Source organism: Lonchura striata, chromosome 3, assembly GCF_050655825.1.
Source record: "Lonchura striata isolate lonStrDom1 chromosome 3, ASM5065582v1, whole genome shotgun sequence".
Taxonomy (NCBI): domain Eukaryota; kingdom Metazoa; phylum Chordata; class Aves; order Passeriformes; family Estrildidae; genus Lonchura; species Lonchura striata.
This window is the reverse complement of record NC_140705.1, coordinates 74628195-74772373: the sequence shown is the minus strand read 5'-3', so window position 1 is coordinate 74772373 and position 144179 is coordinate 74628195. Positions and strand designations below refer to the sequence as shown.

At 39.5% G+C, this 144179-nt stretch overlaps 2 protein-coding genes across 3 annotated transcripts in view; both read right to left on the bottom strand.

Moving 5' to 3' along the window:
* Nucleotides 1–39757: 39757 nt before the first annotated feature.
* On the bottom strand, nucleotides 39758–79126 carry LOC116183470 (thrombospondin-2). Of its 2 annotated transcripts, none has more exons than XM_085575468.1 (22): nucleotides 79084–79126; nucleotides 77732–77806; nucleotides 67415–67971; nucleotides 65848–65932; nucleotides 61291–61484; nucleotides 60386–60526; nucleotides 60059–60155; nucleotides 59152–59322; nucleotides 58150–58326; nucleotides 57245–57418; nucleotides 56680–56807; nucleotides 56412–56564; nucleotides 55148–55366; nucleotides 51975–52082; nucleotides 50765–50924; nucleotides 49222–49340; nucleotides 48548–48782; nucleotides 45511–45738; nucleotides 44756–45027; nucleotides 43691–43788; nucleotides 41328–41467; nucleotides 39758–40897 (listed from the first exon to the last, which is right to left on the bottom strand). In XM_085575468.1, exons 2-22 carry the CDS (start codon nucleotides 77799–77801, stop codon nucleotides 40890–40892), a joined length of 3534 nt encoding a protein of 1177 aa, XP_085431594.1. In that variant the 5' UTR covers nucleotides 77802–77806; nucleotides 79084–79126; the 3' UTR covers nucleotides 39758–40889. The 2 variants fall into 2 exon arrangements, with proteins under 2 accessions (XP_085431594.1, XP_077638220.1); XM_077782094.2 differs by lacking the exon at nucleotides 79084–79126 and adding an exon at nucleotides 78846–79024.
* Nucleotides 79127–141016: 61890 nt separating this feature from the next.
* Nucleotides 141017–144179, bottom strand: part of LOC146767948 (endogenous retrovirus group K member 6 Gag polyprotein-like) — a 6486-nt gene continuing 3323 nt past the window's right edge. The window contains exon 2 of the mRNA XM_085575467.1: nucleotides 141017–144179. This exon is cut by the window's right edge and continues 130 nt beyond it. Within this exon, the coding sequence (XP_085431593.1) occupies nucleotides 142666–143916 (1251 nt within the window). The 5' untranslated portion in view covers nucleotides 143917–144179 and the 3' untranslated portion in view covers nucleotides 141017–142665.

Below are 144179 nucleotides of genomic sequence, written 5' to 3'. Positions count from 1 at the left end.
ATAACATGATGTTAGATGAAACAACAAAAGGCCGAATGGTGGCAACCTGTCCCTCAGGGCCCTCCACACTTACCAGGTGTTTGCTGCGCATGGAGTTGACAGCTCCTCCCACTCCGGAGATTGTGCCACAAGGGGGCACCAACTCCCAGTCGCGGGGCCACTTTGACCGGGGAATGATGGTGACGTCTGCCCCGGTGTCCGCCATCAGGTCCAGTTTGATGGACTTTCCCTGAAGCGATAAAACAGTCTCAATCATTGGTCTGGATTTGCAAACATTTTGTGTGAGGAAGACAAAATTGTCTTCCCCGGAGTCATGTCCAGCGAAATAGTCCTGTACTGGTGGATCGGTGAGGTCGGCCACGTCGAGGAGGTACATGGCAGCGAAGGGGAGCCCCTTGGTGATGGTGCAAGGTGGTTGATGGCAGACGACCGAGACGGTGACCTCGGACCCCGGCTGAAAACACACCACTTCAGGAACGACGGTAACACGGTCTGGTGTGAGCCTGCAATCTCCGAGTATTAACACTGTCACCTCACAATTGCGGTAAGAGGGTTCCAGGAACCCAGCGGGAACTCTCACCAGGTCCTCATCCTGGAGAGTCACAGTGATGGAGCTTTTGAGGACCCGGTGAGTGTCTGAATCTAAGTTGCGGGTTCTACGGAAGAGGCGGAGCCCGTCGTCGTGGCTCCGCCAACCCTCCGGAACTGTCCGCTGGGCCACCGGTCCTCCCGGATGGTGGGGAGGCCTGGGCGCTGTGAGGGGCCACTTGTTGTCCTCGCGCGGCCCCTCCCCGCGCTCCGTGACCCGTTTCCCGCCTGCTGATGGTAGGGCATCGGGTTCCTGGGTATTGGTCTTGGGGAGGGTGTGTATGAGTAGTGTGGTTGCTCCGGGGGCCAGTATGGGCAGTTGGCTTGTATGTGGCCCATCTGGCCACACCCGAAGCACCGGATGGTGTTCATCGTCAACATCGCCTCCCCAATCCCCTTACTTACTGCAAGGGCGACAGTGGTCTCAGTGGAGGCGGCTTTCGTGCAGGCCTCCACCATCTGTGCGATGGTGGGTTCGGGGTCCTGAGGTAAAGTCCTTAATATCTTCTTTGTCTCGGCTGTCGCGTTGGTCATGGCCATCTTTCTCAGGAGCTCTTCCCTCGCTGCAGGATGGTCTATCTGCCGGTCGATGGCCTCCCTCAGCCGGTCCACGAATTTTATGAAAGATTCCTCTGGGCCCTGGGTAATAGCTGAAAAGTTCTGGAGGGGCGTTTTCCCATCGGGGATTTTTAACAGTGCCGCTCGGCCAGCCTCCTTGATGTCATCTAGGACCTCCGTGGGTAACAGTATTTGGTCCTCTGGCTGGCTGAACTCCCCCTCCCCTGCCAGGGCTTCTATGGCTTCCTCTCCCTCTCCAATTGCCTCTGCTAAATTGTGTTTTTTCAGAAGAGGCTTGAGGAGCTTTCTCCATTGAATGTCCCACAATAAAAGCTCGGTGGGAGTGAGCAGGGACTTGGCAATATATTTAACGTCATGCTGGACCAATGTATGGCCCGAGAAAGCGAGGTCCAATACATTCTTAAAGAAAGGAGAGTCTCGACCATAGTCTTTGGCAGCCTTCCTCAGTTCTTTAATCTCCACATATGGGAGTTGCTCCCAGTGTGGCCGCTGCCCCCTGGTCCTCACCACAGGTGCTGCGAACGGCCCCAGATCTCTTGCGAATTCCAAATCCCCATCCTTAATTGCCTCTGCCCTGATCCGGGCCCACCCACCTCCCGGCCTAGGTGTGGGCCGGGGGCTGTCGCTGTCCTCATCCTCATTGGAGGATGAGGCAGGACGAGCAAGGGCTCGGACCTTCCCCTTGGCCGGTGGGCTTCGGTGGCATGAAGCCCGGCAGGCCAAGATGGCCTGCTTCCGGCCAGGCCGACTTCCGGTTCCGGTGGAGTGGGAACCAGAAGAGGCCTGAGGGGAGGCGTGGCCAGGCTCACCCACCGGGGTGTGGCCTTCCAGCAGGGGGTTCCCTCCCACAGGGGCGTGGCCTTCCTGCAGGCCGGTCCCTCCCACCGGGGGCCCACCCAGGGGTGTGGCCATGGGGGCTGGAGGGGCGGGTCCCGACGACGTAACAATCGACGCGGTGGTAGGGGCGGGACCCGACGCAGGGGCGGCACTCGACGGGGGTGGAACCTGAGGGGGACTGGCAGGGGCCCGAAGGGAGTGAGGAGGTGGAGAGGAGGCGCCATTTTGTCCCTCGGTGGCGGGCTGCTCGGCCATGTGGCCGGCGCCATTTTGTGAGGTGTGGTGACAGAGATCAGGAATCGAATAACATGGTTTTAAACTGGGTACAGGGGTTTGAGGGCTTTGGGGAGAGGAAAGACTCGCACTGGGATGACCAGTCCCAGGACGAGGAGAGGACAGAGTGGGGCGGGGAGCAGCAGGGAGACGGTGGCAGCCCTGTGCCTGGTTATGGCAGGGTCTGCTGCCCGACCCACCCTTAGGGGAAACCGAGTTAGGAGTGGGGGGGGCGGAATGAGGGTTAGGAGAACCGGGGACCCAACTCTCACCCTTTTGTTTAAATAAAGTGTAAATAGAATGAAAAAGTGGAAAAAAATGCCCCACAGAAAAATTCCCCTTTACTTGTAATGCGTATAACAGTTTCCCAACATTTCCCCAGAAAATAAGAGAAGAAAAATCATCCCTGGAGGTGTCAGGGAAGTTATCGAAAATAAGATTAACAAAAGCCTTAAGGTCCCTCTTTTTAAAAGAAATGTTCCCCAAAACAAGGGAGGATTTAACGTGGAGGTAAAAATCCCGCCGGGCAGGAGACAGGCGATTGCCCATTCTCACTGCAGAAAAAAGGAAATCCCCAAAGAGACAAAGAGAGAAACGAAAAGGAAAAGAGACAGGGTCGGGTGCCAGACAGGGCACCAGGAACTCACCACAAAGAAGACCGCTGTCAAAACGAAAAGTCTCTGAGGGGGAGAGGAAGCGCTGCAGGTCTCGTCCCGTTCGGAGTCTGCTCCCAAACTCGAAGTCGAACCAGGACGAGGTGTCTGCAGCCCGCGAGGTAGGCGATCTTCTTCAACGAAGAGCAGCTGCTCGTGGAACTGGCGGCGAACAGCGCTTTTAGTCCTCGGGCAGCCGGATCGCAGAGCCGATGGAGCCGAGGAGACGCTCTGCAACTGACTCCTGAGAGGGGTCAGTCTGTTCGGGCGCCAGTTGAGGGCTTCTTGGTCTCTGACCACTCTGCTTGTCAGAGAGCCGAGTCCTCAGAAGCCGGATAGCGTAATGAAATCTTCCTCTATGAAGGCGGGACGACTCACAGGCGGCTTTAATTCCAGGAGGGTTTATTGAGGAACAGCAATTCAGGGAGCGAAGGGAAAACAACCTCTCCGGGAGGGAGCTCGCTCTGAGAGCCCCGAACAGGGGGCGGAATGGGGATTATATCTGGGACAAGAGAGGGAGGGTCCAGGCATGAAGCGTTCAGTGAAGGAAGGCTTCGGGGGCAGAGTCAGGGTCGAGTGACAGGGTTATAACCAATGAGGGTAAGGGGAAGGAGCGGCTTCAGGGAAGGAACCAATGGGGGTATAAAGAACAAAGAACTTTCTAGAACCAAGGGATGACAGACATACTGATTAACAAGGGGAAGGGATGACAAAATGATTGACAACAGGGGAGGCGGGGAACTACACACCTGTCACCTCCCAGGGTATTTCGGGGGGACAGTTTCCCAAGTCCCCTCCCACACTGGTTCTTTTCAGTATTTTAGGCAATCTCATTTTAGAGATGAGTTATGAGTTCCATTGCTGTTACACTGTATCTCATTAGGTTTCCTAATGAGCACAAGGTCAGTAAAGTACCAAGTGTCTTGATTAAGGTCTCTGAAATTTCACTAAATCCCAACTAAAAATCCCAGACTGCAAACTGTCAGGATTATCTCAAGTCTCCTGACCAATCCAGTATCTTTCTTTTCTGCAGCTGACACAGTCACAGATTGAGTGAAGCAAAGACACCTGAACTCACTATGTGGCAGTAACAAAGGCTTGCAGTTAGCATGGGTCTACCTAGAAAAGCTCCTCGTGGAAAAAAAAGAAAACTGAAATTGATACATTTGGCCTTCCACCTGGGAGTAGCAAACATCCAGCTGCCTAGCCTATAACACTCATGCAGAGAACCTGCTTGTAGGACATCTCAAACCAGTCCCAGTTGTGCTCTGTGTGGACATATCTTACTACACACATGCTGCTTATGTAAGGAATTTGTACCCTATGCATCTGCTCAGTGGATGCACACAGGCTTTGTTCCTCATTGGTACATCTCAGGTATCATCAGGAGGCATGCAGACTAATTCATGGCTGGTCCCCTGAAATGGGCCTGGGAGTTGTTGGGAGAGTGTTAATTCCACTGAGTCAAACCCAAAACAAGGATTATTCTAATAATTTGCCAGTAGATAAGAATGAACTCCCACGTCCTTATCTATTTATTGACCCTATTCTATTTATTCAATTATGGTGCAGACTAAATGCACCTACTTCTGTCCTGGAAATATCTGGAAATAATTTGACAACAAAGATTAATTAACAGCAATAGTAAACCCAAATGATATCTAATGTCACAAGGTATGGCAGCAGCTAAACTTAGAAATACCAGCTGCAGAAATAAGATCCCAGTCTCCTTTTTAAATAAGCAGGTCACACAACCCTTTACCTTTCCCTGTTTTCTTGGGTGAATCCATCTCTTGTTATTCAAAGGTACAGTAACTAAGAAGGGGACCAGATAATCCTGTGCAATATTTGCCTGAACCTAGTTTCTTAAATGGCTTTCACATTAAAAAAAAAAAAAAAAAAAAAAGAAAAAGAAAAAAAAGGTGCATATTCAAAAAAAGTGTTTATTGGTGTCCTTCCATTCAGCTTCAAAATGGTTCCAGTGGGCTACAACATAGGGAATCATTAAACACATTAAACACATTATTTTGGTAAATAAAATTAAGCCACTAAATTTGTCCTTCTGAAAGTAGCTCTTGGAACCAGAAGTACAGGTAGATGAATGTCTAATAACTGAAGTGTGGATTTGCTTCCACTTCAAGTAAAAACCGCTGAAAACATCCTACAAGTGGATCTTGTGAAGTCAGGTGTACACAGATAAACTGCTACCAAGTACAAGAAACATTGTGAAGTATAGAGGTTCTTATAAAACTGGAATTCTCTCTGGTCCATTGGAATTGTTTACAAACAGCCTTAAAATTGGTAACATCTACACTGAAAATCCACTTGTTTATTAATTTTTATTTAATTAAGATGAGGATTATTCACTGCCCTTACTTGGCGAATTTTTATGTTAGTAGGCCTGAGTGAACACACTTGGATGCAGGAGCTGACTCATCAATGAAGATAAAAGGTGTGACCAAAATATGGAGAAGGCCAGCTGGATATCAGCTACTGCATGGTCTTCCTTGGGTTTGCCCTAAACGGTGTTATGGCTGGTGGGAGAAATTTGGGATTAACACTTTTGGAGCACTTTAAAGCACTCAGGCCCATATAAAATCAGATTTTATTAGCCCTGTTATTCACAGAGCAACATCTCAAGTATGATTTTTTTTTTTCCTACAGGTAATTTCCAAGCACCTGACAGGCCACACGACTTACTGAACACCATTAGCTGATACCCAGGCTGCAAGTTCATGAGACACAATATGTCTGTGGCCTGAGGCAGCAACTGAGTTGGTGTGTGGGTCACAGCCTGACAGAAATGGATGCAATCTGCCTCACTCAGGGAAGGAGCTGAACTTTGGCACAACTGCTTTGATGACAGAGTCTATACCCTGGCTTTTACTTGGAGAACAATGTCAGGGCCTGGAAGGGAGAAAAGCTGTGCCAGTATTTGTCTCTGGAGACTGAACCTTGAACAACATGCTGCACTCAAGCCCACCCTTTGTCTTGCCCAAGAAGATCATTTTCGGTTTTCTCCTATTCAGCGCAGAGCAGAACCTCACAGCATGGGACATAACTTTATCTGGAAGTTTTTGAGGCTGCAATCATGATCATGAGATACCATTTATCAAATGAGTCAACATCCGGAGTTATCACTTGGGCTCTGAGAAAACTTCAGCATTAAAAAGATTTATGCCAGAGAACATATGATTTGGTTTACCATATGCTGTTTTATCTGATAAAGATAAGTGCAGAGCATTTGCCAAAAGAAGAAAAGCAAAGAGGAAAAACAATGCAACAAAACTGTGTTCATTTAGTTCACCTTTAATAAGCTGGCTAAATATCTAGAAGGAATTCCCAGATATATTTATCCCAAGCCCATAAATCCTTTCTCATCACTACAGAGCCTTTGCAGGATTTGCCCAGGGTTCTTAGAGTGCCTTTCCTCCACATACATGTCAACATTTCAAGTACTAAATAGTTTCAAATTCTAAACAATTAACTGAATAATGAAGTAGTCTCCAATCTCATTTGTTCAAGACCTAACTCAGACAAAAAAAAAAAAAAAAAAAAGAGTAAAATACAGTGAGACTTATAAACCAAGTGCTATGGGATATCACAGAGAAGATTTCAGAAGATTTGGGAAGAAAAAGGTTAAAAATCAGATTTAGTTCAAGAGAACTTTCTAGAAAGATATAAGTTACGAAACAAACATATATTGCAACTTCATCTAATGAAAAATTATGCCTGTATTACGTGTGTTCTGGTGAAACACAACTGATAGGAGAAGCAAAGCTGTCTTAGGAGAGAAAACATATCCCAGTTTCAGCAGAGTGTTTCCAAACTAAGAACAGCTGAACTGAGACTGCCTGTACAAAGCCAGGACTGTAGCAATTAGTGAGCACTACAGATCATGTCAACATCTACCAGTAATAATGCTATTCAAAGGTCTTATTTACAATCCCTGCATCCAATATGGTCCAGAGTTCCCTCAACAATGAGAAGAGGTTTTCAAGCAGCCACACTGAAAAGTAAAGTTCTATTGTCATGGATTATTTTCCTTGCTTTTTTGTTTCTAGTCCATTTTCTAGAGTTTTATTTCATTTGATCTCACAGAATATGTCCTTCTAACAAGAATGAGAAATTTTACTCGCTGTCAGTGGCATGCCTACAGTTTACAAGGACATGTGAAAGTCTGACTCTTGAATGTGTTCTGCCAACAAAAAATTAAGGCACTGACATAGATATAATCTGTCTGGCATTCCTAAAATTTTCTGTGTGAAATGGTTTTTCCCATTTGCACATCACACAGTATGTGAGACCTAAATTTGTGGTTGTTTTTTCCTAGGAATGCATTCTTTTATAGGGTTTGAACTGATTAACATGTGAAACATATCCACTGACTGATGTTAGCTTTAAGATAATTTGGTAGAATTACTTATTACTGAAATCTTACATTACAATTAGAGATCACAAGATCTCATATAATAAAAAAGGAAAGTACAATGATCCAGTCCTGGTTTATCTCAATGAAGTCAATGAAGTTCAGATTTACTCTGGGTCTAAATTGCCACAATTACTAGGTTTCCAATACTGGGTAACAATTTGAGCTTTTCCATTTTTCTACATTATAATTTACCATCAGAAACTTTTCTGTTACATTTTCTAAGGGATTAGAAGCCATAACATCTCATTAACCTGTATTACTGTTATAATATGAAAATTTGTTTCAATAAATAACTGAATCATCTGTTTTAAAAAGCAAGTAATGGTAATAGAATATCAGAAAAGTGTCCAGGGAGCTATTGCAATGAGTGCAAAGAGAGACAAGAGATATATAAATGTGACTGCCTGAAAAATGGGCAGCAATGAGACAAAGGAATGACACTAAAATACTTCAGAATTCTACAGAAGACAAACTTTATGGTGAATATTCCATTTTTTTAACCCCAGAGTTGACTATGAAATTTGGAAAATAGAACAGATGATGAAATTGTGCACAATTGACAACAAAGCAAAAAATTTTACATTTGTCCAAGCAATTTATCAAATTAACAAGTGATCATGTTTTTATACAGATTTGTTTTTCTTCCCACATATTTTTAAATTAGTAATTAGTAATGATGTCTGTGGTGGTTTTAACATAAGCAGGAAATTAAACTCCAAACAAGCCACACCCCTTCCCTGCCCCGCCCAATAGAGGAGGGACAAAAAAGTAGAGACCTGGTCAAAAGAGGAGAGACCATGGGTTGAGGTAACAATTTACTAAAAGCAGAGAGCTGTGGAACAATGCATGCACAATACAAGAGCAGTATAATAGCAAATGTATTTAAAAAAAAAAAAAAAAGAGAAGGTGTTTTACCCACAAAAAGGTATTCAGCACTAGGAACTAAAGCAATCTGGCAGACATTCCCTGCAGGTTGTGCCTGTGTGGTTTTCCCAGACAAAGGCAATATGGTAACCATTCCCTCACCACAACATGGTATTCAGGAAAGAAGGCAATATGCTGTGTCTCATATTTCCCACACCCAGCCCAAAATAATGAAAAGCAGTGATAAACAAACGCCCCAGAAGCTGCATCATCCAAGCAAGGGCTGTAGCACCGCTCTGCCGAACTCAGTCCTGCACAGGTGCTCCTGCTGCTGCTGTGAACTTCCCACACTGCTTCTCTCCAGAACACTCCTGCTCCACTCAGCTGGGCTCTGCTTGGCTCAGCTGGACCCAACTGCACTGGGCTTGTCCCCACCACTACCAGCAGCTTCCCTGCTGGGGCTGTCATTTCAGCACTACATTTGATCATGTTTTGGCCTTTTCAGCACTAAAGGTTTGCAGTCACACTCCAGACAGAACGTTATTGGGGGACCAGCAGGATAGCAGAGCAATCACATCTGCAGGTACTGATGCTGACACCTTCCCAGAGTGAGGCAAAATGGCCAACTTCCAGTAAAAGTCATCAGGCTTTAGAAAACCACGCTCCCAGAGATAATGTAGGTGGTATGGAATAACAACATGGTCACAGCCATACAGCACTAAACTCTGCCCCTCTCTGTGACCAGGACAGTATCTCACCTGCATGATAATCAAAAAAAAAGGAATAATTAAAGCAGCTTGATTCTATAGGATTGTATTTGTTTCTAAATAATATTAATAAAGCCCTCTTCCCATTTTTTGCTTCATGCCCTCTATTGCAGTTGAAGTTTTTCTCTGGGGTTAACTGGTTCCTTCATACACCCAACAGATTTCAAATCAATCAATTCAAGAGATTTCAATGAATCAATCCTTCATACATTCAGATGTAAAATGAATGAAATGACAGTAGCCTAAAGTGCATTGTCCCTGGCACTGCTAGGGACCAAGTAAAATATGTACAGACTTTGTGAAAAAGAAAGTCCCTTTAATCATGTCTCTAAAGTCCCTTTAATCCACTCTCCAATAATCCCTCTGGCCATTTTTCTCCTTCCTCAATTGCATTATTAGTAGAAAGTTAGTTAAGAAGAGGGGTCTAGCTCAGCTTCTATACAAAGATATATACGTACAAACATGTCTATCCTTTTGTCCTTTGTTCACTTTTATATAATCCCTGTAAATCCACAATGTAGTCAGGATTAAGGAATTTTCTGTGACCTTTATATCAGCTGTCACTAATTTAACACTAATATAATCCCAAAGCACTAGGAAAAGATTTTTTTTATGGAGGAACTGGATGTGCTTGCCTGGAAGTGGCTCAATGTTGCCACTATTAAGGAGTAATAAGGCTACTGCAATAAAGTTCATGATCACCAGGAAAAGTAAACATATTTTCCTGGAGCAGTAGAATGTATTCATAGTCCAATTTAAGTTACAAACATTTTTTATAACTTCTGAAAATTAATTCCCTCTGTGTTGTATTTGTTAGACTAAGGATTTCAGAAACTATAATACCATTAACATCTGAAACGTAGCTGTACATTTACTTTTGACTTTATCATACTCACAATTCACCACAGACAGAGGTTCCCTCAATTTAATCCTGCATTGGATCTGTCTGGGATGGCGTTAATTTTCTCTGTAGCAACCTGTAATGTGCTGTGCTTTGAATTTGTGACTAAAATAGAGATGATATAAGAGGAACATTTGCTGAACAGTTCTTGCAGAACATTAAAGAGTTAGTCTTTCTAACTCTTCACCTCAGTGAGTAAATTTGGGATGCACAAGAAGCTGAGAGGTGATGAAGCTGGAAGAGATGATACTAACTGATGGAAGGGATATTCCATGCCATATAGCATCATGCTCATTAATAAAACAAAGCGGGGGGACTTTGGTATAGTAGCCATTTCTTGTAGACTGGCTGGGCATCAGCCTACTTGGGGAAGGTGATGAATGATTTGCCAATTTGTTTTGTTTTCTTTCTTCTTCCTCTTTCCTTTGCTTATTTAACTATCTATCTCTATATTGTCATGATCTTTCTTAGTTTTGCTCTTCCTAAATTTCTCCTGTCCCACTGGGGAAGGACAGAGGGAGTAAGTATGTGAACTGTGCTTAGTTGTCTAGTATTAGTTAATCTATAGCAGATCATTAAAATGTTCATCCCCTCTGTCTTCAGCTACCAAGAGCCGTGGCTCAGATACCAAAACTCACTCCCTCTGTATTCTATTGTGAGGTACGGGTAAGGACAGCCAAGAGCTGATTTGCTTTTTTTCAGTCTCTCTTCTCCCATTGACTGAAGAAGGAACTTGAAATGTACCTCAGGTGCTGACAATAGTGAAACCAGAGGACAAGTCTTAACTTGGCATGGGCAAACTGTTAGGTATCTACTTCACTACCTGGGCAGGTTTTGGATACCTAGCTTTGGATTGCCTACGCAGAAATCTGCACACAGTAATGCCTTATATGTCTTGATATATGATCTATGTTTCTTGGACAAGAATATGAGTCCAAAGCTCCATGAAGAACTGTCCCACCTTTCTTGCAGGGTTCATGTAACAAAACTGCCAGGTGAGATCAGGTTAAAATCAAATGCTTGGGGAAAAAAAAAGCCCTTTTCTAACCTAGCATATCTTCTCACCACAAATCCTTCTCTTCAGCTTTGCTCTTCAGTCCAGGACTTTGCATAGCCACAGCCTTTGCAGAAGTTCCCTGAGGCTCTGGGTGGGGCCCCTGACGCAGACTGGCCATGCAGATGCCCCAAGTCACCTTGTGAGCTGGCTTCCTGAACTGCGTGCTGTGCCAAGCGCTGGCAGCTAGGACTCCATGTGTCCTCCCTCAGCTCTGTCTTTGCTGTCAGAAAAGAGGCCCATTTGTCCAGTGAATTGTGCCTGAGCTTCTGTCTCCTATGCTAGTCCAAGGCCATGTCATTTTAGGGAAGTACATTATCCTGTACACAGTATGATGTGCGTGAACAAAGGGAACAGCCCATCCATGAGAATCAGACCTGCTCTGCATTTTTTTCTGAGCACAAGTAATAAATTTGACATGTGCGGGAGGCATTTAACTTCCTCTGCATGTGCAGCCCACATGAGATGGAGACGTTCAAGGGGCTCAGCCAGCACTTCCAGGACCTGTGCAGCTGCACAGTGCTGGGCTGGCTGCACATGGCAATCCACCGCAGCGTGCAGGAATGGCGCTTCCAAACAAGGCACGCAGCAGTCTGGAAACTTGGGACATATCACAGAGAGAATGCCTATTGTCTGCAGATGAAAAGACTGAAAAAACAGTCTGCCCTTCTAAAAAAGATTCAAGGTGAAAAAAAATATGCCCAGGAAATCCTGGATGCTTGGTAGGCATTCCCAAGCTGGCATCTGCGGTAGCACAACTGTCTTGCCTGCACTGCACTGTTGAAATCTTAGAGAAGTTTGTCTACATGAGGCTCAAACACAGGAGTGACTGCAGTGCAAACAGTAATTTGATAAATGTTATGACAGGAACAATAGAAAGAGGTGTCTTGCCAAGCACAGTTCTGAGTTGCAAAGGGAAGTAATGGAAACATGAGGTAAAGTATTATTTTTGGATATTGGAGAGTGCATAGTATGGAATATTTTGGAATTAATTTCTATTTGTTTGTCGGCTTGTTTGATTGGGACAGATAGTATTTGGATTTTGTTTTGTGTTTTTTCTTCTTACCACATTTTTTGTCTTTTTGACATGAAACGTGATGAAAGGAAAATTAGTAGGAAAAATTATTTCCATACTCTCAGAGCTGTGCTTTGCCTCTTACTGTCCCTTTCTTTCGTCTTAAAGCTTTGTGACACACCTGTGTTAAAAACTCAGTGCTGAACATGGTAGATAAAACAGCCTCCTCTGACTGCACAAGAATGTCTCTTAGATATCACTGCTGACTCTTTGGACTGGAAGTGTGCGAATAACAAGAAAATAGGGGACATACTGAACTTAATGGAAAAAAAAACCTTGGACTACATTGTCTGATAAGTAAAAAAAAATTATTTTCCCTGGAGGTTGTTGCTGTGCCTCTGATGCTCATCAGTAATGTTTCAGAGGTATAATCTTAAAACTATTCCTATGAGGGGCCCAAATGCAGCTGTAAAGTGAGTTAGTAGTGCAGCAGTAAAGATTAATTAGTAATGATAGCTGCAGTTCAGTTGCTAAACTTTGAACTCAGGTTCTAAAATGGATCATCATCAAAAGAATTATCTTCCCTGCAAAATAAAAATTGTTGGTAAAGGTAGCTAACATTATACGAACATATCATGCACTTCTAGCCCACTTTTCTCTTTGAAATACCCAGGAAAGTGATACCAATAGCAGCTGTCTGCTTTTTTTTTCATATACAGAATATAGTTGAGCCTTTCAGATATTCTTCTTACCAGAGATAATGCTAGTGAATTAAAAAAAAAAAAAATTCCCCTCAGAATTACTATATCTGGCACTGTAGAAGAATTTATTTTTCACTTAGAACATAGATTGTGACCATATGCAGTGCTGTTCTTTTAACTGTTCCTGCTGTTTTCTTTCCTTTAGACAGTTCCCATAGTGGAGAGCTCCTGGAAATAATTTTGGTGTCAGAAATTCTTTCTGTGTAAAAAATTTGAGACTTCCTGCAGCTGTGGGATATAAGCCAGCAGACAGGAGATTTGGACTTGCTTTCCACCTTTTGCACAGTGCATGACAGAAGAAAGATCCATAATATCATCAAAGTTTGCTGTGGAGGTTTTCCACAAGAGAAACAAGTCAACAGTGAGTGCTAAACACTCGAACAGAAAGAGAAATAAAAGTATCATCTGGTTGTTTGGGACAGGTATGTACGTAGCTTTTTCAAACTGATTTTAATGAAGAGGAAACTGTATCAGATGTGGCACCTGGCCCACTTACTCCTCTTTCTGTCATGTCTTTACCCCTTATCCAATACATAGCCTGGACATGTACCACACAAAAGGGCTTCACCAGATTGATAGTAGCACATGAGCATCCCAAGTTCTCATTCCAGAGAGAAGGGAAAACAGTTCCCAGAATGGCTCCTCCCAGAACAAACTCAGGGGAGCCTGTTCTGCTCTGGAGATGGGAAAACATGCCAGTGGAGTCATAATGGGTTATCACTTTTTTTAGCAAGATAGGAAAAAAATATACTAGTTATGAGTGAAATTTGAGCTTTAAGGAAAGTCAAGAAGAGGTTGATGTTAGTTCCAGTGGCAACAGGATTTAGCTCTGTGTCCTTATTGCCAAATTTAAAAGATTTTTTTGGGGAGATTTACTAAAAGTATTACAAACATAGTTGAAGCACTTCAATCAAAATAATCTCTCGTAGGGGTTTCGCAAGTTTCTAAACTATCACTTTAATGGGTGAGAAACTGTTATACCTCTTGGAAAACCCCCATTAGATGCCAAGCAGAAACTGGCAAATCAGCACCATGCTATTCGTTTTCATCCGGAAATCTTAGCTGAAGTTGTTAGTAGCTCAGGAGTCCTGTTGCTTGTCCTAAGTCCTATGTCCTGTTGCTTTGCCCATTGTAGGTTTCCCTAAGACATATTTTAAGTATCATTTAAAATGCAAATACAAACTGGACAAGACAAGGCCAAAGGTAGTAGTATCCAAGCTGGGAATGTATGGCAAGCAAGTGTATGAGGAGGAGAGATTTTATGATTAAGAGGTGCAAAAGTACACAGGCAAAAGGAAATCAAATTGTTGTTGCCTTTGGCAGGCATTGCAGGTCCATAATGGACTTTTGACTATGTACCTCAGATGTAGGGTTGTGGTTAGGTAAATAAAGACCAAACTTCAGTAGCTGGCTTGATAGGACAGGCAGCTGGACCTTTCCTTTCCTTCAATGAGACCCGCTCCAGCCATACTGTACCACAGTTCATTCTTGCTGCTGCTGTGTCCCATGTCATCTGCCAAATGCTAGGACAAGAAGATGCAAACATAAATATTTTGCCTTTGTCTCCTAACAAATTTACAGTGTTTGGTAAAGGTTAAAATGACTAGCCATATTCTTGTTCTATGTTTCTTGTTGTAGCTTTGTTTTGTGCTAAGAAATATTTTTATCTAGCTTGAAATCAACAAGTGGATTTAAGGGAAGGGAGGAGACAATGACCTAATGTGCCTCATAAGGGACAAACTTCCCATTTCCTCAGGAAGGAGAAAACACTGTGAAAATTAAAAAAAAAAAAAAAAAAAAAACTTTCATTAAAGCACAGATGCTTATCCATTCAGGAGAGAGGCTGCTGGGCCTCAGGAGCACGAGTGAATCACAGTGTTTAATATTTAGCCCTACCCTAATCACTTTCCTAATGCATGCTGTCAGTGCAATGCTTTCTGAAGTGAGGTAGTGGCAATCAGACCATTCAGCATCCAAGCACAGAGTACCAGATTGTTCCAGCTGGTAGCTGTCTAACAGCTGCTGCACTTACTCAAAAGCATGTTCTGCTCCTTGCTGGAGCTTAGGTAGTACAGTCAGTAGTGATTTAGTCTGTATAACCAAGAAGGCTTTATTCTGCTGCCCCCATACAGGCTTCTTCATTGGAGATGTGCTGAGGGAGTCATTGGAGATGTGGATCCAAGGGACCCATACAGATCTGGTAAATATGTTACAGAACCTGCAGAGGATTAATGCCTTCCTGGTGAATAGGAGGGGTGCCCTGGGGTATTAAATCCCCACATACAAGCAGCTGTGCGGATGTTGATGAAGTCTAGAAAATTATTCTATTAACTATTGTCAAGTATCTGCCATAGGGTTATGTTAATTATTCAATGTGGGTTCCATTAATTTTAGTGACTGGCCTGTCAGTGAGTGCTCAGACTTTAGTTCATTTACAGAAGCCTGAATAAAGCCAGAGATGAATCCCACCCTCACTGAGCATAGTCCAGAATGGTTTACTCAGCTATTTCTTGATCTTAATCCTGCTGTATTGCAATGGGGACATGTATCTTCTTTCCTTTTTACAGCAAGATCTCAGTTTTACAGTTCTGTGCTTTTAATCACTTAGGTATTGATTATTTGTTATAGGTACTGTGTTGGGAAGGATGAATAAATATAATTGCCTGGCAGAAGATTCACAATAGTACAGCCAGGATGAAAACAATCCCCCCTACTGGCTGGACAATGCCCTTACCTACAGATAGGTCCAAAAGTCAAATGGACTGTTCTATTTCAACCCCCAAAATGTATGGTTCATCCCACACCTGTAACCCTACCCTGAAGAATCAGGTGTCTGTGACCCCATTGGCCCAAGCCTTGTTCCAGCCCACCTTGAAGCCCCCTGATAAGTGGTCTCAAAGGGTCCAGACGCCCTCTTGGAACTTCCCCTCTTTTGGAACTTCCCCGTTCTTGGAACTTCCACCCCCTTGGAACTTCCACCCTCTCCTGGAGCATCCTCTCTACCCCTTGTCTCTCCCCTCCCCCATCCCCTCAAGCTTTGCCACATGCTGCATCTGGCAGCTCCAAGCAAGACCTTTCAGCATCCATAATAATCTTGATATCCTAAGAGCAGCCTGAAGAGATCTCTCGTCTCCATTCATCAAAGCCGTCCTGGAGCCCAGCGTTCCCTGCAGTATTGAATATTTGTTTTCACCCTATAATGTCTAAAATCAGAGCTAGCCTTAATTCCAAATGCCATATTCAACCTCTCTATTTGGGAGAAAATTCTACTTGGGAATTTTCATATCTCTAAACAGCCACATCTGCTCTGAGCCTGCGTTCACAGACGGGTTCCAGCCTCCATGCCGTCATGCCACAGGCTGGATTCCTCTGGCCAGGACGTGTACCCAGGCTGTGCGTGCAAGCTCAGCACTTCCCAGCTGAGAGACCGCTGGCTGCCATGACCAAAGCTCTGCTCCATTCCCTCTTGCTGTCTGTGCTATATCCTGACATTTCCTTGTATGTAATTAACTGTCTCAGCTACAGTGCTATCCAGCTGCAGGATTTTTCCTCCATGAGTCATTTACCCCCCTGCCAAAAAGGCTTTGTTTTTCCTTCTTTGTTTGTTTAACTTTGTTTTGTTTCTGTGTAACAGACAGCCAAACACGTTAGCCTTTCTTTAGGGATTCCCATATTCTGGGCAGCTGTACCATATGCAAATCTTTCTTACAAGGAATTCTCAGGACAAAGCAATCTCAATTACACACGTTTTTACTTACTGGCTATGAAAGACCAACTTCCCAGCTTCTAGTAGTCTTGATAAGGCCGTTGATCATACAACTCGTTTAGAGAGCCTTGCACTCCTCTGCCACAGGCAATTTCTGCACCATTGTTTAAAAATCTCCCTAGCATAGACATTGATAATGCAAACAGTTGGAAATCAAACGCACAGCTTTAGAGAGAAGCATTCAGATGGATGATTCTATTGGCAAAGGTGTGTTAGCAGTCTTGTTTTATTTAGATTTCAGGCTTTGGTTGCCTGGGAGGAACTAATTGTTTCTAAATCCCTGAAAGTGACATGTGTGCATGAACAAAGCAGCCTAAAGTACTTCATTTTATTTTAGGTCTTTGAATGCTAGTAAACACAAGTGAGCAGGCAGACAGGCAGTGACTTGAAGCTTGTGGTGAAAGCAGATCTGAATGATGAGGGATCCATGCCCGTTGCCTCCTCCATGGCATCTTTCACACAGTGCAAAACCCACAGACAAAATTTGTCCCAAATTTGTCCTCTTATTCCAAACTTACAAAATGCACAATTACCTGAAGTAGAATATAGTTCAGGGCAATATATGTGTAGGTGTTGCACTTTACTATGCAAACACTTGGTATAAACCTACACATTACAAGTAACATTTAAAATCAACAGTGGCTTTAGCCATTGTCAGGGATTGGAACACAATTGCAATCCAAGACAAATAGGGAGATTGGAAAAAAAATTACAGTGGACATGACCAAATTTTTGCAGCATTGAGAGGATAGAACTTCAATTGCAAATAGCATTTTTTTTAACCTACAAGCCCAAACATTTTAAAAAGCCACATTGTGTGTCCTTGAATGCCTCTTGCATAGGAATTGGAAACAGCAAAAGGAACTACACAGCAAAATATGGTACAAATCTGAATGTGGAAAAATGCTCTTGTGAATCAGAAATGGGGTAGGTTCAGACACAGACTTCCTTAGTTCTTTCACATGGCTGGAAGTCATGAAACTGTTTTCATGGCCAGTCATTAAGCCTTTCTCTGTGGCTGAAATAATTAAAAGTTTTTAGCTCTGAGCACTTCATATACATAAGAAAACAATATTTTTCAGAGTTGGGATAGGAGTCAATTTTTTTAGGGCCTGATGCAGAGATTCTGAAATCAACAGATACAGTCCCACTTTGAAAGATTAAGCACAATTTATTCCTTGAAGCCAGATTTATTTTACAAAACAAAAGATGAAATAACAAAGCAGGGAACACAGAGGCTCAATTAGATGATGTAATGCAGCACATAAATAAGCGTATAGCTGGGCATAGTAGCACATTTTATGTTTAAGCAGACTTGACTAGGAAAATATTTAAAATTTTTCTCTGAATTAATATTTTACTATGAAGTACAGATATGCAAAATTGATACATTTCTAATCAAGGTACTTGCTCTTTCCCTGTATCAACATCTGATCTTCTAAATTCAGTGCTTAAAAAATAGTTTCTCTTCTCTATTGCAGGCCACAGTGTACAATCTTTTTGGAAGTATTTTACATGAATTGTGATCCCAGAATCTTTATTGCTAACCCTGGAGCCAGAAAGAGCCCAGACAGACTTTTAGATTTTGAGATTAATTTTTCAAAGTTTTTAGTCAATTAAGAGACAACCTTCTAGTTGAAATTTGAGCAGATTTTTCATGGAACTTCTTAAAGACAATATATATATCCACAATTAAAGACACTTTTAGACAGAATATTCAAACTGTTCTAAATTCCTGTTTAATAATAACATTATTAAGCTTTCTGAAAGGACTGTTCTGGTCTTTCACCTTTAATATCCATGCAGAAATTTTGTCAAGACTTAAATTACAATCTTTTTTTGTCAAATGCATATAAAATAGGCTGAAACCTGAAATGCACTTATCCTCCTCTTAATGACACTTTGCTATGTTAGGAAACTACAGAGCAGATTGTAATATTCATAGAACTGTCTCACTAATGTTAGCAGCAGTCCAGAGAGACAGAAAATGGCAAAATGCTCTTATTTGGAATATTGTTAGTATCTTTACAAACCTGGTCATCCAGATTATAGTTATTAGAGCTAAGGTAGTATATGTAAATATTTCCAAAATGGCTAGTAAGTCTCTATTAAGACCTCCCCAGGCTTTTCTTTCAACAAGTTCTAATGTTCAAGTCCAAAATATTTTTTTAAATATTCAAATGCTCTCAGTGAAATCTGATTTTTTTTCATTCCTTACAAGGCCTCATTTACATGGCTTCTCTGCCACAATTGATAATTCTCCATCTTAAAAAATTGCAGAAGTGCTTCTTACTGAGAAAATATTCTGGTGATAGATCTCTTCCTGATTCTTTATTTTTTATTTAAACAACAATAAAGAAAAGGCAGATCACTTTATTTTTTTCCCTGAGCAGATCACTTCTTAATATTCCTAAGGTGAAATCAGTCCTGGTAGGATGGGATATACATCAGGTCTCTACACTTCTTAGTCATGTTTAAGTACTTAGGAACATAAGTGACTCTAAGTTTTTGCACATGCCTTGTGCAGCCCACCAGAATTAAGCAATGGTTAGGGATTGTAGATAATGATCCATATCCTAATTCAGGCAAAAATTCCCAAAGTACATACTTAGGGATTTTTCCATCTCCTGAAATTCATGGTTCCTCTTTAAGTCTGACCCAAGTACATCCCAGTATTTCACACTTCAGACAAGCTCTTTCTTCCACCTGGCTTACAGATTGGCCTGACTCCATCTAAATGTAGTAGGGCATTCACTGCTAGTAAAATTCATTTGGCTAATATCAACCTTGAAAGCTGAAAACCTACTTTAACATGAATAGAATTGAAATTCCTCACAGCTGATCTAATCACTCAGCTTAGCAGCACAGACTCTATAACCAATGTAGAATATATCACTGGAGAATTTCCACTGGGTTGCCCACTTTTCAAATCACCTTTTGTGTGGTCCAGTAAAGGTGTCAATTCTGACCAAGTTTTAAAAAGTGAAAATGAACTAATATGGGCTTGACCTAAGCATAAACAGAAATACTTCTAACAAACAAACTTCAGGAGTGCACCAAAAATATATCATGGGGATAAGCTTCAGTGGAAAACCAGAGCATAAACATACACACTAGAGAAAGAAAAGAGTTTAAAAAAATTAAATATGTTGAATACTTACCAGCTGAGCCCTGCTACAGGAGTAAAGGCCAAATGCTTTTGGAGCAATAGGCTAAGGCTAAAATCCATTTTGTTGTTCCTACTGTTATAGTCATGATTGATTAGGGGTTTTTTTTTTACCAAATCTCCTTACACACATAAAAGAAATCGTTTGACTCCTTTATTAAATTGCATATTTATAGTGAAATAGATTGATCTACAGACTCATACAGATGCAGAGATGATGAACCATACATTTTTGTTTGCTTGTTTTTCAAGTTTTTCAAAACTTGCCTGGATTGTTTTGTTGTTGCCTTTTATGACTGAGTGAGATTGTATTTTTCCAATTAGTTAATAAGTTTTACTGTAAAAGAGAAAGACAGTGTCATTGCAGTAACCAAGACAGGAGGACAAAAACTGTAAAATCTTGTTTCCATATAACTCAAATAGAGAGGAACATTTTTTAGTCATGTCAGCTTAAATTTCATGTCAGCTTGTATTTTTAACTATATTCCAATGATAACTTAATCACTATTTGAAGTTTATTTAAGCTGTTTTGTTTTGGTTTTCAGCTTCACCATGCAGCTAAAGCAGAAGGATATTGAGGGCACTATTTTATTGCCTCTGCCCTCTTCTATACTTTTAAGTTCACTGCCTTTAAGTATCAAGCAGTAATATTGTCTTGGTGTGAGGTATGCAAACATATTAGCCAGTAGTAATTACGAGTAGCAATGGACTCATCTGGGCATTTGTGACCACCTGACTCAAAGCTAGAGGTTCCCTGGAGTTAGCTCACAGCATGAAACCAAAGCAAGATGTGAGTTCAACCCCAGTGGGCCTTCAGAGAAATAACACCTCTGTTTGAAAGGTAAAGACAAACAAAAACATGGAAGAAGGACCAACAGATCTGCCATTTTGGGGCAGGACACATTGCTGCATCTGTTCCAAGGATGGCAGAGGCAGACAGGAGGCTCTGGTTCTTGGATGTCCTGTAATCTGAAATCTCATTGGCAGCAGCAGGTCATGGGGAGAACCAGTTCATTGCTTCTGGAGCACATCTGCTGGTTTCACTTGATTCATAGGCACCAGGTTCACACACTCCAGGATGACTCTGCCGCAAGAACCACTACATGGATAATGAGAGAGATCAGGAGATTCCCATGAAAAGAACACACAGCTGAGATCACCTCAGGCACTAAAGCCAGTCTGAGTTCATTTGCTAGGACTTTCATTTACACATTGGAAACTCCAGTAGATATAATCAGCAGGGAATAAAGTGATTTTATAAAACAATAGTCCCACTCTTCTTCAATCACTGAAGGTGTACAGACAAGGATAACAACAGAACTAGGCATTCTTCTAATCTTGCCCTATAGGGACTTATATGGTAGAGAGAAGAGCTGGACTGAGGTTTGGTTCCAGCACTAAACATTTTCTGAGGTATCTTCAGGAATTGATACAGTTCTGAAAAGATACTCTCTACCTAGTTAATTTTTTCCTTCTGTTCCTTAACAAGCTTAACTATCTGGCCAGAGAACATCCATTCACCATCATCACCCACCCAACTTTCACCTGATTCTGCCTTTGCTTTATTTAGTTTTTTTTCTTTTATACCCACCATTGCTCTAGTTGACATTTGATATACTAAGATACAGTAAATAAACTCTATTCCAGTCCTCCAGGGGATAAAAACTGGAATGACTAAACAAAAAATAATTTTGAAACAACAGATTTGTAAATCATCATGTGGGTTATGCATTTCTACCCTTTCCTGAGCCTGCTGTTTCCATTACAGGATCTTTCCAAAGAAGATTATTTCTTACCTTCTTCTGACAGAATGGGACTTGATGGCCACTGGAACCTCCAAGGACCACTGCATGGCAAAAAAAAAAAAAAAAAAAAAAAACAAAAAAAAAACAAACAAAAAAAAAAAAACAAAAAAAAAAAAAAAACAAAAAGCGCAAAACAATCATGAACAAAAGAGAAGAAAGTGTCTATCAGACAGAAGAATTCAGTTCTTTTATCACTATTGCATAAATTTAATCACATTCAACCAAATTTCCAAATTTTCTCATTTGAGTTTTCCTTGCCAAGGAAGCTTTTGTAGATCATATTGACCCAGACAAAACAATTACAGAATTGTCTGAACTATAAATATTCCTCTCTCTTTCTTTAACCTTGGCTACATTTCTTTTTCCTTGACTTAAGTAAAACTATTTCATTCTGAAAGGTTCAAGGGGAGTGAATCAAAAAATTAGTAAATAAAACAAATATAAGATAGATAAATAACAGAACCCCACTGTGGTTTATCTAACTCTCACTAGCCATGAGAAAAGAGTTCTGGGGTCTCACAAAGGTTATAGCACTCATATAGATTTCCAAAGATTATGACATTTGAGACTACAGACTTAAGATGAATTAATAAATAGCATTGTACAATCCCCTCACAGTATGATAGTCTTGTGTGTTTATGAAGCAACTTGGGAGGTTAATGAGTTGAAGTGCATACTGCAGATTCTCCACATATTTTATTCTGCTTGAGACATTATGACAATGAAAAAAAACTCTTATCATGTCCTGATAAATAGTAGCAGAGAGTTTTAAAGGAAGAAAATGCATTGCTCCAATATCCCTCAGAAACCCAGACATGCCACTCTTTTTTACCCAGTGCTGAAGACTGTTTAAGTTAAAAGACATACCTTCAGATGGTAGCTATTCCTCCTCTTTCCACAGAGTTTTTGAAACAATTATGCACTGCTTGCTCCAGCTGTCAGTTGTCAGGATGTCTTTTTGCCAAAAACTCTCAATCTATCTAGCTATACAAATCTCACTGTTCTTGGAAGTAAGTCTGATATTATGATCAAGCTCTCCAAGAGCTGACTTCTGCACTAGTGCACAAGAGGATAGCTCAGGTCACACACACTGGAGTCAGCAAGGTAATTTTTCATAAACAAAGGAGACTTAGACTAAAGAGTGTGGTAAATCAGACTAAGGAACTCTGGCAAAGAGAAACATTTTCCTGTCTGCATAGTAGAGAGTGCAGCTGAAACTTGGTTTGTGACCTCAAAAGTCACAAAAGAAAATATTTTTCTACCATATGTGTTGCTGATGCCTTTTTAAAAACCAAATTAACCCATGTAGAATGTAGAACAATTTCAATAGTTGCATACTAATTTCAATAGTTACATATCACAGAATAGGCTACTCTAAAAAAAAAAAAAAGAAACTGGATTTATCAGAACAAGAAATAGGTAGTGTCTGAAAGAAATAATCAAGCTGAAATATACAAGATGGAGAGCAACTACTAAAGAATGTGTTGTGGGACTAACAGTAACCAGTTGAATGTTTTTTATACAGATGCAAAAAAACACCAGACAAACAAACCCAAACAAAGCATGTCTGCATATTCAAATAAGAATCTAGCCTGCAAAATAAATGAAGTTGTCCTGCTTTCTGCTGCACTGTGCAGACACTGCTTAATGGAGGGCTATGTAAAGGGTAGGGCTCTGTATTTCAAGAAAGATAAGAACTAACTGGAGACAGTTGAAACACTGATCAACTGTCTGGAAAATTTGAGTTAAAAGGAAAGATTAAACAAACTAAGATTGGCAGAAAACAGGGGAAGACATAAAAGTCCTAAATTGCTACTCAGAGTTTATTTTAGAAAAAGTCTTTTACCTAATGGTAAATATCTATGAGACAATCAGAGTTAGTTTTGTCTTGTATATGACAACACCTATTTTCCTACTCAAACATGGATTACAAATGACCACTTAATTCTTGTCCATTACTCAAGTATGATTTATATGCCTATACAATAATGAGAAAATCTATTTAATGTTTCATCTTAATTGTAATTTCTTCTGTCCCTTTGTTTCTTTCCCAATGTCTGAACTTCAATCCCTATTATATTCATTTCAATAATATAAAATTGCACTAATTATATTTGCCATTTTCTATGATAATATGGACACATCCTGTCATGTCAAGTTCGTGAATGTGTGAAACACCTGCAAAGTCATCCATTGACCAGGAAAAGACAATCATGTATGGTCATGCATCAATGTATTTTGCAAACATGCAAAGTTAATTCTACATTCAATTCAAACTAGTTCTACTTAAAAGAAAACAAAAATCAATGCACCACATTTGGTTTTGGGTATTTAATAAAATACAATGTTTCCTGGTTACTATTATCCACTTATATTTAAATATCAAATAACAGGTATTCAATGACACTTTTCACACGAGTTTCCCTGTTACCCAATTCTTTAGTTCCTACAACCCCAATCCCACCTCCGCCTCCAGAGCTTTTTGGTTACAGGGTCATAATCTGAGGCCAGCCTATTTATCAGCTGGTCCTCATATTAAGCACTTTTCTTGCCACATAGAAACTATAAATGTTGCTGAAACACCTTCTTATACCATAAGTATTACTGATAGGCAGGACCATCTCATTGAAATTAGGCATGGCAGAACTGTCCCGAGCCACAAGTTTATAGAATCATATATTTAATGTGTATTGCTTTAATTGTATAAAAACCTATGTCTACAAAGTTAACTTTTTGCACTCATCTGAACACAGTGAAACCACTGATCTGCACCTGCTCCTGGTTGCTGTGGAATCCTTAGTTCATAAACAAACTTTTCACAACCCTTTCAACAGGTGTGATAGAATACAGAATGGTTCCTCCTTCCATGCAAACAGAACAGCAGGGCTGAGGTTCAATTTCTGAGAGTGTACCAGTAAGAGTAGAGGTGACTATCATGAAAATGGGGAAATTGATTTTATTTAAAAAACCAAAAAACCAAACCAACAACTTATGTTTCTCCATTACAGAATTCTTGAAATAAAAAGATTAAGCCTCCACCAGCACAGCCTGGGTCAATATCATAAGTTCTCTGAGAAAACCAAAGGTCATTTCCAGTGGGATGCCAGCAAAGATGAAGCTACATTGCAACACAGCATGTCCTATTTAATTCCCTAGTGAAGAAGCAGCAGAAATTCATGCAGTGGGATGGCTGTTGTCCTGCTGGAAGTCAAAACTATGTATTGAAAGAACACAGCAGAGAAAAGAGCTCTTATGAACAGATACAAACTCTGGCTCCAATTCCTGTGTGGGATTACACATTTGATTTTCTGATTTCTGAAAAACTGAGCATGAATGCAACTGTAACTTGTCTGTATAGCTGGCAAAAACCTTTCACACAGTCTTTGCATCTCTGAACCACCTGCTATGGCAGGCCTGCCCCTAAGCTTCACTAAAACACCACCAAACCTGGTATGAACCACAAATAACCTCAGGTTTTACAAAAGAGTCAGCCCTGCCAAGTGTTCCAGACCAGAGAAGTTCAGAATAACATTTGAGTTCATCTGAATAATAATTTTCTAGGGCCCTGTGTGACCTACCTCCTTCCCTCCCTTGTTTCTTCCTCGGGGTTTAGCTGGAGGGAGGCTGGGCTGTTGCACCCTTTAAAATCACCACACTGTCAGAAAGACAGTAGTCAAAGATTTGGACCACAAGCATTAGGAATACAGGCTAATAATGAATTTAGTAGTATGGGACTCAGCTTTTAAAGTCTCATTTTTCTGAATAAATCTAGCCTAACAGATTTTGAGGAGAGTAGCATTAAAAAAACCTATCCTTTCTATCTACCAGTAAAAATGAAAATAATATACTGTACACACAGTCATTTGTTATGGGATTTAAAACACTGATAGTAGTCCCATTATCATAGTCCTGGCATCAGTAAACATTTGTTTTGTATTAGAAAGAATCCAAAGAAGCTAATGCCAATATACATTCAGAAAGAACAACCACCTCAAAGAATTCTTGTAGGCAAAATTGCTCTTTTTTTTTTTACAAGCTTCAGGATTAGAATATCTGAATATCTGTAGCTCTTTTAGAATATCTGTAGAATATCTGTAGCTCTGCCTTGTGAGTGAGAACACATGCCATCCTTCCCGCAGAGCTTCTCTGTTTTTCAAGAACTCATCACTTTATGCTTGTACAGAACAGAGCTGTTTAACTGTGGCAATAGGTGGTCTAATGAAATATTACCGAACCGTTTCTCCAAGGGCTCCTTTGTTCTCAGGATCACAGTTTACTTTGGACCCTTTTTCTGGAATTGCTCCTTGGTGCCTGATTGATTTGATGAATCCCTGGGCCGCCACCGCCCCTTGACCCTGCTCAAGAACAGGAATGTTTCTCCAAGGCTGGCAGCTCGTGCTCACTCCAGGCGCTGCTCCAGGTCTCCGAGGAGGAGCAACTCTTTCACCACACATAGTCTCCTTGGAAGAGTCCTGTTGACATCACCAGAATTGGCTTCCCTTGCACACTGGTGGTAGGAGATACAATTCAAGGAGATGTGAAAGGCACAGGAAGATGGGGGAAAGAATGGCCTTCTTCCAGTCACAGGTCAAATATATTTTTTCTTCACCAGAGCCAGAAACAGATCACTTCAAAGTGACACTAGGGATTTGAGGCTGTTGGCCTGAGTGCAGCTGGGATTCCAGCTGAGCTGCTGTTGTTTGTTTAGGAACAATTGTTCTCAGTCAGGAACTTCAGAAAACAGCATATGTTTGGAGAGGCAGGAAGATGCTACCACTGCTGTGAAGTACCGAGTGTCCTCATGTCCCCACTCTGACTGCAGTGAGAGCTGAGAGCTCTCAGCACTTTGTTGACAGTGGTCATCACCTCATGATTAGGTCCATGGACAATTAAGGCTTTCAGATATTCCCACACAGAAGTGATGAAGAGTTGCAAACATGAGTTTCTGATTCTCACTACTGTTATGAAGTGTGACTGCTGAAACTTTTATTTCCACTTTGAGTTTTTGTCCATATGTGTACTCCTCTACTGGTATGCACGCAAAATATGGGGTTGCAATTTGAAATCGTTGGCCTGCAGGATCTTCTGGGGACATTCCTTCTTCTTCTTTGTCCACCTGCTGTGATGCCAAGCTGTAAGGGGTAGGGTAGTTCATGTATAATAGCACAGTTTCTTCTCAGCATTCATGTTCTCCCAGGATAATCATTGGTATTATAGTCAATAGATGCAATAGTAACAGTGTTAGCATTTTTAGTAACAATGCTAATAAGTTATCTGTTCCCTGAAAGTTCTTTAATCAGATTTAGTTTGTAGACAGAAATCAAATGAGATTCCTTCTTTGGGATAAGCTGTTCCACACTGGGATTGCTCGATTGAAACAATTTTAAGACAAAATTAATTCTTGCTTAATAAAAGCACCTTTTTACTAAGAAAGACTTCAGAAACTGCAAGAACTCTTTAAGGAGATCTAGTCATCATCTGTACTCATGTCCTTACCTAATTATCCATGTGGAGACTGGAATAACTGCTAAGATTTTTTTACAGAGACCAGAGGCTTTGTTAAGTTCAGTAATAGAAAGGAAATCAACATTATGTACTTTTGCTTCTTTACCTTATGTCTGTGCTGGTTCAGAAAAGAACTCAGAGAATTGAGTAGAATCACAGCAGCAAAGGACATCCAGATCTTGAATGATGCAATCCTTCTGTTCTGCTTCTGATCAGATTTGGGGCATTTTTTAACAAGCATGTTAAAAAACCAGGACACTTGAAAATACTACAGTGGAAAACAAGAAAGGTGGTTTTGGCCTATAAACTGTTACTTATGAGATTAAATTGATACTGGATTGCATGGGAGGACGTGATATAGGAAAAAAATAGGTCTTCAAATATGTAAAAGGTTGCCACAGAGTTTGGCAGTGAAGTATTGCTTGTGTTCACTGTGGATAGGACAAGAAGTAATTGATTCAAAGAGCAGCTAGAAATACTTCATGAATTAGGGAAATTCTTCTGTCTGTAGCTGTGGTTAAGCGTAATATTTAGGGCTGTTGTGAAATTCCTTCTCTGAAGAACAGACCAAGAAAATTATCTGTCAGGAATGGGTTAGATAGAGGCTGCCCTGTCTTGAGGAGGAAGCATGGATCTGGCCCATGGATCTTTCATATTCTACAGCAATGATTCGATATAATATAAAATTATTTTTCATTGAACTAGAAAAAGCAGACCCTTGAATGACATGATTTTTTTCTCCCTAAATATTTTCCTACCTTTTCCCCTGAATGTATACCTTTTTCTTTTATCCATATTACCATAGACAATGTCAGTGTCCAATGCCATGAATGAAGATAATTAGTCTAAAAGATCTTACCTGCTAGAGGACAAACTATACTCATTCCTCTCAGCTTTTCAAATACTGCCTAAGACTTCCCATTAGATACTAATGTGAAAGAGTAAAATCTGACATTTCGGAAAATTCTGTTCCTCCATGACCTTCTGTGGCAATCTGGGGAAACTCCTTTGACCTGCCTCTTACACAATTCTCCATCTGCCCTTCTCTCCTCTCATGGCTTCCACACAGGCTTCAACATGTGTACCTTTAGTCTATCTTGGGCACTTAATAGATGTTCCAGGACAGCAAAATGCATCTCAAACTGTGCTTGTGCAGTACCTAGCAAGGCTTGACTAGTGCTAATACAAAACAAAGAAGTTAAAACTTGGTTTTGTTTCTTTGCTTTAGTTCCACATGAATAGACCACTCATGAGGGTTCTGAGGTATTTCCAGGGACACATGCAACTCCATAGGCACTGGAATTCATGACTGGCTTCCAATCACTCTTTTAGCTGAATATTCATTCCTCAGGAGCTTTATAAGACATCAAAGAGAAAGAGATTAGAGATCTGCTAATTATGAGGAAAGATTTCAGTCTTTTTGTAACTTACTAGTAAAAAAGAGAGAATCCACATGGAAGAGAAATCTTAATCAATCCTATTGGCACAAAAATCATATGTACTTTATAATCTTCAAAATGTCTGTCAAATTCAGCTCTGTCAAGTCAATTAAAAAACTTTCCAATGAGCTTAAAATTTCTGCTAGTAAGTCTTTTACTAGCAGATGATAGACAGATGGAGAGCATAGTTGTGCCAGCTTCATTTCTTTGGGAAACTAGGATTTGTAAGAACCCTACTCCAGTTGCCAGTTAATTTTTCACAGCAAGATCGATACAAAGCACGTTCTGTATCCTTAATAGTTGACTTCTTTTGCATGTGTTTATTTTGTTTCTGTTTTAAACTTTTCTTATTTCAACTACTCTCAAAACAAATTATTTTCAGTCAGAAAAATAAAGAGATGGAAGTCCTTGCAAAAATGCATCATCACAATTCTCTCTGAGTGTCTAATTTTCGGATGGAAAGCAGGTATCTTGGGACCACTCAGGTAGTTCTGTTAGTGGTTAAAGCCAGTTCCATTTCTAGACATCTACTGGTCTAAGCAGGATTGTACTGACTTCCTGCATCTGTCTAATAGAGTAGTCAGGACCCTGTCTTCTTCCAAGATCTGTGTGATTTGATAGTCTGCATGTGGTACTAAATACAGGTTAAATAGAAGATAACTGTACAGCCTTACACATATCACTGTCTTAAACTCAGATTTAAGTTCACCACTGATTACAGATTTTCCTGCTCAGTCTAATTTGCTGTTGAAGCTTTGCCATTAACAATGAAGTGCCTGAATCTAGTGCTTCTAGCAGTCTGTGTGCAAGCTCCTTTATTTTTCCATAATTTTCTATAGGGTCATGGAGTGGCTGAAGTGGGAATGGACTGCTGGAAAATGTCTAGCCCAACCCCCCTGCTCCAAGCAGAGCCAGCTGGAACAGTTACTCAAAACTGATTTTTGGTTTAGTGAGGAGATTTCTTATATCCAAGCAATGGCCTATATATCCCAGCAGCATTACTAAATTTTTAGGAAATTACTTGTATCTATTTCAATATTGTTAATAACGCTAAAATTAGCAATGTCAGGTGAATGCAGCTGCTAGGATCCAGAATCACAAGCATTTGTGTTTTTTCCTATCTGATCAGAGATTTTTGCTTAAGTTCAGAAATAAGTCATTAATGAGTTATTCTATTCAAATACCTTAATGCAGGGATGTGAGTCAAACACAAGGTCAACTTGGATGAAGTCACTCCATTGAACACAGGCAGTGAATCCTCCTGAATCTATATAGTCAAACAAACACTTGCTCTTGTCTGCCTGGATAAAATTAAGTGCACCTTGAAAAGAATGATTTTATTTATATCCCACTAGGAGTTTGTAAGATAAATTTTCTCACTTAAAGGCTGTATCAGAAAAATATGGAATAATTATGATTTTATATTCACTTTTGAGTAGATCACAACTGGAATGGTGTTTTCTCTCTGCATCCAAAAGAATTGTTTTTTTAAGTCTTCTTTTGGCTTGGACTTGAGCTTTTCAGCTTTACTTCTGCTATCTTATACATCTAAATTAAAAAACAAAAAAAAATCATTCCAAGAAAAGACTGTTTTCCTATGCTAACTGAAAAGAATTAAAAGACTGTATAAAAAAATAAGCCGGGTGTAAATATCTACTCAGATGGTTAAATGCCATTTCTGGCTGGGTTTGGTAGTTAGTTTTCTTGCCTTTCCCCCTTTCGTCCCACTCTCCCCACTCCCCACTTCCCTGCCCTTTATTTACCATAAAATCTTTTGTCTCAAACATCTGGAAATAAATTTTTACTTACAGCTATATCTGCAAATGGGGCATTGTGCTACACAGACAAAATGGAATGGCCAATCCTTTATGACCAGCATTCCTTTGGGAAACTTGATTTAACAGTTGCCCTCAGCTCAATGTTAACAATCTCAAATAATTGCTGTTTTCATCTTTAAGAGCCCTCAGCATTTCCTAGCTATGAAGATGGATCAGTCACCTTCATATGCTTCTGATAGTGTTAAGAAAACAGAAAAAGAGAAAAATCTCCTTAGCAAAAGGAATATAAGTGAAGATTGCCATCTCTCTGAACTCACTCGGAGGAAGATAACGTCTATTTTTTATGCATACATCAAACTCTTCATCCTGCTTTTGCACAAGTGAAGCAAGAATTTGGCTTTCTGATTTTATAGTTATTTTATAAAAATTGCACAGCAACAAAGAAAGCCTAGCAGCTGCCTGCTGATGCACACAGCACTGCAGCTCCCAGGGTATCCTGCCAGGCATCTTAGGTGGTTCAGATACTGGCTGATAGTCTCTGAAGACTACACCATACATTTCTGCAAGTACTGAGTATGACCTGGGCAGAGTATTTTTATTCCTCTGCCCACCTCTTTTGTGTGGTTTGTCAGTTGCTATAAAATTTTATGCAATTTTATTGCTGCTGGTTTTCCTGTGCTCAATTCCTCTAAGCCACATCTGGAATGTTACATGTCTGCATCTGACAGATTTCTGCTGGCTTTTCAACAGCTTCAGCAAAGTGACATTGGCATAAATACTGTAAAAACGTGGAAGTCCCTTTGCAGAACAAATCATCACAATATGTCTCTATCTGCCACTGAGTCTGAAATGTTAGTACTGATATTTTTTGTCTATGACTATTTTGAGTCAGGAGCTATGCTGTTGTTAACAGGAATTGTGCAATAAGTACATTTTTCATTGTAAATTGCATGCTAAGCCCTGTGCACATGAGCATTTACTTTGAATGTGTTTAAATACAGTTTTGTCTATTTGCACAGACATAGTGACAAGTGCTTTTTGACTGACTCACAGGGTGAGTAAAGTGAATAAAGGTAGTATTCTTGACTCAGTAATCAACAGAAAACCTATATTAATAGACTTTATTAATTGAGCTTCCTAAGGTTTTGTGTCTCACAGTTAAACCACACAAATTCAGATGCATTCCCCCTACTCCTCACCATGCATAATCTTAGTCTCACCAGAAGGGTTGGACTTTTCCCTTCCTCCATGGCAGCATCTCTGGCACTCATCAAGGTCCGTAACACTTTCTGAAAACATCTCTCTCTGACAGTTAAACAATTCTCTTTATAGTACACAAAATGTGTTTCATTTAGTAGGAAAATAAGGAAAATTATTTTTTTTGCAATGTATGCCCTGAAGTGAAATATCATCAATAGAAATAGAATGAAAAAGAACTTTAGGTAGATAAGGTAGCAAATATATTTGCATTCACAGTTCTGTATTAGACAAATTTTACAAAAAATCCCCTTGGCTTAATATACTTCAGGAAATTAAACTGAATAAAATTTAGAAATCCCTAAAAGCTCCTATCAGGAGCTGCTGTTTGATGCTGTTGGATCTGGCAAGTAGCAGTAGCAATTCCTACCATCAGCCTTTTTGTCTTAATTTTTCTTTTTTCCCCTTCTCAGGACCTGACAGCCTGTAATGCTGACTGACTCCCACCACCTTGGCACTGCTATGCACTTCTGAAATTTGTGGCAGGTAAAAATGGGAGGATTTTCTATCTTTCCTATTGGTTACCCTAAGAGAAATGGTACAACTTCTCATGCAATAGTGATGTCACAGACATAAATCTGTGTCACAGCCCCAGATGATGAGATAGAAAATTATGGTTATGGCAGGAAATTAAAATGCTCTGAGATTGTTTCCTTTTGAATTAATAACTTTTCACAGTTTCAGTTTTATTTTACATTTCAAAGGCAAAACTTGTTTAACATAAGTGTCAAACTTTTTGCTAAAAAAATATATATGTATCTCAAAATTTTGAACATGTCAGTGGAAAACTGGCAATTATGATAAGGCAAATTGCCAACATTGGCTCATCCAACAAGGACACATCTATGCAGATTATTGAATGAACAGTAGAAGAGGTAAAGATACTTCCATTTATTACCTTATTAATCACAGTGAAATGTTTGCAGTTTCTTGCAAAAAATTAATCTTTCTTCTTGAGAAATACCAGTTCTGTGTCTTGAATTTTTAGATGTCACAGCCCAAAGGTTTTTCCAAGCCATTCCTCAGTGTTAAAACTTTACTAGAATGTTGCAGCAAGGGGCGCAAAAATGTGCATTGATAATATCTTTTCCATATCCATATGGAAATGCAGCATAAAAATTGGACAGAAAAGTGAACTTCCTCTTTATAAGAAGGCCATATGTGCCAACATACACATTCATTTCTTTTGAGACTACAGAAATTAATGCAAGCATTTTACCAATAATCTTTTATTTCTGAAAGTACTACAAAAACTACAGTGGCTCCACTCTGTTTTGGGAATTGTGCATGACCTAAGATGTTGATATGAAGTAACAGCTGATATTAAATAGGTTGTGATTTACCAACCACATTGGGAAATCACAATATTTAATGCTCTGTCAGGAGAAACATGAGAGGGAAGAAAGTATGTATATAATTAGGGAGCTAAACAATGCACACTTTTTGAGAAATAGGACCTACCACATTATGAACTTATCCTGGACAGGAATGAAAATGCACAAGCAATGATCCTTCCAGTATTATAACACTACAGTGGTTTGCACTGGAGTTTCTCTAAGAACTCTTTCAAATCATTCCATGCTCTGGGACATACAGGAACACTATAAGACCCCAGGTCATAGAAGGAAAAAAAGCAGCACTGGCACAAATGTTCCAGAAATAAGCAAGTAAGACTGTTTCATTTTAGTCTGTATGCATCATTAAGAAAATAAATAAATCTTAAGTGCAGTATTCAGGTGCTAAATCTGGAACTAGATTGTACACAGATGCATTGGCCTAAGGCTAGGGGAACATATTTTTAGTACAAGCAACACAGAAGCCATGGAGCTAATCTGCAGACCTCAATGGGTGAAGCAACTATCCATGGCTTTGGCACATATTCCCCCCTTCTCTGTAGAAGACTGTGTCCAGGACAGATGTAAGCAGGACTTCTTACCTTGGCTATTTCTTTGGCTGTCATGACAGGGCAAGTGGATTCGTGCCACAGATGCCAGGTTCTGAGTTCAGTAACTCAGTTGTATGGTATCTCTCATCAGAAGGCTGTTAATGCTTTTGGAAGAGAACTGGAACAGTTCTTCCCTACACAGAAGAGTCAAATGGTTCTGGATAGCACATTCCTGCCCAGGGCATGTGATTTCAGTAAAAACCAGATTTCATATCTTCCATGCAGTTAAGAATGGTTGCTAATAACAAAAATCATCTCCTCATTTTTATGTTACTGTAGATGGAAACAGAAAAAAAAACAATCCTAAGAACTGAAAAGATTACATGAAAGATCCGTCAATCACTGCAAAAAAGTGGATATTATCCACGCATCTTCAAATACAATATAGTAAATATTTCACTCCCACCTTGAAAATATTCCATAGATATTATTTGTCTTAATAATAAACTCAGATAATATATTGAATACAAGGGTCATTTTTTAAAATTAGGCATTAGCTCCAAAACATTTTTCTGTACTCAAAACTGCAGATATGTTTGAAAGTCTGGACCTTACCACTGTAACCTGCCAGTGTAACAGTCTCAACCTGCTGAATATAACAAGTTAGCAGGAAAGAGTTCTTTTCATCTCTGCCTCCAGCATAGTGACCCATGGTTGAATGAATAACTAGAAGGTAAACAAGAGAATATGGAAGCATTCAGTTAAGATTGCCTATCTTAATTTCTCTTAAAAGGAGGTAAGTTCATTTTTAGAGGAACTTCTGAACAGGAAATAGCAGGAGCTGGTTGGTTTTTTTTTCATTTTGTTGTCATAATGACTTGTGCCTTCTTGTTTTAAAACAGATGGTGTTGTGATAAAGTCATTGCCCTAGTGTTCAGAATCTCTCTGCTTCATTTTTGCTCAGCTACAGCTTCCCTTTTCCTTATGTTTAGGAGCAGGAGGATATTATCTTCTCACACCACAGGGATGGCTGATGCTAGGCATGAAGAACAGGTTTCTTGATTGTCCAGTGATGGACAATCAAGAATACAGCTTCTATGCAGAGTTGAGAAATCTTCCTATCTATAACCATGAATGGCTTATTTAATTCCATTTAATGAATAATACTGATATAAGGTGTATTTCAAGTTTGGACAACAGTCTTTGGTGAAGACATCAAATAAGCTGACCCAAAAAGATAATTTATCATTGTTGACCTTTGTAGTATTGTTAAACAAACAAAGAGAATTCTAAAGTCTTCAATAAGAAAAAATTAATTAAATCATATGGAGGGATTTGGAGCTGCAGAAAAAAAATAGTCTCAGTGTTCTCTGTATAAAATTGAGTTAGCTTCCTTCTCAAATAAGTGGGAGCTTTACATTGATACATAACAAATCTGAAAGCAAAGTGACTCTTTATTTCTGTCTTTTAAAAAAATTTCTTAAAATGCAGACTTTCCAAGAAGAAAAAAAAAACAAAAAATAATGTGGTGTATTGCCATTTTACTGCCTGCATATGCTCCATTTCTCTGAAAAGTGTGCAGATCTTAATCTGAGCATTTAACAATGTTCTGGTTTCCTTCCCTCTCCTTTACAAGCATTGGAAATTTTTAAATGGAGGACTGTTGTTCTCTAGAACAGTGACTGACAATATCTTTGGAACTCAATCTTACTTGAGAAGGCAATTGATCTTCCAGTTGTCACTAGTTTCAGCTCAAAACACTGTCCTTTTTTCTTCAGCATCCAGGGTGAGCTACTGCATATACTTAAACCCACTGGATTACATCCACATCCAGATGGGTGGTCCTTTGCTTCTGGCTGCAAAAACCTAGACACTGAGCGGAATCTTTAAAAACCAGGACAGATTAATTTGCTTGGGCTGCAGCTCTAAAATACTTTAAACTCAAAAATACTCCAGTCTCACTAGCTAGGAGTGCCTTAACGATTTCTTTCTAGCAGAGGTTATTGCTATTTGCAAGAAGGCAGAAGCAGCAACTCCAGGAAGTACACTGGATTGAATGATCAGTTGAAGACTGCCTTGCATGAAACCAAAACCATTAGGTTTCTTTTTCTTCACACATATGAAAAAAAAAAAAGCATTGATCAAAAATTATCCTTTTCAGTTGCTAACAGTGCCTGCAGCTTGCTGTCCTTTCCTTTGTTTTCTTTTCCATCAACATTATTTAAAGAGAAAAAATCAGCTCATAAGGAGAGTGTCAAGCCATTACTGAATGACTGACTGAAAGATGTTACTGACTGCCAGGAGTTACTGAATGACTATGTAATCTCAATGACTAAAATAATGTTCTAAATTACCAGTTACTTTATTACAGCTGTTGCTAAGATTTCAAGTGTGATTTGTAATGCAGCCCTCCAGCTTCCAGAAGCTGGTGCATTTTGCAGTGCTGAAAAGAGTTTAGAACTGACAGCAGGGGTCTGAAAAGAAATTTACTTGCTTCTAAAAGAGAAACACCAAACACTTCTGGCTTTAAAAATATCAAGAACAGGTAATGATCAGTGATAATTGACAAGAGGAAAGGTTTTAAAAAATCTGTCCAATTCATCTGCCTGATTCCAACTGTGGCCAGTAGCAGCTGGCTAGGGAAGGCATAAAGAACAAGCCAAGTGCAGAATGATACTGAACCTTTGCAAAATATGTAGATTTTTCTCTCTGTGTGTGCATGTGCATATATGTAACATATCTGCACAAGAGCTAAAATGATAGATTTGAAGAAGGCCATAAACATGGGGAGCATCCTGTATCTACAACAAAATATCAACACAACAGCTGATCTTTTCAGCAAGCAGAGAATATTCTTCTACCTTTGATGTACCCCATGAATCCATTACAGACACTTGCACAAAGCAGTAAAAGCAAAGTAGGATATTGTTTCTCTAACACACAGATGTATCATGAAATATATACTAATAATTCCTTTCCAAAGTCTGTGAGAAATCAAGCCTGTCAATGAAATTAAACAGCAACAGACCTGAAATTGTTAAAAAGGAAATTTATACTGCACAGAGTGTATAATCAATCTCCAGAGCTCTCAATAGGAGGAGAATTTGGATTAAAAATCTGGGATATTTATATGAATAACAATAATATTTGCAGTTATGTTAGGGCAAAATAAACCATGCAGGCACAAAGGCAGACCCACCCATTTACTGCCAGGGGCTAAGAATAATGTTTTCCTTCTAGGAGTGCTAATGTATGGTTTTTAATGATGAATACTTGACACCTTCCTCTAGTGAATTTGATACAGGCACCTTTCAAGAAGTAGGATAATAGATTAGAAGAACTTCTGGTTTAATCAGCACCAGGTTTCTTTTCCTTCAAAGTCCCCCTTCCTGATCTACAAGGGCGGTCTTCTCCACAATGGAAACAATGCTGTGCCAAGTCATTACATAGTTATATTTTTTTTTCAAACGGCTTTAGAGAGCAGATGTTCCATGCAAGCATTCGAGCTCTTGCTCTGCGGATGTCTGCAGCACAAACTGAACACTGACTCTCATCCAGCTATCACTCAAGCAAAACTCCCACTGAGCTGACCAAGATGAGGGCTTGGCCCACTGACCGTGATAGTCTGTGCAGCTCCTGTCCCATCGTGTAGCTAGCAGGGAGTACACACGTATGTTAGTATTCATGATGTATTATTTGGTCTGCCTGATGTGCAAAATCACAGGCATAATCCTTGGGTTGAATTACTGCCTTTCTTTCTGGAAGAAAACATGACAAATCTGCTTCTCTTATAATGCTGTGCGCTCATCTTAACTTTTCAGAATTCAGTGACTTATCTAAGTTTACCCAAAACCCTCACATTTTAGAAGACGTCAAGAAGTCTCATCAGAACTTAATTTTAGGAAGGTTCCAGGATTTCCTGATTTTCTGGCCCAAAACCAGTCAGATACACACAAGATATAGCAAGTATTTTAAAGGTGATTAAATTTTACTAGGTGGGAACATGATGCCCAGGGAAATGAAAAAAATTCTGCCTAGTATTACTCATATATTAGTGGTAGAATCTTCACCTGCTCTACTCAGCTTCCCCTTGTGAGAAAAAACAGCTTCTCCACAGGACTTTCAGACCTTCTTCCATACCCATATCTTTTTGGGAGCCGTATGTGTAGACTCTGTATAATTTTTAAATATGTATTTTTACCAGCTTACGCAAATACTTTTGAGTATATTCAAAAGTCTTAAAAAAGATAGAGCAATGGACACAGGTCAGAGGATGCCACTGCTTTAGGTGAACCTGTTCGTTCGCAGCAATTCTACTTGTTTTGGTCCTTCCCTTCTGTTTTTCTCAGAGACCCTGTATTAGTGCTGAAGTGCTGCTGTTATGTTTTCACACATTTCCAGTAATTTTATTTTCCTGTCTTTAGTTTTGTGGGAGGTTGTTTGGTGCCATGAAGAGATTTTTTTCCCCATAGAACCATAAATAAGTGCTCATGTTCAAAACTCTCATGAAGATCCATACCAAAGAGTTTACAAAACTCTTGAGAAAGTGGACAATAAGTTCTTGACCACACTCCATTAGCTGAATAAGGTCAGTCATTGATGTCCTTGCAGCTGTCTACAAGACTGAACATTTGTATTGTTTAAAGGACTCACCAATAAATGTTCTGAAAGCTACATGGCTTTCTTGTGTAATGTTTCAAGTACACTCATAGGAATAAAAAGCCTAGGAAACCAAATAGCTGGGGTATTTGTAAGGCCAAGAAAAGTTAGACCTTGTGTCCACAGCTCAAAACTGGCATTTTGACATGCTTGGCATGATTTTTCCTAATGCAATTCAAATTCCCCTCCCTGTGAGTTGTTTATATTCATAGGAAAGATATCTCATGCTAAGAATTATTTTATTGTATTTTATTCTCTTTGGTTTGTGATGATTCACTGGTTCCTGAAATTCTCCAGCAGGCAGGCAATCCCGACTCACACCAGTGAGTCCCAATGACTCAGATGGGACTCAGAAGCAGCAGTTGCAAAATAAGATATATTTGTTCAAACACATGGGCCAAATACAGAGAAGCAGGACAGAAATTTCTCATTCACAACGCTATAAATAAAATTTGTGATTGTTTGCCAGATAAAGACTTCATGGGGAACGATGTCTTGTCAGAGATACTAGGAAACCTGCTGTTTACAAACTTAGAAGACAGTCAGTGATGTTTTAACAAAGCAACAGATTTCTTGGTTTGCTTGAAATAACCTGGTTTACAGCAAGACAATAGGCTTAGCTAAGGGCTTAGCAAAATGGAATATTTTCTTTAAAGAAAAACTGTAACTATAAAAAAGGTAAACAGATTTTGGATTATAAAACCTTTTTACAGTTTATTTCCTATTATTAATTTCTAAATATATATATATATATATATATATATATATAAATGAGGATCTGACTAAATGAATCAGGACAACAACTGATAAATGTCTGTCCTTGTAAACAAATAAATAATTATTTACAATCTTTGGCAAAACAAAATGAAATTTCATTAGTCTCACTCTCTCACACACACTTGCAAGGAAAAAAAAAAGAAAATGAAATTTAAAAACCCATCATAAATAATTTACATAGAATAGGAAAATTATGATACAGTCCAAATATTAACATCTTCATCCCTAAACTGATGTTTCTGTCTGACAAAACAAAAAACCCTACACAGCCATTACTCATTATATTTCATGAAGTCATCCTCCCTTCCACTTGGAAATTGGGGATGCCACTTGAAACATGAAAAGAAACTGAAATATTTAAAAACCTCATGAAGAGGACTTGTGAAAACAACAAAATAATCCAAAACAAAAGAAAAACCAGCAACAAAACAAACTAAAAATTTTTTAAAAATTGATAATATGAATACTATAAAATGTGCAATAAAGCCAGCAACTGTTGATTCCTTTCTAATGAATACAGCCACAAAATCTATTTCAAAGGAGAAAAAGTTGATTGGACATTTAGCTCACTGTGCCCCAGAAGAAGGCAGAGGTACTGTATTCTTCCATCAGGTATCCCATCTATGAATAAAATTACACCAGCCTGTGTTATTTTTATGAACAACGCTCATAAATCTTAAACAAAACAAAAATGTTAAACATGTCTATATGATTGTTTATCTGAGTAACTGTTGTATCTGTTTAGAATAAACACTGCTACCCCTTCAGCATTATTTAAGAAGTTCTATATACAGCAGACATAGGTAACAATACAAAAATATTAAAATAAGGGTAACTGGATATATATATTAAGGTTCCATTTGTAAATTCCTTATTATTATTCATTTAATTTTAAAGTATACATGACTATAACCCATGGAACTATACTTAAGTGTAGGCCATGCTTTGACAATATCTACATATTGTGATCTGCTTTCAAAAATTGGTTTAAAATACCATTATTTGTGAATTTATTGATGGATTATTATTATTTGTGTATTGATGGATTATATGCTTTAAAATCAATTATCAGAGAAGGTAGCTTGGCATTATAATCACAATAAATACTAACAAAATATTTATAAATGGAACCTTAAATTCATATGTTACCAAATTAAGTAATGGCAAGCATTGCCGCCTTTTCAAAAACCCACATCAGGTTTCAGGATGTCAAAGTGCTTTTTGCAGCAGAGGTGGAAAAGTGGTTCAGGTTCATTTTGCTCCACATAGTCATGGTATATTCTTTATTACAAGGCAATGCAGAATATGATGAAAACACGGCAACTGGACATAATTTTTTGAAAGTCAGACAATAGTGATAGCTTCAGATGTTTAAATAAATCACTCTTCCCTTTCACATGAGAGTTTCTAGTTCAATTCTGTTTGGCCTAAATAAAGCCCCTACTAAAGAATGTTTTAGGTTGCAAATTTGACAGTTCTACCAGTAATAATTTTAAAGAGTATTACTAAGAGCATCCTTAACAACTAAGCACCTTTTTGAATCAAGAAATGTTTATAACTGATCTTTAATATCCAAAGTAATTTTTACTGTTGGTGTGACCCTCCATTACTTTGCTAAAATTAGACCCAGAAGCTCTGTGTTACAAGTCCAGTCTTGATCAGAGCTAGGAAGTGTCAACCATACACCCAAAAAAATTAAGAGACATTTTTCCTCACTTAAACATAACAACTGATAATCATCATCCCCCCTCTTTTTCTCCATATATATAAATACATTAAGTAATTACATTTTTTTATATGTAAACGTCATTCTTTAAAAAAGACAAGTAAACAAACACATTTTGCTAAGTTTTCACTCTACAAAAACGTTCTAACGTATCAATCTGCTTTTGCTTCAGTGGTGGGTCCGACGTTCACGTTTAGGTTTCGTTAGTCCTGGCTGTGAGAAGGCACTTGGGTGGAAGGGTGGCTGAAACACTCCTGGCAGCTGGGAGGATCCTGGAGAGTGGAGCATGAGGAAATAGGACAGGAGGTACACAAAAATAGAAACTGGGAGTGCCAGGGTGCACTGAGGTGTCTGGGTTGCATAGCATCTACAGTACTTTGCTGGTAATGCAGCAACCACTGCTCAAGCATCTGAAAGAAAAGGGAAAAGTATATTAATTGTGATTGGGTTTTTTTTGGTTAGGAAGTCAATCAAACAAGAACTCCACCATGATACACTTAGGAGATGTAGCACAACACCTTCTGTTCTTCATTTTTCTACAAACAGGAGGACATACTGAAATAGCCTACAGAGGACAGTGGATATACAGAGAGAATTCTAAGCAAGTCTCTCTCAGAAATTTCTACCTTATTTTTTCCAGGTGGATAGTATTAAACATCTGGGGTTTATTATTCAAATTGAGATTATTCTAGGGGCAAGCATTTCACCAAAGGTTTATGCCATGCTATGATACTACAGATTGCTTTTCATTTAGAGGATACTTTACATTTAGACACTTTGTGCTTGTTCCACAAGTTATGAAAGGCTTAAGCATCTTCCAAACATTTTTTTGTAACTAACCTCTGCATTCATATTTGAGGTCAGAGAAATAGACCATCTCTTGAGAGAAGACAAAAAGACCTAATCGTCCACCAGCAAAAGTTGTATCATAGATTGGTCCAGAATCCACCATGACTTGTTTCCCTTCATAAACCAACACTCTGTAAAGAAGAACATAAATTAAACAAGGAGGATAATACAGCATCCAGTGTAAGAGCTGGTAACAGTCTCTAAAAACTGGAACAGAATTAATTTTAACAAGGCACCAGAAAACCCAACCTCATTGCAGGGATCACTTCTCATCTCTATCTCACACCCATGTGGCTGGCAGCCATAACACATTAATCAAAAGCAGTAGGGCTGCTCCTTTAGTGTTTTCATGCACACCATCTGCAAAAGATTTCCCAGTTCTTTATTTAGAACAGTCATGTCTCCTGGAATGAACTATGTCATGTACTAGCATTCACTGATAAGCCCTTGTCCCAGTGAACTCAGGGGTTAGCACACAACCTTGTCACATCACTGAACAAAGCTGTCTTTGCAGCTGTGTGAACAGCTGATTTACTTATCTTTAGGTGCAAGGGCCAACATCAGAAATTGTAAGAACCATCGCTTTAGTCAAACAAAGCATTAATTGGAGACATGCTGAATCTCAATTTCAGACATTTTAAGAGCTTAGTGAAAGCTGGAAGGATTTGGACACAAAGAGCTAGACTAATAATATATTGGAAAAGGAGAACTTGGTTTCTTTGGTTCTTGGGGGTCTTTTTTAGTATTGCAGGTATCAACCCTGGAGACAAAAGACCTCTAAAGTCAGCACTTCATTTTCTTTCTTTATCAGAGAGACTACATTTCCACAAACTTGGATCCTCTGCTTCTCCTGGGAGACTTTGAGATTGTTAGGCTCTCAGTCTCCTTGGCCAAATGAGAAATTACTCTATAGTTGGTTAATTAGACTAGTCTTTGGAGTCAGGGATTATTGTCCTGCTTCAATTGACAATGCATTAGTTATACACAGCAAGATGGCTTCACATGAGGATCACAACCCCTGAGCAGCTTCTAGAACTCAGTGGTTAGGTAGGGGCAGACTTCTGTTTAGACAGAAATGCATGTCCAGCACTTGTAATAAAGTGTTCTGTTTCCTGAAAAGTGCACAAAGATAAGTATGAAACAGCTCCCTGAGATCAGTATTTTATGGACAATGAAAAGAAGAGTAAAAAAATTATAGATTTTCATGTTAATGTAATCCTATTTAATAGAATTCTCAAAATATCAAGAACCCGAAACATATGGGAAAGAGTTTAATAGTTCATTGAACCCACCAGAAAAATTACATAGCTCTTATGTTCATATGGAATTGATATTTCTGTACAAATAAGTTGTTTCATTACTTCATTAGTGAAAAAAATAATTAATTCATTTTCTATCAGAACACCCTTAAGTATGGAGAAATTTAGTGCCCCAAACCACAGAATTTGCTATGTTAGATTAATCTAATGTGATACCAGTGGTAACATCTTTTGTTTGACACTATGTAGATTGTATAAAGGACTTTACAGGTAAACAGCAACATGAATGAAAAAAAAAAGTTTCTTTTTGACCTATATCAGTCAATTATTTGCACTGCAATACACTGAAGGAAAAATAAACTTCTTTCTTTACAAAACCACGTAACTTAGTCTATCCTAATTTGTCTACACTTTGTCTTTCACAGACAAATGAAAACCTCCTTCATGTAAGCACAAGCAAGACCTTTGGAGGTAAGGCTTGACTCTACCCCATGAAAAATATCCTTTACAGTTCCAGTAGTTAGTAGAAGATAAAACTGACATGAGCAGTTAATGCTCAGTCTTTGAAACATCAGCTAAAAACAGCTGGGCTCTACAGAAAGTCATTTGCCACAGCTCCTTGTGTGCCTTACAGATGTGCTCATGGCCACTTCTGCACTGTCTTGTATAAGACACTACAGGAGACAGGATGCTGAAGGAGACAAGCCCTTGGCCTACTTCCCTGAGGCAATGCTCATGTTTATAATTATTTTCATTCACTGAAATCCCTCATGCTGGGGAGCAATCTCATGTTCTAATCTTGCTTTGAGTTTTGCTCACGAATTTTTGGTCTCCTTACAGAAAAGCTACTGAGAAAGAGGCCTATTTTTTCAAGGGTATTTAGCTGATGTAAATATTGAACCATCCAGATTAAATTACATATATCTGAAAAGGAAAATAAATTATTCTGAAGATTATAAAGTGTTCCCAAAATGTTGGACAGTCACAGAAGTAACATATTTATCAGAAACAACTATGAAACTGGTAACAGCTTTTAAATCAATAGAGACAAAGCATTGCTACTAGAAAATGTAGAAGTACAGAAATATTTCTTACTTTATTAATCCTGTTTTAGGCCTATGAATCAAGTGCCACCTGTAAGCAGTATAATCTTTCCAGCCAATGTTCTTGGGATCATGCCACAAAGTACGCACCTGCAGTAGGAATACAAATGCCTTATTAGAAACACACCATGCCCCAGTAACTCTACATCCACCACAGCAACTGCCAAAGCTTACTTTCTGAGGAGTATGAAACTGAAAATAGCTTAACATTTGACTGTATCATCAAAATACTACTTTTATGGGGTGAAAGTAATGGAAATTTCTGCCTTAAACTGTCGATCAATTATTCTCCTGCTGTTTCATAGCTAGAGTCACTGAAGACTGTTACAGCATTGAACCTTGACTTCCCTTATGACATCAAAAAATCAGCTGAATTGGAAGAGACCCACAAGGATCATCAAATCCAACTCCTGGCCATGCAAAGGACCATCCCCAGGGGTCACATGTGTCCAAGAGTATTGTCCAAATGCTTCTGGAACTCTTCAGGTTTGCACATACACACAACCAGGCTGACAGAGTTGATGCTGAATGAGTGCCTCCAGTGAGGGAGAGGAACTGCAGCTTGCACAGATGTTACTGCCTGTGGCTGCTCCTTAAAAATTCCCATTCAGTAACAGCCCTGTGAATTCATATCCACATGTGAAGCCCTACTAACCTAATTTCCAAAATGAACAAGTTTTTTCCATGGTTCAACCCTATCTGGAACAGCAGCAGTTTTTCTCTCTTTTTTCAATGTCTTTTCTCTTTTTCTGTCACTGTACTCTAAACCACGTGCAATTCAAACAAGCTGGAACACCAAAGAAGCAAGTGCCAATACAGAAGCAACAAAGGATTTGTGCGTAACTGAGACATCGCTCTCATGTTCCATTTGATCACACCTCATCTTCCCTTTTATGTGACTGTCTTTGAAATACAATGAATGTTTTACTATTGACACTACTAATAAGGGAATTAAAAAACACTGATAAACATCTGCAAAAATTGAGGTGTGAAAGGAAATTTTTTAAACATGTCCCTTATCTTTAAAATATTGTTTGCCTAAAAGTGCATCTCTCACCTGTCCAGGGGTGTTTCCTGTGTGCCAGAGAGCATTTCGTAAGTGCTCACCAGTACCAGTTGTTGAATTCACTACTTTGAGCGACACACCAGAATAGCCATAAGCCCTGGTGGGTTTGTCCTCCCAGTAGGTCTGAGTGACCTGCTTCCACATCAGAACGTAAAACCGACTGCTGGACTGGTAGCCAAAGACAAAGCCAGCGTAGTCATCATCACGGTCTGTGTTAACATAGAATGTCCCGCTGAAGTCAACAGAGCTGAACTCATCGTAGCCTGGAAGAAGACAAGAGAGACAAATCACTGCATTACAATGCTGGATCCAGTTACACACACCCAAGAGTCCCAGCTACATCCTGAATTTTGGTAGGAGACATAAGTGGTATTTCTCAGTTCCCCCACCTGTAGAAGTGGAGGTAATTACACTTGCCTGCATGAAGACTTCTGGAGAGAAATAAGTGGCTTACAAGGGGCATTGAAGACAGCAGACACTATACTTACAAAATTTTTTCAATTGTATATTTTATGTATGTTACAGTCACTGATGAGATGAATGGACAAAAAATGCAGGCAGCATTGCGCTGTTTATACTTTGGGCATATACACTGCCTCCATTGTAAGTCCAACATTTGCAGCACTAAAAACATGCATTTGTGTACCTTTTTTCCTACCTTTTCTACCATTTTATCAACCTTTTTTTCCCTTTCCTTATCACAGAATCACTTGCTACTTTTCCAGAGGTGACAAAATGATACTCACCTACAGCTATTCCAGGATCAGAGTTAGCAGTCTGTACCAGTTCCTTGCCTTGGTGGCGAATAACCCAGTTGGGATCAATCTGAGCCGTTCCCTTGGGGTCCAGAGGGACCATCTGGAACTTTCTGAAATCAGTTTCACTAATGGCATTGTTTTCAGGGCACACATCATAGATATCTGGAACATTGTCATTGTCAAAGTCATCTTTGCAAATATCACCTCTCCCATCACCTGTAAGCAATGTGAATAAGCAGAGGCAATTGTTAGCAATTTATCCAGCCCCACTTTATACATCACTTTGGAATCAGGGTGGGAAAAGTTGGAAGTTTGCTGTGTCGATGTAATTCACTAATGCTTGCATTACATTTTCAGTTTAATTTGTTCCAGATTGGATATAACACCACATTTAAATATGTGCTGCGCAAATCAATTCAAAGAATAGCATTAAAATCTTAATCTTCCACACATTACATTACTAAATATTTATATACTGTTGATCATATTAAACTATTTTTCAGACTCTTATCACTGTCTTAATATTCTTTCTGCAACAATCCATCTAAGATGTCCCAGATTGCAGATGCGTCACCTCTATGTCAAAAGAAAGGGGGGAGAATACATGCATAGCCACTCTTCCACTTGTAGATAGAACAATATGACTTATAAATAACATAGTGCTTCAAAAAAATGTATGAGAAAAGAAGGCAGCACTTCATTCAACAGGGTTAGCCTCAGAAGAATGAAAAAATTAAGTTTTGTTATATGGATTGCAGGAAGTTTTTAGAGAACAAAATGTACAGCTCATCTATAGTTGTGCTTCTGCTCAACACTTTTACTACATGAAATATTTTAGAAAAACTAAAAATTATTTCCTTTCTTAGTTTACCTATAATATTAATGGACACAAGGAGACATGACTTGCCTCAACGAGCAAGAAGTGAAAGGAGGCATTTATAAAAAAAGCTCATTGCCAATGACTATTATTCTATGCCATACAATAGCACAAAGACCTGAAAATATTGTAGAAAAGCTTGGCTAGACAAGCATAGAAACAAATCCCCAAATGGCTCCAATTTTTACAACAGAAACCACTGGATATTACATTGGGTACTAATGCAAACCCAGTGCTGCCGACTAATTTGTTTCTATCCTCACATAGCAGAGCATCTGATTTTTGGGCTTTTTTCCCCAGTGTTTATGACTGCCCTAAGAACATGGGAATTAACACAGTGGGAAACAGCAATGACCCAACTCAGTCAATACTGACCTACTACTAGATGCTTCACAGAAAAATGGAAAGCAACGTTACCATGACTAACCAACGCAGCATTACCCAAGTATGGAGCTTTCAGACAAAAAAGCAGAACAAGTTTTAGGCAATAGCCAAAAATGAAAAGAGTAATTAGAGAAAATTGAAACATCTAGTATCTCAGGGCTCTGTGCAGCTCAAATATGTGGTGAAATGCTCCCATTTTCCATGCTGGCTATCTGCCATAGACAACTCCAAATCCTGACCAGCTGTCTGTTCCTCCACCTGTTTGTCTTAGCACTCATTGGAGAAAAGGGAATTAATTTCCCATTTTGTTTCCTTTGCCAAATCAAAGAGATAATTCACAGAAGAATCTAATTATTCATTAAAAGTCCAGCTGATGCTCATTTGGTAGTGAGTTGCTGCTGACAACATTCATTCCCTGTCAAGGAAAGTTAGAAAGTGTTTGTTTATCCAGTCACATCCAACAGCTCTCTCCAGGGCCTCATCTTTATATGCTAAAACTAACATCTTCAAGAGCATGGGAACAATTTTTTGCTCTATTTACCCTTTTTCCAAGATTTCTGTTGGACCTGCTGCTAATGACAGTGATGAGCTGGCTAAACTGATTAAATATCTGCTTTTTCTGAATCGATAATCCATACATCAATGTAGTTTCCTTTACAAAAACCAGGTGATAGATGACAAACTATATCAGCTTGTGGTCACCCTTATTCTGGATTTATGAAATTAAGGGGCTATTCGAGGGACTGGAAAATACAAAGATATTCTGGAAACATACAGGACTGAAAGGTTATTAAAATTAAGAGCTACTACTGACTACCAACCAGAAACTTCCTACTGACAGCAGTTGTCTTAGCAGGCAATCAGACAAGGCTCAGCATTTTATCTTTCTAAGTGTACATAAAAACATATTGTGTAGGTAATAAATTCTGCTTTCAATTTCTACAGCACAGCCATGGAACGGCTCCATCAAGCTGTATAACTTGGAACAGAAACTGCTTACCTGCATTTGTTGCGAGGGTCATTATTGCAAACATATTTGGTGATTTTTAAAGGGTCATAAACATTTTCAAAATTAAAATTGCAAAACTATTGCTATTTAATTATTTAAATAATACCAAGCACAGAGAAGTACTGTCTGAGGTGACCAACAACATTTTACAAAAAAAAAAAGGAAAAAAGGGCAATTACATATCCATTTTTTTAAACTGTGACATGTATATCATCAAGACATATTTAAAGCAGTCTGTAAAGACAATTTGAGAAAAGTTGCTCAGGAGTCAATTAAACAAAAAGATGGACTTAAAATATCCTGAAGAAATAGTCTATTTTTCAAAATAAAATACAGTAGTAAACCATTTTTTTTCCATTTTAATTTTCAGATGGAAAATGAAACAGCTCACTTTTCATTTTTTAAAGTATTTGTAATTCAAGATATTTTAAATACTTTCTGACGCTTTTAATATTTCAATTAAATGTGAAAATAAGAATCTTAACAAAAACATGGATTTTTCTGTTTAAAAAAAAAACTGTTAAAGATTTTCTCCTATAATTAAGTATGTGCATGTTTGAGCTCCTGTCAAAGATGTTTCCTAATGCTCTAACCCTTGATCAAACTGACCAGTTTAGTTCCATTGAATTCCATGGTGTCTCAAATGTCAAAAGAAGCTTGGTTTGATGCAAAGTCTCTCTTCACCAAATGTTAATACTACAAGATCAAAATCAGATACTAAGAAGTAGATGAAATTCATATGACCTTGCTCTTACCATCTGAGTCTTCCTGCTCAGGGTTGTATCTGAGGCGGCAGTTGTCCCTGTCATCTGGGACACCATCATTGTCATCATCAGAATCACAGGCATCTCCTTTACCATCCTGATCATGGTCAGCCTGGTTAGCGTTGGGGATGTAAGGGCAGTTATCCTGGTTGTTCTGGTGGCCATCTTCATCTATGTCCTCATTATTGTCACACTGGTCACCAACAAGGTCATTATCTGCATCAGTCTACCCCAAAAAAGAATTGTACAGAGTAATTTTATTATTTTTACTCAATACAAAAGTACAGCATGGTACTTAACTGTTCAACACTTCTCTTCAAGGGCTTCTGTAGTGACAAATATCACAATGACAACAGTGCTAAAAGTACAAGCATAACTTCAAGCTAGTATGGCAACTTATTCTTCTATCAGTGGGTAAGATCTGGTCCCCAGAATACTTGCAGGACATGGCTTTACTTGCAGATGGATTAAAGCAATCATCACTGTACTTCCCTTTCATCTGATACAAAGGAATCTCACAATATGAGATGTGAAAGTGAGCAATATAGATTCACCTTTTCAGCTGTTCAGTACAGGGACTGATAGCAATTCCTATCCTATTCCTGTGGTCTTTTCTCTGCCCTTGTTTTGATGTTACCATTAAGGAGACTATATTCGTCATTTACCTGGTCTGGATTATGCATCAATGGACAATTATCACACTGATCACCAACTCCATCACCATCTGTATCGCTCTGGTCTGTGTTGTAGACGTAAGGGCAATTATCCCGTTCATTAAAAATGTCTAGGGGAAAAAAACCCAACAAAATATTAAAAAAAAAAATCAAAATAATACAACATACAACACAGACAGCCACAGACTGCAGGAATCACCAGTGAAGAAGCAAGGGACTCAATCTTTCTGATTACAACATCATTGCTACAAATAGTTAAAACTAATATTAGAAAAAAAATTATGGTATCAATTTTTCTTATTATGACAAAGTTTTCTGAATGTATTTTCCTATGGAAGAATAAGGCTTGATTATGTCTTAGAATGTAGTCCTTTTCATTGTATAACAGATAAAGGGGTGGGGAATTTTTTTAAATAATTTGTTTTGGATTTTAGTCCCCCACTCTAAGAAATGGCATGGAATGCACAGCTATATCAGGTTCAAACTTCTGAACTTTTATATAGAAACAACTGTATTAATATTCAGCTGCCTCAGCATTAAATAATTTTACCAGAACATGTTCATCATTAGTTGTATAGTATGCCAAATTTTCAAAAGAAACTGCTCCTCCTCAGGAAACTTCATTATAAAACCAACAGTCTACTTCAAAATTGTAAGATGAAAAGAAACAAACACATGTTGGTATATCTGTCTGGGAAAGATAAAAGGACCCTTCCCTGTATTACATTGTCCCTGTAGATTTGCATAATCTTTCAACCAATAACATATGATTGAATTTTTCTTCAAATGCAGAACTACCACGAGTACTAGTATGAACCTGATGATCAGAAGGAGGATGAGAGAACTTCCAAATGTTCAGAAGCTAAAGTCAAAAACATCCAAATGTTTAAAATCCAAAGCTACATTTCTTCAACTTTTAGTATTTCTGTATCCTCATACATTTGAAATGACAAAGGGATATGATTTTTAAACAATATTTAAGTGTTTTTCTCCCATCTTAATTCTGATCAAATGGGGATTATAAAGGAATGTACTGGTGGAGGAAATAAGCACTTTCTAACAATATTTTAAGACATGCAAAAAATGCATATTTAGATTACTGTGAGTTTTGCATACTTATACATTCATAGAAAAGCAGATCATATTACTGTGGATATTGTCTTTACTATGTGAATGTTTTGATGTTCTTTTCCCTCCCTAAAAGGAAAAGGAAAAGTCAACAGAAGTGTTATATTAGACCCTGATTACTTTGGAACACAGATGAAAGAAAGTTGTTTTTGTTTTTTTTTTTAAAGATTACACTGATAAAGACTCACTGATTTATTCTTTAGTAATATTAATTGTAGTCATTTAGGGACTGTATGGACAACCACACTACACAGGGCAAATAAAATTCAGCCTTCTGTCTTCTGTATTTTTGAACTGCTAGACCAAATTTTATTCCACGTATAAAACCAAGTAGCCCATCTTACTGGACATAAACCAAAGTGCACTTGTGGAACAGCACCTAATTCTCAAAATTGGTAAATCATACCATCTCCATCAATGTCCACAGCACAGGAGTCACCCTCCCCATTGTTGTCTGTGTCAATCTGAGCAGGGTTGTGCACATAGGGGCAATTGTCACAGCGGTCACCAACTTCATCTTTGTCATAATCAAACTGGCGAGGGTTGAACAGAAGAGGGCAATTGTCCTAGTAAGAAAAAAAAAAAAGATTTCACAATATAAATCACAATTCATGAGAGCATATTATGAAGTGGTAACTCCTGTTCAGCTTGGACAGAATTCAAAAATCAAATATTGATCCATTATTTTTCAGTGGACAAGCTGTACGTATACTGAAGGTCATGGCAGTAACAGGATGGCATCTGGACAGCCTGGCTCACTCATACAATTAGAGGCAAGTAAAAATCTTATGCTGTTCGTAAAACAATTTCTAGCTACAATTTTAAAAATACACCTACTAAATGATATTTCTTTATCAAATTATTATTTGGGTTGTTGTTTTTTTTTTAAGTTTTCCAAATAGAGACCAAATGAACACAGCTCTTACCCAACTTTAACCATCTGAAGCTCTAGAGCATCTAGGTTGCCTCTGAAGGGAACAAAGAGGAACAGTAAAATTCTAATACCAGTTCCCTTATCCTAAATATGTTCTAAAAAGCCAGGGTAAGGCAAACTCTCAAAGTGCCTCTTTCTGTTGATTGTACAAGGCAACGGTTTTAGACTACATGGCTATCTTTTAGGCTCTGCAGGTAAATTAATTTGTCTTCTGGGCAGATCTAAAGGAAAGTATAAACCAGGCTAGATTTTTCTTCCCATCATTTTCCTTTGATACTGCCTGTGTTTATAGTTGTTTTGGAAACAAGTTACCATGAATAAAAATAACATCATATATATATAATATTTACCAGCTTTTCAAACACACTAGACTTGCCATTCTTCCATTACAATATAAAAAAATCCATTACCACTTTCCATTAAACTGTTTTAATGTACATAACTGAACTCAAAACCGATACAGAGAACATAATTCCAGGGGCTCCCCAGTCTGCTTTGCTCTGCACAGTACTACTCTCCTTTGACTGAATACAGCTTTACTCTGCACTACACATCATTCAGGGAAGGAAGTGCAGAATAACTCAATTGAAGATCTGAATAATAAAGTTCACATCTATTGTAATGGTTTTCCTTAAAATCAGATTATTAGGTCAAACATACGGCAGAGAGATACACATCTTACTTTGTCATCTTCAACACCATCATTGTCATCATCCTCATCACAGGCATCTCCTTTGCCATCTTTGTCAAAGTCTTCTTGGCCAGAGTTAGGCAGAAGGGGACAGTTATCCTGGCCAAAAGAAATAATCAATACATTATGTTTACATTATGTCAGGATAACTTGCCTGTGCAGAAGAGTAGATATGGTACACCAGAGACTATAAAACAAGAGCAATCAGCAAAGTACTTTTTAAAGTGCCTGGTTTTTTGTTGGCAAAGGTAGTATTCATTTGCTGCTTTCATATTGTAAAGTAAGAGAAATGCAGCTGCAAATGACTCTGTTTCCCAGTTGCTATTAGTGTGACATTTCTAGTAAATTTTAGAGGGAACTAGCAAAGAACAAACACACCACACGCACAGACATGCACTCTTACAATAACTTTTTGTAGACAATTCATGAGATATATTTGAAGATCACATAAAAAAATCACCAGGTTTTGTTGCCAGAAAAATAAAAAACCAAGCCAAGAGAAGGTCTTCAGAAACAGCTGTTCATATGGAAACTTACTACACAGCAATGGAAAGTACTACACATCAATGAAGGGGAACATTCTAAGAAAGGATTTTGAAAAAAGTGTCTTATACTGTTCTGCAAAAGAGTACCTTTGCACTCATGTGGCTTTAAAAATAGGAGTCAAACAGACCTCTTTGTTTTGCACCACAACTTTGTAAAGAATTATTTTGTATAAACACATCTTAAGTTACACTGAAAAATAAGTAAAATAGCTTGCCAACCTTTTAATATCCCCTTTTTTTAAATACTAAAATCAGCTAAAATTGATTGCAACTCTACCACTTGCTATGAATAAGTACATCTATGAAAACACACTCTGTTATTCTCATTTTCACTCACATTCCAGATCTACCTCACACAAAACTGAATCTGACAAAAGAGTGCACAAATACCTCTTTTGTAACACATACTCTAAAAAATTAGAATTATAGTCAGATGTTTTCAATCTCAGTTCTAATAGTACAGACAATTTAAGAAAAAGAGTACTGGAAATATTGTGATAAATATCAAATCTCCAACATTTTTATCAAATACCTGTGAAGAGTCTTGACTGTCCACCTTAACACTGCTTTCCAGTAATACAAAAAATGTTTTGAAATAATGAAAGAAAATAGTCACAAGAGTAAGTTAATGTTCAATCATTATCAGCTCAAGGAAAGAAGTTTTTTTAAACCAAATTACTCAGCTAGGAGATTTTATAAAGAATACAAGGGCCTGCAAATTTGTGGTATTTTTAAGGGGTTTTTTTTGGCAGGTGGAGTGTACTTAAATGAAGTACTTGTGTCTATTAGATCAACACATATTACACAAAATATTAAACAAACTTTGGAAACAGTTTTTTCTGAATGGGTTCAGCATGTTGTATCTAACCAAAACAAATGCTTTGTGTTACATCAAGAGTGAACACGTGCAAATTCTGATGACAGGAACTGAAAGAAATATATATGAAGTGCAACAGCTAAGTTGGCTGAATCTACAATGAACAAACATCAATTACAGTGAGGAAGACCAACATTTGAGGCGCAAATTTCCATTCATATCTGAAATTCCCATTCATATCTGGGCTGACAGAGCCCAGATGCACACAAGTGACTTAGTCTCTCAAAAAGCCTGATTTCAAACTTTCCTAGCCTCTTGGTCTGTGTTTTAACCACTATAGTAGTCTAGAGATCAGTCATTTTTGTATTTCTTTCTTCTTTTTTCTTTTTAAGCAGAATTTTTTTGCTAGAACTTCTAGAAGATTTATAGGCATATCACTTTAACATGGAGCAGCAAAAATGTTTCAGATCTGGGAAAAGAAACCCTCAAAGACCTCAGAAGAGAAAATCTTGCCCTTAGAGCCATTACTGATTAGCAAAATACTTGAGTGTCTTCCTAGTGAACATACACAGGTAATCCAGTTCTGTCAGTGGCCCCACAGGTAGGTGTTTAAAACTGAACACCTGCACATGCCTTCTACTCTGACAAAACTCCTCCATCCCAGTTGCTTAACTTGTTGCTGCAATCAGTGTATGCCCCTCTGTATTGTGCCTGTAATTCAGCCATCAGCAAGGCTACCACTCAGAACTAGGATCCAGGGGATTGCCTGTCAGGGGTGCCCTTGCTCCTTTAGCTATTTAAGCCATTGTTAAACTGGCAGAGCAACTTTCAGCCTGGTTTCGTACAGCATCAGGGTAAGACCTACAAGGAAGCTCACCATTTTTGAGTAATTCCCACTGGAAGGAAGCTCAGGCCATGAAATCAAGACTTACTGTGCCCTTCAGATGAGCACAGAACCAGGTCTCAGGGAATATACCACATGGACATACCCTATTAAACTGACATGCCACCATTTTTAGGAATCCTGATGCTAATTTTTCTTATGGGTGTAGTAATGTTTCATTGTTCAATACAACAGCACAGCTGCACAGCAAGATTGGATAGATCCCATTTGCCACATGCAGAGCCAATGTTGGCAGGCAGTTCAGGTGACTCCCCTTGCGAGGGTGAGAGCTGGGATTTCACATCTCTGAAGGGTGAGAGAGGCTGAATCTCTCATCCTGGTCCTGTGAGCCTTTGCAATAAGGAGTACATTAATTAGTCATATTCATTAGGCTCCTACTGTTAAAAATTATCTTGGGCTCTGAATCCAGTTGTCACAGAGTGTGGTCTGCTTAACTCTTTAAAAACAAGGGTAGTTCAAGACAGCATTTTGAACTCTAGCCCTTATATGGCTGTCAGAGTCTTTTTACAAGCCCTGTACATAGGATTTCACACTCTCCTGGGCCCTGAGATCCCTGCTTGGTTCTCACTAGCTCTGTGCTTCACACCCATGCTTTAGGCAACTCCTGCTCAGTGTCCTAACTCCATTTACAAGCATCCCAATTGGCCATGTGTTCTGAGTAGGAAGAAATCCAAAGCAGAGGACTCTGTATTTAATTTGGAGAATCCCTTATTGTATCCTACCAGATTAAGTGAATACACATTTCATGGCATCTCCTAGAAAATGAGCATGTTGTAACAGTCAAAACTTACTGAAAGAAACCACCAGCTTCATGAATTAAAAGGGTTAATCACAACTTCTTAGGAAAAAGTGAAAATGTTGTTAACACATAGCATTTTATCAACCTTTTTTTACCTACCTTCACACAGTGGTATGTTGCATTAGCAGCACAGACCAAGTTATTATTAGGCCAACCATCCAAATCTGAATCCTCGCCACAAATGCGTCCATCACCAGCATAACCTGTTCTACATTCACATTTGTACATTGGATCACTGAAATGGCCCAGATAGATGCACTCTGCAGACTTGTGGCAGCTGTGTGTCTTGTCCTTGCACGGATTCTCAGGTTCACAGACCTAGAAATGATGGAGCATATTCACTGAAACCTGATAATCACAGCCAGCTGTGTGTGCCTCAGCTTCTTCAAAATCAGACCAGTTAGAGGTCTGAAGACAGGAACTTTGTTTTGAGATTGTGGTTAATAAATTATACTGCTCTCTCAGTTCACAACTCCAACAAATATGTACAATAAAAATAATTAAAACAAACCACAGAAAAAATTGGACATTATTTAAAAAGCAATTAAAGTGGTTAGCAATTTCAAACTGTATCTAGCATGCTTCCAGATGTCATTAAACCCCAGAAATTCATTGCAACAGAAAGGCGATTGTACTCGCCTCTTTTCTTTAGTGCTTTGCTTGACAGTATAAAAGGACAATTTTCTTAAATCAAAGAGACCCTAAGGAATTCTTGTGTTCACCTCACAAACGGTTTTGTTACCTCTTCCTTATCACTATATTTGTCATTGACAGTATTTGAGAATCTTACACAGATGATTGACACGTAGAGTTCACAAGCTGAGCTAACCACAGATTGAATCAACAGCAACAAAGAGAAGAAGGCCAACCATGACTTCCAATTTAACATTTTTGTCTTTTCTAGGAAAGACTAGACTTCAACCTCACTTCTACTTCCTGCTGTCCTTCACCACTGATAAGCTTTGGCCCAGTGGAATTTAGGGAGTGAGAACTTCAGACATGTGTCTGATACCACTGCTATTAACAGAATCATATTTATGAAAAAAAAAAAATCCTAATTCTTCAGTTTCCACTCTCCATAACAGGTATGTTAACCTCAGAGAAAGGAATGCAAAGCAGGGAAATGTTTGCTCCTGGAATTTTAGGCTCATTTGATACAACTGTGAAGACACCTAAAAAAATCAAACCCTTAGAAAACCCAATCCCAAATTCAGTATTTTGTTACTGAAACCAAAAATACACTGAAACAACAGTTATTTCAAGCTATTTTTGTTTGGTACCCAAGTTTATCTTATGCCATCATTCAAAGATATTTCAGATGAGAATTACTCAAAGCCATCAAATTCCCTTTGATATCACTTACTTGCTTCTCTGTCTTGGCAACTTCAAGCCCTACTCCATAGGGCTGACTTCCTTTATAGCGTGGAGGACACGGCAAGCAGTGGAAACCCGGATTTGTGTTCACACAGCGATGGACCTGATTCACTTTAAAGCAAACATCTGACACAGCTATACACTGCAGGTTAAGAAAGAAAAAAAAAAAAGGAGCAATCAATTAGATGGCTCTGTAATTCCCAAATAATGAATTTGTCATGGTGATTTCCTGATGTTAATGGAAACAAAGCCAATACCTCATCAAGATCCTCGCAGAAGGTACCATTGCCAAGGTATCCTGCTGGACATGCCCCACAGGACCAAGACCCATCTGGGTAACTGTTGCATTCTGCTCCAGGAAAGCAAGGATTTGACAAACACCCATCTGGCAAAGACACACAAAACTGAAAATTAAATAAGGAGCATAAAAGGCATGTAAAACTTCATTTAAGAAACAGGTATTCTCTGGTCAGTAGCTTAAATCACACTTGCTGCAATGGACTCTTATGAAACCCCTGAAGTTAGGGTTAAGTGCATTTAAGAAAAATTACTATTGATTTGATATGAAAAAATTAGATTGCTACACCCAGTTGAATACATTAGAGCATATTCAATCCCTATTTAAGAAAGGCATACTTCTTCAAGAAAGTTGGTATTGCAAATATATAAAAAACCCCACTAAATAGCACTCAAAATAGTTAAATGTCCTCTACTGAAACAAAGGTATAATTAGCAGATTCCTGTAGTGTGACTTGATAATGACCCATTAAAGAGATAACAGCAATAATAGTGACTCAGACTGAGTAAAGAATGAACACCAACCAATTGGGCAATCCTTCTTATTGCACATATCATGTTGCTTGGTATCTCCCACACATGGCTTTCCTCCATACTGTGGCTCTGGACTGTTACAGAGCCGAGACCTCTCACGAATTCCTCCTCCACAGGTGACAGTGCAGGCAGACCACGGAGACCAAGGACCCCACTGGCCATTCACTAAGATATGTAAAAGAACAGAGAATCACAGGCAATAAAGTGGGGATATCTGGTGCCAATGACAACCCTTCATCGGATCGCTGACTAGAGACAGTTCCTCACTATGTATGTGGAAAGATGATAGCAGACGTTTGCACTGAGATAGCAATATTTCAGAAACAAACTAATGAAAAATACCCAACTGTTTCCTAGGCATTTTTTGGCCAATAATTCAGAAGACCAAGCCATGCCCATTAGATATGCAAAGAGAAAAAAAGGAGGAAAAATTATATAAAAGGAAAGTGAAAGTGTATGGAATGAAAGGTCTAAAAAAGGTTTAAAAGTGTAGACAAATAAGAAAGAATTATAACATCAATTGTGTTGAATGTGTAAAAAATGTGTGCACAAATATCAAAGAAATCTGGCTATTGGGGGATTGTATATCTATTCCTAACAAGTACAGAGAGCTTCCTTTTAGAAAGGAAGTGTTTATTTTTGATATGCAGAGACACATCACTAAAATGGAAATTTCTCAAACTCTTAATATTTAAAGCCAAATTATAATTTGCAAGGTTTACAAAACCTCTGACTGCATTCTTGTCTTCATTGTCAAAACACCTTTGTGTGTTATTTCACTCATAAGATAAAATTTTGTTTTCCATCATTGAAATTCACTGTCATTTAGATCTGAATAAAGAGAAGAAATCCAGCTGGAATATTGTATTACTTTTGATTCAAGACCACAGACATACCTGGACATGGAACCTTCTCACACTTCTCCGTTTCACGCCCATTTCCCACACAGTTTTTCCCACCCATCTGGGGAATAGGAGAATTGCAGAGGCGGATGCGGGTGATATTTCCCACTCCACAGGTAACTGAACAGGAAGACCAGGGAGACCAGTGACTCCAGCCACCATCTTGACGTACTGCCAGAGAAAAGAGGACACATCAAGCAAACAGCCCACCTGCAGCAGTAACACAAACTCACTTATGAGGTTAGCCTTCTAATGAGCCTCTCACTGCATCTGATTAAAGTCCCATCTCTTTCCCACCATTTCACTTACAAAGCCCAGCATGCCAGCTCAGGTACTCAAGAACAGCTTTCTTAGGAATTTCAGTAACCAATATAAGACTAACAATTATTTCAGATATTTTACTTAAAAATAAATTTTTCCAATGAAACAAACACTTGTTCAAAACGTACATTTGGACATCTAGCAGCCTCAGCTGCTAGATATTGCCTTAGGTATTATATCAGCCTGGATATCACAGGTACTTCCAATAGCATTAACTACTGTATTTCTGGAATATCATCCTTGTAAGTGCCTTAAATAATAAAGTAGTTTGATATTTATCAGAAATCTTCAATTATTACTGTATTCCTGAGCACAGCTAAGTTAATGGAATGGCCCAACAATGATTGAATGGCAGACGTAAACACAGCCTTGAATATCATGTTTACAAACTAAGTGTAATATCCAAACAGAGTTCAAACAAAATACTCCAGTCATAATGTTAAAGAAAGGATCACCCATCTTTTTTTTTAACATAGCTAAGCCCAGAATGTACATACCTATTAAATTGTCAGGAAAGGGAGAAACATTTGAAAGGGGAAAATTGGCAAAGAATCTAATGACAGCCACTTTAATTGTGCATATAGGATTTCTCAGGTGCATACTGTCCTGACTAAACTTGGTTTTGCTTTGAGATGTCAAAAGAAGCTTTTAAAAAGGAAGAAATACATTACTTACTGCGATGATCACATTTCTTAAAGCTGCACATCCTTGTTTGGATGTGGGGGCCTGTACAAGCACTCCTGGTGACATCACATGACCTTCCTCGCATCTGTGTCCCAGAGCCACAGGTAACTGAGCACTTTGTCCAGTCGGACCATGGTGACCAGCCCTCCTCACTGTCATCAGCTGCAGAGCAAGAGGTAAGAAAAAGTGCTTAGCTTTGAAAGTTGCTCTACTATCCTACTTAGAAGATATTACCTTTTCTTTTTCTGCAGAATATGTACTTTAACATGGAGAACTCTCCTTTTCTAATTTTGCTTTACCAAGCTGCCACTGATGGTACAGAATTATGGTGTAATATAATGAGGGGTTACTTGAGATAAGAATCCTGGATCTTCATGAATTTGTGTGCAGTGTGTTTGCACACTGATCTTTGAAGCAAGAAGCACTGATCTTTGAAGGAAAAACATCTTGTCTCTAGAATGAACTGAGCCAAACCCTGAGTCCAAACTGCCTTTGGTTTCAGAATAGAGGTCAGTGTGATATGTGGCCCCACCTTTGAAAGCTGCATAATGGTGAACATGATCAAGAGCACATTATAAGAATTATACCCTATGCTCTGAATGACTAAAAAAATGTGAAACGTGACTGGGGAGAAACATGCATTTAATATTTTATGCCCAAGATAGCTAAGCAGTTTATCACCTTAATTCTAAGTAACCAATATAATCAATGAAGACAGACCAGATCCTTCAGAGGGTAACTTCAAGCACCCAAGTTATTTTGTATGATCTTTGTATACATACAGTTCTATATTTGATCTTACCTGCCCTGACATCTTAGTCTTTGGCATTATTCAAAGTCACTACTAGTGTTTTTGAAAGCTCAAAAAAACTATCTTTCTCCTCAGCTAAATACTCACAATGAGAGCAGACTGGACAGCATTCACCTTCAACAAAAACTGGATCGGCACAGGAAACTGCTGGGCAGGTGATTTGATTGCATACAATTTTGGAATCCTAAAGGCAAAGAAATCAATTTACTAATTTATGCTCACAGAGAGGTAAATGAAGGTAGGCATCTGGGGAAGGTTTTTGTTGAAATGCTTTGATTTGTTCTATCATGGACATAGGGACTTCCTTTTTATAAATGTCATTAAGTCCAGCCACACTATAAGTAAATATGACCTGATGTGGACAGTTGAACTGTAACTCCATTTCTGCAGAGAAGAGTATTTCCAAAACCTTACCTGGCAAATGCACTTGGTGCAGCTATCCACAATCCAGCTTTCATTATCTTCAAAGACACGGCCATCCTGCCAGCAAACCAGTTGGTTCTTCATTGTTTTGTTAGGCCCAATCAGTTCCCACATAATTTGGTTCTCTTCAGACTAAAAGATGAATTTAATGAAAACAAACTGTGTATTTCATAAGCAAACTGTTTTAAATAGACGAAACTGAGCTACAACCAGACAAAATTCTTCCATCAAAAATTTTATTTTTTTGTTCATAAGGAATCTTAAGTATTGCAGTCCTGCATAGCAATTCTAGCAATGGTACAAACACAGTGACAATACTAAGGAAAATCTGCTCTTAGTCTTTTTGCTTTCCTCTGCTACAGCTTCACTTCAGGTGAGAAGACTTTAGTCCTGACACATATGGCATACGAAGAAAATGCTTTTAGAAATAATTAGCTGATTTGGAATAAGAAGAGGGCCAGACTTCAGCAAAACATTACTATCATACTTCAACTATAAAAATCCCATACATTTACTTGCAGTTTAGGTACCCCATGTAGACACTTATTGAGGTATTCATAAATGGTGTAAACATAGTAAAAAGCCCATACTTTAACGGCATGCAAGCAAGGTTGAGATTGCTAGCTTTCAATTTCCAAGCCTTCAGAAGGATTTCCCCTGTGTATGAATGCATATGTCTGTGTGCTTTTTTAAACCAAGCCTTGACTAAAGTGTTGTACTCAAGAACTACCAAACTAGTGTCAATGAAAAGAGGACATCTTTACATTATGTAGATACACTAACAGGTGTTCATATGCAATACAGAAATCTCTGTTAAATACCCCGGCATAAAATAAGGAAGGAAAGAGCACTGCACAGCAGACCCCTGTCAGTTCTCCAGACTTGCAGGTACCTACCACTTTTTGGAGGTTGTCAGCCAGGTTGTTCACCACGATGCGCAGGCCAGTGAGCTCTGTGAACATCGATCCCAGCTCTTCACAGGAGCGGTCACAGAACTTGGCCTTCTCCGGTTTCTCACCCACGTACTCGGTTGTGACTGCGGGGCTCAAGTGAAGGATTTCAGTGCTCTCATTGATGGTGTTCACTTCAGCTGGTAGCAAGAGAATGAAAGAGAAGAGCAGCATATACAAAGCTCTTCCACAGATTACAGATTCTGCTGAAATCACAGACTGGCACCCATAGGTAGGGTTTAAACACATCTATTTTGGCACAGCTTCATGCTTATTATACCCATGAATAAAAAAGGGGTTACATGTCAGCTGGTTCCAGTTATAGGCTTTCCCTTTTCAAAATTAAGATCCAAGCTGTGTCTGACGGCCCTCACTTTAAAATTGCTGGCACTGCAACACATTCATTTATGAAGATGGCTAACAAAAGGACACAGTATCAAAAAAACAAACCTATTTTATCCACTCAGACATAAAAGGTTTCAGATTTTTTTATGACCTATCACATTTCCTCTAGGCAGAGAAAAAGGCAGGAGAAAGTTTCCTTGCAGAAAGTAACTGTCCTTGCTCTTCCATAAATGCCATGGTTGGGTCAAATTTGGACCATTATTCAACGTATACCAGATTGGGCTGCTCTGTATTGCACTGCCAGTGTTAAGCTCAGAAGAGCTGTTATAAAAACAGTTTCATTCTGAAATGAAATGGAGGTCAAGTGAAGATCAGACAGATTATTTATATATCACTCCAAACATGCCTCCAAAAGGCAGACTGTAATTAAAATAGAACTTTGTATGCATTAGACAGAGAGAACTGGACATGTTTTAATATAATTTTAAAAGACATCCCTGTCTACAGTAAATTCCTGAAAAATAACAGAATGCATGATTTTAATTAATAAAAAACTACATAGATAAATAAATAAAACAGTCTGTGTTCTGTTAAGCATTTGAATCTCCATCAGGTAAATGTCTTATGGATTCCATGGACACTTTCTCTAATGACTCCATGAGAAACTCAAAGTTGGTAACAGCTATACAGCAATCCACACTTCCCTCTCTTAATAAAGACTCCTTTAACAGATTTTGTGATGTTAGAATAGCTCAAGGTTACCTAAGAGAGAAGACAAGCAAAGGATATAGCAATATAAAAGAAGAAATCAGCACAGGAACATGTGCGATAAAACATTTATGTTAAAACCCCAATATCACTCAATTTTGACAAATCACCAAAGGTGGCAAATCTTCAGAAAATTTAAGGGCTTGATTTGATGCTTTACTATACTGAAGTGTTACATATAAATAAAAAAGGAAATGAAAACAGGAGCAAAGTATTCTTTATTCCTTTGGAAGGCTAAAAACAGAAGAACAAAGAACCAACCCACAATATGACATTAAGTGACTACTTCTTAACCAAACTTAAAATTATTGGCTTGATGTGCTTTTAAATTAGCTATGAAACATCTGCCACTAGCCAAGGTCTACAAAAAATTGTTCTCAGTTTTACAAAGTTGAAGCAATTGTCCAGTTTCATTTACAGTATGGACGAAAACCACATAGCAGATCAGAACTCTGTGTCATAACAATTTATTTCAGCTGCTTTTTGATTCCCTGGAAAGAATGCAATTTTCCTACCACATTGGAACACTAGATTTCTCAGATCCCCCCACAGCACTTCTCAGATCATTAACTTCATATTTTTCAAGCCAACATGGAGTGTGCCTTGACCGGAACATTCTGAGGACATTAATAAAGTTGCAATCTCAGCAGGAAACGTAAACCAAAACTATGTTAGAAGAACTAAATCCTCACTTCCTACTGGTACTTGGCAGTGACTGAAAAAAGATGCCTGGGGATCACTGGGAAATCAGTTCTCTGCTGCTGGCTTCCTGCTAATTTCCTAAGGACCAGATGATTAAAATGAGAAACCAGAAGAGCAAAATGTGCATCCTCTCACATATGCAAATATAATTCTGTTGATATAACTCAAGAAGGGATTTTATTGATGTTCCTATTTAGGTGTGTTTTTGTCATCTCTCCTATCCAGTGCAGTATATAAATCCCGCCTAAAGGATTAGCAGCCATCAAACTACAGACATACTTTCCTACTCTCAACCAAACAGCAATCCCCAGCCACCATTTCACCATATGTCACATTCCCATATTAGGCTTAAAAATACATTGGAAAAACATAGTCCTATCTCTTTTTGTGTCCTTAGGGCTGAAGGAACTTCACTGGTAACATCAGCTTTGCTGTCATGGGACATCAACACATAAAGATGTCATTTCAGTGCCTGTACTTCAGCTCAATGAGTCTGCCATCAAAACGGGAAAATATCTTCTGGACCATAGCATCATTCATGGCTTTTCAACTGTGGTAATTGCCATTAGCAGCATCACCCAAGTTTCAATACTGGGCCCAGTATTGTTTATACCGTCCATCAGTGACTTGGATAGACAGGCAGACGCCTCCTCAGCAAGTTCACAGATGAGACAAAGCTGGGAGGAATGACCAATACCCCAGAGGGCTGTGCAGACCTTCAGAAGGACCTTAGCAGGCTGGAGAAATGGGCAGAGATGAACCATTCCACCCCTCTCCTCATCCTCAGCCATATCTAGGGTGCTGTGTCCAATTCTAGGCTCCTCAGTACAAGAAAGATATGGAGCTCCTGGACTAGCCTCAACCATGGACCACAAAGTTAAGGGACTGGAGCCTCCCTCTTATGAGGAAAGGTGGAGCTGGGCCTGTTCAGCCTCAAGGAGAGACAACTGAAAGGGGACCTCATCAAGGTGTATAAATACCTAAAGAGGAGGGAGCCAGGCTCTGTTCAGTGGTGCCAAGCAATAGGACAAGAGGCAATGAGCAGATACTGATGCACAGGAAGTTCCACCTGGATATGAGGAAGAACTTCTTTACTGTGTAGGAGACCAAGCACTGGAACAGATTGTCCAGAGAGGTTGTGGAGTCTCCCTCACTGGACATTTTCAAGAATCATCTGGACACAACCCTGTGCCACATGCTCTTGGATGACCCTCCTTGAGCAGGGAGGTTACACTGATGACGCCCTGTGGTCCTTTTCAACCTGACTCATTCCATGAGCATGTAATAAATCTGGATAGGCAATGTCAGACTCTGACATGCACATAAAAACCTCTCAAGTAATTTTGATGGCCTCACTGTGCTATTAGTTCTTTTCTGTTACTGCACAAGAAATTTCCATCTTGTAGTGTTCTCTTGGTGTTGTAAAGTAAAAGCAGAAATACTGTGAATTGAATTATTTGCTGAAAAATTCCCAGTAAGGATAAAACAAAAACCCCAAATCTGTATAATTTATAGAACTGAAAATTTGGCAATATTTGGCAATTGACAGATGTGATAAAAATACATTAAGAAAATATTATCTGTTGGTTATCAGCAGCTTACAGCTGTACAAGAATTCCTCCTAAGGTATGTATTAGCATGAAGAATTAAATTATTCCTGTAGGCTGCCATTTGTTTCCTCTTCACAGTAGAGGTACAGTAACATTCCATTTCTACTTGGTGATATTTCAAAACATTTGAAGAAGTCAAGATGTGCTATTGTTTAATTTCTGGGTTTTGCATAAACAAGGAAAAAATTGAGTTCAATCTGCTTAACTGATTTTCTATATACCACATATTTTAGCAAAGTTATGGAAATAATGGCATTTCAGGTGACAGAAGTTTCAAACAAAACCCTGAAGTCCTGTCTTGTGCACCTACAACATTGCTCTGACAGATTGAGCTGGTTTTGACTCTTGTTTGAGCTCTTGTCATCTACAAGCACTGGGAAGTAAAACAGTCAGCACCTCCTATAAGCTTGAGTACAAAACCTTAGCACATATTTGACAAATAATCCTAATTCTTTTATGGGGAAACCACTTCACACAGAGTGCTTCCCTCCTGGCAGGGTAAGCACTAACTGGAATAACAAGAACACGTCAGCCCATAACATACATGCCTTCCATGTATCTTCCTTTGATTTCTTACTTTCCCGAGGCTGTTTTGATTAACATTACTTTGGGAGTCAAACCAAAAGCCACTTTCAGTCAAAGGTACTGCCAAGGAAGGAATTCAGTGTCATTAAGAATTGTAGACTAATTTGTGGGCCCATTGACAGTTAGCAGCAGAATTCAGAAGCAACACTACTTGCCTTGTGTGCAAAGAATTGCAGAAAACTCATGTAAGAAAATATGCATTTTCCTACCTATGCTTTTTCCCCTTTAATTTCTACTAATTTATTGCACTTTTTCCCCCAACTTAAAAACAGGTTCAGAGTTTTAAACCTAAATAACTGAACTAAAATAATAGGATAGAGAATAGAAATGACATCATAAAAACATAAAAGTTCCCACTACCACCAAAAAGCAACTTATGCTCCTTTTCATTTCAAAGGGATCTGTTGCCTGGTTTTAGGATAATATTTCACAACTGATATTTCTAATTTTCAGATTCAACTGAACAGTATTAACAAGATAACAAAAACCTTACTTGACTGGCTTCTCTGGCATCCTTTCTTACGCAGAACATCCTCTATTGAAGTATCAAAGATTAACTGAATATTTTGCAAAAGACCCTGTAATAATAATTTTAAAAAGCAATTAAAAGCAGTAAGATCAAATTTTGAGTAACTAATAACTGATCTGTCTCAATTCCATGCTACTGGCTGGATTCAGACATAAGCAAATACATAAAAAACAACCTACAAGACATTAAACCTGACACAAAAATAAAAAAAAAAAAGTGGTTATAGCTTTGTTATATACAATTTTAGTATTATAAGCTGCAAAACTAGGTATGTTCTGAAACATGTAATAATAAAAGATATTAATCTGCTACAAGCTGAAATCTCCATTTTCATAGTGAATTTTATATTTGTCATAGAGTCAAAGGCAACTTCTCTGCCCCATCACACTTCCATCCTTGGCCAGTCATTCCCATGCACCATAGTTCACAGCCTCCTCAATTGTACTGACCCTACTCTGAGACAACCTCTATAACCAGACTGGCATCTATTTAATTTGGGAAAAAAAACTCTCCAAGAAAATAATAAATTAAAAATTAGATTGTTTCAGTGAGCCACTTAACAGTACAGCTTCAGAACCAGTTGTATGAGCACTACTGATGGAATAACAATCATAATCCTGGAGGCAGGAATAGAGGAGGCTGTAGGCAAGAACTTCTCAAGTCCCTGCCAAAACTGGTCATCCCATGGAGCCAAACTCCAGCATGTCAGGCTCTGGCTGAAAACTAGATGGTACAACATGATGAGAAAGAAAGGGCTTTTTGAAATTTTTGGAGCCATGAGTTCAAGTTTGTCTTCAGCTGTGATTGAAAAGAAGCCAGCCTTAAAGCAGTTGGGCCAGATCATTTCACTAAATTATGAGGTGGAAGGTCGCTTTCATTTGATAGAAAAACCAAAAAGCTTATAATTGCTTCATCTCAAATGTTTTTCACAAAAATAAAAATAATCTCATTTACAGGACTGATCAAAACTTTTTGTTGCATTTCTTTTCTCAATTTTTTTCCTTTTAAAATATAAACTGAAAAGAAACATTCAAAATGGCAAAACAGGATGTTCTGTTACAGGATGGCCCAACACCACATGCTTCAGCTCCATTAAGAATTCTTTTTCTTCTTTTTTCAAATAGAAAAATAAAAATATTGACATGTTTTCATGATTTCAATAGACTAATTCATTGTAAAAACAGTGCTTCAGAAAATTTGCAAAAAATTCTACAAATCACCACAAAAACCCAACATCTCTAGAAGTCTTACATCTGGAAAAGGGATGGTTGCACAGGAAAGCAAAAAATTGGTTTTGCACACTTTTTCTGGATTTTGCTTTGCCCTTGCTTTCAGGAACCCCAAAATCACACAACACAGATCCAGCAATTAATAAAAGCACACTCTGAAGAAAGTCTGCTTGGGAACACCTGTGACCCCATCAAATCCCAGAGGCACTTGGACAACGAAACTGTGTCTACTGCACCTTCCCAAACTACTTGCAGTTACCTTCTTACCACACCAGAGATCCAAGCTTCTGCAGGTCACCTACCCTGAAATGATTCTCCCGAGTAGACCCTTTTGCCACATACAGCCTGCTGCTCTCTGCCTTCAGCTGCTCATAGAAAGGCTCCTCCAGGATGAAGCTGTCAATAAGGTCACAGCCAACATAGAGGTTGTAGTTCTCCCCTGTTATCTGCACGGTGAGGTTCTTCCACTGGGAGTCAGCAAGGTCCACATCTTCCAGGGAAATCACGTTCTGGAAGCCATCCACCCAATAGATAAGGTCCAGGGTGTTGGCCCGGCCATTGGAAATGATCTCAAACTGCCTCTCACTGATGCCAGGACCCTCTAAAGCAAGGATTGTGCCTCTAGATTGCCTGTCTTGCCTCAGGGTGGCTGAGAGGATAAAGCCCTCATTCTGTCGGATTAGTTTTAGGATCTTTTTTAGTTTCTCCGGTTTACATGGAGGTATATGGTCAAACCGAATGAAACGATATGCTGGCATAGTGGGGTCTGGGCCCCGGAACACCTTTGCTCCAATTGTCTTTCGGTTTATGTTACTGACTTGAAGTAAATCAAAGGTAGTCTCTTCTTCCTTGTTACCATCTGAAAAAGTTAACAGCGTGTGACAATGTGTCTACAAAAAGTCTCACAAGAAACAGCACTGTACAGCACACTTAGTAACTGCAATTGTGTGACAGACATTAGGGACCAGCAGAGTAAACCCAGTGCTTTCAGACCTGCACAAATGGAACTGTTATTACAAGAAGGAGAGTGAATCTTATTTTCTACCTGACATTTTAATATACATAACAATTCTCTCCTTCTCTGCACAGAAATACTTTTCATTATACGTTTATACGTATGGCTTCATATTTTACAGCACTATATAGTGTGGGAACTCAAAATGTCTCTCAGACATTTTTAGAGGTTCCAGGCCTTGGTCAGAAGCATTCTAGACCCTGGCAGACAGCTGAAAAACAACTGTGATTTTGAGTTTGAGCCATGGAATGAATTACGAACTTTGGAGGTGGAACAAGCAATCACAAAAGGTTAGATAGTATAGTATAAGTAGTTACGAAGTAGAGGGGAGATTTTTTTAGTATTGTACAGGGGGGTTTTAGCACATGTACAGGGGGGTTTTCGCTTTGTACATGGGGGTCAGAAGTTCTAAGATGGAGGAAAGTGGGCTGAACCCATCCTTCTTCCTTCTTCTTCCTTACCTCCATGTTCTTGGTGATGTTGGCACTCACAGATTGGTTTAGAGTAGAAAAACACTTGGCAACGTAGGTAGTAGGTATTGGGGAATAATTGTAAACATGTTATACGTAATATATCTTATAAAAGATAGCAGCAACCCTGGGCGGAGAGAGAGACGAAGAAGACAGCAGATAGAGAGGATGTCAGGGTGTGTGTGTGCCTCTACCCAGGCCACTGATCAAATAGCTGCAGTCCAAGAACATAATCTGTTAGATAACTAGCAATAAACTGCCTTGAGACCGAACAGCTAAGCCTGCAGAGTTTTTCTTTGGAAGCACGGGTTGGAGGAGGAATTTCACCACCACATGTGGCCCCAAAACAAGGCTGGGGTTCTCACATCTGGCGTCCCTTGGCGGGCATCAACAAAAAGAAGAAAAAGAAACATCAAACAACCTCCAACCTTCATCGGCAGAAAAAGAAAGAAGAAAAAAAAAAGAGAAAAAAAAAAAAAAAGAAGAGCAGTACACACTCTCCGCATTTTCAAGAAGAGAGGGAGCGGAAAGCTCAAGATAAGAACTTGACCTTCACCAAGGCATTTCGTCTGGAGGACAGCCAGGGGGAGAGAAACCAGAAGCGCGCCTGGGATTCCTCGCCTGTGGCCTGCTGGACGATGGACAGTGCCATCTCCGGACTGACTTCATGCTGACTCAGCTTTTGGTGAGAATGGTTGAAATTAAGAACATGGGGAGGGAAGGAATTTTCCCAAGGACACACCAAAGATATTTTTTAGCCCTATAGGGCGAAACTTCTACCCATCAGGTAGAGACAGCCCAAATGAAATGAAAGCTTTGTTATCATAGGTGCGGTGTAGTCACTCGCACACAGATATATATTTTTTCTTGGGATTGAATTTTTGGCAAAAGATCAATAAGTAACTTTATTACTGAGCCACAAAAGGACAAAAAGATAAGACTGCTGCAAAACTTTTGCTTTTAACAAGGACAATATTATAGCCAGCTCTACAGCACGGCACGTCCAGCCGGACAGCTGGGGTTTCTATGGGAGCACAAAGGGGGAAGATCGCCCAGCCAGCAGCTTGGGGCAGTTTTCCTCACCACAGATCCAGGGAAAGCAGGACTGCCTTCCATGGACAATCAGGGGATGGTCTGTCATCATGCCCTGTGTGTCCAGGTTCCCACTGTTCCTCAGTTTCCCTCGAACCTCAATCCCTGAGCTCCTCCAATGCAAATCCCCCAGACAGAGAGATAAGCCAAGCACAGCCGCAGCCCCCGGTGGGGGAAGGGACCAAGCGCTGCTCGAGTCCGAACCCGCGGCGAGAGGGGCAGCGGCGGCGGCGGCGTCTCCGGTGGGGGAGGGTGCAGAGTGAGTGCAGAGCAGAGAGGGAAGAGGAGGGGAGAGGAGAAATCCCTCGTGGCTGCTCGGGCTGGGAGTTCAAAACAGCCCGCGGTGCAGGCGAGAGGGGACAGCAGGAACAGCGCAGACACAGGGCGGCAGGTGCGCGGGTGCAGCGGCCAGGCGTCCCGAGCGTCCCGTGATGCATTTGGTGTCGAGAATCCGTGAAGCCGCAAGAGCGGCCACCCAAGAGGCGGGGGGCAGCTCCCGGACCGCGGCAGCCAGTCCCGCTGAGGAAATAGCAGAGGGACAGCGAGAGGCGTCCCTTGCTGCAGCTCAGGCGGCGGGCACGCGCGTGAAGGTCGAGCAAAGCCCGAGAGCCACGGGTGCAAGGAATTTCTCGCATCTGGAACGCGTGGGACGGGGCGCAGGCGGGGCGGGGCTGGTGCGCACGGGCTGTGGGTGCTGGGACAGTCAGGAGAGGGGCAAAGCGAGATGGGAAACATCGGGGCCGGAATGGGAACAGAGAGGGTGATTGCGTCAGCCCGGGGGGGATGGCAGTGGCTCTGAACCAGGCACTGCGAGCCGGAGTTAGGCGAAAGCACGGCCGGGACCAGAGCAGGAGCGTCCTCACCCCCGGGGTGACACAGGCAGGGACGGGGCGTGGCCAGGATGACTCAGGGCATGGTCCGTCGCGGTTCCCATGGCAACAGCCAGCACAAACCCACAGCCACCCCTGTGAGTTTCAGACATGACCAGAACAGAATAGTTATTGCATCAAAAACTAGTTACACATTAATCGGTTGTTAGAAGAAATGTTAGACTGAAAGTTTATCAGGAATTAGTACAGGGTTTGCGAATGTAAATCAATTGTCGGAAGTACATATTGGAGAGCGGAGTGCACCGAACGGTAGAGCGGGGTCTTTCGCATCTCGAGCGCGGCACAGGCACTGACAGCGTCAGCGGTGGCGGCGGCCGCCAGCCAGCCAAGTGCCCACAGGCTGCGCGGTGACCGCGCGGGGGGGGAATCCCGAGCGCGGGACGCGGCGCGGGGCGCGGCGGCGGCGGGGAGCGGCGGTCGCGCGCTGATGACGTCAGCAGAGCGCCGAACCACGCTGAGCAGGGACAGACACCGGGGCCGGGCGGGATGACCCAGACTGGGACTGGAACGGTGCCGGGTTCAGTCGGGCGTGAGAGGGGACATTCCCGAGCTCACGGCCGTGGCCGGGGTCGGCGCGGCAGGGTGCAGTCGGGGCTGGTGTTCCTTCTCTCGTTCCCATGGCGACACAGACAGAGACGGGTGAATCCAGAATGCACACTGCGTTTGCAGAAGTTAAAGCGAACGCAGAAGTGTCAGAGAGGGACAGATTGCAAGCACGGGTTCAGTGCAGCCGACGCTGGGCGTGAGCGGGGGCTGAGAGCAGGAGAGAGACACAGTCACCCCAATGCGGGCAGAAGCGGGGTGTGACTGTGCCAGAACTGCTCCCCTCCTCTCCGCTCGGGCTCGTGCAAGCGGGGACTGGGCAGAGCCAAGGCAGGGATTTCTTTGGTCACTGCCTCTCCACAGCAGAGCTGCGGTGTGACAGATGCTGAGGCTTTTTCCACTGCAGTGCACATCCAAACATTAACAACAAATACACGGCACAGCCCAGAAACCACAGCAGCCAAAGTAAATAACTTTTTGCAATCACATCTATTACACCAAATGTCCCACAGCAATGATGAGATGGAATTCCAACATTCACCCAAAAAATAAGATACAGCTAAGTCGCCACTTGAAATTATAAGGACCTTCTTCAAACTTCTCCTATGTTTCTAAATGCTAACCCCAGATTTTTTAGTTAGGTGACAGAATTGATCAGCACATGCACTCATCCGGTGTGGTGAAGTGATATTGTTTATAGAACATAATGTGAAAAAGAGATAGTATAATGAGAATTGAGATAGAGAATTGAATAGCATGAAACTTTAGTAATTTATTATGTTAAGGTTTAAGTTAAGTTGTATTTTAGCATTTTATTAATAATAGAATTGAATTTTATATATAGTTTAAGTTTAAGTATTGTTTAATTAGAGTATATCACTTTAAGTTTATCTTAGTTTGGGCCCTGAAAAAGTTAAGTTTATAAGTGTTTAATTGATAATGAATTTATATATTGTTAATTTGATATATATATAGGTTTCATAAAGTTAATATAATTTAGGGATTTTTTTACCAATATTTTATATGTTAAGTTTAAGTAGTGTTTCATTCAAAAAATTATTTTAAGTTTTTCAAAGGTTAAGTTTGTTCAATTAACAAAGTTTAGTTGTTTTTCTTTAAGAATAATAAGGTTTTGACTGAAAGAGTTTATGAGATGATAATGAATATTAAGTTAAAGGGAAAACAGTCTATCAGATTTTTGGTTTTATTTTAGTCTTTTCTGTTTTATTGTAAGTTTATCAGTGTATAAGAGTCTTGAAGAAATTTATTCTGAGTTTTTCTGAGATCGATTTCATTGTTTAATGATCACTTGTTTATTTTGTTATTTCTTTGTGTAATGATACAAAGAGTGTTTGTTTCCAAATTCTTTCTTTTGCGTTTAACTATTTAAGTGTTTTATAAATGTTATTGTTAAGAAATTTTATCATGTTATCAGGTGAAGCTCTGTGCTTTGTTCTTTCATAGCGAATTTTCGTATGTTTTATTGTTGTTTTTGTAATCTCATCCAGGTTACATGTCATTCTGAAGTTTCATTTTGGACTTTAACTATGTTGTGCATTTTTCTAGGTGAACTCTCTGGTTTGTTTTTATATTTCTTGTGAGTGGAATCATTGCATCTCTATTTTTTAACACTCTTGAATGTTTTTTAGAAAATCTCAGAGACAAATGCCTGAAGCATTCTGACAATGTTTTATCAATGTTTATTTTATGGTTTCTTTCAATTGAAAACACATCTGTTTCCTTCAAAGGAGTTTCAAGAAGAATGAATCCTCGTGTCATTTGATCAATTTATCAGTTTGAACTTTGAGTGTTTATTTTATATGAAAATGTTATAATAAGTTATGTTTTAGGTATCATATATGTAATGTTAGTATAAGCTTTGTTTAAGATAGTATGATAAAGAGCATCACTCCAATTTAAAGTTTGGGTTTTGGCCAGGCCCTGATTTTAACTTGGACGGATGAGTTTGCCAGCAAAATTCAGAGGTTTTTGCACAAAAATGAATGTTGTATAGATCATTTTGATCCATCAATTCGATCCTACAAATTTGACAGCTGACACAGCTTTGGGGTGAGACTTGTCAGCCCTGCCCGGGAAGGGAATGCAAATTTTCACTGAAACAAGTGTTTCAGCTGTTTGCAGACTCTGAACCACTGGCACAATGTTTCTGATAATTATGCTTTGTTCAATTTTATATATGTTATTTAGAATCTTTCTTTTGAACTCTTTTGAATTGTTATTGATTTTGATAAGTTTTCTGCATTTTATTATTACGATATTTTGTCTTGTTCTATATTATGTTTTATATTTTAACCTTCTTGTTTCAAAAGAGAAGAAGAGAAAGAGAGAAAAAAGAAAAAAGGTGTAAAGAGAGAAAAGAAGAGAAGTGAAGAAGTGCCTGAAATAAGGCTGGAATAAGCAATGAAAATTTTGCATATTTTAATCTTTTGAGATTGTTCTTTTGTAGATTTGATTTCACTGATTGTCGAGGAAAATATGAGGAGAGTGCCAGACACTGGACGATCAAATTGAAAAAATCAGTCAAGTTAATAACTTTGAGCAAGGATCGTGGTAATGTTTTCATGAAGTTTAAAATAGATCTTTGTTTTTATCTTACAGGCCCTCAAAAGGTGCTCTTATAGATTTAGAGATAATGGCTCAGATCATTGTTAAGGCAAACACTGGATTGCTGACAATGTCAGGCAGAGATTTCCTAATCATTCATTTACATTTAAAGAAAGAAAAAATATTTTGAGTGGACAATCCAAAGTCACAAGATTTTTCAATCACGTTGTTAGAATACCCAGAAGTTTGCACAGTTCATTTTTTTAGCTCACAATACGTTAAATGCAAAAATAAGTTTTAGAGAAAAATCAAAAATAAGTTAAGAATTAATAGAAAAGATTACAGTGTTTACTGATAGTTCAAGGAAAACTCACAAATCACATGGAAAATTCCAAAAATAGAGAAATGGGAATCAGATGTAAAAAATGGTAAAAGACTCACCACAAATTGTAAAATTAGTAGTAATAGTCAGGGTTTTTCAGTTATTTCAGAAGCCATCAATCTGATCACAGATTCAGTGTATATTGCAAATGTGACCAAACAATTAGAGGAATCACTTTTAAAACATATGGACAATGAAGTTTTATATTCGTATCTATTATGTATGAAAATAATCCTAAAAGACAGAGAACATAAATATTTTGTTATGCACATCAGAATGCATTCTTCATTTCTGAGGTTTTTAGTAAAAGTAAATGTTCATGTAGACAGATTCACAGTGTCCATCTCACAAACACTGCCAGACATTTTTGAGCAAGAAAAATTGAGCCATGCATTTTTTCACAAAAGTATACAAACATTGATGGAATCCTTTCGCTTTCTAAAGGTCAGGCAAAGGAAATCATCAACGCTTGTCAGAGTGTCAGTTTGTACAGCGTCCTGTATTTACAGGAGTGACCAATTTGAGAGGTTTGAAAAAAGTCTTCAGCTGTGGCAAACTGATGTCACAAAATATGCATTTTTTGAGAAGCTTGAAAACATTTGTGTTTCAGTTGATATGTTTTCACATTTATGTTTCAGTTCACACATTTTCAGGAGCAATTTTTGGATCATGACATACAGGAGAAACCACAGAATATATCATACCTTGAAATCCATTTGGATAAACAGAAAAGGAGGAGACAGGAGCAACATCTCACATGCAGTTGAACAAAATTTTCTATGTGAATTGTCAGACATTTTACAAACAGTGCACGAGCAGTGCTAAGGGAAAATTCTTCAGTTTTGGTCAAAAACCCAGAGTCAGGACAAATTGAAAGTTCATTTACATTAATAACTTGGGGCAAGGGTTTTGTTTGTGTTTCTATAGAACGAGGATCGAAGTGGGTGTCGGCAAGGCACGTGAAACCTCATCGGGTACAGATGCCAGTGAACATGGACCAGAGAAGCAGAGAAGCAAGCACGCAGACAAAGATGGACAGCAACGCTGCAGACGTCTCGTCAGACAACGATTGGGAACTCAGAGACTTGGGGTTTTTCTGGGGAATCAAGTGTTGTTTGGATGTTGCTGCATTGCGGGGTTTCTCACAGAGGTTGGGGACATGGACATGGGGTTCAGACAGATAGTGCTCATGTGCTTCATTCCTTTGCTTGTTGCCTTGGGCAATGGGACAGGCTTTCCCATGAGACAACCAAGGGAAAAGGTGTGGGAGACTTTGGCAAAGGCAGCGGGTCTGGACAGCATTTGCCTGACCCATTCAGAACTGGGGAAACAATTTTTGACATGCTTGGTAGGTGTGCCAGTGAAGGAATGTCCAATTCCAGGGGACACCCCTCCAAAAAGGTTCTGAAGTCCTTTTCGGATCCTATGGAGGGATGGCGTGTCTGGACACAGTTCCTTCCTGTGGCTCACTTTGAACCTCCAGAGTTGGAAAATTTTTGGATCGACAAAAATGGGATTTGGTACCGAATTCAATCCATTGAGAGTGGCAAAGATAGATAATCAGATAGTAGATATCATTCCAAATCAGTTCTTTCATAGAAATGCCTGGTGCAATCACACCAAAGCGATGAGCAAACTATCCCTTCAACACCCAGCCACTTTACCGTAGGGAATGTTTTTTCATTTGCGGGGACAGAATTTGGCCTGCTATCCCTGCAAAAGTCAAAAGCAGTCCATGCAGCATTGAGGAGCTCTCATTGATAACACCTGATTTGAAAACTTTAAAGGAGCAGACACACAGGAAAGAGAAAAGGTCCTTTGAACAATATAGCCAAATTGTGATAATGATGTCTGTATTTGGGACAAGGCTCGGAGAATTGCAGTTGCAATTTTCTCACCCCAAAAACAGCGTTGGGGGTGACCTTGACACAATTGGACCACATAGCATGCTGGATTGAGTAAACATAATCGTGCCATTTCATCTGCACTGAGTGACATGTTAACAGATATCAGCAGTGCAAGACAAGCGGTGCTTCAGAACAAGGCGGCAGTTGGTTATTTGCTGCTGTCACACGGGCACAGATGTGAAAAATTTGAGGGGACATGCTGCATGAACTTGCTTGATCATTCAAAATCTATTCATGAAAATATGAAACAAATGCAAAGTAGTATCAGCAAATTGAGAAAAAAGAAACTTACAAGATTCTGGTGAAATGATTTCATTGGCTTTTTTAATCTTTCACCATTGTGGAAAAACTTTTTAAAATAGTGTTATATATTCTTATAGCGTTTGTAGTTCTACTTGTTCTGCCATGCATTTTCATGTGCATTCAAAGAGCCTTGAACAACATGGCAAAGCAGGTGTTTCTGGTTCAAACAGGGAGGGGAGATGTGGGAACTCAAAATGTCTCTCAGACATTTTTAGAGGTTCCAGGCCTTGGTCAGAAGCATTCTAGACCCTGGCAGACAGCTGAAAAACAACTGTGATTTTGAGTTTGAGCCATGGAATGAATTACCAACTTTGGAGGTGGAACAAGCAATCACAAAAGGTTAGATAGTATAGTATAAGTAGTTACGAAGTAGAGGGGAAATTTTTTTAGTATTGTACAGGGGGGTTTTAGCACATGTACAGGGGGGTTTTCGCTTTGTACATGGGGGTCAGAAGTTCTAAGATGGAGGAAAGTGGGCTGAACCCATCCTTCTTCCTTCTTCTTCCTTACCTCCATGTTCTTGGTAATGTTGGCACTCACAGATTGGTTTAGAGTAGAAAAACACTTGGCAACGTAGGTAGTAGGTATTGGGGAATAATTGTAAACATGTTATACGTAATATATCTTATAAAAGATAGCAGCAACCCTGGGCGGAGAGAGAGACGAAGAAGACAGCAGATAGAGAGGATGTCAGGGTGTGTGTGTGCCTCTACCCAGGCCACTGATCAAATAGCTGCAGTCCAAGAACATAATCTGTTAGATAACTAGCAATAAACTGCCTTGAGACCGAACAGCTAAGCCTGCAGAGTTTTTCTTTGGAAGCACGGGTTGGAGGAGGAATTTCACCACCACATGTGGCCCCAAAACAAGGCTGGGGTTCTCACAATATAGTACATACTTTTGCATATATGTGTATTCTGCAGGCCACATATATGCCTACGCATGTATGCATGTAGCAATTTATTCATTAAATATTTTTTATAAGTGAATGGATAAGGAATTTGAGGCAACTTCTATATTTTGATTACCAGATAACGGAAAATCAAATTATGAGAATCCATGAGCTTACACAATGACCAAATAAAAAGATAATTGCTTTTTAAAGACTGTAACCAAGAAATCTAATGTAAATGAGGGTCTGGCACTGTGCCAATTTGTATTCTAGTTATATTTGGTCTGTAGATGTCTATTTCTCTACCTCTGTATTTTAATGTTCATCTCACCCAGTGATTCTGTTTATGTTACTTTCACCATACATTTCCACCACACAGAAAAGTATAACATGAGAAATCATCATTTAGCAGTGGCAAGGTATATTGACCAAAAATACCCCAGGCACTTCTGAAACAATTCTTTATAATTACTTTGCCCACTGCAGTTCAGGTAAGCCAACACTACAACATTTAACTTTGGCAGTTAGTCTATATTCAGTTAAGAAGTGTCTGAACTTACCCTGAGCATTTGAGAAAACCCACAGGGTTATTAAGACAGTAAGCCACAACAACCCTCTCCTCTTCAGCATAACTCCTATGAATAAACCAAAAAGTAGTAAGTTTTAGGGAAACCATATTTCTATAATAACTTTCTATAACTATAAAGAGTGCAATTTTCTTCATGAAATGCCATAAACAGCAACTATATATATAAAATCAGAATTTTAATTTTGACTTATTCTTGTAACGCTTATTCTGGGTCTATTCTCGATGGCAGAAGTAAAATGTGACATCAGGTGAAGGGAAGAGGAATTATGAAAATGCAAATGTCCTTAATAAAAAGGAAATGCATACAGAAAATATACATTATTATTTTCTTAATGAAATTTCAGTAGCTGGCCATATGACAGTACAGGATATACAGCATATTGCTAGCATATCTTTACTTTGGAGCATAATATTCAGACAAAAATTCTTGTAGGATAATGGGATCTAAACTGGATGATTCTGAGTAATAGGGGCACTTTTCAGTACCATTCTAAGAACACTCTCTTTCATAGATATATATAAATATACACAATCGTCTGTACCAAACCAAAGCTGGATAAAGTGACTCTTAACGTGATGCCGGGTTTGCCCTGTAGCACTGTGCACTTATAAACCACATAATTGCATCTCCATATGTGTCTCAGCTCACAATGAATGGAGCAGAAGCATTCCCCGGAATGCGTAGCAATCCAGTTCTCTGGATACAGCCAAATAACTTCAGCACTGCCAACTCCACACATTATTGCAAAGATTCAGGGATGCCGCCAGCGCTTCCTGTCTACATTTTCTTTATTCTACACGGAATTCCTATTACCTGGCATCCCCAGGGTACCACCGCGACGGCCAACTACCGGCAGCAGCCAGGATGCCTCTCTCACCTCTGGAACCCAGCGGCTCCCAGCGGGACAGAGCCTGCCTGGTGCCCCAGACCCGCCCGCCCCGCGGCTGCTCCCCTCACCCCGCACCCCGAGATCCCGCGGGGTGGGCAGCGGGGCGACTGCCCAGGGCGAGCTCCGAGCGGGCTGACAGCCCCCTCCGCCCAGAGCGGGCTTGGCGGGCACGGCACCGCCCGCCTGGCGCCTCACCTGGCATCGGGGAGCCGACGGCGCGCTGGGGCTCTGCGGGGCTCTGCGGGTCGGGAGGGAGCGTGGCGAGCCGCGCTGCTGCCGACGCCGTCTCAAGTGCCTCCGCGGCCCCGCGCCCCGCGCCTTTATGGGCTGCGGGCCGGGCCCCGCTGTCAATCAACGGCGCCGGGGTGCGCCCCCGGCTCGCCCCTCCGCGGCGCTGACACAAGCCCCGCCGCCCCCTCCCCACCTCGCCTACCTGCGGGTCCACCGCCGGCCCGGCCCGCCCCCGGCGGGCGGTGCAGGGGCGGAGCGGGGGCCGGGCAGGACGGCGGCGGCCGCCCCCGGGGAGGGACCGGCGCGGCGGGGCCGAGCGCGGCGGAGCCCCCGGGAGGCGGCGCCAGGGCCCGCGGCGGGGCGCGGCGGGGCCGGGACCCGCCGGCGGGCGAGCCGAGCCCGGTTCCGCGGCGGGATATGCGTCCTCGGTCCCTCCGGCAGGCCCGGCTCTCCCGGCGGCACTTGCCGCTTGAGTGCTCCGTGCTCCTGCCGCCACCGCGGCAAAATCCGGCCTTCTCGAGGGCTCATTTTTATCCTTTTTACTTTTAAATCGTAAAACAGCCCAAAGCCGAGACTTGCCCCGTCCCCCGGTCAGCTGGCAGAGTGCTCGCTGGATGTCAGCCAGCTGCTCCTCAAGTGAGCCCAAGCGCCTCGGTGTCGCTCTTCTGCGCGAGAAGCGCCGTGCCCTTTTCATTCCATGGAAGGCGTTGAGGGCTTACTGAGGGGTGCTCCTTGAGGAAAGAGCCTTGGCCCGGGGCTGGTGAAAGAAACCTCACTCTTAGGCTGATCCTAGACACGTTAGGAAAACTGGGAACTATCTCTACAAGCAAAGACTCCGATCACAACCATTGAATTTTAAAGGTCAACATGCTGAGGAGCAGCCAGCGCAGCTTCTGGCATCACACTCCACAGGAGGATGGATCCCTGTAGCAGGTCTACACACAGAACCTGCCATGACATTTCAGACATCAAATGAGAAGACCATGATCTGCAACCATGGGGTTATAAAATATCTCTGAAATAGTCCTGCAGCTGGTGTGAAGAGGCATGAATTTGGCTCAGTTGGCCACAGAATCCAAGAAATGTAGCCCTGTTAAATGGTAGACAAACTTCATGAATCTTAACACAAAAAAAAGCTAAAAATCCCCAAACAAAACCAAAAGAAATCCCTCCTCCCTGCCTCAAAAAACAAAACAGCAGCACAGGAAGTCATTAACTTTGCCCATGACAATTTGAAATTCCAGTAGAAAAAGGTGCTGATATTTCAGAGCTCAGAAGACTTCAAAAGGCTCAATCTGTCACTACAGCAGAAAAATGCCAATGCAAGCACTGCTCCCTTTCCTTTTGCCATGGAAACTCCTTCCAATTTGGCTGGCCTTGGCCTTGCAGGGTAGCAGAAGCCAAGGAGCCTTCCCCTTTCTCACAGGATCCAGGGGACTGAGCCAAGATAGGAGGGAGAGGGCTTTTTTGTCTTCCTAGGACATTTGGTTTTTAGTTTTGCAAAACCTCAAGAATTTAAAAAAATAGCTAATGATGTTCACAAAACCTCAAATTCTAGTGGGTTTACTCATTCCCCTGCTATATTAAGACTTAGTCTTTATATCTATATATGTAGCTGTGTGGTGTGTTTTTCACTAGATCAAACTGTACTGGGATAATTCTCATCAGGAAGCTGGTCTGGGATTACAGCTGGAGAAGAGAATGCAGCAAAGTGTTTAAGAGACCAAGAAGAAACCATCTTTGAGATAGTTTCATGAGTTATTTGTACATTTATATGGAAAGCCTTTTTACAACAGAAATTTTTAAGTCAATAAAGTAACAATAAATTAGAGACAAATTTTGTGTCAGCTTTTAACCAGCTGCCTCAAAACAAACCTTTCCACCTCTGTGAGTGTTATAGGAATGAAGGATCGATAGCATATTGTTTCGAGCTGAGTGGTTTATATATAGGATGATGACCTTTGAGAAGACAGTTTTGATTGTAGTCTTTCGACAATCATGAAAATGTTTACTTGCTCACTTTTTCCCCTGGCCACCTTGGAAGAGGTAAACATCTTCTTTCCAAGATTCCTGATAGAAAGTGTCAAAGAAACAAATACACACTCTGCTTTGCACAGTGAGCCAATGTACACATGCAAACATTGGAATGACATTCACGTTTCTCAATTTACCTGATTTTTTACTACAAAGGATAAGTGAACAATGGTAATTAGAGAGATTGTGAAGTCATATTTGCTAACATATAGGAACACAACTGAAGTACCACTAGATCTCATACTACTGATGGTTTTCTGTACTATTTCACCTTTCACTGCTTCAGATCAGCATATCAGACATGAGCACAGGTCCTTCTCATCTCTTTATGCACTTCCCTTTGCCTTTTTCTGTCTACTGTTTTCCTTCTGTACCAGCCCTATGGACTTTCCATTTTGGATATGTAAATATCTCACAAGGTAACATACATTACTGAAAATCACTGGTGAATGTCAGGATTCTGGTACAGCACTGTCTCAGAAAGAACAGTGATTTGATGGATCTCCACCAAATCTTCCATGGTTTTGCCTAGGACTTTATCACAGACATTCTGACTTAGCTTGACTTTGGGGAAGACTGGAACTCTCCTACATTAGAAGAAATCCCAATAAAGTGGAATATGCTATATATATTTTTTTTTACTTCTTTTCTGATAAAATTGAAACTTTGTGGTTTTGACATGATCCAAAAGACAAATTCTGTGACTTTTCCTGGGTGAAATTCTGATCCTTTTTTTTCTCTTCTGACAAAATCATCCCCACTAGTTGCAATAGATCTAGTTGCATGAGCATGATAAGTTCCTTCAGGTTTTATCCTGCAGTCCTGGATATCACCTGATGCTGACAAACATTCTTACAGAAAAGCTGTCAAAAAGCCATGAAGGATTTTTCTTTTTTTTTTATTCCTATGGTAGAATTTGATTCTCATAATTCACTATATTGAGGTTCCAAAACTGAAACAGTTACATTCAGATTAGCATGTGACTCAGACTTTGAGTTTTTTCAATGAGCTAGTCGGCAGAGGGAGGGACACCTGAGTGCTTCCTCTGACAACATGTTGTAAGTACTCCAGCTAAATGCAGATTTTTAGTCCTGGGATAGAATACACAAGGGAGAGTGAATTCATCTATGATGAGGGAATGAGGTAGTTTTGACAAAGTTTTATGTATGCTTTAGTTTAAGTTCTGATGCCAGATGAAAACAGGTATCATAATCAGGTACTTAATCTTCTGCTCTTTGTTTCAGAGGAAGAAGTGTTTTGGGCTTGTTTTAAACCTTCCCTAAGTAATTTCCAGGTATAAATTATATCCAGATACAAATGATAATGCATTCTGTCAGAGGAAATGGCCATAGACTGCACAAGCACCAATTGGTATGCCTTTACAATAAACTTGTCAAAGAGGGAAATACTGCTACCATCTGTTTGCAAACTTCATCTATACTTAAAAAAGGGCTGTACACGAAAACTTGTGCTTTCAGCAGGAAGACTTTGAGTTTAAAGCTAAGTCCATGTTTAAGTGTTTTGCTTCATTGGTTCCTACATGATTTTACTGGTGTCACACAGTAAGTTATGGAAAGAGCCATACATAAGTGGAATCCAAGACTCTTAACTCATGGTCAGAAACTTGGATCTGGAAACCCTTTTTATTCCCTGTTCTTGCAGTACATATGACAAAACAAATATCCATCTACAAACAGTAAACTGTGTCCTTAACCATTTTACAGAATTTTTGTATTCTATCCCCACCTGAGCTGCTGAACATATTAAGATGGCCAAGTATTTTCAGCCTCCAAAAAGGAAGATTCCCCCTACCAAGTGCAGTGCAAATGAGCACTGAAAATGGTCTGTAAATCCCATGTTGCTACTCTGGGTTAAAAAAACCCCAAACTTGTTGCCAGATTAGAACAGATTTATTACCAAAGACCTGCTTTTATCAACTTCATTACATAGTTTCTTTCCTATTCTATCACAGAAGTATTGATGTTTTCATACTAAAGCACTGACCTTTAAACAACTAAGATTATCCTTACAGGGGGTAATATTATAATTTTTATTGTATTTCCAATACCATGCTTTCTGAATGGGATTTGGTCTGATGTATCTACATATGTTCAAAGCCAACTCAGTCTCAAAGCTTTTAAACGATTTGGATTAAATCCGTATTCAGAAGTAAAACATTCCGAAGTTGACAGTAGCTTTAGCTGAGGGGTAAGTGAATACAACTAAAATTATGACTTCAAGGGTCCAGTTGGATTTTAAAAGTTGTTTGGGGGAACAGATGCCATTCATTTTAGGAGGATGTAGTGCCAAACTATTTTTGAAGGCTTGGACCTAGTTTCTTTTCATTTAGTTTGGTGAAACAAAATGCCAAATGCTTACTGAGAGCTCAATAATCTATAGCAAATGTTTGAATGATCTTAGTTTAAAAAGAATTTTTTATTGAAGTGAGACCCACACTTTTGTTTCACCAGAATTATGATGGGTCCTTGCCTTACCTACATGACTGCACTGTGAAATGTGGATTATTCCCACTGCTGCATGTGTTGACTGTTGGGGGACCCATCCTGAAGGGTCTTTAGGTGCAAACACAGGAGAGGACCCCTTTTCTTGGCAGACATGCAGTCCCATCACCAAGGGTGCTGCCTGTGCTATGCTTTCTCTCTCCTTCCAGAAAGGGACTCTTCTTCTTGGCCCCCATTTTTCTATAAGTACAGCAGGTTGGCTGGCTGACAGCAAAATATGGCCTTACCAGGTAAAGTGTGTCCCTGAAACATGGAATTCACAGAATCTGGAGAGATTGGGAGGCACAACTGGGCAGAGAAAGTGAATAGAAGAAAGCTCCAACAGGCCAAGAAAAAAAAAAAATAAACAACCATACCGAAAAGGGTTTAAATTGATTGCAAAAAATTTGAAAGGCCACATAGAAGAGTCTAGAGATTTGATATCTCTCCATATGTTCAAAACTCCCACAGATGGAGTCATGAGTCCCACAGGATGAAGTGAAGAGATGAAAGAAGGCAAGTCATGAAACTACTACTGCTGGCTGTGTCTGTAACTGAGAGAATGAACGTCATTAAGCTGTAGCCTGATAATGATTATGAAGATTAAAGCTGAACAAATAATTCCCATATTTTTTTTACTCTAATATGTTTTTGCCTCTTTTTCCGCTCATAAGAACATTCACACTTAAACCACATTTCCCCCCAGCACATTAATTATCTGGATGTGCTCATATAGCCATTACTTACATTGTTGATAAATACTTAAAATCCAACTCATCTTGCTTAGCAGTAAACAATTAGAGGAGTCAGATGGAAGGGTTCATGCTCCCCAGTTAGCACACCATCACTTCCCAAACAAATACTTGGTTATACATGTTAAAAGTGGGACCTTTTGCAGTACTTATGCTTACAAACATCCATTTTGCTCTGAAATATCTCTGAAAGCCATCATCCACATAGAATTAAATAAATTCAACCCTCCTCTGAAAGAGTTTGAAGGTGAAGAAAGTCAGTTTTGCTGTTAAAGTCCATGTTCCACTGTGGTTGTCTCTGGTACTCTTAAAAAGGGAACAGGGAGAAATTTACTCTGACAATTACCATAGACTACTCAATCTGGTTTAGTCATATAATGGAATGCTGAAAAAATATTCCTTACAGCGTACACCAGGAACAAAGCCATGTATCTTCACACACATTCATTGCTGGCCTGCGATTTCTTGCAAGTTACTAGCCTTTTATTTATTTATTTGTTGTGATTACTTTGGGTTTCTCTCTATACAAGGACTAACTGCCTTCACATCAGTGATAGACTACAAGGAAGCTGCAATTTGATCCACTTGCTATGAAATATTCTCTTGCTATTTCTACACTTGTTCTCTGACAATAAGAAAATTATAAGCTAAACAACTGTGATGCAATTCAATCTACACATGGTTTACTGATGTTAATATTTTTACTTGTTTACTTACCTTACAGAAATTAACTGTATTTTTCCCAAGTGATACTGCTTTCTTAGCATTGCTTCACTTTCCTTTCCATGAATGCTTACAATGAGGTGTTGGAAATGGGGGCACAGCAATAGAATGGTACTTGGTCAGATGAAGAGGCACATTAATATTTATTATTCTCTTGCATTTATTTAGTTAGTTATTTTATGTTTCTTAAGGTTTGCTTCTATGAAGCCCCATGAAAAAAAGCTGGCTCTACTTCAAGAAAAGTTCTGGTTAGCAAAAGGTTTCTCATTTTTCTCTCAGCTAACCACATAATGCATCTTAAATTTGCATGGCAATTTGCATGGTTCACAGCAATAAAGGGAAGAAGTAGAGCTGATGACTGTGGCACTTTTGCAATTGCATGAATGATTTGCAGATGTTGGGGTGATCCTGTGTCGCATGTCACTGGTGGTGGAATCCTTCATGTTGTTGAGGTTTGTGTGGAGTTCTGTTAATACATTTGTGTGAGCACAAGTGTATAACTGTTCAAAGGTATGTCCTTCATTGCATTAACCTGTAAACTTCCTGTGTTACCCTGTGTTGAAGACACTGAATTTCAGACTCAACTTGGGTGTAAATATGTAGCTTTGCTTCTTTTTGTTTTGGTTAAATATATACTACATGTTAATTCTTTCATTAGATGCCCCTTGTTCAAATACCACAGAATGCCTTTCATATGCTTTTTATTTCAATTTAATAATTTTTTTCTCAAAAATGAAATAGCAAACAAGTAATTATTCACTTAATTTTAATGGTTTTTACTGTTATTCCTCATACTTCTGTGACCACTTAAAGGCCTATCCTTTATATGTTTATAAAACTCTACCCAAAAACTATCAGCTCAATAACAGCCATCAGAAAAAGTTATGCCTGAGGCAGTTTCTTACCTACTTATCTGCCAGCCTAGATGACTCTTCATTTAAAATTCCAGCTTTTGTAGCAGTCTTGATTTCCTGCAATTTAACTGATAATTCTTTATTTGCCACTGGGCCTTAATATATTGCTAACAACTGCAGAATTAGATATTTTGCATTTTCCTTCTCGACAAGGTCTAGCTTAGCATAAAAGCCACCATGAACATCCTTTAGACAGATCTTTCTTTTATGCAGTTTTTCCCCTATCTTCATTTGCTCCTGGTTTCAGTATTTTAAAAGTCATTATGCTTTACTGAGACCTGATTTGCTCTCCTTCTTTATTTTTTAATTTTACCCAAGTCCTGTGAGACTGTCCCAGATAAGACTGATTCAAATTACTTCTGAGTTTGGAACCACTGGTGCCAGTTCCTTCAAAGTCTTGATGCAGAAATTGTTTGATGATGTAAATTTTGGGAATGTCTGACTCTGGGAGTTTGGCCTTTTCTTCCACCTCAAATGTTATATTTTTTTTCATTACCCTTTATTAATTTAATATTTTCCCTTTTTTTTCCTTTTCTTTTCCCTCCTTGTATTCAAAATCCATATATATTTTTGAAATATGAACACCAGAAGCAGATATAGCCTTCCTGTGATATATGTGATAAAAATATTTTCCCTGTTCTACTTAGTATTTGTGTGCGTATGTGTGTCTATGATGTGAATGTTTTTTCATAATCCTGTTGTAGAGCTTGATGGATTGTTCAATTAATTATTGCATTATATCCCTTTACAAAGATTAGAGTCGCTGCTTCCTATGTTCTCATATTTCATTGAATTAAATTGTGTTCTTAAGGGACATCACGTCAAATATATATGTAATCTGAAGACCTCAGCAGTTTTGGCATTTTGTTTCAGCTATATGCAACTAGTGAACGTGGCTGCAATGGGAAGAGCCCCTTGTAGGACCTCTCTGCAGTACTCTCTTCAGCCACCCACAGTGAAATCTTTCACTTGCAACTATTACTGCAATCAAAAGAGTTACTATGCTCTATTTACTACTGCTTTTAATTTATGATGGATTTGTGGTGAAAAGATTCTTGAGACAATAACTGACAAACTCTTAATATAAATGCCAGCAGAAGAATTTAAATTTTGCTCAGAAAAGCCTTCAATTATTTTCTTAATCCTGCTCTCAAGGAAAACTAAATTCCTGTCTTGAGAACATATTTTTGTACCAGCTTTCCTACTAAATTTCTTAATAAGTGCTGTCTTAGAACTGAGATAGAAAAAGTCAAGCATATTTTTCTTCCAAAGTAAATAATGTAATTTTGATCATTTTGTTAAATTATGCAAATGAGCTATCCTTCCTTTGGGCCCCAGAATTACTGTGGCACTTTAATGTACTCAAGGGTGGCAGAAGGAGGTACCCAACTATCACCCTCTGCCTCCTAGAAGTATTGAAGTGCTTTTTACATAAAGCTGGTTATGTATCTTTATTTATTGTTTCAGACACTCAAAATCATACTAAAATGCCTTTGGCTCCCACATTCAAATAAACAAGTAACTGAGCCTCTGTTTTTTAAGCAACTCAACACAGCTTCAGAGTGACTAGTTTCTGTAGTGTAAGTCTTTGGAAACGTAATTCTATAATTCATTAGAAATAGGCTTTTATGAGGGGTTGTTTTTCAACTTTTTTATAAAAGTTTGCAGAGAAAGTGATATTCTTTCCACTGAATTGTGGATACTAAGTGAAAAACAACATGGCTGTTTGGAGTACCTCCTGTTAAGGACTTTTAGACTTTGCTTAACATTTCAGTTTTCTCTATGGCTTGCAACATATGACTTGTGCTAAGAAGATGTTACTAGATAGTCTATAGTCCTGTTCAGGTTTGGTCTTGAAGAAACATTCCTGGACAACTGTTATGCATTTCTCTTCAGGCATAAAGTGTGCACTAAGGCATATTCCGGGCATCAAACTTTTTCACTAAGAACTGCAGCTACAATTTTCAATAACTAATATTGTCCCCTTGAGGCCATATTCTTATGTGTAAAGAGGAATAATTTTCAATGCAATAAAGTTTATGATTTCAAATTCAGTGGAAGATTATGAGATATTTAAAAGTTTGGTTTTTTCACCATCAGAGATGATTAACTAAGTCCTATTTGGTGTCCTTAATTTCTCAGTACTCTTGTGATTTTGTTGTATTAATTTCCAGTGTAAGTAAGTTAGTGGAATAGTAGTTGTGTCATTTTTTGATCCAAAATTAGATTAAGTTTCTTTGTTTGTTGTAAATCAAGTTGTTAGTAATTAATAAAAATCTAGCTGCCTTACCTTTGTTTAGAATTAGTAATTTAGCCTCCAAAACTAGACACCACCTCTAAAAGAATGCATTTCACTCTGTAAACGGAAGTGGTGCAATCTCTTTATCCAGCCTTATATGGAGTAGGTTTGTTATATGGAGTAGGATATATTCAGCCAAATACTGCTTCCAGTCTCTTAAACCATCTTCTGAAGAGAGCTGATGGATGACACATAGCCAGAGGATGAGGTTATTTGCACCACATGTCCTAAGTGGCTTTCACAGGGCTGCTTTTTTATGCTGAAGTGTAAATTTGTCTTTCTACTCTCCTTTGTCCTCAGGCAGCACTCCAGTGTAAATAGGATGCAAGTTTGAGTTATATCTCTATTGTTATGTGTTGCTTAAGACTGCCATTATACTATCAGTACATTGATCGCTTCAACGCATCACAGAGAGACAGTAACAGTTAAATTCAGATTTTTAGTTCAAACAAGCTTGAAAGACATCTGGCTAATTGTGAGTGGTGTAGCCATAGGTGTACAAGTTGCTCATTGACCATTGCTACTATATCAGTTAATAGGGTGTCCATTATCTTTCAAGCATACAATTGTGATTTCTTCTCCTGGTAGGGCAGAGTCTGACTTTGTCTTATAAATCTGTAATAATTAGTTTGAACAGAAAAATCAGTATCTTCCAACTGCCTTATATGGTCTCCAAAAGTCAAATCTATGGAAGAACGCAAAAGAAAATTATCTGAATTTATTGTTGAAAAAAAGACAATGAAAGCAGTTTTCTGAGGTTTGGCAGGTTAGAATGCTGATTTTCTTAGAAATTCAATCACAGATATAATTAAAATGTCATCAGACTTCTGCATCACTGAGGTCTGCGTTAGGTTGAACACGCAGCCAAAAGGAAATGTGTTTTAGAACTTTCATAACAGAAGGCTAGCCTGAGATCTTCTTTGATCTTTACTGGATTGCTTTATAGGCAACCTATTTCACAACTGCATTTAGTCATCTGTCTTCATGATAGAAAGCACATTTGGTGTACGTGCATTGTAAAAGTGGTAAGCAGGTCATGGCACAGCACCATGGAAGGAGGATTTTAAAACTAATTGGACTATGCTTGCTGAGAAAGAAAAAATGTCAAATAGGAAACTGAGATTTTGGAAAATTCCAATTGTGATGTATTGAGAGCTGCCCTAACTATATATATTTTTTTTCCTCAGTTAACTCAGAAGCTGATTATACAACTCTTAGCTATACAACTTGTAGTCTTTTTGTGGTCAACAGAGAGAGACAGGCATTTCCAGAGGATGACTCTCTCCCTCTTAAAAGCTAGTCTGAAATGAACAAGATTCAAAATGCTTACCAAAGACCAAAAAATTAACAAAATATGACTTTAATAGTTGCAGTGATGGTAAATGACTGAATTGTCAGAGTTCACACATTGTTCTGATAAACCTGAACACAATTTTTATTTAGTGTTGACATGTATCCAACATTTGAAGGCCCTTTGGGCCTTTCCTGCTTAATCTCTGACTTAATCATTTGTTCTTTGACTACCAAGTTGTTACGTCCTCTCACAATTCAACATATGGCCAAAAGAACAAATGTGAAAAATGCAGATAATGAAAACTAACAATGAAGAACAAAGAAGCAATGTCTAAAGTACCCAAGTGAATGAATAAGGACACTAAGTCCATAACACAGAAGCACAGGGTGTGCTAAATTCAGGTAGAGATTTGGATGTTTAAGTCAATGCTGCAGTCAGATTCTGAAGGATGGTTAATTTCCCATTGACCTTCTAAGCTCTCCTTAGAGAGCAAGATATAGCAAGATAAACCAAGACAGTCAGGCCAGAAGGGTAAAAAGTGAAAATTATTCCAGCTCTTGTACCACACCTCACTATTTAGAAGTTCTAAAAATTATACAAGACCCAATGAAAACACACAGGAATTCCTTCATTTCAAACACTTGCCCACAGGTTAGATGATCAATACAGACTTCTGACAAAAACTGCAGATACTAAAGAGAGGGAAAAGCAGTGGCTGAGTAATGATGTAAGCTTTGGACAAGGATGGTCCTAGCCTTTCCTGCAGGTTTCACACAAATATCTCTTGGGAGTCATGAACTCAAACTCCTAAAATTTCAATTCTGTAGTGAGAGTGCTAAAACTATCTATAAGAATTTTCTATCAAGTCAGTGTCTCTCTTGGATGCCATTTGTTATTCTCTTGCTACTATACTCCAATGTATTTCTCTTAAAGAAGTGCCATTATCTGTCCCCCATGAGTGACATCAATCGCATGATGTCCTTCCTGCCTTCATCTTTCTTTTCTAGTCCAAATGTCCTCCTATCTCCTGACCAGCACTACTTCTACTGACTCCTGACTCCCTATATCTGATCCCAAAGTAACTCCCAAACTATTTTCTCAGCATTTCCAAGGAAAACCTCTTGCTCTTGTAATTGAATTTTGATATTTTATTCCAAAAATGGGGATGCAAAGCTGCTTCTAAATGATGGTTTTTGTAAGAGTTGAAGATATCAGGTGTAAGATGTGCTCATTCCAACTTTATAAACAACCTTCCCAAGCTTTTTTTCCTGAACATTTCTGAAACAGTATCTTTGGGACAGCCTCAAAACCAGAAAATTTTAATTGAGAGTATTAGCATAGGAAAAAACTTAAAAGCTAACAAAAAGGGAATCAATTAGCCTTAATGTTGAAATGTTGACATCTACACTGCCTGTGACATTTCTATCATGTATATAGCAGTACTTACTGGATCCTTAGGATAATCCACAAGTATCAGATTATCTACACAATCAAGTATTAAGCAAACAGAAGAGATTTATGTCAGTAGGAAATAGAAGTTGACCCTCACTGTGTAGGAATGTTCCTCAGAAGGGAGGATCAAGGAATTTTTCCTAGCAGACCATGATCTGTTGAGTGAATATTCTAATAAGAAATTTATCTCTAAATCTTTGCCTAGTCCAAAAGGTTGAAGTTAAGAATGGCTGGAGGGAAAAAAAAACCTGATAAAACCAACCCAAAAACTGACAAGAACATCCTTGAATTGTGATAAAAAATTAATTTGGACTTATTTTAGACATAGACTGGACTGGCATCAATACAAACCTTAAAACATGAAAGAAAATCCACAGTAAATATACAATTCATATTTAAAGCAGGCATTTCTCTTTTCATGAAGAGAAAATATGATACTCACTGTACAAACCTCCAGAAGTAGAAGGAGTCTTGCAGGAAAACTTACATATCCCAGAAAAGTGGCATGCACATCTCACAGAGCTGTTAAAATCTGCCCATAAAGTGAAGCTGATCCTTTATATTTTTCAGGAAAATTTTTCGTGCCTGACATTTTTTTATTGTCAGTTCTATGTATTCAGTTTACATAAAAATGCTTGGCTAAAAGTAAAATCTGCAGATGTTGGTGTGTGGTGTCTGTGGTGCAAGGTCTGATGTTTCTTGCACCACAGACATAGAAGATTTCATTTTGTTGGTTCTTTCACCCATGAGACTTTGGAAGTCTCAAATGGTTACTACTAAATTGCATCCTAGAGACCGACATGAAAAAAACTTCTCAACTTAAATGGGCAGCCATAAGTAACTCCTCATTACAGCTGAATTTGGCAGGGAATGGGAGGAGGTCACTAAGCTATACATTAAACTGGGAAGTCGTGCCAGGAAAACATGCATTTCTGTAGTTGACACAGCAGTGTGCAGTGTCTCAGCATTATGGTGTATGGAGCAAATTCTGATGTCCCTACTCAGTTTTAATCATTCTTTAGTCAAAAATGTCACAGAATGAAACAGGAACAGTGCCAGAATAAAGACTGAGTTACAGTTGGGATTGACAGTGGTTTACTGTTTCAAAGATGACTATTCCAATGTACTCCAAAATTCACATATAAGCCTGCTGTTTGAAAAATTGTTGGACTCCTGAGGCTGAAGGTAGGGTTTGTGTCCCAGGTCCAAGGTTATTTAAGCAATTGATTCCAAAGTGCCCCCTTCTGTACCCATGGAACAGCACACACTTGATCCTTCATTTTCTATGTACAATTAAGCCTCAAACCTTGCCTCAGCCTTTCTCAAAAATGAACCAAGACCTTCTGGATATATGACAAGCACATAATAACCATGGCCTTTTAGGCAAAGAGGTAGTGAAAAGGGGTTCACATAAAAACTTTCTCAAGGTTTAAGCTGTATCTTCAAAGCCAGCCAGGAAAATGAGCTGAAAGAAGCAATACATTCATGTTGAGGCTTTGTTTGTCTTGAGTAGCAAAGGAGCTCTACACATGGACTGACTCTGTGTCTGTGAGACTCAGAGACAGGTAACCTGAACTTCAGGTTTGGTGCCTCTAGAGAACCTGCAGGATTCTTGCCACCTGCCAATAGGTGTGTTCTGGGAAGTTTCCCATGGTCACGTACAACTGTACAGAATGTGCATCTGTACATCTTTGTACTGAGCCATGGGTTGTCCAGTGTAGGCAATGACAGAAATGGGTTATGCCTACTTTCTGGCCTGCAGGCTGGATTTCTTTTCCAAGAAAATGAAAAAAATGAGAATACATGAGGTCATAAGGAAGGGCCTAGAATTTGTAAGGATGTCATTCTGCTGCTGTTTGAAACATGAATTATATAGAATCGTATCATATTTTGAATTTGAAGGGACCCACTCAGATCATCAAAGTTTAACTCCTGGCTTTGCACAGGACAGCCCCAAGAATCACTCCATGTCCTTGAGAGCACTGCCCAAACAATTCTTGAGCTCTGTCAAGCTGGTGTTGTGACCACTTCCCTGGGGAGGTGTTCCAGTGCCCAGCCAACCTCTGAGTGAAGAACGTTTTCCTAATATCCAACCTAAACCTTCCCTGAAATAACTTCAGGCCATTCCTTTGGGTTCTGTCAATTGTCACCACAGAGAAGAGATCGGTGTCTGCTCCTCCTCTTCCTCTCACGATGAAGTTCTGCAATGAGGTCTCCCCTCAGTCTCCTCTTCTCCATGCTGAACAGACCAAGTGATGTCAGCCACTCCTCATACAGCTGCTCCTCAAGGCCCTTCACCATCTTCATTGCCCTCTTTGAGACACTGTAATAGTTAAATGTCTTTCTTATATTGTGGTGCCCAAAACTGCATGAAATATTCAAGGTGCAGCTGCCCCAGCTCCCTTGCCTGGCTGGTGATGCTGTGCCTGATGCCTCCCAGACAGGGTTGGCCCTCCTGGCTGCCAGGGCACTGCTGGCTCATGCTCAACTTGCCATTGACCAGGACCCCCAGGGTCTGCAAGGTACCCTTCAGGATTCTGCAGGGTTGCTCTCCAACCTCTCATTCCCCAGTCTGCACATAGAGCCAGGATTGCCCATTCCAGATGCAGAATCATCACTTCCTCTGTTAAAATGTATACATCTGGTAAGTGCATGCAGAGCTGAAAGGTCGGAGCATACAAAGATGTCATAATGTAGCTATAACCCAATGCATATAAAATCAGTTTTGCATTTCCGGGCACAAAAGACTTTTTCAATGTGTTTGAAGATCTCTATATAGATTCTAGTTTTAGAATTGCTTTCCAAGGAAATTAACACTGGTGTACTAGCTAGGATTATCCTGGCATACTTCCTGACAAGCAGAGCTGAATATAAACAAGGCACAAGTCACTAGGTTGTGTGGTCAAGGGATCCATCATACAGATCCTGCAGAAAAAGCTCTTCATAACTCTTCCAAATGCTCCTCAGATGTTTTCTTGGGATGTACAGTGAAAAAGGGTGCTACAGCAAAAGAAGAGAAGAGAGTAGGTACATTAATTTCATTTATTTGTTTTCAAAAGTTGAAGTTCATATTACATTGAGTAGCAGCTTTTGCATCCTAAGCTCTGTAATAACAAAGTTTAGATAATTTTTATTTAAATATAGTTAAGACCATCAAATGTTGACATTCTGTCTGTTCCAAGTGTTTTTAGAAGTATCTTGAAGGAGATTTGATATTCTAAGAATACATGTCATTTGTCTCTCAGTTCTAACCAGTCAGACAGCCACTGAGGAACTCCCATGGTTCTTTCCAGTCCATGTAATTTAAAAATTACAAACCATGGAAAGTCAAAAGTCTGCAAATAGTGTGAGTACATTAGTCCCCGGTTTTTATGTAATGCACATTTTAATTGAGAAAAAATGATATTGATTTTTATCATAACTAACTGTATGTTTATACATTGTGGTTAGCCAACTGTGAAAAATATCTCCATCAGCTATTTCCTTTCTCTGTCATGGTGTGCAAAAAGTCTTCTGGAATATTTTAGACAAGAAATATGAAATTACTTTTTTGAATATCCCATTAGGACTATTTCATCAGTCCAAGAAAGTGATGGAGAATACGTTGAGCAGGGAGTAGACTCATCTAGTCAAATGTTCATTTGCTTGTGTCAGAAATCTTGGACAAAATCTCGACAGTTCTGCAGAAAAAAATACAGATGCATATCTGAAAAAAATCAACTGAGGAAGGAATTAAAGGTGTGAAGCATTCTCCATTGTATATAGGGGTTCTTTGGCTGATGTAACATTACAAGCAACTTTTTGTCATTGACTAGCTTTTTGGATTTGGCACAAAGAAGTCTTTACTGACATGCAGTGATTGATGCTGTACATGACAACAGTAAAATCCCTTCACTTTCTCTTCTCTGGCTGCATGAGTGATGACTGTAATGGCCCTCTCTGTTCTTTTGTTCCCTCCTTGAATTGCTCCTTGCTGTTGCCAAGTTGCTTTGTACCTGATTTGTCAAAAGAAAATCTTCCCTTTAGCACTCAAAACTAGCAAAAGAATTCATCTGAGGTTGGTTTAGTGGTTTCCAGAACAAACCAGTCTTCACATGCTGTTTGTTGTATTCTCTTACTTGTTACCATCTTTTTGATTACTTCTGATTCCTTTTTCTTCTCTCAGCTCTATATGTCATGGTGCTAGATCTAATAAAATTTTTGAAAATAAATAAAATAATGCTTTTGGACCTGCACCGTATTTTCTTCTCATTAAAAACCTCTGAGAAGAGTCTGAATTGTTTAATGCTAAGAGGAATTCCCTGCTGGGAAAATAACAATATGCAGAAATGACACTTGCAGCTTTTTAGTTCTCCCCAGATGAGATCCTTCTCACAGTAACATGAGGGGCACGGTTTCCAGATATCACTGTCTCCAAGGGAAATGAGAACTTCTGTTTACATGACCCATAAAATATATTTCACTTCAGTGCACACTACTATGCCAGGAGTTCAGTACAGCATCAGTTCTGTATCCCATATCCTTAAGGGATAACAAAATATAGAGCTACAAAGGAAAATTTCTAATGGGTGAAGTACAGTTCAATGGTTCAATTAATGTTAAGTTGAATCTCAACATTTGAAATCAATTGAGGAGGAACTGATTATATTTAAACCCTGGATGCCCTTTCCCAGAAGAAAACAAAAAAGAAAAAAAAAAAGGCCAAACTAACACCTGTGCTCTCTGAATCTAGCAAATAAATAAGTGGTCCTTGATATCCTTGATACAGCCAATGAAAGATATATGAGTACCATCAACTAGATGACCTGAAGGCTGTAAGTAAAAAGCTCCACTTATGTTCTGGATAAGCTCAGCTGAAGCTGTATACACTAATTTACATGTCAAGTGAGGCAAATGCATATTCAAGTGCCATATTCTGCTGAAAAAGTTATTGTAAACACAAACCAGCACTTTTTGTTCTAGTCACTAAATTTGCAAAGAGGAGAAGAATTTTCCCAAATAAAACCTTCACTACAACTTAATTTGGCTTTTTTCTAGTGACTGTGTCAATGCTGGGTCAGTTTACTGCAATTGAGGAATGAACCTGATGTGCATTACAGGAAAAAGTACAGAAAGATTTTTCTTACAAAGCAGTGCACATTTTCATTTGACACCATTGGATCTTCATATTCCACTTAGAATGACATATTTGTTCATCACATCCCTTTGAGCCCATTTTGAGAGTTAGCCCACAAACATGGTCTTTAGAGGGCAGATTTTCTTTGCTTCCTGCCCAGATTCAGGAGTAGTTTGGTCACTTAAGAAAAGGCTTCCTGACTTTTGAAAAGTCTGGGGGTTTAGATGTGTCCAAAACTCATTTTGCTTTTTGGTTCAGACACTGAAATGAGATCGAAACCATGATGTTGGCATGCACTTGCATAGTAAATCTTGAGACCCCTCAGCGACCCCTCAGGAACTAGCAGTTATTGATATATGAACCAGCATGCTGTAGGTGCAGGGCCTGGGGTAACTGTAGTGCTTTCTGTGATACCGGATACAATTACCTCTGTATTTCCAGCTGTTTGTCCAAGTTTTATGCACAGAATAATTTTAAAGTCTTTATTGAGCTGTGGAAAGTACATTAAGAAAGTAGTAACTCCTTAAGTACCTTCCCTGCCTATGCACTAATAAAAATTGAAATGCTTTCCTCCATTTCCCTTCCTTCATTTGCTCTTAGTTCTTCCATCTGTAGTTGCCACATTGCCCTGCACATGATTAACAACCAAATTCTATTTTTTCTAAACATAACAAAAAAAAAAATGTTATGGGTTGGGGCTGTTATTTGAATAGGAATTAAATAAGCACTCTGAGAATTGCATCAGTTTTCAGAAACTTGGAAAGGGGAGGAATATGCAGGAGAGATGCAAGGAACGAAGTTATGAGTAGACCAAACGTGAGAAAGGTAGAGTCTAGGTCATTCTTCACTAACAACAGAAATTTCTCTTTCTTTCCTGAAGAAGCTGTTCTGTTTACTGCAGTCCTAAGATTCAGCTATTCAGCTGTTTGTGAGCTAGGATCCTTTGCATCCAGTTGGAAAGGCTCACACTGGTATCCCTCAATAGCAATGATGATGACTGAAAGGAGAGGTAAGTTACAAACTTCTCTTTTTATAATTGTAAAATTTGCAGCACAAAAGCCATCAGGTCATCTCTTCAGATTGAATTCAGCACAAAGACTATGTGCTGTTTCCTTAAAGTGATGATCTACATAAGAAATAAAATAGAATATAGGCAGAAAATGAAAGGTTGAGAAGCTGGAGAGAGAAAATTGCATAGAGAAGAAAAAAAAAGTAAGCCACTAGAAGCGGGGAAATAACCCATTAATAAAATAGGTGCTATAAAGAGATTTCTTTTGCTGTGCATTATTCAGGAAATATTTCTCTGGCCTCCTGGAAAAGCAGTGTCATTTTTGGATGGCAGTGATGTTCTACCTCAGTCAACCTGGTATGTACCATAACCCCATTTTTTGAGAAATGTCATGTCAGGAAGTAAAGATTTCATTTATGTAGACATGGAAAGGAAATAATAAACCCCATTCTTTCCACTCATATTTTTGCTGAGTGGAATAAGGCTCCCTGTATCTTACCATCTCAGCCAGATAAACTTTCAGCTGAAATCATGTTATTTCACAGACCTGAGCAGAACCAATCTCCTCATGGACCATTTGCCATACTGCCTGAACATACAATCCAAATAAGCCACAAATACCAAACACTGATAAAACAGAGAAAAGGATTCAGTGGAAGTGAGTGAAATAAGTAACTGTATTATATTGTGAGGAATTATCAGAGTTTCCAATTACATAGTCTCTCAGCATGGTGCTAGTGATGTTATTATGCTACAAAAGATACATTCTACCAGTTGAAGAACCTGGCTGCTGTTTAAATAATTATATGGTAGCAGCATTTTCTATAAATTTCAGTGGAATGACAAAGGAAAAATGTAAATCAATCTTTCCCCTTAGAACTAGAAAGGTGGACTTACAGAGGTTTTCTACTTTGAGGTATGAAAACAGATAGACATAGTCTTTACTGTCATAATAGCAAATGTGACTAGGACTAAAAAAGTTTTTTAAGTAGTCCTTATATGCCACCTTAAATTTCCCCACAGATAAAAGTAACATACTAGTTTGGTTTTTCCAGCCAAAAGCAGTTCTGTTTCTGAGGCTCTGGGGAAGAGGGAAGAGAGACTCTTGTTTCTTCTTTTCCTTCTGTTCTTCAATGGTTTTTGAAGGAGCAGAAAATAACATCATCAATGGGAAGAAGGGAGTAGTAGTTCTCTCTGAGAATATTTCCATACTTTACATTGTCAATGAATGAAGCAACTCAATAGAATAAATCAAACTGCTTTAAAGAGATGCAGGACTCTCCCCCTCAACTACTCAAAATTATACTGAGTACCAGTTATACAGAGGGTAAATACTTAGTCTTCTATAAAATATTTTTTCTTAAAAATGTTAGCCCAGCCTGAAAATGAGACGGAGCTTGAGGGATAGAGTTTTTGTGTATGTATGCATGCATGTAAATAGAATGAAAAATAAAATAAAATAAATAAAAATTAATTGAGACCTAATTGTGGAATTTGTTATTGGTTAAAAAAAAATAGTAGTAAAAAACGTATTCCCTATGTTTGAGGGAAAAAATAATTTAATGCACCTTTTCACAGCAATAGCCACACAGATCAAATACCCACATGGATCAGGGGCACTGCACATTGTTAAAATGTCTGAAGTACCATGCCTGTGGCTTCCCTCATATGTCTACCAAAAACAGCAGAAACATGAATGGTGTCATGAGGTGAGTAGAGTGAAGAAATAAAAAGCAAATATTTTCACTTTGAAAATTAAATTTTGGAAAAAAAAAAAGAAGATTTCTTGCACAACTTTAATATGTCTTGAGGAAAAAATTCTCTTGAAACCACAGGGTTTTTTCTTCTCAGAAACCTTTTACTAAAAGTAATAATAATGAAAAAAAGAACATTCCTAAGTCTGGAAAAAAAACATTTAACCTTTCTAAACATAAATCATCCTCTCTCCCCACTTTGTTTCTCTAGCACAGAGCACCTGCTTTTGCTTCATCCGGCTCTGGCTGCATATTAAATCTCCTGACTTTTCCTAGAGAAGGAATGTTGTTGAGGCGCGGCATGCGCTCCTCGCCGCGGCACTCCGAGCCGTGCTGGGCGGTGAGGGAAGAGAACGGGCGGCCGCTTTCCCCCGCAAGCTCTGCAGTTTCAGTTCGTGGCGCGCAGGGACAGACGAAGGCGACACGGGACTTGGGGGGGAACGAGATGGTTTTATTCCATGAGCCCCAAGACCCCGGCGGGCGGGGGGGCAAAGGTTTTATACAGAACTCAGGAGGACGGGTGTAGGAACAGTAACCAATGAGGGAATAGCAGGGGAGGAGTTTAGGGCAGAACTAACATCTGGAAGCTGAGGAGGGGGCTAGAATGAATGACAGGGAAGGTTCTAGGGAAAGGGGCAGGGAAAGGGGGGTTGGGGGGGGAAACAGATATTAAACAAATATCAAATGAAAGAAAAACACACCACCGCATCTCCCTCTTTTACTTTACAAAAAGAAGGAGAATTTTGTGGTTTAAGCAAATTAATAAAACATGCAAATAATATAAAATCATATGATAACATTGTAAATTACTTAAAGGACATGAAAGACACATTATTGCATTTATAGGGCAGGAAGAGTAGTAACAGCTTAAATTAGACACAAGACTGCACAAAACTTGCTGTTTTGCTGTTCTGAGTAACAATTTAAAATAATGTAAATAATGTAAATAATTGAAATAGAATGAAATAATTGACAGAAATTAAACTAAAAAATTTAATTAGAATGATTAAAATTATAACTATCTAATTTGAATAAAATAATTAAATGGAATTATTGGAATTAAATATAATAAAAGATCAACTAAATATAACTAATATATTTTTTAAATTTCGCAGCAATGCAGCAAGCCTGAAGCGATATAGTAGTTGAGTGATTTCTGTAGCAATAATGGTTAAACACAGCCTTTAAGTTAAAAAATATCAGAAAAGACTGAATTAATTATAATTATAACAAAACAACTTAATATAAAATCAAATTGTAACATTACATATTATTAAAAAAACATAAATTGAAAGACATTAAAAAATGATAAACTAATTGTGATTATAACATATGAAACATATAAAAACTTCATCTGGAGTATATAAAATTGTCTTAAATGAGTCCAAATTAAGGGTACAAAGCACAGCAGGATTTGTGACTTCATCTGATTTAGAATTTGCTGCGTCGCGGCGTTTGCGATGTTCAGCTTCTTAAATTCTTAAAGCAGAGTCAGCGGATAACGGCGCTTGTTTTAAAGCAGAGTTAGCGGATAGCGATGTGGTTTGTTCAATTTGAATGTCCGTTTGAGAGGTGGGCATAATATCTTGAGTAATAATTAACTGGGATGGTATTTCTTTCTATAAAATATAACTCAACAAACAGATTATTCAAAAATAATCAAAAGCAAAAAGAGGAATTTGTAGTTAAATAAAAAGGAGTATTGGGTAGGGTACATTAAGGAATAGGATAGGGGAATCAGACAATCACTTAATTAGTGATTGCCATGATTAACAGGGGGTATCGGTAAGGGGTGGACCGGGGCGCCGCCATTTCAGGGGGAAGACAAAATGACGGATCCTCAGTCCCGGGTTTCGGCTCCATTTCCTCGGGAGAAGATCCCTCCCGACCCTCCCCCCGGAGGACGAGCCCGAAGAAGGATGGGGAATATCCAACCCCGCCTCCCCCAACAGGGACTAGCCTCGTGCAGGGACGGTGCAGGGCTATTGGGGGAGAGATGGGACTGGCGGGAAACCAGGGGCGGAAAAGAAGGGTCAAGGCGGGAAATGGGTCCCGAGCGGCGTGGCCAGCGCCATCTTGAGAGGGGTGCCGGGCACACTGCACTTGGCCTGAGCAGTGTCCGGCAGGGCACTTGGGGCGGCTCGGCCACAGCAATCCCCAAGGGAGGATAGGAAAGGGTTTTAGGAAAGTCCGAGGGGATGGGGGCATAGGGAGCTTCACAGAAGCAAAAAGGGGAAATTTATAGGAGGGGGGGGGGGCCGCCCGACGCAGCTGGATGTCGGCGCAATGCGTGGGTGTAAAGGGCCCCTTTTAACAACTCTCCTATAGCTAACGTGTCGTCTTCTTAGCTGATCCCTACTGGTGTCTTTTCTACCCCCTCCGTCCAGCCCAGAATGGGGAGGGGAGGATAGAGAAGACAACTTTTTCGAGGAGAAGAAAAAGCGATCCAATCTAGGTCCCCACAGAAGACTAGGCGAAGGATAGCACTCAGTACTAGCTTCCCCCAGAAAAAGAAAACCCACCCGCTTGCCAGGGACATACACGGCTACAGCCCCAGTCTGGGCGCAGACGGGGGTTAAAACGCGAGAAAAAAAAAAGGTGGCAGACCCAGCCGTCCGTCGGGGCGACCCCGCACCCGTATAGCCCACCTTACCTTGCAGGCTCGGACGGAGATGGCTTGAATCTTCTCCTCGACTCGATGGAAAAGTCGCGCTGAAAACTGGGGATGTTCCTTCCCGGTTTTGGCCCTTCCGGAAGCCTGGGTGTTCCCGTTAAACCAAGACTCGTCCCCGAAGCCTTGGTTTCGGCCACTATCAGCCTCCGGTGGTCTCGCTGCAGATGCTGACCGAGGAATGAACCTCTTCTCGGTCAGCCCCTCTTCAAGCTCCCCCGAGCCGCTGCCAAAACCGCCCTCTGTGTTCTCGGGTAAGTCTGCCCGCCAAAAAGCTCTGCAGCCCGGCTGCCCGTGCAGCGCGGCTGCTCCCGGGCGGGAAGATGGCGAGAACAAAGAGGTCCCGGAGCCTCAATCTTTTTCGCTCGGCGCTCAGCTCCTCATAGCATCAGGCAGAGCTTTTACGGCCGTAGATGTTCCTCTTCCCTCCTTCTTCTTCTGTGAGGCGGGCGCCCCCACAAATTTGCCCGTTTTTTTTACAAGACGAAGGAGGGAACCATCCTCTGCTACCATATGTTGAGGCGCGGCATGCGCTCCTCGCCGCGGCACTCCGAGCCGTGCTGGGCGGTGAGGGAAGAGAACGGGCGGCCGCTTTCCCCCGCAAGCTCTGCAGTTTCAGTTCGTGGCGCGCAGGGACAGACGAAGGCGACACGGGACTTGGGGGGGAACGAGATGGTTTTATTCCATGAGCCCCAAGACCCCGGCGGGCGGGGGGGCAAAGGTTTTATACAGAACTCAGGAGGACGGGTGTAGGAACAGTAACCAATGAGGGAATAGCAGGGGAGGAGTTTAGGGCAGAACTAACATCTGGAAGCTGAGGAGGGGGCTAGAATGAATGACAGGGAAGGTTCTAGGGAAAGGGGCAGGGAAAGGGGGGTTGGGGGGGGAAACAGATATTAAACAAATATCAAATGAAAGAAAAACACACCACCGCAGAATGTGTCTTCTCTGCAAACTGCCCTGCAGTCAGCACTTGGTTTGCAAGAGAAACCTAATCTCTGAGAACCTCCAGAGAGCAAACCAAATTCTTAAACCACATAGGTTTAAGTAGTGGAATTGCTTTAAAATCCAAGTTGGATTTTGTGTTTGATTGAGTTCGGTTTTTGCTCTAAGTTGCATTGAAGAACCTCCTTTTTGAGTTTGCTTTTAAATAACTTGCAAAATGGGAACATGCCGCTGTTATCAATAACATATTTGTGTTGCCCATAAGTTTGATGAATCATGTTATTCCTATAGCTCTACATCATCTATAAAATCTGTCTGCATGCAGGTTAAAGGTGTTTTTTTTTTTTGTTTGTTTGTTTTTTTTTTTTTTTTAGTTACTCTTCCAGAATAGCTGTTGTTCTGGAACATCACAACTATTCTCACCTTCCATACATGGCAGACAAGCTTCAGATCCCACACCTTTCCAATCCATATGTTTTCCAGAGATGAAGATATGGCAACAAGCACAGAGCCTGGGAAGTAGAATTTGCTCCTTTTTTTCTTGTTGTTTGTGAAAATATGCTCATACATTTCTCCAGTATTTTTTTTAAGTATTTAATTACAGAAAGGAGGTACACACCAGCTGTATTTGTGTACCCTTATGTATACACAATTTCATTATTAAAAGCAAAAGCAGAGAACACAACTGTCTCCCTCCTCCTTCAGTTTTGTAATGGACATTTTTCTTTTGTTCTCTCCACTTCTTGAGCCACTCTTCAATACGACTACAGTGCTCCACCCTAGAGTTGCATGCTAGCAATACATGGAGTGCAGATGCCCCACTAAGAACAGTATTTTATGATCTTGGCTTTAAAGTTAGTATTAATGGCACAGTAGACTGCAATAACTTTGAGTGATGTTTCTGTATGTTTAATTCTACTACATCTCTATCTTTTTCCCCTTTTTTCTCACCCTATATTCCATTTCAGGAAAGCATATAAACCAATAAATTACAAACTTAATAGATTTGTTATTTTCAACAAGTTTACCCATATGCATTAAATTTAACATGTACCCAAGCACTTAGGTAAAGCTGCCTTAATGTCAAAATCATAATTACTGTCAAAAGCCCTGTGTTTCACTTAGAAGGGTGTAATTTTAACTGTGATTCTTTTACTTGAGGATTAGCATTTTACAAGGAAGAGGGCAAATGTCTGCATAATCTCTAAACACATTTCATGTCTGCCTATCAATAAAAACGAAGAATTTCATTGGAGAAAATTATGTGAAGTGTGTTTTTCTTTGCTTCCGAGCTCTCAAATTGATTCTATACAAGGTAGGAAAGCCCTGACAGCTCAGCACATCTATATATTGGTGTATATAAATACCAAGAACAGGACATGCCCTGGCTTGTCTGGTCCCTGCTGCTGAACCAAATGGTGGCAGCTGTGGTGTTTCACCCCGGAGACACCTTTGGCTAACTGGATGTTGCAGCTGGGCACATGGGGACAAGTCCAGGCAAGCTGAAGCTCAGGTGGCGGCGGGATGGAGCTTCCTCTCGCAGAGGGTTCCCACTGCTGGAGAAGCTTTTAAGGCTATGATGAAGGAAAGGAGTCTGTTCTGATGGAGGGTTCAATCCAGAGCTTTTATTCTGGCCCGCAGGCCTCTGAATCGAGTCACAGCTCCATGCAGAAACCTGAATCCTGTCACTGCTCCATCATAACTCTGAATCCTGTCACTGCTCCATCAGAACTCCCTGACCGTGTGATTCCCCTCTCTTTTACCTGGGGGAGGGGAAGGGCAGGAAGAGATAGGGAGCCACCAAGCAGGTAGGAGAGAGGAGGTCTCAGGGGACAATGGGCACCTGGATGGCCCAATGCACCCTGGGGGTGGAGGGCATCTTTTTAACCTGCCCAATCACTCGATGCACTTCTGGAGTGCCAGGAGTGACAGACAGTGCTCAGTAGGGGTCAGGGTGGGGAAAGGAGGAGTGATTGCCACACACCTGGGAGGACAACTTCAGGGGATAAAACCAGGATTGTGGGCAAACCATGAAATCACACCGCAACACACATCCATCCATCAACAATTCATTAAGATGTGTTGTCCCATCAGATGTGCATCTGCTGAGTCAGATACAGCATGGCAATGATCACTGATACTGAGGTCAGGGGGAGGTCTGTAGAAAATGCATATTGATGAAAAATACCAAGAACATATAGTGACTGATATCTTTGAGCAGATACAGGAGTGACCTACATTCCTGTAGGTCACTGCTGTTTACGAGAAATTAAAGTTCCAAGAAAGTCTCTTGTTCTATATGTCATTTAGTCTGAGACACTATTCAGTGTGTTGGTCCTCAAGTTTCCTTATGTGTATAAAAAGGGGAGAAACTGGCCCAGCTAAAGTTAATAAAACTGCCAAGCTGCCATGCATTTTAGTACAGCAAGGAATTCAAACAATGTTCATAATGTGAATGCAAAATAACTTCTAAAGTTGATAGTACACTTCTAATGTTCCAAGTTAAAAGGCATAAGCCAAATCATGTGTTCTTTGCTGCTTTTAATCAGTAGTGTAAAAAAAGAAATGGCTAAAACCAAAAAGAAGATGAAAGGCATCTGACTGAACACTTTTGCCATTTGCTTTCTATAATGTGTATGCTTTATCAAGCCTCAGGGTCAAGTGTGTTAATTTAGATCATACTGTAGATTGTGTTAAATACTGCCTGAACTTCAGTTCTCATTTTCTGCTAACTAATAGCAATGATGTTATTACACATTTTCTTGTGCTTTTATATGCAGATTGCATAAAAATTTCTGATATATTCCTGAACTGAAATATATTCTGATATATTTCAGTTGGTGACATAATAATTTAATCCCAGTCACTTTATAGACCTAGTAATCAAAATAGCAGATTAAGATTTTTCATACTGTAAGTTTTTTTCAGTCTTATTTACCATGAGCATTTATAAAGAAATGAAAGCTCCTGTTTGATCTTGTCCCCAGACATATTTTTTTCCAAATGGGCTTGAAATGTTTTATGACTATTGTGTCAGCCCATCACTTTGCTTTGTGGGTAATTAAGTCATTACAATGACACGTTATTTTACTGTACAACAGGCAAAAATTCCTGCCTTCTGTCAGGAAACTGTAAAAGGCCAGATGTTTCTAAGACTTCAAGCAGAATCACAGAGTTATCACTAATCACAGGGCTTCTTTGTATAAAAGAAAGTGAACCCATGAAGTCAATGTTAAACTTACTATACTGTTAACCTAAATCTATAAACTAAACTACAGTTTATCTTTTGAACTTAAAGTGTTAGAACTTAAAGCTAGCCAGAGATCAGAAGTATGTGTGGCTTTCACATCACTCACACCAGATCTGCGTACTGCTAGTTCCTTGAAACATATATCTCCAATGAAAAATCAATTCTGGCTACACAATTTCAGCACAAGTATTCAGGACACAGGATACAGATTGCATGCAAGCTTTATGCTTTTAAGCCAACAGTGTGCCAGCTATGGGAGACAGATGATATTTGTGTTGGCATAAAGCTTGAATGATTTAGACAGGAAACAGTTGATTCAATGTTAAACTTGGAAGGACAAAATTAACAGACTGGAAGTTTTTTGATTAATTTGAATCAGAAAAATGAACACATACCAGGTTATTGCTTTGTGTCCTGTGGTCTCAGCACTTATTAATTAGAAACCCTAGAAGCAGCTTATTGCTGGCCAGAAAGCTTGTGAATTCTAAAGGAAGCAAGGAACATCTGAGCTTTGGAGCAGTGATTGCTTACCACCTAGGATTCCAACACTGATCTACCCTTTGTGCTCCTATTTAATTAATTTTTATTTTAAATGGTTCATTATGATGTTGGACAAAGAGGATCAAGGATGTATCATAGTGAAATATCATAAAAAGGATTAGTTTCTACCTCGTTGTTAACAGACATATGTGTTTACACTAGGAAAACAACTAACTCTTGGTCTTCAAGTGGTTCAATTTAAGTTCTGCAGAACTTATAAAGCAAACTACAAACTACATTGTGATAACCAAATATTTTCAATATACATACTTATCAGGAGAAGAGGAGAGAAGGGATGCTTTAAAAACAACTGCTTCTCAAAAAGGTGCAAGGCCCCAAGCCAGAGCTCCAACATAGTTGCTCAGAAGCCATTTCTCTTCAAACATGTTTATGTAGTTACAAATGTACAGTATTTCCATATGATCAAAAAACATTTATTGCTTTTTATGCTGTAAATACTTCCATGTGACCAAAATATTAAATTTCCAAACATTCAGTTGAGTCAATCAGCTGTAAGTAATTAAAAATGCAGGATGTTAAGGTTATTTTTCTCAATTGTGTTGTTTCTGTTAGTTAGCAGAAGGAAGAGATATTTTGCTTTCACTTGAGTAATGTGAAAATTACAGTGACATCTGGATTGCAGTAACTTCTCCAATTTATGGTTGAATAGTGTTTTTCAGTATATCAATTGCTGGTCTTAGCTGCAAAATAAGATTTGTTGGTAGGCAAGAGCTCTTGAATGACAGCTGCCTTTGGGTATGAATGCAGCAAGAAGAGGTAGTCAGTGCTACCCATAGGCAAACTGTCTTTTCCCTAGCAGCTGGATTACTGTTTCTGATTTCTGACCAAATCATAGACTCTTGTAATCTAGCAGTAGGTGCCCTTGGGGGAGCTCAGGTTTTGTCTTCTTATGTGGTAGGATGTGCCACTTTGACAGACATTAGATAGGATCAGGAGCTGTGAATTCTGAGTGCTCCTAGGGAGCAAAGAAACATATCTTCACTTCTTTCCTTTTACATGTTATACACTGGACACAGCAGCAAGGCAGGAAATTTTGCATTCTACACAGATGATTTCACTGGTGACATGTCCCTCTAGTTTCTTCTTCATCTGCATTTTCATCTCCTCCTTAGCATCAGAAACCTTGTCCCAGTGGGCTGCTGATTCTGCAAGGCTTTTAGCAATGGCTGGAGCAAGAAGCTGAGGACAAAGCACTGCACAGGGGCCAGAAGCTTTGGGCAGCACTTAGGAAACTGGAAGGTGCATGAGTTTGTTACCTCCAGGCTCCTCTGTCCCTCAGAATGAGATGCCAGTTTTCCTTCATGCCTGGCTGAAGATGATGTCTTAACAGTAGAAAGACAAAGTCAGCAAATCAGTATCAGATTTAGATGAGCCAAGAGCACAGGAACCTTATGTGGCTGGTGACCTTTTCCCCTCCATGCCCACTTGGTGGCAACTTGGCAAGACCTTGCAGATGGAACTTGGCCACAGACCACTGCCAAGAAAATGCCTCACGTGTCTATGGCATTCTAGAAGCAGTAATACCATACATGTTGATAGAGACACTGCTAGTCGCTGTTCAAGGAGTCCTTCTCAGGATTTGTCCTGAGTACACCCCTACCCTTTGTTCTGCTGCAAAGGAAGAGCTGGAAAACAGGGCTTGGCCCCCTTTCCTAGGGGCTGCCTCAGATGTGGCTCCCATCCTCATGCTGAGTTTTCCAGCAGCCTGCAGTCTGTCTCTCTTTTCCTTCACTGAACCCAATCCCAGTCATCACCCGCAGGCCCTGCCCTGGCCCATCCTCAGCCCATCAGCATTCCCAGGGAGACACCAATGCCCTGGCTGTCCTGCTCCTGGCTGGGGGATAGGATGGGCTCTGGCTGCTAAGCCCTGCCCCAGAGGTTCTCATCATGGGGAGCCCCCACCTTCCCTGGGAAGTCTCTGGCCCTGATTGTCCTCTCGTACTCAGCTGTGCTTCTGCTTTGGCTCCAGCACTTGCCCAGTCCCTTCCTAGCGGTTTTCAGACCATTTTTCCTTGCAAGCATTACCATTCTGCTATGCAGTATCAAATAGTACATTACCATTGTTCTAAAGAAAGCAACAGCATTATGTATTCATCTTTATATAGATATATCTGTAAGCAAAGATACACAACCCAAAAGTTATCACAGACTACAGTGCCACAGATAATGCTGTGTTTGCCAAAGAATACTTTTGAGATTTGATTTGCAAAACAGAGACAGCCAGCAGAAATCAAGAAGAGGAATGCCATGTTTCTCAGCAGGTGAATGACAAGTAGATATTGACTGGGCTCAGAAGAGTGCTGACTGCTTACAAAGCACACTTCATTCACTGTGACTGATTGTACTGGGTCATCGTTCAAATTAGGTAAGCAGGAATGCAAGACTAGCCTAAAAGCTTTTTAGTCATATTGGAAAAAATGCACATAATGATGAATATTAACCACACATATCTGGAAAGTTTTTTCAGCATCTGCAAATTACATGAATTGCAGGCTTTTGAGCAACTTGTGGTCCTCCCATGATTCTTCCAAAACATTCCAGGCAATGTTTGTGTTTATGATTTATTGTTAGATATAAAAGCAGTTACAGATTCAGGTCAACTATCTTGGAATCCTATAACAGGACAGAAGAAGGAATTAGGAAAGCATAATTGATGTCACAGGTCTCTGCAAACACCATCAGTATCACAAGTTTCAATGTTGTTCAGGGATTTTGCAGGCCAGACATGGGTTATAAATCCAAGATTGTATACCTGAAAGTCTTTGCTCCTGCTGCACAAACTACAGGGGCTGACTCTCTCTCTATAACTCTAGGTATGCCACCTGAGGAGGTGTGGGAGACCGTCAAGGTACATCAGTGCCTAAATCACTGTGACCATAATTAAAGTAAAAGATGTTTCTTTGTCTAAAAATATTAAGAACCTTAAAAACCATAGAGGCTCAACTCCATTGCACACATCACAAGTACCTGGAAGCCACTTGCAATAGCCACAACTGTGACTGCTATTTTCTTTTTAAACCAATCTCTTTTATATAATGCCATGGGTATTAAAAAAAGGCAAACAAATGAAAAACATTTAAAAAGCCAAGGCATAGTATGTAGGTGTGGTTTTACTCTCTTCCAGTATATATAAGGATGAAAATCCTACACCAAGCAATGTTTGGCACTGTTATTTTTTGTGTTAAAAAAAAAATGAAAATAATGTTAAATAACAGAAAGCAGAGGGAAGAAAGCAAGGGAGCTTTATGTCCTATCTCACAGAACATATCACAAAAACAGGTGTAATGTCTCGTGCAGCATGTAACAGGGAATTGTATTTCAGTGTTCAAGGAAAAATGGGCAATAGTTTTCTTTGTATAAGATTCTTTCAAAGAATGTATGTGAATAAAAAAAAATATAAAATTGAATTCTTATCCTACTTGCTCAACTGATCTGAAGATACTGTTGAAGTTCTTTCTAATTAAGCTTGTGACTTCATTAGAAAGCTGAGTAATTTCCCAGCATTCCTTTTTATTGCTGCTAATAAGCTATTCACCAAATAAAAGTTAAAATACATTCTATTTTCTCTGTGACCATAACAAATTCTCAACAGGTATTGACAACCACACAAATCTTTCACTTAGGTATTTTAATGTCAGTTAATGTAGACTGAGAAAGTGAAATTTATCTCCTGACTTAACTGTAAAAGTGAGTGCTTATACTACTTATATTCAGGAGATAAAGAGTGACACCTCCAAATGATAACTGATCTCACGTATTTTAAGCATCAAAATCAGAACAGCATGAATCATACGCTGGAGTTACTTGTCAGCTGCACTGACAGTATGGGCAGCCTATACAAGTAGCTTGGGGTAGATTTTTTTTTCAAATGGCTAACATTACATTCAACTAATCCCATCCCAAATCAATCCTATCATTTGGCATCAATTAGGATCGTGCAAGTGTATCCATAAAAACAGGATCTATATAAAGTTTCAATATACTTAGTTCACACACATTTTTTTCTTTATCAAAACTGAAGTGAAATACTTCTCAAAGTAATTTCAGAGGTCTTTGCCTATCTCAGATCAATTTCTTTCAAATGTTACCTCAGGCTTTTAATGCTGTTCTTATTTTTCCCCCTGTAATTTTTTGTCTTAACTTCTTCTACCCTCTCTGAGTACCTTAAATTCATATGTTCCATTCTGAACTGTCCTTTCTTGTTGAATCATGTTTGAATGTTTTCCCCCTTTTCAGCTACTCCTCTCTTCAAGGATCTTAAATCATAGTTAAAGTCAGTCCATTAGCTTCTAACCCAATAACTCTGAGTCCTATGTATGTCCCCTATTATATTTGCTTACTTTACTGAAAAATACATGTTTTACCACTCTGGGAATGATTACTGAAAGATTTTATAAGTCTATAAGAGTATTGAACCAATTTTCCAGTAGCAATCCATGGAGTTTCAATAAAAGAGAGTATGAAAGGTGTTCTTTTAAATATTTTTTTCTTTAGGAACTATGAAATAAAAATTAAAATAAGCCAAACATGAATTAAAAAAAATAACATAGAAATTTGAAATGCATTTTTTCTCTTAGGTCTAGCTGAGGAAAAGGAACATACCAGGGTTCTTCAATATTGTACATACATCTTCTCTTATTCAGACATCGGCATGAATTTGAATGTCTTTAGGAATATGCAAACCCTCCTTGAGATCAATAAACAATTCATGTCCCTGCATTTACATACTGCATGTCCCTGCATGTCCATACATTTACTGTGGAGTGGATGCTTTTGTCTGTTTTTTTGTTAATGCTAAGTACAAGTTGCTCTAATATCTTCAGGGATTGCCATGTAATTAAGATAATTAATGTATCATTCAATTATTTTTTGGTTAGAAGGGAAAGAAATTTTGTTCCACAATTACTGGTTGATAGATTTGATTTGTATATTTGACTTGTGGTCATTTTAGAAAACATTACAGATATATGAAGGCTCCTGGTAGTTTCTAGTTAGCTGGAAAGCCTTAGACACAAGTGAGCGGGTGTCACAAAAAACTGAAAAGACATCTCAAATGGTACTAGGTACAGATAACCAAATTTGTTTCTTGTAATTTTTCAATCCACTAATCTGTGACAGATGTCAGCTACACTGCTTCATTTTGCTGTCAGCCAAGATAAATATTTTTGGGATGAGTTTCACAGAAAAGGGTAATGGAAAATTGTTTGGAGATATTATGAAACTAAAGAATAAGAGATGATTAAACAAATCTCAGGCCTTTGTAATGTGTTCAAGGATAAGATCCAAAAAAAAAAAAGTAAGCATACAAATTATCATTGATGTTCTTAACTCCAAGATAAAGAAACAAACACCCTCTCTAGCTTCCTGAGGTGCCTAAAGGCCACAAATGCCTACGTTTTTTCGCAGATCTTCCTTAAGTACCTCAATTAGTGCTGCTTTCCCTGTGCAAAAGTGATGCCTTCTTTGCCTGGGCTGAGCACGGACGCAGCTGTCCCATGGCAGGACGTATGGCACACTGGCAAAGTGACCTTGTGCACCCAATATGCAAGGACCCAAAGAAATCTAGAGAAACAGATGGGGGACTGGGAGCGAGGAGCTGTAGCCATGGACATTTTGATCAAAAAAACACGACTGCACTTAGTCCAGGTGATCATTTTTAAAGAGGAACAGCAAAACCAAGTAAAATTAATGTAATCATAAAGTAACATCTCATGACTGAGAGTGAAAAATGAGAGGAAGCTGATAGTGTGTGGATCTACTTTTAATATGCGTAGTGATGCAAAGAAAATACTTACTTGACATGTTACTAATAATGAATGCATTATGCAGTACTGATCTGGCTTTGAAGAATTTTTCCTGAATATATTTTGGCCTAAGAGTATCAGCTGATATTTATTTTCTTTGGCTCTCTAATGATGCTATCAATTACATCATGGTGGAACTTGGACTACATTATGCTTATGAAGTTGAATAGTAGGGCACTCAGGTGCATTGCTTAGTATTTGATCTGCCCACACCCTCTGCTCTTTGGGAAATGGTTATGAGGCATAACAGAAGTGCCAGCAGTAAATAAAAACAATGGTGATTTATCTGGCTCCTTCAGTGCTAAGGAAATTGAAAAATTAAAACCATATAATTAAAATGAAGGCATTCTCACACCTGCATAGAACTATTTTTTTTTTTTTTTGCTTTGATTATTAGTTTTTTGCGTGTTTCCTGCTTCCATTTGATAGGATGTGGCACTATTTGTACTTGCAAATGGAAATAATTTAAATCATAGTTTCACAAATCTTCCTTTTCAAATCTGAAAAGGAGATATTTATGGTGATATCCTCAGAACTGAAATTTTCTAATGCTCTGTTCAAAATGAAACTTCCAAGTATTGTAGAAATGCTGATAATTCTTATGTGAAAAAAGAATGTGTTTCATTATTTAATTACTTTTGGTTTTTAATTTTATTGCTTATTTCTTTCTACTTTTAACATTCTAGTCTTGATCATAGCCAGTTAACCAGGAATAGAATAAGAAAAATGCTATGCCAAAGAAAGATATTTAATAATATTTAACATTGCAAAGACAGCTGAATTAGATATAAGAGAGCTTAAGAGAACAAAATTACATTAATCACCCTGTTGGCTGAGGAGGTATCAGATTTTCTGCAGGTATTAGCACAGAGGAGAATCCCAAGGAGAAACTTACAGGAAAGCAGTGATTTGACTTCTAGGGAGGTCCTTCCATAGAAAAGCAGTAACATGAAAAAACAGGAAGAATTAACATACTGTTGGAAATAACAGGTGACATGGCCAGGACTCGTTAGAAGCTGGAATAGAACATTCCAGCAATGAATCAAAAATGACAAGAGGTTATTTTGACAGTGTCAAAAATTACATCCAAAATGGAGATTGGCTGTGAAGGGCCTGAAAACGGAATATGCTTAAGCTACAGAAACAGAAACCAGTAAAGGGATTCAAGCAGAGAGAGAACTTTCAGTGGTTTAAGAAAATGTGGATTTGCAATAATTGCCCTGGAGCAGCATTAATACTTAAAAATTCTAACTGTCTAGATGGGCAAAAAAAAGATGATGTATTAATTTAGGTGGGAAATGAAGTTTAAATTTGAGGGCAGGAAAGATAATAAAAGAGTCATATCTTTGAAAAGCAGAAAGAAACTGCAAGATTTAGATGCAGTGTGGGTACAAGGAACCAAGAAACAGCAATAGCACACTCTCTGCATATCCCAGCAACCAGCAGTTTCCCCATGGTGTCCACAGGCTGTGCAAGAGCCAAAGTGAGAGGCTGGATTGTCTGACTGGCTCCCTGCTTCTTTAACACTTTTATTCCCATCCACTCTTTTAAGAACTAAACAGAATTTATTAGATTAAAATCTGATGTTTGGGAGACAGCAAGGAAGTTATAGCTTTTATAAGAATTATATCAGTTAAATGGTTTTACTTCTATTTTCTGAAAACCCAAAGGTATATGTTTCATGAAAGTTAGAAAATATATTACCCTGGAAATACTTTTATACTAAAACAATAAATGGCAAGGAGATAGAGGAGTGATTTTATGGCAATATTCATCAAAATAAAATGTTACATAACTTTGGTTTTATTGTCTGATCATTCCAAACCCATTAATCTCCTGTTCTGCTGCTAAACACAACTACTGACTAGAAGTAATTTGAACAAAATGTTCTGATAGATGTCTACTAATCATGTCCAGAAATCCCACAATGTTCCAAAGAGTTGTTTTCATAATGTAGGTGAAATGTCATATGTTCTTCAGTGTTCTCATCATCTTGTCTCACACAGTCACCTCCTCCAGATGTGGCCTGCAGGAGAACTCTTTTGTGCCATATCTTACCTGCTTTCCTCTACAGGTGTTTTTTAACCTAGTAAGCCCATTGCCAGTGTTTGGATCATGAACATGAAGTGCTATATTTAAACCTTAAACTTTGTCTTGTGATACAGGGCATTTCAGAACATGTGTTAAACCTAATTATAAAGCCAAATTCCCAAACTCTTCCAAAGGCTTTTGAGATTAATTCCAGTATTTTGCCTCACTTTCTAAATCAGTGTAAGCAAAATATCACACATTATTTCTTTCCTCTTTCAGTAGCATCTTTTGAATAATTTATCGAGGTACAACATAATAGACTGATTATTTTGAAAATTATTTTCCCCAGAGCTTTTTTGAAGTGCCAGAAAGCTGCAACCTTGAAGATATATCCTAGCCCCAAATGTTTCCCATGAAGAAGAAAAAACTGGCCTCCTGAATTAGCCTAAGCCTGAAAAAAAATTTATGCCAGGACAATCAACATAATATGTTTTACAATGCTTAGACTCAGTATTTTGAATACCATCTGCCATGTTTCTATCACTATATTAAAAAAAAAATTAAAAACGTAGAAAGGACACATCAGGGAAACCCTCTAATTCAGACATGGAATATTCAAAGGCATCCATGTGTCTTCTATGTCCAAACTGCAACTGTACATAAGTATGAGGAATGCCCCTGGATAACTTAAAACTTAAGAAATCAATCCACATTTTTTTCTTATACTGAATTGTGAATTTACTTGTGAATAAACTATTCTGAGACTTCTCTTACTTTAGAAGGAATCTAGCAAAAATTCATGTGGTTTCTATTACTTAAGAGTGATACTGAGTGACAGATTCTAAAGCTAAGGACAAAAATTAGTTAGAGTTATCATGAGTTCTACACATATTAAGTGTTTTTGACTTAAATATGTATTATATACAGAATTTTGGGTGTATTTATGCCCTTAAGTACTAAAGTCTACTATGGATTCCCATTTCAATTAGCCAAGAGGTAGTGAATCTAAAGACTAACACCTATTTGGGTGGCTAATGGCAGCCATAATAAGAGAAGGTAATTTTGCCAAGAAGGGATAAAAATCAAGGACTCCTTACTCTTGGTCCAAAACAATGCCACAATGACAGTTTTGCTTTAAACCAAGGGTAGTTCAGCCCACAGTCATTTCTCCAACAATGGCCATCAGCAAGAAAGCAAGAGTATACAAACCAACCATATTTGCCAGCTCCCTCTAATATTTTCCAGGCCACCAGTGAGGGTCAGATCATTGGCTTCTTTAACCAAATGTAATTATGTATATTTAGAACTGTCAATGGATATATCTCCCAAATATGTCTTCTGTGTCCCCTTGATCTGAGGTAACCTTTTCACAATCACTGTGTGATTTAGCAGAGTTAACAGGTCTGTTGTCTGCTCTGTGAAGAAAACCTGTCCCATCCTCTTCATTTTAGATGGGCAGCATGCCCTTAGTTTCAGATCTCCCCCTTTAGAATGGAAAAGGGAAACAGTTGTCTGTCCTACAGACGGACTACACTCTATAAAACTATTCATGGTTTTTAAAATCACAGTGTCTCCCAAATGTGCCAGAGTTGAAGAGACTAATCTTAACTTTTTGTCCTCATACAGATGCTATCCCTTACCTTTCATCATAATTCAAGCATAATTCAAGTTGCAGATGACTTTTAGATGTCTTTCAGTCCAAAATCCTGCTCAAGTGTCACCTTCAGTGGTAGGTTCAAGTTGTCACTTTAGTACCTCCAGCAGTGGAGTTTCCACAGTTTCTCTGTGCAACCTTTTGACCCTATTACAGCATTCCCCATTCTATCATACCCACTTTGAGGAGGGCACCGAAACCTCACACCAAGTTCAGGATGCACTGTAACCTTACAGGAGCATGATGACATTCTTTACCTTGCTCTCTTTTCCACTGCTGAGTACTCACAACAGCTGATGCACTTCTCTCTTTGTTTCTCTGCTACTCCAGAGAGCTGTTTTGGCATTTCCATAAGACTATATTCTGAAGAAGGAAGTTCAAATGTTCAAGTCACCAGTAGTCAGAGCCTACTTGTGGCTGCTGCAAGGGGCAACTTCTGACCAGATACTTAACATGTGGGATCAACCTAAACAGCCTTGTCTGCCCAAAGTTGTGGTGACTTGTCAGAGGTAGTTCTCAAGTATTACCCTGCAGTCAGGAGAGAGATTAACTCCTCTGGAAGTAATTTTTTCTACCAGCATCATTGACAGATCTCTTGTCACACATGTGTGTGCCTCCCTGTTCATTTCTAGGAGATACTAGTCAGACCATTAAAAAAAAATAGGTGGGGGAAAAAAACCCACAAACAAACCAAAAAGAATTCCTAAACTAGGAACACCTATTTAATTGTGGAGAAATCAAGGGCTGTGTACAACTACTGAAAAATCCACAGCAACCTCTTACTCAGAAACTTTACTTTCACCATGTTGAATGGACCCACTAACAAGTATGTACATGCACTGTGAAAGGAAGCTTTGAAAAAAATGTATAATGATGTATGTCTAGGTATGTCTAACATGAGGGAGGGAAAAATATGGCATAGAAAAGTTATAGAAGCCATGGACTCCAAGCATCTAGCCAGTTTGCTATTCTGCATTCCCTAAGAATGAGCTGAGTATTTTCCATTTTTAAAATGTTAAGTCTACAAGTTAATTGAGTAAGTTACTTTCAAGTACCATAAAACAAAATTAATAATTCTGCTTTCATGTTCCAACTCACAGTAGAGATCAGGGTGTTAAATATCCATGTAAGCTGAAGGTGTCATTCAGCTTCTAGAAGTTTCAACCAACTTATTTCCATGTACTTCACAAAAATTTACAGTTAATAATAACATGGCATGTAGATTTATGATGTGATAATTTACCTAGGTCTCAACTCCTAAATAATTAGAAGCTATCATGAGCTGTGCACAAAGGAAAATCCTTCATATGAGTATTTTTAATGCAATTTCACAGACTGAATCATCTGTTTTACAACCACAGCTTTCTATAGCTACAAGTCTGTTGTATAATCATTTTTTCCTTATTATTCTGTTGTTTAAAGTGCTGAATCTTGTATAATTGCATATGTGGATGCCTAGTAGGAAAACAGTGATAAGTTCTCAATTTGATCTCAGTCTTGACTCATTAAGGTTGTTCCAGCTCTTAACATCATTTTGTTCACATTGGAGACACAAGCTGAGTCTGGTAGACCAAGTCTTTGCACAACAGTACTTTTTAACTAGAATGCATTTAGATGCTTCACCAACCAAACAGAGCATATCTTGCAAACCCCACTGTGGAGATTTATTAGGGGATTGACTTAATTCACTAATCATTTTCTGCTATAAAGTAACTTTGTGTCTGCCCTAATGACTGCTTTCAACAAACTGCTGTTTTAGCAAAGCAGTGACAGAATTAAAAGCTCTGAATTTCTGTGTTAACAGTAGGAAAGAAGAGGAATTGACTCATTTTACTGAAAGCAATGAGCTGGAGGCTCTGGGAAGGAATGCTGGAAGCATGTTTACTGTGCTGCATTAATTATTGAAAATTCTTAGTTAAGAATTTCAAGCCTTGGTTAGAAATTGGTTATTTCTTGTTTGCAAGTCTTTTGAGATGCCAATTTTCAGATGGTACTTTCATTAAATAGCTCTAGACCCTATGATATGTTTTCAGGGTTTTTTTTTAATTTGTTTGTTATGGGAATATTTTGGGAATAGTTACTTAATGTTTTGTGGATAAAGATTGGTGAGTTGTAGTAGTGCTACCTATAGAAAATCAGGAAAATACCAGAAGAAAGCTATAGTGATTAACCTCAGGCATGTCCATTGAGAACAATGGCATTTTAATCACCTTGAGAGACAGTATTTAGATTTGTGTAAAAAAAAAACCAACAAAACTCTACTCTCTTCCAGTGGAGGGGAAAAAAGAGGGGAGAATAGAATCAAAAAGATTCAAAGCTATGTATAGCTATAATAATGATATTCATCTGAGTTGTGAAAAAAAAAAAAGACCAAACTGCACTCAACCAGTATTTTGTAGAGACTGTGATTTTGAGAATGACACTTGGATCCAGTCCCTGCACTTCAGTGACTTGATTGGGCAGGCCTGTGCATTTGTGTAGAGAGCACACAAATTTCCTTCATTGCTTCAAAATAAAAGAGCTTCCTCCAAAGGTATTTTTATTTTGTCCAGTTAATTACAATTAACTAGGAAAAACACTCCTTCATCAAGCTAGCAGAATGAAGAGTGCTGCAAATGAGTGGTGTTAGGTTATATTCACATGAGGCACATGGGAAATCAAGCAGACAGAAATGAGCATCAACTCTCATAGCATTAAGATCTGTTTTTTGTTTTTAAAAACAGAGCTCAACTAATAGATACCATAGGAAGTTGTTTTCTTTACAGCCACTAACTACATATTGGGAACTGATCTTCATCTTTTAGAGAAGACAGCATTGCTTTGAAAAAAGAAGAAGGAACACCTAATCCTTAGTGGTCTAGACAACAGCATCTTTACACATATGCTGTGTTTTATTTGCAGCATTCTCTGGTATTCTTCCAAGAAATGTAATTTCATGAAGATTCATCTCAGAAGACTAGCTATTCCTTCCTCCCTATGCTTTCCATATGACATTTTCAGTGCTGCCTGGGATTTATTAGTGCAAACAAAGTACAAATATAAACCTCTGTGTGGGCTCTACCAGCATTTTTCTTCACTCCTAGTTGAAAGAGCTCACAGGTCCAGCTAGCTGAAATAATTATCTTACAAGATCAATTTTTACTTTGGTGAAATGACAGTGATACTTAGCTATGTTTTGTGGGCAAAAAACCACACCTGTAGGATCAAAGTTTTCACTGTAGGCTGAATTTTAAAGTGCTCATGGATTTCTAACAAATTTGAGGTCAATAAAAGTCACAAGGTAAATATATTATCTGAATCTTGAAGATATATTGTCTCTGACAGGGCAATTAATAATTTTTTCTTTACCATATTAGTACAGGGAAGTAGAATTTATTGCTTCATTTACATAAATGGTGGAGAAAATAATCCAAAATTACAAAGCAGCTACAGAGAATCCCTTCCTCGATCCCCAGGTAAAGTTAACAAACAGTTTTCTTATTGCATTTTAGTGCATTTGAATTTATGTGGAGTAAGGAAACTATTTTAGCAATTTTTCTAACCTCAATAAATTTATCTCCAAAAACAATGTTCATTTGGAGATATTTTTAGGTAATTTTTAGGGATATTTTTAGCAAGAGTTTCATAGTCCTAGAAGCATGTGGAAGTCAAGGTACACAGTGTACTCCTTCAAGAAATTTCTTACCTAAGAAGACATTTTATTATTAACAAAATGTATTTGATGTATGGACCTTAAGCAGATGCACACTTTTCAAAACTTAATGAATCATATAGGCTCTGTATTCTTTAAAATGCTGTTCCACCCACTGTCATGTTCAGAGACGACTGCAACAAATGACATACCTTCCCTTTAAGGTTCCCTGATTCATTGTCTGTCAAAACAAAGGCTAAAACATTCCACAGCTGATGATCTTCTTTTTTTTTGAGACTGCTCAAGTCCCGCTGATTTTCCTTGAGAAGACAAAATGTAGCAATGCAGGAAAAAAAGAAATGCACATTCAGCAAGAGGTAGGTTCTATAGGCAAACATCAACTACTTGATTTGGATGCAGAAATGAAGGAAACAGCATACAAGGCAATTGACTAAAAATTAACCAAAATATTATTGGAAGATCTTATTCTTTAGAGAATATGAAAGCATTGAACATTTTCCTCCTAAAATGACAAGGTGATGCCTTTGCTTTAGCAAAGACGCTATTTGTAGGCATGAAACTATGGCAGAGACATAGGGCATAAAATATTTTCTAGGACTAGTCATACACATATCCTGTACCATGGGCAATTAGTGCAATAAATTTTAACCAAATATTAATTAACAGCTAGTTGGCATATGACTATGACTGACAGGTGCACTCAGCTGGGTTAAAAACTGGCTGGATGGCTGGGCCCAGAGAGTTGGTGGCCAGTCTCTAGCAGGGTTAGGCAGGGCTCAGTATTGAGCCAGTCCTGTTTAGTATATTTATTGATGATCTGGATGAGGACATCAAGTGCACCCCAGTAACTTTGCAGACAACACTAAATTAGGTGGGAGTGTTGATCTGCAGGAGAATAGGAAGGCTCTGCAGAGGAATTTGGGATTGATGGGCTGAGGACAATTATATGAGGTTCAACAAGGTGAGGTGTTGAGTCCTACACTTTGGCCACAACAACCCCAGGCAGTGCTACAGGCTTGGGACAGAATGGCTAAAAAGCTGTCTGGTGGAAAAGGACCTGATGGTTGACAGCAGATGAGCATGAGCATGTGCCCAGATGTCCAAGAAAGCCATTGGTATCCTGGCTTCTATCAAAAATAGAGAGTCCAGCAGGACCAGGTCAATGATTCCTCCCTGTACTCAGCACTGGTGTGCTCGAAGAATACACTTTGAGTATTCTGTGTCCAGCTTTGGGCCCCTCAGTTCAGGAATTGAGGTGCTAGAGTGTGTCCAGAGAAGGGCAATGGAGCTGCTGAAACATTTAAAGAGGGAGTCATCTGAGGAGCGGCTGAGGGGGCTGGGGGTGCTTAGAGCCTGAAGGGGGCCCAGGGAAGACATTGTCACTCTCTGCAACAGCCTGAAAGGTAGTGGGGGGTTGCCCTTATCTTCCAGGCATCAAGAGGTAGGACAAGCTCAGTCTCAAGTTGAGCCAGGGAAGGTTCAAGCTGAGAAGGAATTCAGGAAGAATTTCTTCATGAAAATGGTGAAGTCCATTTTAAGCAATGGAACAGGCTGCCCAATGAGACGGTGGAGTCATCAACTCTAGACGTGTCCAGAAACAATTGGACATGGCACGGTAGTTTAGTTGACAAGGTGGTGATCGGTCAAATGATGGACTTGATGCCTCTTTTCTAACTGAAATGACTATGGTTCAAATGTTTCACCACAGTTTGGAGCATCTTAGACTGAAGACAACTGAATGATTAGAGAAGGGTTCACCTGAGAGCTAAAGAAGGCTGTTAAAAGTCTTCAAAGCAAATAGCTTCAGTTTATGATTCATCTGTATCACTTGGTGGGGAAAATACTGCTGCTGCCTGTCCTGAGCATCACTCCCAGCTACATCTTTCCCTGACTCATTTTTGGGTCTTTGATCCAGCATTTCTAGATGCATTAGAAGAAAATAGTATTACTGCTGACTATGAACCCTGAATTTTCCAGGGCCTCTGCTTCACAGTCATTTAAGAATGTTAACTGGCAATCAAGGAAAAAAAAAATCAATGTAACAAAATCTTCCTCAGCCTTAGTAAATCACCCTAATATGTGGAGCAATATATGTTATTTTGGATTGCTATAATTTAACTCACACCAGAATGTGGCACATAATATGAAGACTTAAACCAATCCAAACCAAGACACCTTTAAACAGTCACAGAATCACAGAATCAACGATATAGGAAAAGACCTTTGAGATCATTGAGTCTAACCTGTGACCTACCATTACCTTATCAGCTAAACCATGGCACTGAGCAGCTCACCAAGTCTTTTTTTAAACACCTCTAGGGACAATGACTCAACTACCTCTCTGGACAGCCAATTCCAATGCTGGACCACTTTCTATGTAGCCTAACCTTGCCTGGTGCAGCTTGAGACTGTGTCCTGTTCTGCCTCTGGTCACCTGGGAGAAGACACCAAACCCCACTTGACTACAACCACATTTCAGGCAATTGTAGAGAGTGATAAGGTCACCCCTGAGTCTCCTTTTCTCCAGGCTAAACAATCCCAGCTCCCTCACTCCCAGCCTCATTTGCTCCTCATAGGCCTTGCCTGTAAATACCAAAAAATGGTAAGTTTTTGGTGAAAAATAGTTCATAACTCACTTCAAGTGTAATTCTTTGCAGAAAATATTACTGGGAGAGGCCAAGACCAGGAGATCTGTACCCAGTGCACAGTCCTGGGCTATCCTAATATAAGCACAGAGAGCAGAGGGGGTGAGACTCTCTGTAATACCCCCAAAAGTAAGTGTCCTTTGAACAGCTCAGCCTTATCATGAACCTAAATGTGTTTAAAGCATAAGAGCCTAGCAAAGCAGGTAATGAACAAGAGACTAGTGCAGGAACAGGTAAGGGCTGTTATCACAGGGAGCGAGTCTCTAGGAAGTGAGATTCGTTCAGCAAAAAGTATTCTGCTTGAATCCATTTCAGTAGAGGACATTGTTCAAGTACCAAAGGTTCTCAATATGCAGGACTTGTTTTTACTAGGATCAGGGTCTCTGTACTATTCCAATTTGGCTGCCTCAACACTGCCTTTGATTTTGTCTCAGAAAAGCAGTTTCCCTCCAAATATTTTTTTCTGCAGCTGCAAGCTAAGGCTGCTGATTTAATTTTTCCAGAGGTGGCATATCTTCTTAGTCAATCATATGAACTGCTATTTCAACAGATATTTTTGAGGACAAAATGCACCCTGTACTACCTTTCTGTAGGAAAATATCAAAATATAATGGAAAAAATAAAATAAAATCATAGAGCTTATAAAATCAAAGACTTATAAGGGGAAGGGTGTGGAGGGGGGAAGAGAAGGGAGAGACAGGGGAGTAGAGGAGTGAATTCACAGAATTTTTGCATCTGCTCAGCTACAAAAGCAGAAAACAGGAAAAGGATCTTTATCATGCTGTACAAAATGGACAGTTCTTAAAGCAGTGTAAGATGAGAGCAAAGGTAGCAACAGCCTCATGGCCCAACACTTCAGACAGAAGTGCATTGAAGTTTGGCAGGAAACTGAGGCACTTTCCACTTAATGCCTAACAGAAGTGATCTCTGACTGCTTCCAGAAAGCTTTCTGAGGGACTCTCAGTAGCTTCGTGAAATGCATCAACAGCTTTCAATGTTGGACTGCATTGCAAGTCCAATTTATTTTTAGCTAGTAGTTACTTCTTTGCCTTACATTCTTTTTATAAAAGAAGTTATATTGAGGTGCAGTCACTGATACTCTTTTTAGTGTTAGTATTACTACAAAAAATAGGGTATGTATTTCTAATCATATAACTGCTTTAATTAAATGGAAGTGTACTTGGCATTTTTTAACACCAGACTTCCATAATATCTAAAAAAAATTTATAGTAATGAACAAAAGAAAAACAGAATAAAAAAAAATCCATTATTTAATGTTTCATTTTTAATCTTATTATAAGAATGAAACCAGAAAAAATCTAATTTGCACCCCATGAAGAAATTATCTAGATGTATTATTGCACAGGCAGGTATAGACACAGCTGTGCAATTCTTGTCTATAAACTTCTCCTTTGCAAACATGTGCAACTGCTAATGTGCCTATAAGCAAGTGACTGCACATTTCTCCATCTGTTTCCCAGCAAAATGAATTTCTGCTAATAGTACATGCTTTGCTAGTTTTGTAATCTCTATACAATTTTAATTTCCCTCACTTACACACAGTAAACACAATTACTGTCAACACATGTGAATTTGCCAGTATATGTTATGCATCTACCTTTAAATTCTCAGAAGAAAATTTTTCCTATAAATGTCTTTAATCTAAAAGCAAAAACTAATAAAATCTGAATACAAAAATAATGTTAAAAAAAGTTGTTGCTGTTAAATAAGCAAATCTAACCAGTAAACTTTTAAAATATAAGAACAATCCTGTGATACCAAAATAGCATGTGTTTAATCTGTTAGACACTGATGGAGACTGTTGGCATGATACTTAGAGTATGGCTATGGACATTTTCTTATTCCTTTCCTGTAGACTATGCAGTTATGAAGATATTAAATTTCAAAGAAATTTGCTGCCATGAGAATGTCTCTCTCCCACTGTTCCTTTGGCAAACCAGAAGTGGCAGAAAGAAAATAGCTTGCTGGCAGTATAAATGCAATCTTCACTTATAGAAGAATAATTTGGAACATTTGCTGCATGTAAAATACAGCACTTAAAGGCAAATCAATGATGAGCTGAATTATGTTCTTAATTGGACTGATTTAAACCAGCAGAATTTCTGATTGCTGTAATGAAGCTACTCCCTCTTCACACCAGTATGGCTGATTGCTGCAGTGGGTATTTAGGGTGCAAAATGTAGATAAAGTAGCAGTCAGTAGTCTCTGCATCAGCCCAACATTTCTCTTTGGGATAGGGCACATGGAAAGCTGGCTAGTTTTGATTATAAGACTTCATTTCCTAAGTCATGGCAAAGGATTAGAACATGGCTGCACTGCCTGGCAGCAGAGGGAAAAAAAGAAAAAAAAGAGTAATCATGCCAAAGTAAAGAGTAATTACTCACGACTTTTAGTTTCTAATGCAAGGCTCAGCTTCTGCAGCTGTCTCTTAAGCAGCCCTCTCTATTGTCAGAAAACCTGAATAAGCAACTGAGAGGAGCAGATTTTATCAGTTTCTACCATTTTACTAAGGATATGTTAAAAACCCAAATATACAATTAAAATGCCTCCAGAGGATATATTCATCCAAATGTTAATCTTAACTGTTATAGTGAAGAAACTGATGAAATCTAGATAAATAATGAAAGGACAGATAATTCCAGTACAATAACTTTTCTGATTCAAGAAGAATTTTCTTGTATTTTCTTTAGCCAGAAAAGTCGACATTTGAAAATTTATAATCTTCTTTCTCTCTTCCTTTCAGTCCATTCACTGCATGTGGCCAATCTCTTATTCCTCAGAAAATCCAACAGACTGCAGGAGTGCCAACACTTGGCCAGTACTTACAGAGAGGCAAAAACATGATCAGCTAGTGTGACAACAATCATAGACACAAAAATGATGGAAGAATTTTGTAAAACACAATGAAAAGGATCTCAGGCTTTCTATTACCCTGCCTTGAGGCAAGATTAACAATTTAGCAATCAGGCTACTTAGTGTAGTACCAACTTTCATGCACAAGGCTTAATGCATCAAAAGTGTGTGTAAAGGTCTGGGCTTTTGCTGAAATTTTTCAAGTTTAAGGCTAGGAAACCAAGTGAGCAGTTTTAAAAAGGTGTTTGATGGCAATACAATCCCAAAAGACCCAAAGGACAGGAATTGAATCAATACTGTGGTCAAAGCTGAAAAGAGGCAGTTCAGTTAAAAGTCACAGGAAAAGGTTAAGGGATAAAGGAACTGATTGTGAGAGATGAGAAGCATTCAATAATTTTGTCTTGCAGAAGGAAACTTGACAGATGCCTTGTTTGTAGCAGGTATAGAGTCCTGTATGTGGAGAGCATATGAAGCAGAAGAAGATAGTGTAGGAGAGAAGGCAATGACAGAAAAACAATGTCTGGTGACTGAGGTCAGCCAAGTGCAATTGAGAAAGAAGCTGCAGTAGCTCTGGTTTTAGCAACTGAATCAAAGACCAAGGAATTCTCAACTGTTCTTGCTTTCAGATTCAAACTTTCCATCTTTCACCAAACATTAGATTCAGCTCAAGGGCAGCAGAAAGTGATACAATGAAATTTGATATACTGTGATTTTATGCTTAAGACCTAACTGCTCAATTTCCCTTGAATTCTGTGGCTCTCAAACTATAAGGAATGGATAGGGTTTAGATTGAGTGTCTGCAAGGGAAACTAGATGCCATAGACAATGTTGCTGATAATGCTTGCTAGTGCTAAAACAACTCCTACTGCACACCCTGCTCTCCTGGGATGTGCTATCCCTCAGAACAGAATTTTATAAAATAGAAATTTGATCTATGTTGTATCTGACATTATTCCAATTACCTTGCCAAATTCCAAGCGTGAGTAAACACAGTGTTGACCTTTACCCTCACAGCTTCTGCTGGAATAGATTACTTCTTGTCCTACAAAGTATTTTATGAGGAAATGCATATTGAAAACAGTAGAAATTATAAGTTTTATATAGTATATATTAATAGCAGGAGAGATATAATTCTGACCTTAAAGTATTTTTTGAATACAAATATTCCCTCTAAATAGATAGTCAGACATTAAATTAAAAGCACTATAAAAATTTCAACTGAGCACAGGATCAAATTGAAATACTGGCCATATAGCAAATAACGTGGTGAACATGCTATGTACTCACTACTTAAGTTTTATTTGGATTTTAGTTTTCTATTTAACTATTATCTGGAGATTTCCTCCACAACTGAGTCGCACTGATAAAAAGCTGTCTACTGGATTTAAGGACAGTCATCCATTGCTGTTTATGCACAGTGCTTTAATTTTATGTGGATGTTTTATGGATTACAGAAACACAAATAACACTTGATTAAACAAATTCAAATAATATGGAGGGACAATGGATAAAGAGAGAGTTGAAATCAAATTCAACCTCAGCTTAATAAGGATATGACAGTGGAATCAGAAAGAGTTACTGCAATGTCTATAATGTAAGGATCAACTTTGAGACCACTTGGGTACAGATTTGTTTTCCACGTCACACCAGTGAAATATTCCCTGGGAGGATGGAGTGGGAGAGGAGTGGAGGGAGAAGCTAATATGTCAGCATTTCAGTTCACTCAGTTTCAAGCACTACCACCACTGCCATACCAATATGCTACATTCCAAAATTAGAGTGACTTTTGCTACTCTGTAGTGGTAAACTACTGAGAGAAATGGGGTCCCAGTGAGCACTGTGAAATTTGTCACATCTCCCAGGTCTCACACAGTAGTGTGTTAATAGTGTTCTTGATTGTTACTAACCCCCTCTACAAACTTAAAACTCCCTTATCCTACCCTACTGCCACTATCAATATGAACATATTAAGGAAGCTGCATGGACATAGGAAAGGTTAAAGCTGAAAGTACAGACAAGTGAGAGTAGTCAGTGCATTTGGGAAAAGAAGTGGAAATGGTCTAACTTTTGGTCACTTAAAAATTCAAGCACTGTAATGCTAAATGCAGGATAGCTCTGGTGTCCTCAACATAAGAAGGGTATGGAACTGTTGGAACAACTCCGGAGGAGACCATGAAGTTGGTAAGAGGATGAAGCACCTCCCCTACAAAGAGTCTGAGTAAGTGGGGTCTGTACAGCCTGGAGAAGAGAAGGTTGTGTGGAGACCTCACTGCAGCCTTCCAGAATCTGATCGGGGATGTAGGGAAGTTGGAGAGGGACTCTTCATCACATCAAACTAGAGAGACAAGGTGTAATGAGTATAGGCTGAGTGAGGGGAAATTTAGGCATCAGAACAGGATGCCCAGGGAAATTGAGGATGCTCCAACCCTGGCAGTGTTGGAGGCAAGGTTGGGTAAGGCCTTGAGCAACCTGGTCTAATGGGAGGTGTCCCTGCCCATCGCAGGAGGGTTTGGGACTAAGTGATCTTTATGGTCCATTCCTACCTCTGAGCATTCTATGATTCTACAAGAAAACGTGGTGATTTCCTACTCACATAGAGTTGTAATACGTGAGAAACATTTTTCTCCACACTGACACTAAGAGTTGTGCTGGCTGTGAGGCTCCAGAGGCAGGAGTAACTCTGATCACTGATGTAGTTATAGCCAAGTGCCACAGACATGCCCCCAACGAGATGCTTACTTGGGTTTGAATTTTTGGGATTCTTTTTTGTTAATATATATACAGTCTCCTACCCTGAGCCTCATCCCAGAGAGGAAATAATTGACATTCTCTTGCCAATGGTAGCCAATTTTCAAAAGTTTGAGTGAGGGAGAGAGAGGGTTTTGAAGCTGTCTTCAATTGTGGTGCTTGATCCAGTTGCTTCTGTTCAAAGAACTATAAAAAGAATAACCTAAGATGTTCCAGAATTTTTCCAGGCTAGACATTGCAATAAAAGGCAATTTCACAGGTAATAGAAATATCAGCCAGGGGATTTCAGAGCTATAGTATACATATTTCCTTCCCTCTCTATTTAGCTGCATAGAATAAACCTTTTGTCTCTTGAAACTCAGGGAGAAAGTATGAAATGTTCATAACCACTGGTAACAGTGGTTTAGAGAGCTGCTTACATAAAAAAATAAATAAAGGGGCAAATTATTAATCAAATCCTTTGGGGCAGCCTTGAATATTGCCTTCTTCAGATTTCAGGGCTGGTTGAACTTAAGAGCCGTTCTTTCCTTCGAACAGTGCTAGTGAAACTGCCTAAGGGTAGGGAAAAGGTTTTCACTTATTTTTACAATAGGGATTTAGAGGTGTTCCTGATGTGATGAAACTGCCAATTTTAGACAGAAGTGCCCTTAATCTGGCAAGAATTGTGCAAAATTTCTCTGCATGTAGCAGAAACCTAACACCTCTGTCCTGACCTCTTCAACACCCCTCTGACCCTGTTCTCAAGGCGTTCCTGAGGAGACAGCCAGCCATGATGTATTATGTGCCTTTGCAAAGGACCGGATTGATGTGACCACCAAAGGAATGTTTCCTTTGCTGGAAGAACTGTGTTTCACAAGAGATTTTGTGTTCTTTTTCAAGTCATTTTTCAGGCATTATTATCATCATTAGTATTTAATGAATGTTCTACATGTTCAAATATGCACCATATTTATAACTTTCTGGCTGAGGTTATTTTGAATTCTTTGAATTTTCTGTAATATTTCATCTATTCATTACAAAAAGGCAGATGCAGGTTCCTTATGTCTAATATGTACAGGAAAATCCTTAAGTTTTTTCCCCAGAGCAAAAGATTCTTCATTCAGGAGATAAAACACAGGTAGAAAAGTCTGTTTGTTCAGTCTGTCAAAAACTTGTAAAATATGCTAGAAACTATATTACTCTTACATTATGATATATGCCACTGCCATTACTCTGGAGAAGCCGACTCATGAGACTCACTCTGTTCCATTCTTCCACATAAACATCTGGAAATTTAAGTAACTAAACTTTTTCAAATGAATTCTTAAACAGAAGTTTTCAGGGTTTCTTTATGCAAAACAAAGTACCAAAAAAAGAGCACAAACTCAATTTTCATCTGTGTGTACATTAAGGATTAGCACACGGCATACTCCACCCTCATCTGGCTGACACACCAGTGCTTTGATTCTCAGTTTACATTAGATATAGCTAGAATTGAAGGTGGGGCTGCAAATCTGACCCCAGGAGCACAGATCTTTTTTCTTGTGCTTTTCTAGCGTTGAAATTTGAGCAACTCTATATATTTTTCCTTTAATTTTACATACACAAAATTTTGTGCTTAAAGGAATAAAAGAAGCTTGTGCAATTAAGGTGTGTATGAGGGGATACTTTCCATCAGTACTAAAGATCAGGCTCATAAATATCATGGCAAAGATGGCATCCTTCAGCCAATTTGTAAGTCATTGCAGATGGTTTGATTTAGAGTCCTCCAGAGGAAGACTTTAAAGACTTACAGGGAGATTCTGGCTCCTTGTAAAAAGGGCATGTGAACAAACTGAAGGAAGTGGAATACACTGACCTCCACAAATATCCATTCCTATTCAAGAACAACAAAAAAAGGAATTATGACAACCATTCTCTGAAGATACCAGCTGAGCATTAAGAAGAATTAATGCCTGACTTTATTTTTTTGACAACGAATCTATAAATCTCAAAGAGGAAAGGAAACCCATAAGTACGAAAAAAAGATGTCAGCAGAGTAATATTCCCAAAATTGCCCTGTTGCTGGAATGTGGTCTGTCAGGTGGAATACTGCATGTTAGCATTATATTTTTGTGCACTAAGTAAGATTTCTAGGTGCCATATAGAAAAAAACAGGCACAAAGCCTTTCAATTTCCTCTGTTGCAGCTTTTTCCCCAACTCAACCAGATAAATGGCCATAAGTAGAAATGGTCATAAACTGGAAGTGATGGCATATGAATATTTCAGTGAGAGCTGATTGGAAGAGGACGTTTTCCTTCTAAAAATGTTCATACCTCTAGGTCAATTTGGAACAACACTTTTTTTTTTTTTTTTTTTTTTTTTTTTTTTTTTTGCATACCACATTAGACATTGTGGTTTTCATTATATTTTTCACTGAAACTGGAAACAGCTGCTGTCTGATGTCAGCTGGTATATGTGGTAGTAGTGTGGGTGGAGAAAGAGATTTCCCTCACAAGAAAGACACAACTATGGAAAGTATGAGGTTATGGAAAAGTGTTAGCAGGTGATATAAAACATTTACATAAAGAACATAGATCCAAAGTGCCTCTGGATGATTGCAGTTGTCGCATCTTTAAAGTACAAGGGTTAGATAACCACAACAGTGATTAGCAGAGCCAAAGAATCGATTTTCTTTGAAATTATAATCCCCAGGGAAGGATGCTTGGCAAACATTCTTTTGGGCTGTGACAACCAACACTTGCCCCTCTGATATATTCCAAAGCCACTGTGTAGAATAGGAGAATAAAAGCAGCAAGGGCCTAGCTGTCCATTACTCCCTTGTAATTATACCTTTGGCTTTTTCATTTCTCTTCTCAAACCAGGAATATTTTTAGAAGTGACGTTTAGTTATTTTGAAGTATTTTTGAGCACAGCACCACAACACAAGATTTTCTTGAGTTAGTTAATCCTATATAATGTTTATTCAGAAGCTTCCTGAAATTCATAAGTGGAAGTTCACCAATCTAAGCAGAAGCAGACAACTATGCCTTCCAAACATCTAATCCTACTCCACATGTGCAAGTACACTGCTCACCCTTGCTCCAACTACAAGAAGCTCTAAGTGACAGTGCAGTAAGAGCAAAGAAAGGGTGGCGTTTTTTCACATAATGTTTAATTATTCTGTGGAACTGTTGCAAAGGTCATATGAGTTCAAAGTTGACCAAACTAATGAAAGAAAAATATGTCAAAAATCATCAATACAAAGGCTCCATCTACAAGGAGAAGGTTTGGAAGCCACAAGCTGTTGGGGCCTATAAGAGGGACTTGGGGAATACAAAGGAAAGGTATGACTACATTTATTTTTATACTCTTCACTACACATTCCTCCTTATGGTCGTATGTTATTTAACATAGACACAGGCTATATAGGAGTTAGTCCCTTTACAGTAAGCTCAGCATGCAAAAACTTTGACAACCTGGCAAAAACATGCTACCCAAAAAAGTCTGAAAACAGTAAATCTCATCTTCACTCCTGGGAAACTCGTGCTCGTCCCCGGAGGCTCGAGATGCAGAGAACTCAATGGCAGCTGCTGAAATGAAGGACTCCGCTGAAGTGTGGAGAAGAAAGAACGTAGACAAGCGCCTTGTGTTTGGGAGTCAGCAGCTGCTGGACTTTTGCGATTGCCTTCACTGTGCACTGAATGCCAAGAAGGCATGTGCACGTTAAAACAACGAGCTGGGCAAGAGCAGGAAGGGAGCACGGCCATCAGAGAGCATCTGGCATCTTGCCCTGGAAAGGGCAGTGTTTTTGGAGTGTGCAGTAAAATCGTGTTTCTGGACAAGGACGGCATAAGTGCGCTGCGCTCCTAAGCTATCTCCCTGCGAGACACACTGCCAAAGCTTTTCGCTATGATGCAGTCTAGTGCAGACGCACACTACGGCTCTCGGCTGCTGTCCGAAGCGAAGCGCCGGTGGCCGGCGTCTTTCGGCTGAAGCAGCGCTTCGGAGCGTACGGCTGCCGCTCCGCTGCTGTGTGCGCGAAGCAGCCGCTTCTCCTGCTCCCGGAGCCGGACAGAGCGGTGTCGTGTACGAGGGCGAGGAACGAAGCCGCAGAGCACCGGACTTGTGTGCACAGCCTACGGGCTGCTAGAGGATGGTGGCTGCAGCTCCCTAACCCATCAATTCACAGCTGGCGTGCTCTATGGAAGGTGTTCCAGGACAATTTTCCTGGGTTTTGAATTCGTGCTGATGCAGGCCCTTCTGGGAAATTCGTTCTCAGTCTGGCTGCTCCCTCTGAGCACAGATAAAGCTCCTGGAAAATAGAAAGGTATCTGCTATCAGCAGTAGACAGACATGGCAAGCTCATGAAGTAAAATTCATATATTAACAGGGAAATGTCCTCAAAACAGGAAAAGATGGAGTCACGATTTTGGGTTTGATCACAGAGTGGCCCACTGGAGAGACTGGCCTGCTTGCAAAAGTTGGATGAGTAGTCAGATTGCAGCTTTGAACACTCAAAAGATACTCAGAAATGGGCAGTGGATTCAGATACAGCATCAAATGGGTTTATGTTTTTCTACCAGTACTGTGTGCAGAATAAATGTGAAATAAATTCAGATCACCCCCATTACAGAGGAGAAAATAAATTAGTTTCCCCCACTGTGCATCTCATATCAAGATCACTTTGAGAACTGATAACTTCAAAGCTGAGAATGCAGCTGTTTGTAAACAGTTTCAGGCCCAGTTTGCTCAGTCTGTATTTCACATCATCTCAGTTTTTCACACAACATACACGTTCATACTACTTTAGGTAAATACTCCATCCAATCCCCTCCTGAAATTTTGTAACTCTTTTGGTTCCCTCATAAATTACACAGAAAATAACAGAAATTAAAAAAAAAAAAAAAAATCTGTTGTAAGTATTTGGCTATTGAAACACAGAGCAACCAGAAGATTTACACAATCCTCCAGATGTAATCTTGGTATGAAGATCATGGTAGTTTTATCCATGACAGAGCAGAATACAAAGAAATGGTGTCATGTGTAAGAGAAACCCATAAGCATTTAAACTGGTCATTGCCTAGCTTACTTCTTCTCCCATTACAGAGAAGGCTTTTCGCGGCTAAAATAGTATCTCCAAATAATCCAGATTCTTTCAGAGCATTTCTGCATCAGTTTACTGGTCCTCTTGTGATGATTCCACTCCTCCCATGTTGAGGGTTGGGACTGGATGATCTTTAAGGTCCCTTCCAACACATAACATTCTATTATTCTGGGATTCCATGTTGCTGAACTGTGGAGCTCTCCACAGTCATGGTTTCCTTTAGGATGGAAACTGAAGAGTGATGGAGTGGACAGGAAAAAGGAAACAATACCCCTCAGAAGGAAGGACAGGAAATCTGAAGTTGGTTTTGGAAGAGAAAATATAAAAAATCTGAGAATCTAAACACTATATTTTGACAGTATCAAATGAAAATTATCTTGACTGCAGACTCAGAGATCTTTGGCTCTGTCTACATTCTTAAACTTCTACATACATTTGAAGTCTAAAAAGAATGAATCCTGCAAGACTGAGTTTTCAAATTGCAAGAGGGAGCCTTGAAGCTGTCCAGATTCTGAAAAAGAATTGCTCGAGACCTTACTTGCTGCACCTTTAACATTGTCATTCCCAGAGCTATTCAGATAGTGTTCCAAAGCTGTGACTCAGAAAATGAGGCCTCCAGGGAGTTTTTCTCACCTAGTAAAAGCAGCCAAAATCCAGGTTTAGCACCAGAGCAGGCTTCTATTATAAGAGTGTTAGTGTAATGATGATCCCTCTGAGACACTCTAGGATGACATCTGTGATGATAAGAGCTCTCCCCAGTCAGTTTTCCTCTGTCTCTGTTCAGTGACCCTCAGAGAAACAACATGAAATCTGACAAACACATTCCAGGAACATTACTTATGGTACATTTTAGTGACTTCAGCTACAAATATTTCCTCCTGTTTTTCTCATTGTTGTAATCGTTGCATGACAAAATAGCTCTCAGTATTCACTGTCACAATTGATTTAACCTATCTGTTTTATACAAGTCAACCTATCTGCTTCTAATTTCATTTTGCTTTCAAAACAAGTTTATAGAATAGGCTAAGATGTTTTTTTTGTAATTTATAACAACTCCAGACAACCCATCTAGACTTCTATGTGTGGGAATCCAGAGCTTCCCTCTGGCTGCCCTGGAAGGTCTGGGACCCTGGCAGGGGGTCAGGAATCCCTCTGTACAGAGCCCCCAGAGACACTGTCTGTGATCTCTGTCCATGGAAAAGAGTTTTCAATCTTACAGGATGAATTACAAGCTCTGAGTGTTTGATATAAGTAATAATTAAGTGTGGCATGGGTGCAAAAGTAAAATTTTAGGATTCTAGATTAGGGGTCAAAGGGGACAAGATGGAGGAAATTGGGTGTGTCTTGTCCTTTTTCTTCTTCTTCATGCCCTCCATGTTTCACTGTAGTGTTGGCATTTTTCTATTGGTTTAGGCTGGGGACACGCTGTTCAACGTAGGTGACAGATATTGGCACATTATTGTAAATACAGCGCAGGTAGTTTCTGGTATATAATGTTTGTAACATCCCACTGAGGGCAGAGCTCCACACGCTGCCCTGCAGGACAGACCTGCGGCAGGGCAGCAGAACATGTTAGAGATAAGCAAGAATAAACAATCTTGAAAACAGCACAGATGAATTATGATTGCTTCTTCTTTGGCAACGGGGCAGAAAGACAGAGACTTTCTACAATCTCGGATTCATCAATACCACAGATTCTGACACGATGGATCTCAATCACTTGTAGCTATAATAAGATAAAATCTCTGAAGGAACCTTTGTCATGAGAGCATTGTGGCAGGCCAAACTGCATAGATGGAGGGGCTTCAGAGCAATACTTGGCAGAAAAAAAATCAGTGTATTGGAGACTTACAACTGTTCAGTTCAGTATAATAGGACTGAGTCCAAAAGAAAAAGGGGGTGCATTAATGATTTTGGAATTGGAAGGGGGGGGTCTGATTTCAGCTCATTTAATTTGTCAGGATTTCTGATTCTTTAATGGCAAGCTTTTCAGAATGGCAGATATAGCTTTTAAATGCATTTAAAAGCATTAAAATGCAGTGGAATGGAAGCACATTTTCTGAAGGGTACAATTTCTGCCAAAAGCAGAGAGAAGAAGCTATGTCATTTTTACCACATGATAGCTTTCTAAAGCTACCAAATTATCTTTGCAGCTACAAAAGTAACTCTATTCTCTTCCCTTCAGGGATTTGAAATATTAAGAGCCAGTTTAGTTGTCTTTTATTCCCCTGATTCTGTCTTTTCTAGCTTTTGTACTTTCCTTATTACTCTGCATGTCTCTGAGCACACTTTTTTCTGTACCATTTCCCAGCTACTGAATGCAAAACTTTGTAAGAAATCCCTAAAACTTTTATCCTGGGTAAACTAAATTACAGATTTAAGAGCAAAACAAAACCATATCTCAAGAGTTCTTTATCTTTACCAGAAGCATTTCAGGACAGCGTCCAAAATTCATAATGCAATTAAGATACTGTCTTCCGGCATTGGTGCAGTTGAGACTAATCCTCTTCAATGCTTTGACTCAATGATCAATATTTCTAATGGCTATCTTTATTGAAAACTTGGGGCTCCTTCTATCTGGACATGGATTCCTATCAGACAGTTTAAAGCCTTGGATTAACCTTCAAGCAATCAAAGCATTAACTCTTTTTGATTGTGAAAAGCTAACTTCCCCAGACATGAGTAAGTATATGGCTCTTGGAAGAGAGAAAAGTTTGGGCAAGGTTCACAATCAGTAACAAACTGCAGTGATCGTAACTCCAGGAGAGCCTTGCTCCCCATTCACATACTGCCTTTGGCCTGGCCAGACTGAAGCTGTTTGCATGTTCTTGTTTTGGTCTGAAACAAAAAGACATGAAGAGACCAACTGTGGAGAGCAAGAGCTTGTAGGAAATTGCATGTTTTAATTTCCTGTACCAGTATTCTGCAATTCAAAATGTTGATCGTTTATGTGCCTACATTTTCAAACGTAAATTAAATACATCAGTTGTGCCTGGAACTAGCTGACACAACTGAGACGTACCATTTATTTTCCTTAAATAAACCAAGCTTATTTTCCTCATTTTTTCTTTAAGTTTTTATATGGTCCTATATTGTATATTGTAAAAAAATGACATGATAAATGGATGCCTCTCCAGGGTGTTCCACTGCAAAGAATGCATCTGCCATTTGGTCATGAAAGAAGAAACAGCTTTTTGTTTCTTCACAAGCCAGATGCAAAAACATTGGATATTGAAACTGCAAATAGAGTAGGGACAAATGGTAGATATTTAGAGGTTGTGCTTTTCTCCTTTGAGGGAAGATTTTTTATTAAATTCTGAAATTTAAACTGAACATAAAAGTCTTTGAAGTACAGACACTGAGGCTGTCATTAAGTCAATCTCATTAGAGTTAAGGAGAGATTCCCTGCAATGCAAGCCCTTGGAATAACATTTTACCACTTCAGTCTGAAGCACAGACCTGTTTACATAAGCGAGTTGATCAGAAATAGTTTCTGGCCAAACAAATGTTCAAGAAGATTAATGGTGAACACATGTTGTATTTTGTTATCTAAAACAACACCCAAATTCTCAACTGAAATCTAGGTTATGTGATGACATAGAGTGTTGGTTAAGGGTATTTCCTGCTTTTGGAGTGTTAACTCTGTCCATTTTTATTGCCTTTTGGAGAATGCAGTTGGGCTCTTTGTAGAAGAATTTCACTCAATTACTATGGAAGGGATGAATTTTCTTTCCTGCTGTAGGGTAAAGACGTGTAGGCCTGAGAGGTGCCCCAAGTATGTACGTAGAGATCACAGAATTCTTTTATCCACAAGGACAACAATGAGATTACTAGCAAAAGCAGCTCCTCCCTCAATTCAAGCTATTCTATAGTGTTAGGATACCAGCGGAGCTTATGGCACAGCAAGAGGTTTGGTATTACCCTGGTTCACCAGAAATCACAGTTATGTGCTGCTGGTTCTAGGCGGTTGACTCCATTCTGCTGAATTGGTCTACAGCCTGGAGGCCTTATTAGAGCTCCTAGTGTTACTGAATAATTAAATAGAACTGATGTAGAAACAGTCCATGATGTACAACAGACCAGGCATGTTTACCTTTGTATTAAAGAGAAACTCAAGCCATTAAATCAATGAAGCTAAAGGAAGTTGAAACTAGCCATTAATATGGAACTGGACATCAGATGGATATCCTGGTAGACAACAAGTTGAACATATAGAGATGTGCTTTTGCAGCAAAGGTGGCTGCTGCTGCTGTGTAAGGGAAGGGCATGGCCAGTAACTTAAAGGAGGTGGTTCCCCACTCAGCCTGGTGAGGCCACCTGGAGTGCTGGGCCCAGTGCTGGGCTCCTCACTACAGGAGGGATGTGAGCATGTGAGTATACCTCAGCCAGTCCAGGGAAGCAGCACAAAAATCACAAATGGATTGGAGCATCTGACATAGTAGGAAAGGCTGAGGGCTGGGATTGTTTGACTTTGGTAAGAGTAGGAGTAGAGGGAATTCTTAATAGCATGGATGGAGACCTGATATAGTGGGTGTAAAGAAAATAGAGCCAGACTCTTCTCAGTGGTATCCAGTGGAAGGACAAGAGGCAATGAGCACAAACTGAAATGCAAGAGATTTTGTTTGAACACCAGAAAGCTATTTTTTTTTTAACTGAAGAATGATTCAGGATTTTCATAGGTTGCCCTGTGAGGTTGTGAGTCTCTGTCCTTGAAGATATTCAAACCCAGTTGAGTATTGTCCTGAGCAACCTGTTGCAGTTGAGCCTGCTTTGACCAGGGGGGTTAGATTACATAAACTCTAGAGATTTCTTTTCATCCTAACCATTCTGTAATTCTGCAATTACAGACTTAGCCATGCAAGTGAGTGTGATACACTGGGGATTCATTGTCCACGTCTCAGCTGCACTCAATACAGACAGCTGAGCATTCCAACTCCTATGCGAGTGAATATCACCTACAAATTTACTCCTCAGTGTGTCTCTGGCAGCTGCTTTCTACCTTACAGTTCTGTGTCCTATCTGTCAGAAGGAGAATCATGAAAATGCAAAAGCAAGAGCTAGAAGAGTGCTGGAACTCAAAATGTCTCTCAGACATTTTTAGAGGTTCCAGGCCTTGGTCAGGAGTATTTTAGACCTTGGCAGGCAGCTGGAAACAGCTGTGATTTTGAGTTTGAGCCATGGAATGAGTTACCAACTTTGAAGGTGGAACAAGCAGTCACAAAGGGTTAGATAGTACAGTAAAAGTAGTTACAAAACAGAGGGAAAATTTTTTTAGTATTGTACAGGGGGGTTTTAGCACCTGTACAAGGGGGTTTTTATTTTGCACATGGTTCTAAGTTCCAAGAAGTTCTAAGATGGAGGAAAGTGGGCTGATCCTGTTCTTCTTCCTTCTTCTTCCTTGCCTCCATGTTCTTGGTGATGTTGGCACTCACAGATTGGTTTAGAGTAGAAAAGCACTTTGTAATATAGGTAGTAGGTATTGGGGGAAAAGTATAAACATGTAATACATAATGTATCATATAAAAGATAGCAGCAGCCCTGGGCTGGGGGAGAGAAGAAGAAGACAGCAGACAGAGAGGATGTCAGGGTGTGTGTGTCTCTCTGCCTGGGCTGCTGACCAAACAGCCGCAACCCGAGAAGACAATCTTTTAGATAACTCACAAGAAACTGCCTTGAGGCCGAACAACAAGAGGCTGCGGGGCTTTTCTTTGGAAGCACGGGTTGGAGGAGAGACTTTACCGGCACACGAGACCCCAGACCAAACCTGGGGTTCCCACAGAAGAGGTTCTAGGATATGTACCCACATAACACAGACTGCAGCAGATTGTCCTACCTGGCATAAGAATGACCAAATACATCATTGTTGCTGGATCTATGGACCAAAGTCACATTTTCAATTCAGCACGTCAAAAACTCTGCCTGCACTGGTTCTGTCCATGACTGCATTACCTATTTCAGGTTACAGAGCTGCCAGCATTAGTGTTGCCTTTCTATTATGTATTGTTTCTCTTCAATGAAAACTGAAGAAATACTAGCCTTTGGCCCACACCAGCAACTTCAAACAACCTTGTCACACACCAGTTGGTGGACATCTCCCTTTTTTAGAGGGTAAACCAAAGTCAAAATATAATCCATGGCCTCCAGCTCATGGCTATGGGAGTTTCAAGGAGTGACAGCTAAATGTCACTCCCACAGGTTGCAGCTCTGTGCAAAAAAAGCCAACAGTGGGAATTGGGATGACAAAGGCTAAACCTGCTTTTGTCAGAGCAGCATAGGAAATGTATGGTATAGTGGAAAAAGAACCCAGGGGTGCCTGTTGCTGTATCTGATCTCCACTTTACATTTTGTTCAACAAGATGTCCATCCCTTGCCAACTAAGTTCTAAATGATTCATTTTGTTGCTGGATAGTCATATTTTGTGGGTAGCCACTAGTCAGTTTGAGTTATTCACTTTTACAAAATACTTCCTCTAGAAGGCACTGTAAACAGAATTAATTTTTAAATAGTTTGAGTTTTTTGAAAGCCATGAGCAATGGTTATTAATATTGGCACAGAACAAGTCACATACTGATGATTCAAGGGATAGAAACTGGAACATTTTGGACAGAACGGATGTTTTTATATTCACTTGCCTTATATCCAGACACTCTGGTGGTATAAGTGTTAATTATACCCAAGACAGCAAAGTGAGGAAGTCAGGTTCTAATACGTGTGGTAAAATAAATCTTTAGATGAAGCAAACCTTGTATATTCAAATAATTTCGTTTCCATTTCTCAGTTACAACATGCAATTTTGTCATGCATCTCTTCTGCATGACAGAGGAGGAGGAAGGAGTTTGTCTCATTGAAGGCAGTGGAAAGTGTGCTTGATATAGCATGCACAAATATGGACATGAAGTTGTGAGGCTGCACTGCTCACTGCCCTTACAGATGCAAAGAAGCATGCACTCAGATTCCCGAACAACCTACAGTGATGTTTTCACTTGAAATTTTTTTGCATTGAAGCTCATTCTTGTGATAAAAAATGGTCACTCCCCAGCCAGTTAGCTAAACAAGCCAAGAAAACTGGCCACTTGGTGATTGCAGCCTAGTTACTGCGAGCACAACTGCGCATTGTTCCGCTTCCCTAAAAAAATAAATTAAAAAATCTCCAAGGCTTGCCACTGTTTGGAAAGAATCTATAATTTTTTTGCACATATCTAGACTGGTTTACTGCTTTTCAGTGTGACGTCTTGTTATTGTATCAGCCAGCTGGTAACAGCCAGTATGTACTTTTTGACTGCTGCTGACCAAGGCAGACTCTGAGAAATCTTCAAAAGCCAAAGAATTTGCCAGTAACTGAGTCACTTTAAGCAGCCTACCATGAATTTGTAGCATGCCATACAATCAATTTTTGAGTCACCATCTGAAAACAGCCTTGATGAATAAGTACTTGACAAGAAAATGGATCTGAAATTTCCAGCTGGTCTTATGCCAGGATTCTGCCATGCTCCCTTTGTCTCCAAAGTCAAGACACTTGAAGGGATCTCAGTATAAATGACTATTAAATATATCCTAATATCGCGTTCAATAAGGGGCTGCACAAGGGCTTTGACAATGCCACCTTCTGTGGAGACACACAGAATCTGATGCAACAAGACACACAAACACACACACACAGAGACACACACACACACACACACACACACACACACACACACACACACATTGCCAGGGACTGCATAGAAATGAGGAATTGCTTGGGTGTCCGGAGCCATGAGGGTAATACCCACCTCTCTCTTGTTGCAGTCTGACCAAGGACAACATGCCTAAAACACTCGCAGATCTTAAGGGAAAGAGAAATTATTGGTGTTTAATTCACCACTAGGTGTCACGATGTCTTCATTTTTAACCAGACTACTGAGTTTTTCTATGCCTACCAGAAAGAAAAAAGCTTAAGATGAAGGCAGGAAGCCAGTGTATTAGCCAGATACCTAGGCCCGCTCCAATCTAAATTCTTTTAGTAAAGTCAGGTTAGTAGATAGCACATTCAAAAGAAATAAAAATAGAGAAATCAGCCCCATCCCTTTTGCAGATTACTTCTATAATTACTTCTATACTTCACTACACCATAGTGAAACACCAAGAATGTTATGAATACAGATAATTGTAAAGTTCAGCATGCTTAATACATCACGGGATTCCTTTTTATATTTGTTTGTATTACCCTGCCAGGAATGAGCCCCAGATGCAGTAGAATGACAGGTAGATGAAAGTGAAAAAGGTTTTCCCACACTTACAATATGATTCTTAGAAGAGCTGATTATTTGAAAGTCCATCTGTGTTGTTACTGACAAATACTGTAATTTTTTGTGGCTTTGTTGACCAATAAATATACAGACACAAATCTATGTACATATTTTAATATACATTCATGGGAAAAACATGGGTCAGGAAGAGTTAATGCAACTACCCCTCCCATTGCCACGTACATTTCCTATGCTGCCATGCTCTCCAGGGATGTTTCACCACTTCCTGATCTGCTGGCTTTTCTATTGAAAAAGCTAGTTTCATGTTCTCCATTGAGCTGAGACTTTTATCTCCTTCCTTGCAAGCAGACAAATTCTCTTCAGGGTAAGGTTGGAACATATTGGATTTTCAAGTGTGTGTACTTGAGGCAGCCAGGAAAGGGGTGAGGAGCTCTCTCTCTCTCTCTCTCTCTCCCTCTCTCTCCACAGTTTCCACAATACCCTTCTAAACGGGATAAAAAAGAGTTGTGGCCTTGTCAGGAGAAGGACAAACAAATGGTTCATGAGTGCTTTGCCCCTTCTCTCTACATATTACATATCACATTTAATGCACAAGGGTCTGGGGTAGACATGAACCCACCAGCCCAGGAAGAGGCAGGAGACCTGATCCATCAGCCTAGATGCTTCTGGGCACTTTTAGGAATTTGGCAAGAAGAGTGGACTGAAGCAGCTGCCCAGTATGGGCAGATGTTTTTTCCTCTGACCCCTTGTAGAGTACACATTTACTGGATGATGTACAGCTTGTTCTCTGAGCCAAAGGAAAAATCCAAACATTGCTGGCTGCAGTCAGATTTTTTTTGACCTCTTAAGTAGCTTAACATGGTACTGGCCTTCTTTCCCATTTTAGGTCTTTCCCTTCCTAAACAGCAGAAGGGATTTAATGATACAGCTTCTCAGGTACCTACATAATGCCCTGAGCTGGATTTGTGATAATTGTCTTTATATTTTGTTCACTTTTTGAGACATCCTAGAGAAACAGGGAAATACAGAAGGGAACCTCACAAGTGACTTTTTCTCTTCTAGGTGCAAAGGGTGTTTTTATTGCAATGTGCTATGAGTTTCCATCTTCCTGTTCTTTAAGTTAGGAAATTGAGAATCAGCATTTGCACGAGAATTTAAGACTTTACAGTTTCCTGCATCCTTCAAAGTAAAGTCGCTGGGTGGTCTTGGCACTGAGCTCTCATATGGAGCCAGTAAAGGTGACTTTTAGAAGTGCAGAAACCAAGAGATCTGATTCACATTAAAAATATGTAATTAATCTACTCCATAAATTAAGATTGATTCATATTCCATATTTTGTGTGGAAGCAACACGAAACACTTCACCACTTAGGATTCAGTGGGCATTTTGGATATTTGTTTAAAAGGGAGGCTGTTCCACTTTTTACTTTTCTTTTCATAGTTGTCTCTTAATTTAATAACATTGCCTTAATATTTCCTTTGCTATTACAGAAATTCATATAAAATTTTCTTACTATTTTTCCAGTTCATTTGCCTTGGGCTTTTGACAATATCTTCTGTCTGTCTGCTTCACTTTTGTAAAATTGGAAAGTGTTATAGTAAAATCACAGAAAAGCAGGGGAATTCAACAGCAGGTGCTGGGACTAAGAATATTTTCCACCCATTCTCTAAATTAATGGAGTGTATTTCAAACTGCCATAGTCTTTAATCTATAGATTTAGTTCATTAATCACCATTCTTAACAAATACAGGGCAAACTGAATGTCATTATTAATTAATTAATTTATTTATTGCACCTGATAGGAAATGGGAATATAATGCCTCAATTTATTTTCTGACCCCTCATTTTCAGGTCCTGAAACAAAGCCCATGCCTCCTAGATTGAAGAACCTGCCATTTCTGCTCTTTTTCCCGTTTCCCGGAATAGGAAGAAGTTTCCCATCCACATCTGTCTGTGAGTGACACTCACTTGCGAGATGTTTCCCTCTCCTGCACCAAGGGCAAAGGTCTGGTGGCTTGTTGGGCTTTGAAAGTTGTGGGCAGTTCCTTTTAATATGTCCTTGTGCCCCACACCCAAAGCACCGTCTCTCTGCATTAGGGTTGCTCTTTGTATAATTTGCAAGAGCTTCCCTAACACGTTTTTCAATTTGATCCCCCAAGTGTTCCTCCATGATGGAAGCAACATGTTGTGGTGTCCCCACCTTGCTGCACGCCTCGATCATGTCTGCCAAAGTGGCCTGGTGTGGCATCATGCTGATGATCCGTCTGCACTCCGGATTGCCATTGGAGAACGCGAGGCTTTTGATCAGGTGTGGTTTTGCTCCCTCCTCGCTCACCTGCCGCTCCACCACCTGAGAAAGACGATCCACGAATGAAGAAAACGGCTCTGCAGGACCTTGTTTGATCTCGGTGTAGATTGTGTCCTGGACCCCCGCTGGAGCAATTTGAAGAATCGCCCTCCGTGCTGCCTCTTTGATGTCGCTGAGCACGTGACGCGGGAGCCTCACCGCCTGTTGAGTTGGATCGTCCTCAGGAGGATCACCAGCAAGCTGCGCCATGGTGAGGTTCGCATTCGGCCCGCCCTGATATCTGGCTCTCAGCTCCTCCAGGGATCTCCTCCATGCCTTCTGCCACACGAGAACTTGGGTGTCTGTAAGAACTGATGTCGCAAGATATTTAAGATCATACGGTGTTAAATCATACATTCCAAAAATACTTTTTAACATTTGCTTGAAATATGGTGATGACAACCCATTGTCCCGAATGGCCTTAGCTAAATCTTTGATTGCTCCACGGTCCAGGCGTTCCCATCTCGGGTTTTGGCCCTGAGCGTCATAGTTCACTGGCATCATTATATTTCCCGAGCCCTGCAATAAACCTTTCTCTTTCTCCAACTCTGCTCGAATGTCCTGCCAGTCCACTTTTGCGCTCTGCAAAGCTGTAAATTCAGTGGGTACTTGCCTGTAGAGTGGAGTCATCTGTTGTGGCTGCAGTTCTGGTGCAGCAGCACTCACCGATACCAATGGCATCTGCAGCATCTGTGAAGATGAAGGCTGGAAGCCTCTGGAGAAAAGTGAAGCATCTGCTGTGGAGGAGAACACACGACTGCCTTGCGTTATTTGGAAAATTTTTGGAAGATGAACCAACAGTTCTGGCTGTGACTCCAAGGCTGTGCTTAAATATCGTAAAAGAAATTCAACAACCCCCTTTGATATTAAAATTGACTCTCCCTGCCCCGAAAGTTTGGCAGACCTTGATTTTGGAATTGTCCAAGCTGGGACACCCTCCGAAGCGGTGATGC

What these genes read in the sequence shown, in the direction of transcription:
- LOC116183470 (XM_077782094.2), bottom strand. An exon ending in CTGTCCAGTCTGCTCTCATT is followed by an intron (nt 59,323 to 60,058) that starts GTGAGTATTTAG and finishes CTTGCTCTGCAG; the next exon opens with CTGATGACAGTGAGGAGGGC. An exon ending in CAGGAAACACCCCTGGACAG is followed by an intron (nt 43,789 to 44,755) that starts GTGAGAGATGCA and finishes TTCCTACTGCAG; the next exon opens with GTGCGTACTTTGTGGCATGA.